The 121,896-nt window shown below is 47.4% G+C and overlaps 2 protein-coding genes and 3 long non-coding RNA genes across 6 annotated transcripts in view; 4 read left to right on the top strand and 1 right to left on the bottom strand.

Moving 5' to 3' along the window:
* Positions 1–340: 340 nt before the first annotated feature.
* Positions 341–34,638, top strand: LOC122185323 (RING1 and YY1 binding protein). Its single transcript, XM_042880995.1, has 5 exons — positions 341–421; positions 1,271–1,396; positions 26,840–27,016; positions 27,133–27,231; positions 30,739–34,638. Exons 1-5 carry the CDS (start codon positions 390–392, stop codon positions 30,989–30,991), a joined length of 687 nt encoding a protein of 228 aa, XP_042736929.1. The 5' UTR covers positions 341–389; the 3' UTR covers positions 30,992–34,638.
* Positions 34,639–55,471: 20,833 nt separating this feature from the next.
* LOC122185302 lies at positions 55,472–57,709 on the bottom strand. The gene is made up of 2 exons (XR_006180838.1): positions 57,663–57,709; positions 55,472–57,313 (listed from the first exon to the last, which is right to left on the bottom strand). It is a non-coding gene; the product is annotated as an uncharacterized LOC122185302 (long non-coding RNA).
* A 218-nt stretch (positions 57,710–57,927) lies between these two features.
* Positions 57,928–73,243, top strand: LOC122185225. Its single transcript, XR_006180794.1, has 3 exons — positions 57,928–58,040; positions 67,634–67,683; positions 73,199–73,243. It is a non-coding gene; the product is annotated as an uncharacterized LOC122185225 (long non-coding RNA).
* Positions 73,244–105,478: 32,235 nt separating this feature from the next.
* LOC122185327 lies at positions 105,479–110,750 on the top strand. Of its 2 annotated transcripts, XR_006180847.1 has the most exons (5): positions 105,479–105,511; positions 107,226–107,502; positions 107,961–108,038; positions 108,676–108,683; positions 110,497–110,750. It is a non-coding gene; the product is annotated as an uncharacterized LOC122185327 (long non-coding RNA). The 2 variants fall into 2 exon arrangements; XR_006180846.1 differs by lacking the exon at positions 110,497–110,750 and having other exon boundaries at positions 108,676–108,734.
* Positions 110,751–120,476: 9,726 nt separating this feature from the next.
* Positions 120,477–121,896, top strand: part of PROK2 (prokineticin 2) — a 4,048-nt gene continuing 2,628 nt past the window's right edge. The window contains exon 1 of the mRNA XM_042880991.1: positions 120,477–120,554. Coding sequence (XP_042736925.1) covers positions 120,477–120,554 — 78 coding nt within the window. The remainder of the gene's footprint in view (positions 120,555–121,896) is intronic.

Raw genomic sequence — 121,896 nt, 5'->3', positions numbered from 1 at the left:
CCGGGGGGCTCCAGCGGGGCAGGCTGAGCCGCGGGGCCGGGAGGGCGGGGGGAACCCGGCGGGGCGGCCGCGGCGCGGGGGGCGCTCCCCGCTCAGGGCCGGCGGCGGGGCCGCCACCATTGGCCGCGGCGCGGCGGAGAGCTCCGCCCGCCGGAGCGGCGCGGGGAGGAGGAGGAGGAGGCGGAGGAGGAGGGAGGGCGCCGGGCTGCGCTGCGCTGCTAGTCTGGAGCGGAGCCTGGCAGCGGCAGGAGCGGCGGCGGCGCGGGGGTGAGCGGCAGCCGGAGCCCGCCGGCCGGAGGCAGCCCCGTCCCCCTCTCTCCCCCCTCCCCTCCGCCCGCCCTCCTCCCTCGCGGTTTTCTTTGTGCGCAGGGCAGGGGCGGCCCCGATCCATGGTCATGGGCGACAAGAAGAGCCCGACCAGGTGAGCTGGGGGGCGCGGGGGCGGGCGGGGAGCGGCGCCTAAGATGGAGGGAGCGCGGGGAGGGAGGAAGGGAGGGAGCCCGGCCCGGCGCCGCCGTGTGCGGGGATGGCGGCTGTAGGCCCCGCGCTGCGGGCGCGTGGGGCGGGGGGGAGCGGCGGCGGAGGGGCGCCCTAAGATGGAGGGAGGGAGTGCGGGAGGGGCGGCCCGGCCTCGCCTCGGCGCCAGGTGCGGGACTCGGGCGGGAGGCGGCTAAGATGGAGGGAGCGCGGAGCGGGGGGAGGAGGAGGAGGAGGAGGAGAAGGAGGAGAAGTGTGCGCGGCTCTCCCCGCCGGTGCCGGGCTGATCTGGTGTGAGAGCAGCAGCCATGGCGGCTCGGCTCGCACACGCACTCCCGCCCCGCACACTCACTTCTCCCAGACAAAGGGAGATTTAACAAGGTGGAGGCGGCGGGCGGGCGCCGAACACGCCTCCCGGCCTTCCAACTCTCCGCCACGCCGCCCCTCCGAAAAAGGAGGGCGAGGGGGAGACGGCCCCCGCTCGCCGCTGCCCCCGCCCCGGGGCTCGGGGCGGCCCTCCCGGCGGGGCCGGGGCAGCGCGGGGCGGCCATCCCGGGGAGCGGAGCGGAGCGGAGCCGCGACACCGAGCTCGGGCCGCGCTGGGGAGCGGCGGGGCGAGCGGAGAAAGCGCTGGGTTTTCAGGGCTCTGTAATATGGTTTCTAATGTGTGTGTTTTCTTTCTCTCCTCCTCCTCTCTCTCTCCTCCTCCCGCTGCTTTTCTCCTCCTCCCCAAACGCACGCATACACACACACACACACACACACACACACACAACGCTTCTCCCTCCTTCAGGCCGAAGAGGCAAGCCAAACCTGCGGCCGACGAAGGCTTTTGGGATTGTAGTGTGTGCACCTTCAGGAACAGCGCTGAAGCCTTCAAATGCAGCATCTGTGATGTCCGGAAAGGCACCTCGACCAGGTATGCCGCACCTCTCCGGTTGTGTTTCATCACACAGAGTGATGGTTGGTTTTGCTGCTCCCTGATCCCGGTTGTGTGCAACCCCCCACCATGTGCTTCAGCTGTCCCCATTTGAAATAGTGTGGTTTTTAAAAATTCTCTTTCAAGCGCTTAATTAGCCCCAGGAAGCGTGTTCCGTGGCTGTGGCAGCGACCTGAATCTTTTTGTTCTCTGCTTTTCTGTTGCTGTTTTGAGAAAGAGCTCTTAAAGCTCTGCAGGCAGCCAGGAGCGCTCAGATGGTGTTTTAGAACAGATGGCTTTTGGGGAAGATGTACCTGTGTGTTGTGCTGGAGTGACAATAACCAGGAGTTGAGGAGGGCAGCAGCTGGGTCTGGAGATGTCACCAGAGCACAGCTCCCACCCTGAGGTGTTGATCTCTGCCTGTTGTCGCCTGGAAGGGATTGGCTGTTGTGGGGATGGAGTTTCTTTTGGAGTGCTTGAACTGTCAGCTCTCTGACTGCCTTCTGCCCAGTAACTTTGTGCAGTTGTGAAGCTGACATGGAGTGGTTAATTTAACTCCCAAACCCCCCAGATTGTACTCTTCTGTTAGTTGGTTCAAAAAGTTTGTTCCAGAAGGACCAGTTGGTGCTGAAACAGCCACGTGGTGCTCTTCTTCTGCTTTGTTGTACAGCGTTGTCTCCTGATTTCCTGAATGTGCATGTCCCATATTTGGTTCACGTTACTGCTCTCTCCGTCAAGGCAGTGGTCTGTTAGATGTGCCTTGTGGGAAGCATCATCCTTCTTAGGATGAAGCAGTGTGTGGTGGTGCTGCCAGAGGCAGGCTGTTCTTGTAAGTTGGGTGTCTTGATGGGATCGACAAAGGAACTCATGGCGTTGTTGGTTGTTGTTTGCCTGTGCTTTAAGCAGTGGGAGGTGGCAGTGTTTTTAATGGGAGCATGCTTTTGAGCCACTGAAGCTCTCTAAGTTACAGTCTGATATTCACTGTGAACTGATTACAGGTAGCCCTACTTCTTACAAAAATACACTGAGATGCTGAACTTAAAAGTTGCTTCATGTTGTTGAATGCAGTCCAGCTCTCGGGACAGCGGCACTCTGTACATGCATAGATCTGATTCTTCTCTAGCTTTGTTCAATCTTGTTTTGTCATGCAGCTGAACCTTCAAAGCATGCTTGAGTGCTGTGGGTTTCTCTTCTCTTGGCTTCACCTTGATGCAGGTAAAACACGTTGGTCCTGCAGCTTCTGGTACAAACTGTGCTGCTCCAGCACAGCGTGGAGCCCTGCAGTCACTGAGAGCGCTCTCAGCATAACGTGGAGCATGTGCAGAGTGTTTGCAGGAGGGGAATCGTAATGAGATGTAGGAGCCCACGTGGAGCGTGGCTGGTATCATACCGGGCCATTGTCATTTGGCCACCATACTGATGCTCGTTTGGAGAGCAGGAGCTGTAATTTTTTTCTCCCTTTTAAATGAGAAATTTCAAAAGGTTTGTTGAGGTAGTAAGAAGGTTTTGTCTTCTAAAGGGCTCTTCAGAGGGAAAGCGATTCATGGTTCACGTTAACAACTACAGCTTTGCTTGCAGATGTGATCCACGGGTCTGCAATGCTGTGTCTGTTTCGCTTTTTTTTTTATAAGCACTTATGAATGGCTTCTAATTTTAATTCATTTAATTCATCAGCTTTCTATTCATTTTTGCCACTTTCTAAGTTGCTTTTGTTTGTAGAATTTGAGAAAGTCTTTTAAATACTCAATGGACCATCATGCCTTCTTGCATATTTATGTCATTTATGAATAAATACGAAGTTCACTAACAACATTCAGTTGTATGGTGGGAAGGGTGGGGGTCAGAGCACTTTGTTGTGGTTCTGCTTTGACTGTTACTGTGTGTGATGAACAAGTCGATGGCTGGGAAATTCATCAGGATTTTTTAAATGAATGACTGATGTAAGGAAACCTTGTGAGTTGTGATTGATAATTTATTACCTGAAACATGATGAGCTTGACTTCTGAGTTGTAATTTGACAAGTTGATGATACTTATCCCCATCTGAAACTGCCTTGCATCGTGAAGGCTCACTTTGATAACATTTATCAGAAACTTACCAAATGCACTTTCTAAAAAACCCAAGTGAAAGAAGAGCATCATAAATGTGATGAGGCAACTTGTTTTCATCAGATCTTACTGGGAAATTACAGGATGCCCAGCATTTCTATGAAGATCTGATACGACCTGTTCCTCCCCCATAGAATCAGTTCTTTGCTGTAGAATTTTGGCTGACAAATATTCTCCTACCTGAGAACTAGCTAGATGTTAGCTAATTCTTACTGTGTCTGTGTTCTCAGGCTTGATCTGATTGCTGTGGTGTGTGTGAGAGAGGGGCTGGCAGCCTTGACGAGTTGGACCTTCTCAGCTCCAGCTATCTCCTTTCCATAGGATCTCAGAAAAGGAGCTTTAGTTACAGTAAGAAAATGCAGAGCAGTTGTGCAAACATTATTCTAAACCTGTAGTATTTACTTGAGTATTGGATTTTGATATAGGTTGTCACTGACTCACTTTCCCCAACTCTGTTCTCGCTTTTTATGGTTAAACTTTGCTCTGGCAAGTATGTTGAGCGTGGAGCACACTGACTTTTTCTGAAGTGTTCCTTCTGCGAGGACAGCAGCAAAGATGCAAGCTGTGTTCAGTGCCGCAGCATCCAGTTCAGTGAGGTGACAATTTAATTGGCTGGCTTGGGAATGAGTAATGGCAACGTGCTTGCTGGGCTTTGCAATCATTTTCTTTCCTGGAGGTTTCTGCATTGGTGCAGTGGCTCAGGAGCTGCTGCTGTCACCGCTCCCACGTGTGTGCTGTGCTGCTCGGGTGGCTGCTCTGCTGGAGGCTGTCTGCTCCAGAACGCAGAGGGATGGAATTAAGCTGCTGCTGGGAGCTCTGCTCCACTAACACACATTCCCTTCCAATACCCATTCCCTCTTCGACGTGGAAAGAAAGTTTACTTTGGATTTCCTGAGAACGTTAGGCTGTGTTTGGCCTTGTATTCCCTGTTAAGGGGAGCTGTATGTCCCTGTGCGAGGCATCACCACATTCTCACTCCCCCATTCTTTCTCTGTAGGTTCATGTATGTCGTGTTCCTCTGCACTTTTTGGAGCTGCCTCTTCTCCAGGTGTGACTTTAAGGCTGTGCTGTGGAGTAGGATGTCCCTGTATTTCACAGAGAAAGTTACTGTTTTCTGAAGTTTTCTTATGGTAAACATAGCAGCGGCAGAGGTGAAGGCTTCTCTGATGTTCCTATTTGTCTAACTTTAAGATAAGCGCTTTCACTATCTGAACTTTGTGTCCTTTATTGTAAGTGTGCCTTGATTATAGATAAATGCTCTGAAAATATCACCTGAAGATGCACAAGCAGTGATTAGATGGCTTTCTATTAAAAAGTCTTTTTTTTTTTTAATAAATTGGAAGTCAGACAAGTTGCAGTCTCTGTGTCCTCTGGAAGGCATGCATTTAGTAGTAAGTGTTCCTGCATGCCTGTTGCTAGTACCTGTGTATACCCAAAGCACATGGTTTGGGGATAACGTACATTTCATTGTGGAGCACTCAAGGAGTTTACATCATTGGGTTTTCATTCTTCAGTCTCCCTTTTTTTGGGAGGCCAAGTCAAACCTATTCAGTCCAACTTTAAAATGCATTTTGTCCTCTGTGGAACAAGTGTCTGGATGCTGGCCTTCATCCCCCGTCACTTCTCCAGGAGCTTGCTTTGCGTGCCGCAGTACTGTGCTCACACCTTGCAGGACATGAGCCACTGCTGTGCCCCACTGCTGAGTGCTCTCCTGCTCTGTACCCGGGCTGGGCTGACCAGAATAGACATCAGATAGCCCTGCTATTCCTGGAATGAGGAATCGCTTCTGATCCCGGCCTCTGCAGGACTGATACATGCCCTGCTTATTTGCCACCTATTAGCAGGGCTGCTCTTTTAAAAATGCTTGCTGCTGTGTAGCTGTGGTGTAGGTTAGAAACAAAGTGGTTTTCATTCAGTCCTTTAATGTTAAATATCTTTCACCCACATTAGGATGGGCTTTATTTTGTCATCATGCCTGGCCTTTTAAGTGGGTTATTCTCAATGAGTATCTGCCTCTTCTGGAAAAAAGCTGTTGCGGAGGGGAACTCAGTGCTTCTGCTCTAGAATATTAACTTTGCCACCTGGCTGTTTAGGGCTGTAGTGAAATCATCTCTGCTTGTCCAGCTGGTGGCTGAAGTTCAGTGGCAGCCAATGGGGTCTGTGTGAGCCCAGAGCCCAGGATGTCCCTGCACCTTGTGGGCCTGGGGATGTGTCCCCTCAGGAGCTGACTGCTGGTAGGGAGTGAGATCAGCATAGTTCTGCCTCGGTCACTTCAGTTGCTGGAATTCACAGTACGTGTTTGGTAAATGTTTGTCCACGTGCAAGGAGTTCTTCAGACCCCAGTTTTCTCGTATCTTATTTACCAGCACTGTCTGAAACTGATTGGCTGTTACTTTCTGAATGTGTAGTTGAAGAGCACTTTTACTAGGTTTGGCAAACCCTCTGTGGTGTGGGAGCTAAAAATAGGAGGAGCCTTCTGCGAATCTAGCATTTTACAAGCAGAAAATGCTGATTGTTCACAGCAGGACCTGAGTTCTCAGGCTGTGGTTTGGTGATACACCGCTTGACTTTGTGACTTACGTTGTTGCACTTCAAGTGCATCAGCCAGCACCAGTTATAAACTGTTACTGGTACACATTCAGTTGCTGTTTTAACCAGCCTAGAATTGGTCTGTTAGGCTCTGTCTGGGCGGATGAAGCTCTTCAGCTGCAGATCATCTATTATCTGTCATCCTGGTGCAAGCACAAAACTGGCACAGGATCAGGCTCCTGTGCTTTGGCAGCTGGGAAGGAGTGAGAGCCATGTCCTGATTTGCTCTTTGTTGGTGTTTGTGTCTGGCATTAATGATCTGGTTACCCTGATCCCAGATTTTTCTCCTGGGCTTTAACTCCTCTGGGTTCATTCCACTCAGGGAGGATCCTCTATTAATGTGTAACATCTTGGGATAGCACTCAGCTATAGTCTTCAAATTTGGGTCCCTGAAGTGTGATAGGTGACAAATGCCATAGGCTCTGTGTTAGCTGCTGAGGCTCACTTTTCGTCTACCATTTGTGCTGCTCAAGATCCTAGTGAGGAATTTTAACTGTATCTATTGTGATGCTTTTGTATTAGGGAAGGAAAAAAGCATATTTAACAGTGTAGTAAAGTGTTTAATGTGGATAAAGTGTATTATAGCGTTCATGCAGAATGCTTTTTTGGGTTAAATGATGGCATATTGGGGGGTTTAAAAATCTACCCCTAATTTCTGCTGGTGATGGTGTAAAGGTCTGATTGATAAACTGCAGCACTGAGCATGTTAATCTGTCACTGATAACCACCAGTGTGGGTATTATTTATTTTCTCCTTCCTCTGTAGGCTGCTTTTTTTGGAGACAGGAATCCAAGTCAAAGCATGCATGTGCATGTAGGAGGAGAGGGCGCGCAGCTCTGTTACTGCTGGGCTCCCTGGGACATTGGGCTCCTCTGTAGGTCAGCATGGATGGCTTGTAGGCAGAAGAATGCAGAGTGACTCCCTGCATGCCTGCCTTATATTGAGAGGATTGTTTCACACTCCTGTCAGCTGCCCGTGGAAGGGCTGTACATCTGCAAGTTCAGTGTGTGGGTTTTGTGCCCTGGTGTGGCTTCATCAAGCACACGGAGCCTTGTCTAAATAGAAAAGCTTTTGTACAGGGTCGCTCTGAGGAAGTGGTGGATACAAAGAGCAGTTCTCTGAGGACACCTTCGACTCGTGCAAGATCTTGACTTACTGTTCTGTGCTGCGTGTTAATGTTCCCAGCAACCCTTGGAGCTGTGGAGCTCTATTGGGGCTGAATTATTAGATCTGTGCAAACAATGCGTGTGACCCACAGCCCCTGAGGGATGAAAGGTGTCAGGCAATGTGCTGAGGGCTAGATGAGTTATTTTGGTTGGCTTGCTCCAGCTTTTGTGCTTGGATGCCTCTGCCATAACTCCAGGCTAGTTGGCTGCAGGCTATGAATCAGGTGTCCACTCCCCTTTAGGAGTGGGAATTGCACAGCTTTGCTGTTGGTGTTCTCTTGCTGCAGTGCTGCTCTTCTTCTCCTTGCTTCTACACTTGGAAGGCCAGGCAGTGCCTTCCACTGGTGAGAATCAAAGTAGTTGCCTGTACACAAATACGGCAGCATGGTGAGAAGTAGACTTGGCAGCGTGCTGCTGTGTTAGCTGGGCAGAGGACGTGCTCTGTGTTCTCCTTTACATGCAGGCCTTTGTGTCTGTGTGAACCTTCCTACCAGGAAACCCACTGACCTATTTTGTGGGCTTTCAGGTGGTTCTGTAGGTTAGTGGGTTTCAGTTCCACAATGTAGGTCACTTGCAAGGTGCGCTGGAGTTTCGTAACACAGCTCTGACCTGAAATCAGATTCACATGCACTATAGATGTGGCTGCGTCCTGCGGCTGTGCTTTCATCTCTTTGCACTGCCCTCCTCCCAAGGCAGAAGGAGAAATCTGGGCATTTCAGAGGGAGGTGATCTTGCAGAAAGGCTTAGGAGCTTTTACACAGCGTGCATATTTCAGACAGGTGAGGGCACACTGCTGTTATTTGCTGCCTCATCTTAACTGAAGACACTTTAAAAAAAAAAAAAGCAGACTACGAATATTGAAAATCGCATTCGTACTGTAAGCAGATGTCAGGATTACAGAAGTAAGGTGACAGTGCCCGTGTTCTGTGTGTGCAAGTTCCTCTTGGAGGTTCCATGTGCTAGATACTTTGATTTCCTTCCTGTCAGCCACGAATCCATTTAAACTCCTAGTTACATCTGGAAGTACGGCCTTGGTGTCTTTCTTCCCATAAGCCAGCTGCTAATTAGAAGCGTGTTCTTTGTAGCAGAGCACTAATTGGGATGCTAACAAATCACCGTCAGCTTAGCATTGGAAGTGGTGTGATGCTGAGTGGCTCAGCCATAAGGCATTGCTGCTCACAGCAGAGGGGTCTGTGTGGGACCCAGCTTATTTTGTAGCACTGGGCCCTGCTGGAAGAGCATGGGAAGGAGGGTATGGACTTGAAGCACAGATCTTGAAAGCAGGCAGGTGGCTGTGAGAAGAGCATTGCCTGTGTCTAGGGGCTGCCCTGGGGTTGTGGAGCAGCCCGTGCTGCAGGGCTGGCAGGAACACGTGTGGCTGTGTGCTGCAGAAGCCTTCTGATTTTTGAATTGATTTTAGCTTTCTGACGGCTGTACGTCCCGAAACCCACACTTTGCAGCAATTTGCTGAGAGCTGAGATGTGCCATATTTAAGCAAGCACAGCGTATGCTTTATGTCACTTGCTGTGCGGAGGTGCAAACTACCAAAAAAAACCTATCTGCAGCTTAATGTCTGAGTGTGTCCGGAAGCTGCAGAAACTCCAGCTTTAGGATCTTGTCTGGTTGGTTGTCTTTAAATCCAGTGGCAGTAAAACAAGCCAATTTTGGGTTCTGTTTAGGGATAAACAAGGAGTAAATGTTTGGACGTGTTTCCCGAAGCAGAGTGCTCTTTGGGATCTCTGAGTGATGATGGATTGCCTGTAACACACAGAGGTGCTAAGTGAGACAAAATATCTCACTGAGATAAAGCTGCCTACTTCAGATTTATATTGTTGAGTAGACAAACGTGAGACTGATTATAATCTTGAAATATTTTTCCTGAGCTAAATTATTTTTGTGCGGGTGGAACGACGTCTGGGTAATTCATGTGCAATTTAACACAGCCAAATCACAGAGGTGGATGGAGGATGCAGAAGTGCTGTGTGAGAAAGATGGCCAGAGCGCTGCAGGGTTTATGGGGAAGCTGTTAATTGAAGAGGATTTTTCTTTTTTTTTTAATGTTATTCTGGATGTGGTGGAGAAATACACAGAAGGATGTGTATCATCTCTCACTTCACCCAGCTGGTGGAGGCATCGTTCCTGGGGGTGTCCAGAGAATATGCACTGAGGGACATTGTTGTGAGCACAGTGATGGTGGGCATTGCCAACCTTAATGATTCTATAATTCTGTTTGCAGGTGCCAGTGGGGATGTGGCATTGGGGCAATCTGAGTCTATGTAAAAGTAGCTGGGAGTCACCTTTAAGTGACAAGCTCGCTGAATGTCCTCAAGCTCCATTCTTTAGTCCCCCTGGTTGTATTTGCTGTCTCCCTGAGCTCACCCAGGGATCTTAAGCCTGTGCTAGGTGCTCCATCCACACTTGCTAAGGAGCTGCTGGAATAGGGTTCTGCTGTTGTTGGAGAAGTGAAGAACTGAAAGAGTAAGGACATTGAGAAGTGTCTCATTGCCTCGTTGTAACAAGGAAATAAAGTGGGGCTAATTTACCTAGGTTACATCTTCTGTAGCAAGACTGCTCTTGTCAGTGAGAAAGGTATGTTATGATTCAATCAAATATTGTGTGTTCTGCTGCACGTGGAGTTACAGTGTGAAATTGTCAGCATCCCTGGCATGGACCAGCTGAGTGCCCATGGAACTGTGTGACACCAGGGAGAAATGGGCAGTGTGTTCAGGTGGCTGCAATGGGCATAGAGCTTTGGGGAACAGAGCTGCACTCCTAAAAGCTGCTCTCCCATTATTTATTAATTCTTATTATGGTATATGGCTCAAATTGTTGGCAGTTTTTCCAGTGGTTGTTTTTGGTCTTTAGAAATGCCAAAATGTCTCTGGGAAAAATCCTTGGGTGGGATTCTCCCATTCTCAGCAGAGTTCATCCTAAAGCACCATGAGGAATGAATTCTGCTGTGGGAAGGATACGCCCTTATGTATTTCTTCCTCTGTATGTAGCTTATGTGTTCCTGTGGCATGCCAGGCTGCAAGGAGTCCCTGCATGTATCTGCACTCTGCAGCAGGGAATGGGCTGGGCTTTCCTGGGGCTCTTATATACACACAGTGCCACCGTGTCTGGCAGTGGTATTGAGAAGCATTGCTCAGACAGACAGGGTATGTAGGGGTATGTATGTGGGGGGAAGTTAATTTTTGGAGAATTCAGGTGGTATGGCACAGCTGTGTTACTGAAGCCATAGGGTTGTTAGAGCTGCACATGGTTTCACATGTGGGACAGCAGTGAGGAACACTCTTCAGCATGGGTGTGGGAACGTAGTACTCTGGGAGCAATTAAGAATCATTAATTGGAAGCACTTGTTGCCGGATGTGACTCAAGTTGGTTGCAAGTTGCTTCACTCACAAAGTCAGGAGAATCCCTGCATTCAGATGGGTGTTCTGGTGTCCCTGAGGTTGGGGGCTCTGTGTGGGGATAGGTGGCAATGCCAGAGCACCAGCTGGGACATCTGCAGGTTCATTAGCTCATTTATTTATAATTACAGCTTGAAAGGCCTCTGTGAGATGGGACTGCATTTACATGCAGAAGTTCAGACCTAGGAGTGCCTCTTCGATTCCTCGGTTGTATCTCTGGGTTGAAACACACTGGGAATTTACACGGCTGTGCTGAGTCTGCTATTACTCATCCAGCATTCAAAGTGATAGTGAAACTGCATCACAAACAACAGCTTCCTGACCTGTGTGAAGAGGGTGACGTTTTTTTCCAGTTACGCATTAACCAGCAGATACAAAGTCAGCAGTGCAGAGTGGTAGAACATCCAAGTGTGTGCCAGGTGCCTTGGTGTCAAGCAATGCACAGAAAACAGTGCACAATAAGGGACCTGTTGTGTTTCTGTATCAGTTCTCTGTCTTTTCCTAAGGGGTAACTTGTAGCACTTGCTCATTTCTAGAAGCCTGCCACAGGCATGAGCAGCGTGGTTTCCTTGTTGTGTTTTGTTACATGAAGGAGCACAGCATAAGGAAATGCCTTTTTAGGCACGGATGTGGGGATGTGGAATGCTGCTGTAAGAAATTAGCTTAATAGCAGTTGGTGACTGTATTTCTGAATGTGAGAGCATTGAAATGTCATGGTGGTTCGGCAGGTAGGTGACACATGGAAACGGTGACCTTCTGTTGTTTGCATCGTGCTCCTCTGAATCATGTCCAGGGCTGCAGGGCAGCACTTTGCTGGCAATTGCAAGAGCAGGATCTCTGAGGCTGATTCCTGCGAAGATAGGGAGTGAGCTGGCAGTAAACCGAAGGTAACTTTTGTGGTCTTGCTTTGTTCCAGGAGCATTTTTTGATTATTTTTTTTTTCTTTTTAATCTATTTGAAAGGAATGAATTGTTGTGCGAAGCCCTAAATGAAGCTGCAGGGACAAATTCTGTTAAGCAGAGAACCTCTTTGGATTTCTCATTGCCTTGGTCATCCCTCTATCCTATGGAGTTTGAACAATGCTGAGACTGGTGAAACTTGGGATTTTATTGTTTAAGCATTTATATACGTGTCAGAGATGGTAATCAAACCAAGGCCAAACCACTTCTTGTTACTCCGTGGGAGGAAACAAAATGCTCAGTCCAATATATTCATGAAATATTGCAGGGCCATAATTCTTTATGAGTTTCATCTGTCCAAAGTGTATTCTTTCTGCTGCCAACTGAGAGAAGTTCTTGGTTTTGGTGCTAGTGTACAAATACAGTTGTCCTCTTCCTCCTGTTGCTCACGTGGACCGAAACGGTGACATTCCTTCCGCTGAGCTGTGTCTGTGCCTTTGCTCATTGAGCTGGCAGGTGAGTTTTAGCTTCAGCAGCTCCAAGTAAGTCTCCTCTTCAAATAATTTCTTGCTCAAGGCAGAAGTTGTTTCCTTACCTGTCCTGAGCTGCTGGGACTACGGTGCTTTTTGAAATCCCATTCATCTGTTCACAAAACTTTTACAAGTACCACTTGAATCATGTACAGCCTGAAGAATATCCTGGGGATAAAGAGGCTTAAATAATCTTTACTTGGGCTGCTCTGGTATGTAGCTTATATTGTGTTGAGTATTTGCAAAGCACTGAAGAAAATCAGTTCTTTACTGTAAGAATTCTCCCAGACTGAAACTGAGCATTTATCTTAGTGAAATGTAGTGTGCTAAATTAAGTGAGATGTGCAAACGTGTTTTGGCTTAAAATTTTTGTTGGTGAATACAAATGTTGTGCTGAACTCCAATGACAGCCTCCTGTAAGGGGATTTTTTCTGATGAATAGCTGTATGAGTTGATGGATAACTTTGTTTCACTAGATTTCTGAAAAAACATCCCATGTCTTCTGTGGTGGCTAGATGGGAGAGCAAAAACGGGAGCAAAGTATTGACATTGCATTTACTAAAAAGACATTGATATTCTCCTAAAAATTCAGTACTGATTTTCAGTTCACAGGCACACAGGTGAGTGTAAAGCTAAACTTCTCATTCTGCAGAATGTAAGTTCTTGCACTCAAAACATGCAGCAAAAGCAATCCCATGAAAATCAATTAGAATAATAGAGTACAGCCATTGCAAAATAGCATTACAATAGTTAAGTAATTATCCCACTGCATGACTTAGCAAGAGGGATAAATAATGCATGCAGAATTGTGGTGGAGCTTGCAAGGGAGGTTGGTGCTGAGAGTGAGGGGGGAAAGAGCACAGAGCTCCTGCCAGGGAAGGTCTGATGGGCTGAAGCCTTGTTGAGCCTTGAGAGGGGGCAAAACAGACCATTTTCTATTTCTTTCATGCTCATTTGGAGATAACTTTCAGGTGGAAATCTTTGGTGTCTTAGCGGATGAACTCATAGCGGCGTGTTTTTTCCTCCTTGGTGTGGCACATTGGAGATAAAACACACACGCTTAAGAAAGGTGTGCGAGGCTTTATGTGGGACTGCTCCAGGATGTGCTGAGGTTGGTCTGGTGGCTGCTCTGGCCCCAGAGGGAGGGATGGAGTGGTGCCCACTGGGTTTGGGTGTACGTGTGAATGGCGATGTGCTCCTTCATGGGTGGGAGGTGGTCCCACCTGTGTGATGCTCAGCTCTGCCAGCTTACCAGAGGTAGAGAGTGAGGCCACTGCACTGCTGTGTGAAGGGACAGGGACTCAGTGGCACACAGAGGCATTGCAGTGACTGGTCAGGAGGCTGAGCTGCTTGGACAGGGTATGGCTGCTGGCTGGTGCCATCCCAGGCCATGGGGCAGCTCCTCTTGGTGCCCTTTGCATTCCCCTCCCTGGTGCCCTTCTCATCACCACTGGTCCAAACCAAGGATCCTGCTTGGTTTGGATCTGTTGTTTGTCTTTATGTTGCAGAAGTTTTCCTTTATTGTGTAAGGATGGGTACTACGTGAAACAGCTCTTCAGGCTGAGGTTGAGTGTTTGTGTAACTGCTCTTTTGAAGAGAAATTTCAGGGAATTTGTGCAGTGCCGTTGTGTTATACACTGCTAGTTAAGCTCTGACAGCCTCTCACCACTTGTGTTTTGGGGAAACTGACATGGTCTTTGAGATTTCCCCAGTAGCTGCTGTTCTGTGACAAGCTCAAATGAGAATGTCCTGAGGACGCAGTGATCAGAATGCTGAGATGCTGCTGTAATGCTGAAGGAGTCCGATAAAAGGTTGGTGTAATTGTGCCATTTGCTTACTTTAGTTGTCTAAAGCCTCGTACTGTACTCCAAATATTAGTTAATTAGAAAAGAGAATAATTATCCTGGTGCGTAACTTGATACAGGTTTCTAAAATTGGCACCTTAACAAATGTATTGATTGACTGTTTAGAAAGTAATTCCCATGTCTTAAAAGAGCCACTTAGTATTGAGATGCGGCATTGCTGCCCTCCACTTCTGGGTCTGTGTGGGTTCCCTGTGTCAGTTTGTTCAATATTCACTGCCACTGACCTTGGATAATTAAGAAGTCTGCTGTTTGGAGGAGATAAATGCTGCTTGTGTTTGGCACATGACTGATTAGCTCAGCTGTGGAAGTGTAGTTTCTGTGCTGCTGGCAGGATGGATGCTGCCCTGCACAGCCCTGTGTCCCTCTGTGCTCCAGAGCTGAAGCTTTGTGTGAAGGTCTCCCAAGGCTCCAGCACCTGAACCGCTTTGCATGGGCTTCCTTTCTCACTCAGGGTAAAGTGCTACTGGCACTATTGTCCTGACAATAGTTCTAAGAGGCAGAGATGGCTAGTAAGTTGCTTTTCTGTTTTGTCTTTTTTTTTCTTTCTGGTCTCTTCTTACTGATATAATAAAACCATCTTAGCAGTAATAGTAAATCAAACTAAAGAATAGCTTTAAAAATACAGCTGCATCCATGCCAGACTATTTCAGCTGGTGTCAACTTCCTTTGTGTTCTTGAGAGACAGAACAGTGGTGGCAAGTAGTGTTCTGTTGGGCTGCTTTGTTTGCACCCAGCAGGGCACTGTCCCTGATGGGATCTCTGGACGTGGGCACCCAGGAGGATTGGGGATGACATGTGCTTCTTACAGACTCTGCTTGTGAAGCCAAATCTGTAGCCTTGAAAATCTGGAGGACTTTGTAATCTTCCCCCCCTGCAAGGACATTATTTATTTCAGAAATTGCATAATGTCTGTTATGCAAGCAGTCTCTTTTCAGCAACTGTGTAAAGTGTACTATAGAGGAAAAAAAAAAAAGTAGGTTTTTGTATGTTAAATTCAGGCTTCAAGTGGCACAAAATAGATCCCACAACTGAAGCGTTCTAATGAAGAGAGGCTTTAACAAAAGTTGCATTCTATTTATAACAGGAGCGAGGCAGAGCCGAGCAGCTCTCACAAACACTCACACCTGTTTCCACAAAGAAGTTCGATTCCCACCATGCATCCAGTTCTGAGAAATAGTGATTAAGAGCACGGACTGTGTTGCAGATGAAATCAGCACAGACCTATTAAGCTGATCTATGTTGGTGTTCTGTTTGGTTTTTTTTTCCTGGAATATCTTTAGTAAACAAAATCTTAGGTGAAATATACACATACCTCACTTTACAGCATCTCACTTGAGGATTTACTGCTTACCCTGAGTTCTGAGTCCTTTTTCCACTCATCTGTACGCATCCTGAAACAAGTCACTTTGTAGACAGGACACCGAATATGCATCTCTCCTTTCTTTTGCTACTGGTGCACTTGGAAAGTTTCCTGAACAATGTGAATTAAAAACAGCAGCAGTTGGTGAATGGCTGTTGCTGGGGCTGTAAAGGCACTGGAGCCGTTGTGCCCTGAAGTTGCCCGTGCACGACTTGGGTGCCTCACAGGGTGCTGGGCTCTGGCTGCAGAGCTCTGTGTGCGAGGAGTGGCCACTGATGAACATGAAGGTTGGTGCAGCCAGCCCTCTGGTAGGAGGAGGTGCTGGATAAGAGCTCTGCATGAAATGCTGCACAGCTACTTTCTTTGCAGACTTCATGTTCCGACTAGGTTCTCATGCAGTCTATCTGTTTAGCTCTGAGTGCTTTCTTTAATGGGATACGTCTGAGAAGAAGACTGACTCAAACGCAGGAGGCATAAGATGAGGCTGTTGTCACAGCCACTGCCTTTTTCCTGTGCATTGCTGTCTACTGACAGCTTTTCAAACTTGCCTCCAGGACAGAAGACCTGTTCTGCTCAATTCTGTCATTGGAGCCTGCTGTATTTAAACAACAGATGAGTATGTTTGTGAAACCACTCTGGTGGTTTTGTTTGTTTATATAGCAGTAAAAACAAGTAATTAGTGAAAGCATGGGTCCTGCATTTCCAGTGGGCTCTGTGCACAGGCATGCTCTGCTGCTGTCTGACAGGCCATGTTCATGAGACTTGGCTGTGTAATGCCCTTTTCAGACTTATTTTCAGGTATTTTATCTTGCTACAGGAGAGAGGGGCAAGGTGTGGGTGCCTGCCGTGCTTGTCTGCAGGGCTGTGGTGTGCTGGGGCACTGCTGCAGCAGGTGGGATGGAGAAGTGGTAAACTTGTGCAACAGCCTTTCCTTAAACATCTCATGCTGGCTTGCAGTGTATGAGAGCTGCAGGGTATGAAGGAGCGAACTTGCTGGTGTTTGTGTGCACTGTGGAGGGGTTTGGTGACTGTTGGTTCTGTGTGGGAGATGGAAAGCTGTTGGTATGGCTGCAGGTGTACAAATACTGCAGGGTGCAGCCATGGTGCAGAGCTGCTGTTGGTGATGATGAGGACAGGAGTGCCAGATGGGAGCGTTTGAGATCAGGACCGTAAAGCTGGATTTACACCTTCATGCGAGCATGGAGGTCCCAGAGGAAATAAAACAGATCTGTGCTGTGTCAGAAAGCTGCCTTGCAGTGGAAATCCCCACGGAAGAGCTCTACCAGCACTGCAAAATGAGCACGCTTGTTTACAAAGGGCGTTTGTGGCCAGGCTTCCTACTGCAAACACACATGCCTGGAGGTTCGGCCCCAGCCCTGCAGGACCTCCACGCTGTGCTGGGCAGGAGGAGCCAGCTGGCAGGGATGGGCTGAGGACTGAGCCTCAGCTGGGATGGACCATCTGAGACCAGGACGTGTTTGTCATATGCACAGCAACCTCGGGCATCCGGAGGCTTGGAGATGGCTCCGTATAAATGTATGTTTTAAGAAGCTTCTGAAATGACGTACTGCCTTATGGGGTCTTTCCCCAGGCTGGGAGGAGCAGCTCCCAGCAGCAGGAGCCAGCCAGCCACAGGACGCATGTAGCTGTTGGCTGGAGCTGCTCACCCCGCACTGAGCAGCACACAGCCAGCTCTCTTGGGCTGCTGCTGCAGAGGAAAGGAGCTACGTAAACAGGGAAGCTGCAAAGTAAACAGGCACCAACCCAAAGCCGGCCCCTGTGCATCCCAGGGCAGTGAGGCAGCAGGTTCCGAGTGAACGCTGCCTGCTGTTGAAATGAACACGTGCAGGAGAGCTCTCTGCTTTTGTGCTTGTGCCATAGTGATCATTTCCATTCATCTTTTTTGTGATCCTCACAAGGTTGTTTATTTTGAGGAAATTTGTCTGAAAAGCTCGTGGTTCTTTAAGTTGTTTTTGCAGCATTTACTCTAAGTGGCTGCTTCTGCCTTTTTGACTAGGTGTGCCTCCAGCATTCCTAGTACAGTAATGATTTTCAAACAGCAAACTTAAACCTATGCCGCTTTCTAAGTTTCCACTGAATCTTTGAAGACTTCTGGGCTCTGTATCCACATGTCAGGGTGCTGCTGTCCCAACACAAAAGCCTTCTGTTGATGGGATCCTGCAACTTGGTGCTGCTGGGAGTCACTCTGGCGATTAAGATAAGGGGGGAATATTTTGCTTTTCTTCTCTACGGTTTGTTGAACCATTGGGCCGACCTGGGAGGCTTTGGCTCTATTTTCTCCCTGGCTTTGGTGCGGTGTGGAGGGCTGCACTCTTAGGAGTTGGCTGCTCAAGGCAGTGCATGCTGTTTTGTGCATTGTATTTGAGTAAGAACATGGTTCTGTTTTTAGCTTGCTTTTACTTGGAATAAACAATTAGCCACACAAATCCAGGAAGAAATTAGAAGAGGAAGCAATGTGAGATGGCAGTATCTCACTGACTCATTTCTGCAAATCTGTAGCAACGAGTAATTTCTGTAATCTGGTAGATGTGCATCTCTGATGTGGTGTGATCTCGAGGATTGGAAGACCTCTGCGTATTTTCCTCTGCTGTAGTCATCCTGGGGTAAGTCACTGCCACAGCTTCCCCACTGCTAGATGGAGACGAACCAAATTGATAAATACAGGTGGTACCTGTATATACAGGTGCCTGGGTGATGTGCTGTGGGAATACACGTGAAGCACCAAACCTGCCCCCATCTGACTGCTCAGTGATGGTTGTCAGGACTTTCATTTAGTAGTTCTAGTATTGTGTTTGGTATTATAAAAACAAGGAGCAGTGTTTATCAGCAGTGAAATACTCTATAACACTGTGTAAAAATTCTTGTATTTAGCTGTGGAGTTAGGAACCTTTTATCATTTTCTGAGTACTCATAAAAATTTGTAATGTGACATCAGATATAAGCGTAGAAAATCTTGGTGTGTGGTACAGCATGCGGGGTATGAGAGGCTGAGAGGGATACACTGTGTGCTGTGATTGGGCTTTCTGGTGTGTGTTGCCGTATGGGGGAAGTGAAACTTCAGAGATACGTTGTGTGTTCTTCCATTTCCAAGAAAGCTCTCCCTGGCACATCTGTACTTCATTCGTCTACAAACCAGTTTTCCTTTCATTGCCCATCTTTGTTAGGAAGAACGTTAAACGTGCGCCTATCTGCTAATTGCACGTGGTCTGCTGCTTCCTTCTCAATAGAGTTAACCCCTGAATCTTCACTTGCAGGACCAGCCTGGAGCTCCAGCAGCATGCTGAGTGCTGTCACTGCTCTTGCTGTGTGTGCTCACCTCTCAGTGGGCAACCGCAGCATTTGTGCACGCATCTCCTCATCCTGCAGCTCTGTGCAGCTGCTGGCAGTGCCCTGGGCTCAGTGTGTCCACTCAGCTGCTGCCTTGCATCAGGCTGCCAGTCCTCAATGTGCTGTGGGTCGGGCACGCAGCCAAGGGCGGCTCTGTGCCGGCAGGGAAAAAGCATCAGGAATCCCAGTAATGCACGCAGCAGTCCCTGTGCTGCTCGGTCAGTGGAGAGGGAGCGAGTGAGCTGTGGAGAGATTGTGGGTATTAAGTGGGATGGGTAATGAAAGGCTGCTCGGGCACTGATGGGAGGCTCTTTAAATGGAAAATGACTTTAAGTGATGGTGCTGGGCTGGTCGTGGTGATTTGCAGCTGGCGTGGGTTCCTGGCTGAGCTGGTAGCTTTCAGCAGTGATAACCACTGCTATGTGATGGAACACCAGGATTGTTTTGGAGAATTCAAAGAAAGAACTTCTAACAGAGCTTGCTCTCTTTCCCCCCTTGGAGTCCAGAAGGAGGGCAGCTGATTTTATCTCTGTATGTTTGTGTGGGTCTGTTTTACACAAATAAACGTTAGGTGAGGAAGAGCTGAATTGAAGTCAGTTCCTCCAGGCTAGGAGTGATAATTCTGAAAAGCCAGAGTGGTGCTCCTGGGGCTGCAGTGCTGATTTGCCTGACTCAGGTGTGGGAGCAGTGGCAGAGCTGCAGCTAGGGGCTCCCTGGGCTTCCTCAGCAGAGTGCTGTGCTCAGGCACGGTGGGTTTCACTCGCCTGTCTATGCTCTGTTCTCATTGCGTATCTCATAACAAGAAATAAGGCTCTAAGGCACATGGTCTCCTTATAAAAAGGCATGCCTGCTTGCATCCTCGTCTCAGAGCATCTGGTATTCATGCAGTGTTAGGAGAGCACGCTGCTCCACTGGGCAGGGAGCTTTCCTCTTGGACCACAGGCAGCAACCGTTTCTGTGCAGAGTGTGCTGTGACAGAGCTCAGCTTCTCTCGTGAGATAAAGCCTTCCTGACGTAGCTGAATTAAAATCACCACCTTGCTCACTTGGCTCCTTCTCATGGCATCCCTGGAGATTTAGGGCCTACAGAGACTGTTCAGCATCTGCTGCAGAACAGGTAGCATCTCATCATGCTGCTGTGTGAATTGAGCCTAGCTGGTAAATGACAGAGAAGTCTTTTTTTTCCCCAAGCATACGGAGTGCTGCTGTGCCATGAGCACAGCACGATCTCACACCAATGAACTGGCACATCCCTGCACTGCAGGTAGCTCTGCAACACGGGGACTCCAGAGGAATGGCTCAGCTGTTGTAAGCACAGAGCTGTCAGCCTTTGTGCTGCCGGTGCACCTTGCTGCAGGATAGCAAGTTGGGGGACTGTTTGCTTTCCACAGGATTACACACAGCTCAATAACGAGTCCAAAAGGAAGGAGCATTCAAGGAATTGTTTTGTTGTAAATCTGAGTATTTTATTACACGCATTGTGGTTGCTGCCAGCTTTATGAACTGTTTTCCAATTTTTGCTAGTGAGAGCAGCTTATTTCTGACACGCGAGTGAAATCGCTTTGGTTTTATCATCCTTTGGGTGATAGCAGGTGAGTAAATTTTGTGCTGAGATCAGTGAATTTTCCCTGACAATTTTAGAAGTTGTAAATCAGGGATCGTTTGGTAGTTCTGCAGTGAGGTGTGTCTGGATGGAGGTGCCAGAAGCAACAGTGCTGCAGCTCTTGCAGTTTTGGTGACCAAAGAACATAGCCTAAGGAAAAAGAGTCAGTGATCTCAGGGCCATCATCTCAAGTTCAGACTTGGTGGTGTTTTTACGTTTATGGCTGCATCTGGTTTTGTATGAACTCAGCTGTGGGTTTTGTATATGACGGCGCAGTTGTCCTGCTGCTGTAGAACTTCTTCCCTGCAAAAACAGTTTTAAGTTGTTGCAAAAGGAGGGGTTTTGCTCTCAAAGTGCAGTTTTGCAGAGGAATTTGTGAGGATGGTTCATCACTCCTGAGTGCAGCAGGAGCTCTCTTTGCTGCTCTCTGTGTTCGGGGTTTCGAGCTCTGTCCCTTGGTGGCAAGCAGGTGCACTTCAGGGAGAGTTGTAAGGGTGCTTCTGCAGTGACAAATACTCCAGCCATTCCTCAGACATCCCTGCTCTCTGGCTTTCTCCTCAGTGTAATTTGTGTGCTGATACTCCTGCTGCTGAGCTCCTTCTCCAACTGGTGATCATCATGATTTGTAAATATGCCCAAATAGTAAGGAAAAAGCCAATGCTGAGGCCTCTGGTAAGACGTAAGAGTTGCACGTTCCTGCAGGCATCACTGAAAGAACCTGTGACACCACAGAGTGACGGATGGGCAGCGAGCGGGCAGCTTCCAGTAAATGCTTTCTCCAGTAGTGCTTGTGTTAAATTTAATAACCTTTTAATTCTTAATCTAAGGAAGGAAAAAAAAAAAAAAAAAAAAAGAAGAAGGAAAAGGAGGGGTTGCCTTTGCAGTCCTGGCTGTGCTGTTTCTGCCCTTTGCTGCAGAGCACACAGGAGGCAGCAGGTGGGGGTTGGCAGTCTCTGAGGGTGTGCTGGAAGCTCACCGTAGGTGGCCATGCATTTTTAAATGGACTTTATGTGATGAACACTGGTTTTGTGTGTGTGAAGTCATTTTCTTGCACTTTTTTCTTTCTAAAATGTTCAGACCTAACGCTGGAAGTCGTATATAATGCTTTGCTGTGTCCTCGTGTGTACAGCTTACAGCAAAGCCTGTCCTTCCCGTAGACACAACTGTGTCTTGCGCATGAAAACCCCAAACCTGCAACCCAAAATCAGATCTTCCTTGGGTTAATTTACTTATTTTTAAACATCTACTTCAAACAGTCAGTGCAGAAGGAAAACTCCCCTTTTTCAACAGAGTACTGCTCAGTCATATGTTTCTTGCTGTTTGACCTTTTGTTTTTGGTACTGCTGCTGTCCTGTGGTCTTGCATTACACAGGGAACCTGAGGTATCTGTGCACAGCTCCTGTAGTGCTGTGTAGTTGTACACTAAGAGATGAACGGACAAACTACCCTTTTCTTGCTGCTGAAAAAGGCTGTATGGTCACCACAACTGAGCTGGAAAACACATGCATGGAGTGCTCATCCCGTTGTTTTTATGGCTTAATTCTCTAAAGTTTAGGTTCTTCCAGGTGTAACGTTCCTTAAAGGAGGCAATTTTATTCTCTTCTGTTGGATGTGTCCATGGGTTGGTTCCTAACCTCTCTTGCAGAATTTCTCTGAAGTGGGATTTCTGTACCATTGTTCTGGCACTAGTGGTTTCATAAACACATCAATACTTTTAGTCTCGTTTTTCCTTTGAGCAGAGAGACACTCATGTTGCTGGGATTATTAAAATAATCATGTACTTCAACTTTACACTGTGCTGCATATGAAACAGATTTCCTCAAAAGAAGCAGAGAGCCTCTCAGAGGTCTGCTGTATCACCACTTGCATCAAAGCTCGAACAGCATGAAATTACCCAAATCCTCAGTACTTCATGTTACATGAGGCTTTTGACTCTGAAATCCCACTTGATGCTACTTTCATTCTTCTGATAACAGAGTTGTAGGAAAGTAAGAGCAATTATAATTAGATCCACATTGCTGGGATTGCCAGAGTCCCCGTGTGTGCTGCTGTGGCTGCAAAGCGGGCTGCGGTTTCCACGCTGTGTCTTCAGGAGATGGGTGGTTTGTGATGTGTCGAGGAAGCAGGATCAGAGAAATCCCAAACAGATACAGAAATTAGGGTCACGTGAAAAATACAGTGAGACTTATCCTCCTTTATCCCCCTGCAAATCCAGCTCCGAGTAAATAGCACATGTTGAACGCGTGGTGTGATCTGCGTGCAGTGCTTGTGCTCTATTTTCAGCCCTGAAACGAGTTTCCAAAGGCAAGCCTGAAGATATGGAAGGAAATGCACTGGGAGATGCTTGGCAGAACCTTAGGAGTACGGTGCTTCCTTGTTCTGGGTGCACAGCAACGTGTGGGAGCCCTTGGTGGAAGGAGTTGTGCTTTGGGCGCTTCTTGTTGGTCTCACACAGTGTCATTTAATGGGACAGTCCAGGGTACAGCCCAGCTCTGTTAGGGAAGGGGTAGGGTGGTCCTCTCTGCAGTCAGGAGTGTGACTCAGTGCTCCTTGTGGGCCCTTTACAACTTGAGATGTTCTGTGGTAGCTGGGAGTATTTGTGCACAGCACGAGGTGAAGACTTGGGTGCCTGAATCATACTCTGAATAGCCAAATATGTTCAGCTTTCTCATGAATCACAATTTCTTTGCTGAAAATACTTTCTCCTGTGGTCTGCTGCAGTTGAACACTGTAATTAATGTGAAGCAATTGATTGAATGCACCTTTGAAAGCATAGTTTAATTGTGCTTACTTTTAGGGTGGAAGAAGCCAATTCTTGTCACTGGATTCTGAAAACACGGGCAGTGTTCACTTATGTCATATCGAGATTGCATCTTCACAGTTGGGTTTTTACCCAGACTGTCACTTAATTAGAGGGAAATTGCCCAAGCAAGGCCTAACTTAATGCCAGGTAAAGGGAAACCATCTTGTCCTGGACACATACACTAACAAATTGTTCTTATGCTCAGCTGTTGGCATCACTACAGTAATTCTGCCCTTTTTGTTGCTAGCATGGAACTTGGATGCGTTTGAGACCACTATGCAGTGTTGCATCTCTTCAAGACATTTATTGTGGAGACTGGGATTTGTTAGCTGTGTTGTGTGCATGATGACATTGGACTAAATGATGAGATAGATATTGGTGTTCTGTTTAGAAGAGGGTGAGATGAGGATTAATTTTTGTCGCCTGAATATATTCATGGTTTGTATGATTTGTTTTCACGTTACAGACAGCAAGCTGGTGAGCAGATTTGGGATTAAAATGGTTAATGCTCATTTCTGAGGCTCTCTGTCATACAGAAAATTTGGAAGGGGCTTTAAGTTTCTGTTCAGGTTATTCTGCTCGAATGATAACTTATATTGAGATAATAATGGTGTATTAGAGTTGAAGCATTCTCTTTGGAGAGTGCCAAAAAAAAAGAAGTACCAGATGGGAACAGAATAAGGGACACTCAGCCACATTGTAATGTTCAAAAAGAAAGGAAAAAGAAATTTGGAGGAAAACAACAACAAAAAAAAAGGCAGCAAAGAGGGTTCCTTCTGTTTTTATGAGTTCATGTTCTGGAAGGGATGCGAAGTTGTAGCCCTCGTGGGAATAGGACTTAGTTCTTCCCACTAGCTTTATGTCATTGCTTGCACTCAGGAAGGCAAGGTGAGTGGTGCCCAGTGTGGGCTGTCACCCAACAGTGCTGCTGCTGCTCCTGGAAGGCTGAGCAGCCGGCGTGCTGCAGGACAGGGCTGTGCTTGGAGCGAGGCTGGGGTACTGCATACACATCTTTTGGTTGTGGTTACTATGGTTATGGCTTGCTGTGCTGGAAACATGCTGTTGTGCTTGCTTTGTTTGGCTTCTTGTGAAGGCCTCTAACCAGCAGGTCCTGGCTGGGGCAGCACTGTGGGTCTGACTGCAAGGCGTTGGTTACTGCTATTGCTATTACTGCTATTATGCCAGTTGTTGAACTGGTGTTCTGACTTGTGTTCTATTATCAACTAAGGCCAGGCGTTAAAAGGAAGTAATTTCCCCTTTAAAATTCAAATCTTTATTCAAGCAACATGAACTGTGTATACCTCAGTAGCTGTTAAGGTTGAGAATAACATCACAAACAGCAACAGAATTAAAAACAGGGAGACATGGAAAGTGGTGCTCTTAGGTTCCTGAGCTGGGACTGACCACACACAGCCCGAAGTTCTGATTTACCTGTGTGGGTAAACAGCATATTGCTGAGAGTGTGGCACGGGAGGCAGCTCCGCACTGTGGGGTTAGTCATGCAGGGAGATGGTGTTTGTCTTTCTTTTCAAGGTTCCTTGATGCTTGAGATTTTTGACATTACTTTTTAAGATATAGGAAGTGAAAATCAGGAAACAATGCACGAACATCCTTCATTATTATTATTATTATTATTATTTAATTGAATTAGCTGCTGGCAAGGAAAAATGTCATAATTTTCTGTTCCTGGAAGAGTGATGGGTCAGCAGGTTGCTTCAGACGAGCTGCTGCTGCCAGCTGCATGTGGCTGCATCTGAGTAACTTCTCTGTATAACAGAAGGCTTTGTTGCATGCTTATTCACAGTCAGCAGACACAAGTTGCTGTATACCAGGATTCTAGGTGCCAGGGTGCTGAACACCTCTGCTGTCTGTAAACTGTTGCATAAAACAGGGAACTGTGTGGTCTGATCTGCAGAGCTTTCCGGCACGATAATTACTGGTACACCATACTTACTGAAGGCTGAAATCCAGATTCTTTGTTCTCTAGAAAACGTATGCATTTTGTGCTACAATCTGCACAATAGTTTCTGTACTGCATGAAAAATGCAAATGGTGGTGGTGGTGACATAGATTTCCCTGATTCCAGCCTGTAGACTTGGCAAAAACTTGTTGTGAAATCAAGTGTTAGGGTAGATGTGGCTCAGCATACATTTGCAGGAAGAGTAGCCACACCAGAGATGGCTCTGGAGGTTGGTGATGCCTGTTGCTGGAGCAGGCTGACCAGGCTTCCCTGTTTGCAGGACAGCAACCACGAGTACCCCCTGGGTCCTTGAAGTGCCTTGGGTTTGTGCCCTGTAATGCTGAGCAGGACCAAAGACCAGGAACCAGGTAATCAGCAGGGCAGCATTAATGATGTAGGTGATGATCAGACTAATAGGGTTTGTGTCAGGGTTCTAGCAGCAGCCAGTGGTGTAACTGCAGTGCAGAGCAACCTGGAAGCTGTGTGAGGGTCGTGGCTCCCCATAGTTCCCACTGTCCCCAAGTTGGTGCAGGTGTCAGCTGTGTGCTGCCTTGAGAGTCTTCCCTTAACCTGCATGAAGCTTGAGCTGTGCTTGTAAGCAGTGTAACAACATGGACGAACAACAACAACTGTTGCAATTAGAGTTCAGCTCCTAATAGACTTGACAGCTCTGTTTCCTTCCTCTCCAAAGCCACAGGGAGGGTGTAGGTCTTTGTGGTGTAATGGTACTGCTCTGTACTGGACCAGAGGGTGAGCTGGCAAGTTGCTGAGCTAAAAGTTTGGTTGAGGAATGCGGAAGAAACCAAGGTATGAATTACTTGGGACTGTGGGAGCATCAGGTTCTTGCATGCCTTGGTGGTTTTTGTTTAGTTTTTTGTATAAATCATATTTTGAAATTGTCTTTGCAAGACATTTTGCTTACCTGTGTTGTGTTCCCTCTCTCTTCCTGGCTTCAGCCTGTGAATTGTGTTGCTGTGCATTGCTTGACCTGTGCACTGCTTGGTGTCCTTGCTCAGATTCAAGCTCTTGCGGCAGTCATGGCATAAGCTGGTGCCTTGCCTTGGGTTGCCACATGTTGTGATGGTGAGCAGCCATTCCTCCTGCCCTGTGCTGAGGACCTCACTGTGATTTGGAGGAGGTGACTCTTTTGCTTCTCTTTCAACCCATGTCTATATCCCAGAGCTCCACTCAGGGCTTTCAGACAATGGTGTGAGGACAACGTGCCGGGGGCTGGCACAGCCTTTCTCCCCATAGGGTACTGAATGCCTGTTTGTTTTCTGTGAATTTCAATCCTGGTGCTTGGGACAAAGCCATCTCAGTTACCTTCTCTTGTTCTTTGTTACATGTACTGCTTGCTGCATCAGTGCACCAGAAACTCATTTGAAAAAATACAGCTGGAGCCTGGTATTTATCAGGGAACTGACTTTTGTCTTTACCTCTGTTCCTTCTGTTGAAGAGTAGCCCATGCAGTGTGGTTGGCAACTTCTTGGAAGCTGCTTTTCACTGTTGTCTAAATTTGGGCTGTGTTTTCATGAAATGGGTGGGAGAAAGGGAGCATTATACTTAAGAGTATTAGATGAGGCTGAAAATGGTGGAACAGCAGTTGGGAGCATTTCTTAATTTGAACACTTGTGTCTTGTTTGGTAGCAACAGTAGTACTCAACATGAAATGAGGGCATCCATGTGGTATTTCTTAAGTGAGGTATTCTTCCCCAGTTGCCGAAATAAATCTTTGCAGTGCTTTCTGTAAAGTAATTTTTGCTTTATAAAGTCTGACTACAGATCTCTCTATTACCATTGTAGAAAACCTAGGATAAACTCTCAGTTGGTGGCACAGCAAGTTGCCCAGCAGTATGCAACCCCACCACCACCCAAGAAGGAGAAGAAAGAGAAAGTGGAAAAACAAGATAAAGAAAAACCTGACAAAGAGAAGGAAATCAGTCCCAGCGTCACAAAGAAGAACACTAATAAGAAGACTAAGTAAGTTTCAAGGATGCAGTGTTAAATGTGGTGTGACTTCAGCAGTGCTGTGCATCGATTGATTGATTTGAATGTTAATCTAACACAATCTCCCCTCTTCCTTCCCATTCTTACAGACCAAAGTCAGATATTGTGAAAGATCCTCCTAGTGAAGCAAACAGCATACAGTCTGGGAATACTACAACGAAGACAAGCGACTCAAATCACACTTCAAGGTAACTTTATGGACAACATTAAGCTCTAAATATTGGAGAATTGTATTACATAGCAGACACTGCTCTTTTGGTGGGCTGACAGTACTGCCTAAAGGACAGGCTCTGGTACAGTCAGTATGACAAGACCTTCCTTGGCTGTGCATGTGTAAGCTCTCAAACGCTCTTCTGGTGAGGACAGATTCAAGCATTGGAAATGCTTGTTCTGTTAGCCACTCAGTTCTCATTTTGTTGCTTAAATCATATGACACTCGGGCAGTAATGTGTCTTGGCCAGACTGAATTCATCGGCCATCATACTGATCTTGGTCAAATTCTTGCCACCATTTGATACCAGTAATGAAGGCTTACTTTTCTTTATTTCCTTACCTGTAATTAAGTCACGGTAATTGTCGGGTAATTCCCTGAGTGTGCTGGAGTTGAGGCTGTGTGAGCAGATTTGTTGGAATCTTGCTATCAGCAAAAAGCATGAGTGGTTGGTTTTGTTTACCTATCTGAAATGAGCAGCTGTTTTTGGAGAGAGGTTTGATCCTGGTCTTGCCTACACTGATACTCCGTGCTTGTTTTCCTTAAGTAGTGTCTTGTGCTCTACTTCATAAATCAAAAATTGGGAATCATAGGCTTTATGTTCTTGAAGAGCCGCTGCGGTGAAGCTTCGTGAACCGAGGCAACGTTAATTAGCTGCAAACAGTCATGACGTACATGGGAAGTATGATTTCCACTGTTGTATTGGCATTAAGATTGGCAAGACGTGGCTGCAGAAAGCTGTCTTGGAAGACTGTAAATAATAGAATGAGAATGTTTAACAGTGGCTGTCCTCTATAGAGTAATTCATTTGAATGTAGGAAAGGTGTTGTGAGATTTGTTGCGCTAGAATGAGAAGACAGAGCTGTTTGTGGTGACTCCTGCCAACTGTCTTCCTCAGTGCCCAAAGATTTAAGGCTGTATTCTTGGGCTGGTTGTAGAAGTACAGCTTTATTGCAGTGATTTTTCTTTTTTTCTTGTTCTGTTCGAAACAGTGCTTCCTTCAAAGCTTAGGATGCTCGAGTCTCAATGCACTTGACTAATGAGATAATGTTATGTTGATAGATTGCATCAAATAATTGTTTTCACTCCTTAAAGGAGTCATTCTGTCGACTGCAGAGTTATCTAATTCATGTTTTGCGACAAGACTTTGTCATTTCTAATTAATCCTTAGTAGTATCAGGTCTACCTGGACTATTTTTAAGGGGATACATAATCTCCTTTGAATATTAAACTCTCTTTCAAAGTGCTTAAGTGGAACCCAGCTTACAGCTCAGTGCCCTGAAGAGCAATTGTCAGTCATCTTTTCAAGGCCCTGATTTCTACGGAGTTCCAGGTTACCTGTTTTATTGGTTTTCATGCCCAAGTTCCTTAGCGTTTTTGGTAACTCTCTGAAGGAGTCCTGTTTGAACTCCTGGTTCCATGCTTATATCTGACAGAACCTTTGTTTAATTCTGCATTGTTGTGTGCTCTTCGTTTTGAATTGCATTTCTTACTTGGCCATAAACTTTTTCAGCTATAAAAGAGGATGTGGAGCATCAGTGTGTTTGGTCAGTGGTGGCTTTGGAGAAGCTGTAGCAGGAGCATTTGGTGCTGTCAGGAGGTGGAGGCGGCAAGGTCTGTTTATCTGGGCCAGCATTTCTTGGGCTGAGTAAGAGAGAAAACAACTGCCCCAGCCCAATTACAGGAAGAGCTGGGTTTCCTAGAGGAACTCAGGGTTTGAGGAGGAAAATACGTACGTGTACTACGCTTCCGGGAACGTTTACCACTGCATTCAGTGCTGATGCTTTGGGGCAGCGCTCATCTGAGATGTTATCAAAAGCTGACGGAAACCCCAGAAGTTGCTGAGCTGGCTGCCCTTCCTTGTCACCCACAAATGAGGTGACATCATCTCATCTGGTCTGTGGTTACGTTACACTTGCTCACTCTAGCAAGTGTGTATGTGCAACGCGTGCATGTGGGCGTGCGTCTCATTGCTGCCGGGTGGAGAAGACTGGGAAGTTTTACCCGTGGGTATTTCTGTGTGCTTAGCATTCTGGTTGTGTTCTAAAGCTATTAGAATTGTTGCTCCTGCTGTACTTGTTAGAAATATACAACTTGTTGTATGAAACACCTTCTCGGTTTGATATGAAAATACTGCTTGTGCTGTAGCAGCTTCATTTTTGTTAAGGAAGTCTGCAGCAGTACAGTTGTCTGTCCCTGAAGCTGTACATTCATCCTTAATGCTTCTTTCTATTCTGTCTAGTTCTGGAATACCACGTGGATTAACTTTTTAAGGACTTCCTTGTTAACTTAGCACTGCGAGCCAACGAGTATACATGGCAAATACAAAATCAGCTTAATTTTCTTTTTTGTTTAGGCTGCATTAGCCTAATATGCTGCAGACAAAGAGAAAATTGGTTTAAAAGCTGCAGCTATCCTTCCCTCCATCTCTTGGAATAAGGCAGTTCTCAGCAAGCTACTTTTCACTGAAGTATAAAGACTCTCCTTTTTAATTTCCCTACTGAGAATATTCCACTGCTTAAGTCTGACCTTTAATTAGGAGGAAAAGCAGTAAATTGCAGCAGTTGCTGAAGCTGACTTGGAATTGGTTGGCAGCTGGAGGAGTGTCCAAGGTTTCTTATATCAGAGCTTTGGACCAGCCCCTGAAGCACACGTGGATGTCAGCTTCCTAGTGTCTAGACCCTTATTAGCTGCATTACTAATTGAAAGATAGCACAGCATGCAAATTACTGAGATAATCCTAAGCTATAAATATCAGTTTCTTTTCTATTGTTTTTTTTTTTCCCTCTAACCCAAAGAGCTAGCTGCAAGAAATGTTATTGTGTGTTCTGGATGTTATTTCCAATCTCTTTGTTTCCAGAGGGAATGTTCTGAGCGATTTCACACACAGGCTGATTGGGCATCTGATTTGTAGAAGCTTGAAGCCGTTGGAAGAGGAGCCAAGTTGTCCCAGTGCCCGTGTTGTTTGCAGCTGCAAAGCTCCAATATGGGAATGAAAGAGCAGTGTTCAACTGCTTTAATGTGGCTTTGTACTGTGGAGTCACAGCCTTGTCTCATAACATCAGGGAGCATGGGGAGATGGAGAATTTAGATAACAGAACCCTTTCATCCCTCCCTTTAGGGAGGAGATCCCTGGGTCTCCCTGGCTTCTGTCTGCCTGGCTCTGGTTTAGTGTCCTGCTTTCTGGCAGAGATGGTTGAAGATAACTGTCAGCAGCATGGCACCGTTTGCTCTACATGACAGGTCTTCCCCCTGGGATGGAACACCCTGCTGCAGGGAGCAGGAGGTCAGACCTGTGTCCTCTGCTGCGCAGCTTTTGCTGCTGCCTGGGTTCTCTTCCCAATTATTACAGTCTGTGCAGGCAAGTGGAAGGAAGGCCACCAAACTTGTTGAATGTTGTTTTGTTTTGTTTTGTTTTTCTAATAAACTCTTACTTTCTCATTTGTTTTCATTTTGTTCATAAACGTTTTCTCATTTATTCTAGACCCAGACTGAAAAATGTGGACAGAAGTACTGCACAACAGCTGGCAGTCACAGTGGGAAACGTCACGGTAATTATCACAGACTTTAAGGAAAAGACTCGCTCCTCTTCCACGTCATCTTCTACAGTGACCTCCAGTGCAGGCTCAGAACAACAAAATCAGAGCAGCTCGGGCTCTGAGAGCACAGACAAGGGCTCGTCCCGCTCCTCCACGCCAAAGGGGGACATGTCAGCAGTCAATGATGAATCTTTCTGAAAGTTGCACATGGAGTTGTGGAAACTATGAATCAGGGTATGAAATTCAAACACTCCACCTGCCCACGCTGCTCACATCCTGGAGAGCCTCTTCTGTGCTTGAACACACTTCCTTGGACATCGACCTCTTACTGATGCAACCAGGATAATTTCTGCTTGCCGTGGGCATCTGGCCACCAAGGAATTTCTCACCCTAATGATTACTCTTGACACTTTTATGTATTCCATTGTTTTATATGATTTTCCTAACAATCATTTATAATTGGATGTGCTCCTGAATCTACTTTTTATAATATCTGCTGTGCACAATTTTCCATGAACGTTACGACTTTTGTTTTGGGATAGGGAGCGGGTGGGGAGGGAAGGGGGCTTTATTTATTGCATTCACAAACTCCATCCTCTCTCAACATATCCTTTTTAAGTTCAGTTCTTCTTCCAGTTATACTGTGTACTATCAGTTTTGATATAAATTATATATAAATATATATATAAATAAATATATATAAAGGGTTATTTGAAACCAATACATGGAAACGCTGGTGCTTGAAACACTGTGAAGTGAAAACAAAATATTGAGCAGTTAGAGATCTGAGACAGTCCCCTTCTGTGAAAGTGCTGAAACTGAAATGGAACTGGTCGTAGGTGAGGAGTGTTCCTGGAGGTTTGAACCTAGACAGGACCCGTTTTCTTGACTTGTTCCTTCCCCATTTCTTCCCTAAGCAATGGCTAAAGTGTACTGAACACAGTTTGGATTTTTATACCTTGGGATGTGAAATCAGAGGATCGCTCCGGGGCAGCTCGTGTTTGCACTGGAGTGACTCGGCTCGGCACTTTGCAGGTTTGTGTCCAACTGGGGCATGAGTGCTCAGAGCCAGGCTGGTGTCAGTACACCTCGATCCACGTGCTTTGGTAACGCGAGCATCCCTGTATCATGCATAGCCAATCCCACAGAAGTTCAGCATTCTTAGGTTTAATGAATTTTGGCTGTTTTTCAAACCTGCATCAATAACTGAGGTAGCTCTAGAACTGGAGTTGTGCTTGGGATTTCAGGCAGCAGTGCTGTGGGGTTGTTTCTCACTGCAGCATATGCTTGGGTGCCATCAGCTCCATGTCCCGTGCTGTGTGATTGCTGTTCAGCACAATTCCAGCTGTACTCCAGAGCAGCTGAGCAGCACCCAGCGGGGATGTTAGGCATGTGGCAGCAGATGCTCCTGGTATCCTGCTGCAGAAGCAGTGAAAAACTTTGGTGCTGGGCACTGCTTGTGACCAGCGCCTCCTTCCTTCGTGCTCTGATGTATTCAGGCTGTCATTTTCCTGGCCTGTTAGTGTTGCTTTACAGTTTACCTTCCATGCATTATCCTGCTAAAACACTAGTCTGAAGAGGTAGAAAAAAAATCTCTTTTGCTTTTTTTTTTTCTTTGTTTAGTGGCCCCAGAGTGCTTTGCAGTCATTTCAGGCACAGAGGCGGTGGCTTTGGTCAACATTGATGAGTAACTTTGGGGTGTGATGAAAGAGTGCCACTTTTTTTTTTCTTGTTTGACAACTCCGTGCCGGCTGTTACATTGTGAATTATTTGCTCAGCAAGAGGCGTTTCTCTTTATGGAGGCAACTGGTGTAACCTTTCCTTTAAGATCGGTGTGGTTGTGAGTAGCAGGTGTAGGTTCCTTTCACACAGCGACAGAAAGCCGTGCGGTGCCACCGCTCCTTCCCAGCCTCTGCCCCAGGTTGCACATGGTGGCAGTGCCTTGGTGGCGGTGTCCCCAGTGCGTTCCTGTGGGCACCCCAGTGTAACTCTGCTGATACCCGCGGTGTTGGCCGTCTTTACCTTTTTAAGCATTTTTAAAGTATTTATTAAAGAACCAAAGGAAAACCGGATGCTTCCTATGAGCATCAAGACAATTTATTATACATAGTTTTAAATACTATGAATTTCTCAATCCACGTTTTAACATTAGTGGGATATTGCAAAGACATTCCTTTTCCAGTTTTTACTATTCCTTTAAGGGTCTCAGGGAGGGTAAACTGGTCAGCCATATTTATTTATTTTACTGAAATGTATTGGAATAATTTTTTAAGAGAGATTTTTTGAAGATGCCCCCGAACTTGTATATTTTGCACTGCTTTATAAACGATCCATTATCGATTAGGCTTGCGCGCATAGTGCCCATGATCCGGCAGTGCGTGCGAGCGCACGGCACGTCCCTCCAGTGGGGCTCTTCCTGGTGCTTCAAGTCAGCCGTGTGCTCCCACTCGTTGTTGAATCTGGGAATTGGTGCAAAAAAAGCATTGTGTGTACCAGGAAATGGCTTCTTTCTCAAACGGATGGACCTGTAGATGAGCTTTAACGCGGTACCCGGCTACTCATCGGCTACTGGTTCAGGAAGCAAAATCTGGTTTTGGGTGTGCCTCCTTGATAAAGCAGCTTACTGTAAATAAGTGGGAAAATGTCTTTGGGACGAGTGACTTGTAATTCTGCATTTGGTAGGAACTGCTAGCAAAGCATCCAGCTCAGCCGGCCTCGTGCCGTGGGTTTGAAGGACAGCATTCACTTCTGCTCTTGGTTTCTGAGCTCAGCACCCCAAGGCACGTGTCCAGAAATGGGATTCTGTTCACACTGCGTCCGTAGGTTTCCTGCTGTTGTTGGGGAGTGTGGCTGACAACCAAGCCAACAAAACACTAGTCTAGAGGAAGGACCGGGCTCTGGGCGTTCAGTGGCACAGAAGCAGGTAAGTAAAGCACAGTGTTACGTTCGCTAAGTTTCAATTTGGCACAGACACACACATACCAACACAGCTTGCCCGACTCACTCAGTTTAACGTAGTTATGCAAAGGAAGAATCCAAAAGCATTTCAGGCAAACAGACTATTTATTTTAATTGGAATACTTGGCTGGTCTCAAATTGGACAGATCTAAAACGTGGCGGTAGCTTCCATGAGTTTATTTCCACTGAGATTTTTCACCTGCCTTACCAAGATCATTCTCAGTCTACTTTTTTAAGCTCTACCATAAACTTAAATTATTGAAAACTTATTAATTGCTGACTATATAATAACCTTTGCTTGTATGTAACCGAATGGTTTTAAGAGCCAACATTTAGAGTATGACAATGGAGCTGAACAGTTTTTAATGCGCAAGCAGTTCTGTTCTTGTGTATGACTTGTAACCTTAATTTACTGTGTAAAGATGGTTACATTATTTCCTTAGCTTTGTTTGTTGGAGACAAATATAGAATGCTTGTTTAAGTATGTCAAAACATAATCTTATCTTGTGGATTTTTATGTTAATGTATTATACGAGCTATATTTTTCATTTGCCCAGAAAGACAGCTTGTATAACGCTTCTGAAAGTTTTTCCGCTCTGTAAAGTCTTTAGAGCTGACAGTCCTGTTAGGTTTGTTTTAATCTTCATGCTAAAGTGTCAATGGTGGTTTTGTGAACTGGTCAGAAATTCACAGGTCTTAAATGTTTTCGAGAAATTTATATTGGACACTGCTCTTTGTCTAGCAAATAAAAGATGTTAATATATTCCTGTTACTGGCATGTGCACGACTGTTATTAGAAGCCACTTTATCATTTTCCTGCTTTAAATAGAAATGTCTATTTATGAATTCTGCTTGTAGTTTTTTCACAAATAAAATAGTAAAATTTACTTCCATCTGCAAGCTCTCTTTTTTGGGAGATGCCACTGTTTGGTAACAGGGAAGCACTTTGTCTTCCCTTCGAGCTGTCACTGGAGCACCCCAGTTCTGCAGAGCCACGACTGTGAATCCGCCATGTTCCTGAGGGTCGGGTTTGGGGTTTGTGGTGGTGGCTGCAGATCTGGGTTCCTCTTCCTGTGACATTTTCCCTGTGCTGTGGCCATGGAAGCGGTGAAGCTCTGTGCAGGAGGTGTTGGCGAGAGCCCCTGGGAGCTCCTCTGGTTGCCGTGTGCTAATGAATTCCCACGAGTGGGATTAATGGAACTTAAACATAATTGAGGGTCTAACTGTATTTTTGGTGCATAGAAGTGCTGTTATTTTGCAAGCATTAGTTTGATCCTCTGCTAGGAAACAGGCTGATGTTCCCTGGCTGGAGGCATTTTGTGACCATTCTAATCCAAATACGAAGTTGAAATATGGGAACCAAGTGATTGGTAAAATGCAAAGTAAGAAATCTTATCCAGAGTTCTTTTTTCTTTTTTTGCTGGGGAATATGAGACAGTTACTAACCTAAGAGCAATCTGGGTATTTTTGTGTGTGCAGGGGGAGGTGTGTGTTACAACCAGAGGTCGCATTAAAAAAACACTGTGCAAACAGACTCCTAAATGCCTTAACCTCAGCTGGAAGCGAGTCAGAGCGGCGGGTGCCAAGAATAAGAAGCAGCAGGAAAGGCGCTGTGCGGTGCGGCTGTGAGCAGCTGGTGATGGTGGGACAGGCAGTGCTGGTACGGCTCGAGCAGCGCGGGTGGCACAGACTGCCTGAGCAGCAGAGCAGTGAGGAGGCGAGCTGAGGGATGCTGTGGGCAGAGGTGGGGAACGCTTGGGCTGACCGTGTCCACGTGTCCAAGACTCACTGTTGTGCCACTTTGCTGCTGGGTGGTGCAGTGAGGCCCCTTTGTTGGCTTTGGGTTTGATGGAAGGAAGTTTTTTCACACACAGGGTGGTGAGGCACTGGAACAGGTTGCCCAAGGAGGCTGTGGATGCCTCATCCCTGGAGGCATTCAAAGCCAGGCTGGATGTGGCTCTGGGCAGCCTGGTCTGCTGGTTGGCGACCTGCACACAGCAGGGGGTTGGAACAAGATGATCATTGTGGTCCTTTTCAACCCAGGCCATTCTATGATTCTATTACACGATTCTGAGTGCTTGGTACTGCAGGGAGCCCTTTTCTAGGCAGGGTTGAGGCCAATGCTGATCCTGCCCACACCTGTCTGATAGAAATGTGCTGGAAGTGCTTGCTGTGCTTTCTCATTGCTTGTTTGTGTCTCTGCAAAGAACAAAGTGTGCACTGAAATCATCAGTAGCACCAAATGGCTGTCATAGAAATCCTGAATCCAAAGCATTACAAGCCATACCTGTGTAATGATCCTGCTTATGGAATAAGATGGAAACTCATGATGGCACAGAGGAATCTATATATAACACTGGTCTTCATACAGTATGAGGCTAGAAAATAATGGTGTTATTCCCTGTGCTGCATGTCTCTATCTAGATATCAAGAGGAAGCTCCCACCACGATTATTGGCTATTTCCACTACCTTGAAAATGTCATGATTTTCTATCACCCGTAGCCATATTCCTTCCTCAACTTCTTCTTTAGCATTTGGAGGTGCAAATGCTCTTCCAACTTGCAGAAGATGACACTCCAGAGCACAGATCACCTCGTCCTTACATCTCCACGTTACATACCAAAAATCTGCAGAGCAGAGGTCTGCCCTGCTCTGCTCTCCCAGCTCAGCCCCGTGTCAGTGCCAGCAGGTGAGTCAGCACCATGCGAGCTGTGTAATGCCAACAGCCTTCACCTCAACACCGTGAAATTCCCAGCGAAATTCCCAGCGTAGCACACACTGATAAGAGCACATCAGGAGCTTTTAGGAAGCATTAATCTGTCACAGCTCCTAGAGCTGGCTGGAGCTGGAGGAGGACTGCCGTGCCTCAGAGCTCTGTGCAAATGGCAGAAGAAACACGCATCTTCCAGACTTGAGAAGCGTGGAAGTCACGTTGCCGTATGGGATGCACGTGGCAAAGGCCGCTTACCTGGGGCTGCTGCTCGTGCTTCAGCCCAGGGTGAGGGTTGGGGAGCCCCAGAGAATGTCCCATTTGTCGCAGCAGGAGGCGGAGATCAGCCCGGCAGCTCTGCTGTGTGTGACCCAGCCATTAAATGGATTTAAAAAAAATAATACAATAAACAGTGGTGCACTTACCTCAGGCAATCCATTAGGAGTGTGATTTAGTGCAGGGAGGGCTATAAAGGCAGTTGGTAAATTCTTTGTGCAGCACAAATAACATTCCTACCAGGGAAAGGGGCCCTCATAACGGGGCAGGGAGGGGCCTCTGGTTTAATGAGGCCATCCAGGAGAAGGTGATATAAAATAACAGAGCAGGAGAATATGGATCTTCTAAATCTCAGGAAGGACTCCATCCCCTGAAGTCATGAGACAGACCTCATTCAGTGCTGCTTTAAAGGCAACCAACTGGTGGTTTGTGTGCTGTGACCTGGAGCTCAGAATCTGGCTCTGTATGATTACAGCTCCTTCTGAGGAGCTCTCTTGCACTGGCTGCTGCTATTTTTATCCTCCTTCATCCTATGGGGCATTTCCAAAGGGGAAGCAGCACAGGAAACAGCAGTGCAGGGAACAGCAGTTCCTAACTCTGCTCCCTGCAATGATCCCTGTGATGAGAAGAAGGGAGTGAGGCACAGCCCTGTGCCAGGCAGAAGCGGCCGGCATCACTCCAACACAGACCATAAATCAGAGCTGCTGTGAGTTATGGTGCCATGGTGCTGCTCGGGTGAGGGGGAGTCTTTAAATCAATCAGACCTCAAATAAATAAATAACAGTGCAGCACACGCTGGGTTGCACGTCTGGTTCCCACTGCAGGCGGTCATTTAACTCTGACACGTGGAGTTTCTCTGCGTTACCTGGGCTGCTGAAATCACGGGAGGGAGAAAGCAAAATTTTTCTGTGCTTTGGTTGTTGTTGCTAAAGAAACCGTTTCATTTGGTTGCCATGTGTGTAGCAAAGCTGGTTCTGTCTGTCTGGATGGCAAGAACTGGAGGAAACAGCTTTGGGAAGGCAAACATGCAGAGTGCTCTGCTGCTTCTCGGCCCCAAGTTCGGGGGTTCTCTTCTCCAGGGGATCTTCTGTCACTCACGCAGGGGATGGGGTGCCTTCCCAAATCTCTACGGCTGAAGGAGCATTGTGCACTGGGATTTAAGCAGCGCTTATGTTGCAACGGTGATGCTCTGCCCTGGTTTGTAAAGGGCAGTGAGCACTGCTGAAGGGAAATGGCTTTGCTGCAAAGTCCCCAGCATAGCATGGCTTCTCTTGGGCAGTTTAAGCCTGCCCAGGCAGGCCTGACAGAATGGCTCTGAGCCCTCTCCTGTGCTGTACCCCACACAGCACACTGAGCTGAGCAGTGGAGCTGTTGTTTTCCCAGCACCTTGCAACAGAGAATAAAATGACTGCACAACTGAGAGTTCAGCTTTAGCTCTGAGCTGCTGCACTGGGAACTTTTCGGCTGAAGTGCCCCTCTTGACCCCAAAGTGATAAAGGCCCATCATCACGTAATGCTGTGTCCCCTGCCTCAGCACAGCTGTGTGACACCCAGGTCTGCTGCTGTGCAATGTCACACTGCACATCCCCCCCATTCTCCAGCACAACCCCATGGGGAACCTCTCAGCACTCTTCCTGCTGTGCCACATCCCTGCCCGCTGCTAGCTAAATCCTGCCTCGCAAATCATTGACCCCATAGGTCATAAATGCTCCTTTACGGTCTGTCAAGACAAACTCAATTCTTTACGTGCACCCTAAGTCAGCACAGTAAAACTTTTATGATGTTTTTAATAACAAGAGCTACTGCACATGAACAGCAACTAATTTTTAAAGCCCCGGTATTTCAGCTGAAACAGGCTTTTCCCTCTCTGTGCTGGAAAAACACTCAAGTCAGCGCGTTCAGAAGGCAACGTCTGAAGCAAACCTCTTTGCCTGAACCCCAGTGCATCTTCAGCCCAAAAGAAGTGGGGGATCCCAGAGGCAGCAGGGTGCCCTCGCCCCAGGCAGATGCAGGATGAGTCCCTGCTGCTGCGAGGCTGCAGCGCTGCGAGAGGCAGCGAGCGCTGCGAATGCTCGGGGGAGCTGCAGGGAGGAACTGTTGCTGTCGATCTGCTAATTAAGATTAATGTGCGAGCTGATAAGGATGACTCCGTGCCAATTGCTGCTACACGCCAAGATCCTGTGAGGCAGCGGCGGGTGCGTTCCTGCTTCCTCGGCAGCTGGAGGCCCCAGCGCTGTGCTGGGGCTCATAGTGGGCTAGGGGGGTGCTGAGGGCTGTCCTGGCAGAGGAAGGGGGTTTAGCTTTTAGGCAGTGTGAAGGCTGTGCTTTGGTTTTGCCCTCTTGTCCCACTAAGCATGGGAAAATGAAGGATGTTAAAAAAGATAGACTTATAGGATGGTGTGTGTATGGTTTCCTGCCCCCTGGCCGGGGCTCTATGGGGGCTGCATGTGCCCATGCAGTGGCACTCCAGCAGTTAGGATTTGCCTTGGCCACGGCTGTTGGTGCATTGGAGAAGCCTCAGCAGTAGCCAAACCCAAGCCTTCTCAACCTCTCTATCTGAAGTCATACTTAGTGCAAATTTACCCCAGTCCCACGTGCAGAATTAGATAACCTTATCGCTGCACCCTGCGCAGATCAGTAACTCTGTGACTGTCGGCTCCTTTCAGCCAGACGGCATCGCCTAGCAACGTCGCGCTGTCTCTTTGGATGCAGCCTAATTCAGTTTCTGGTCATCCATAACAAAACCTCACGGAGGCATCTGGCACACTGTGCCATGGGCATGGGAATGGCTGCAGGTGAGCAGGAGGAGTTAAAGTCTTCATGTGTGAGGCTAAAATGGTGGTTTGTGTGCCACCTGCATAGGACGGAGCTGAGCCTTCAAGGAATGAAGTCTGCAAAAGGGTTTTACCCCAAATTGCTGCTATGTCTGGAGGTGACTTATGGCAGAGGCTGGCATTGGGCTTGGCATTGGAACCTATGTCAATGCAAAGGCTGAGCATGGCCGAGTGGCGGTGCACAGCCTTGGCTCAGGGTGGGTTAAAAAACCTTAATTTTATCATTTAGAATTTGCCTTTGGGATCTGAATACCAGCATTCAGCTGTATTTCCTCTGCAGAGTCCATCCATACAATACAGTAAGTGGGCAGGGTGGTGGTTAGAGGGCATGGCGGTGATGGGCTGAAGATTGGACTTGATGATCTTGGATATCTTTCCCAGCCTTAATGATTCTGACATTCTGTAAGTCTCTTTGAAATAAACGAAGTGCTGATGTTTCTTTAGAAAGGATTTATGGGCAGTAGGGTGTAGCTCCAGATGGTGAAGCACAGATGGAAACCTAAGCGTGAAGCTGGGTGTAGGAAGCAGGGCTGTGGTATGGGTGTGTGCCAGGGCCATACCTGTGCCAGCCCCTCCCTGCTGACCTGCTGCATCCCCACGGTGGGGGAAGTGCTGTCCATGCTGCCACTGTTCTCTTAATGCTGCTGAGCACTGCTGGATCCCCAGGGATGGACTCGTGCTGAAGGCTGTGCAGTGCCATACAGCACTTGGGATGAGGATGTTAACATTTAAATATAAGCAATTTCTGTTTGCATGGGTGAGAGCCCTTTACTGCTGCAGAAACGCTGCCACTTACTCAGTGATTGCTGCTGGGGATGGGAATGTGCTGCAGACTTCCCTCCAGGTCTGCACTTTCCCCACAGTGGTCTGAGCCCTGGGACCAGAGCCAGCGCTGCCATCCTGCCTGCACATTCAGTTCAGAGGCAGTGGATGAGGATTTTTTAGGCTCATCCCAAATTAAGATCTACGACTAAAGCTGCACTATTGGCCTGGAGAAACCCACGCCCTTCCCTCTGCCCAAAGCTCTGCTCCCTCTTGCAGTTCTCCTCCAGGTGGAACTCTCAGCAGTTCTCCTACATAGCTATGCTGGCACAGAGCATGAAGTCTGCATCCTGAACCCCAGTGAGCACCCAGATCCTGCAGCTCAGCCTCCTTGCACCCAGGGAACAACAGGGTGGTTTTGGATCTCACCGTTACAACCTCATGCTCAAGAATTACTACTACTATTATTTCCAAGGAAACAAGGACTCACACTCGTATCTTTTATGTGATTTCTCACATCCGGAGGTTTGCACGTGACTTTGCTGCCTATTTTTAGCTCCTCAAACATCCCTGCTAGGATGAAAGCTTTAAAGAAAACCCACCCTCAAACTGATGAAACACGCATTTGTTTCAGTGCCGTGTTACTGAGTGCAGCCCCACATCTCTGAACAAATGATGGGCTGCTCTGTTTGCTGTCACAGCCTCCAGGCCCCCAGTTTGGGAGGTATACTTCAATCTTGCAAGAAAAGTGTCCCACACTGCCTTTGGACACATTATCCTCCCTCCGCCTTTATTCACGTCTGCATTTGCTTTTAGGGAGCAAACCACAGTGCCATGAGATGGGACCAACCCAAATGACTTCCAGCTGCAGGAACAGCCCAGCTGTGAGTGGTTAGAGCTGATCACTGCCTGGCTGGGATGGCTGCTAAGAGAGCCCACACTAAATCTCTGCAGATCACTGGCTGCGTGCAGCAGGTGGGTGATGGTGGGAGAGAAACCCCATGAGCCCAGAGCCACCACAGAGCCTGGAGTGCTGCAGGGTATGCCTTCACCTTCCTGATTCTGGGAGAGGAACAGCAAATCCTAGTGGTGCTGACAGCCCTAATCTGAGGGAGAGTGACTGTCCTGGTTGGAGGTGACAGTGTGTTGGGCAGAGAGCTGGGGCTGAGCAGGGCTGGCAGCTGTCTGCCTTCAGCATCTCGTTAGCAGCACTGTTATTAAACGTTCTTGGGGGCAGGTCCCTGCTGAATGCTGCTCTGCTGTGTTCCCTTCTGCTCAGGCAGTCAGTGAAAACCCTCTATCTGCTCAGCTGCTATCACTGTGGAGTGCCCCCCATCTTGAGTTCCTGTCCAGGGAAGGGACAGCTCTGTTCATCTGAGCACTGTGCATGGATTTACCTTTTCACGCTTCGGTTACAGAGCTTGGAGACCCCGCAGCCCCTGGCCATGTGCTCCCGAGGTGTGGGCTAATTGAGACATGACAGCATGGAGCAGCAAATGGTGCTTGCAGAACAGCTTCAGGACCGTGTCAGAGCCAAGTGGGGCTGTAAGGCTTCACCACACAGCTGTGGCAATGGCTGCTGCCCTCATCCTCTGGGGTGTGAGCACACAGATAGCTACTGCGGTGGTGCCTGCCTGATGCTGAGATCCTGTGGCTGCAGGATGGCATCTCCTGGGGCTGGGCACGGTGGTGTCTTGCATTACACCTCCTGCCGGCTCTAATCTGGGTGGGCTGGCCCAGCCTCTGATTATGTGTTACACTGAGAAAAGCAGATCTAAGCAGCAAAATAGCATGGAAATGACACGTGTGACTGATGTTCTAACCCTTCACCTTCTTATTTGACCCCTTTCCAGCTGCGACCCACAGAGAGGAGGTCAGTGAGGCTGAAATCCTCTGCACAGCTGTGTGCAACAAGCAGCAAAGAGTTGCACTCCTTACCTCCACTATCCATACTGCTGAGAAGCAGCCTGGGGTTGCCTCCTCCTTGCAGCTCTTTCTGGCTGTGCCCAGAATGGGGTTGATTAGGGCTGGGTGCTGTGGGGGTGCACCCTGTGTGCCTCCCGCAGCGCTGTGGGCAGGGCAGGAGCTCAGGATGCTGATGAGAACCCGGGGAACTCTTTGTGATCTGAGCATTTAATTCCATTACTCGCAGGCTCTGAATAGCTGGTTTAAACACCCTTGACCTTCTGCTGCAGAGCAGATCAAAGCCGATCTCTCTGCAGTGATACGCTTTATCTGATTCAAAAGGGAAGCATCCAATGAAGGGCTTGTTTTGAAAACACTCTTTCACGTGGTGCCCTATTAAATTGTTGACATGTTGCCCTCTGGCTATTTGGCATTAGTTACACTCCAAAGCTATCTGCGGCATTAATCTAATTTTGCCTTTCCTCATCTTTGCTCCTTGATCTCCATATTATGCCACTTAACAAATCTGCTCGGGGCCAAAATCACTTCAAGACGGAGCTCAATAAGTGGTGGGGGACTGCGGGCAGCATGGGACACATGAGCTGCAGGGTGCAGAACAGCACAGCAGGACAGGGATCTGTTCAGCTGATCCTCTGATGCTGTTGGGTTTGGGTTGGTGGCAATGCTGCTCTCCTTTCCCACTTGTGATGGCTGTGGTCTTTTCCCTGTGCTCTAAGAGTGCTGGGGGTGCTCTGCCCTGTGAGCTGCAGACTCTGGGGTGCAGTTGTGTGCACAGATGCAGGGTCAGGAGCAGTTTGGGAGCAGTGGCTGTTGCGGTTTTCAGAGCACACTCTTGCTCTGGATGTGCTCCACACACTGGATCTCAGTGGATGCTCTCACTTTGTTGGCTTTCAGTTGTGTGCAGTTGTGTCCATATTAGAACCAGGTGAAAAAAAGTGCTCACAAAGCTCTCAGTGGGAAAAAAAAACAAAGGCTTGATTTAAAAAGTGTTTCATTTTGAAAAGGGGAAGAAAGCCTAAACAATCTGTGTTGTTAATACTTGCCATTCGCTATCTTTTTAATGCAATACCATTTCACCAAAGCTGAGGCTTTCAGCAGCAACGCGGGGCTCCAGGGAAGCAGCTTTCATCAGAAGTGCACAGAAAAGCTCTGCAGAAGTGGATCAGAGGTTTACAAGATGGAAACGACACTTTTCATGGAGACTTTTCCAAGTTTGTGGCCCTTTCTGGTGGGACTGTAGAGGGTTCGCTTTGTGCCGGTCCCTGTGGAGCATGCAGTGACGATGTCACCGTTGGCTAAATATGTATCTGTGCAATGTTGGCTGCAAAAATGGATGAAACAAATGAGGAAAGGTACAGCAAAGGCCAGTGCTCCTTGAGGTTGGTGCTCTCATCTGTGCTTTGTAATTCTGAGCTGGGAGAGGAGTGGTAATCCACCTCTATTGCATGTAAACAGTGTCATTTACTGTAGGGTCTGGATTTACAAGGGTTTATGAGACCTGAAAGCCATAGATAAGCATTTAGTAGGACTTACTGAAAAGCCATAAATGAGACTTCCAACAGGAGTTGGGTACCTTCTGCAAGTCTCACTAACTTTATACCTACACTTCTGGGGGTGTAAATACCTTCTAAAATCTAACAGACCCTCCCCTCTTACCATATAAATCAAAGCAGGGCAGCCTGAAGGATAGCAAAACCATTTTCTAAGTGGGGAATCTGGACCCTATCAATAAGGTCACCATTCTGCAAATAGTTTTAGCATAAGAGCATAAGAAAAGTTGTTTTCCTACACATGGAGAGCAAATTGTATGTTGTAAGCAGGTGAAGCTGCAGCAAGGCTACAGATGGGCAGGATTTTGAAACTCCTATGGCTTCTTGCTAAAGAGGCTACCCTCCTGCATGTATCCATGCAAGCAATTTGTTCTGTCATCCAAATGGCAAAATGTGCTCTGTGTTTTCTGGGGCCTCCACACAGCTGAGATCCCAGAGCACAGCACTGGGAGCCCTTGCTCTTCCTCATCTGGAGATGCCAAACGTCAGGAGGTCGATGTGAGCAGGTTCCTGTGTGACCCTGCCTTCCTGAAGGGAAAGAACAACACCAGGCTGTGTTCTGCTTTTGAAAAATTCTTCTGATGTGAAGGGGGAAAAATAGTGCTGCAGGGACAAGGATTGAGCTCAGTTCCAAAACTAACAGACAAACAAAAAACCCCAAATAACAGAAGGCCCAGAAGCCATCGATCAAAAGGAGCCAGATCCCCAAGTGGCTGTTCAGTGGGGCAGTCTCCAGCTCCCCAGGTCTCCGTGTACAGCTGAGTGCCAGAAGCGAAGAGATGCATGTGAGGATGATTCTCGCACTGCAGGATCTGGTAATGGTCCCTGGGGCTGTGGTCCCTTGCTGCACAAGTGAAGTGCTGGTGCAGCAATGTCTGAACACTGCTGGCCCTAAGTCTGGTGATTTCTATCCCTAGGGGCTGCGGGGTGCAGGTCCTGCAGCAGGAGCAGAGCAGAGCTCAGGCCATCACTGTGCTGTGCGAGCTGCAGGGCTGCTGGGAAAGACAACAAGAGGGATTGTGCTGGAGTGCCTGGCTGATGTGGAAGTAAATCTTAGGAGGCGACGCAGAGTGCAGCTCCTTACATCAAGCTTTAAGACTAATTGATCGCTTTCCCCAGGCACACAAACCTGTCTTTATTTTGAGCCCGAAAGGAAAAGTTCTCTCAAAGTCACCAGAGACAAATAATCCTTCAGGAGTCACTGCTGACAAGGAATTATATTTTCAGTCATTTTTCAGTTGTGTGCGTCTCCATCCCGTCACATTAGTTTGCTAACACTTCCCATGTAACAATGAGACAAACAGAGCATTGTGCTGGTCCAAGCCAAACATTCATCTCTGCTTGGCGCTGGTTCAACGGGCCTGTCAAAACTCCTTGTGCACTGGCCAGAGCTCATTAACAGTGGTTGGATGCATATTTAGCATGGAAAAGAGCTTTACCGAGGGCTCTTAGTAATCCAGGGCTGAGCAGAGAGGAGGGTGGTGGGAAGCAGAGAGGGGACACGTTCTTTGCAAAGTTGAAATGAAGGGAAAAAGTACGTATCTGTGGAGCAAACATATTTCAAAGCAATGCTTTGTGCAGAAGAGAAGCGAGTTGCAAAATCCCTGGGCCCAACGCCAGCCTTAAATCTGTCTCAGAAGAGGCTCTGATGTTATCGCTCCTCAACGTGCATTCACTTAGAGCTGCTCTCACTGGGATGGGAGAAGATCTGCTGACTGCAGCCTTCCTCCCCAGCCAACCTGTGGGGGCTGAGAGTGGTTTGGCCACAGGCAACTCCACTGAAGTCAGTGGAAGGATCTGATGGTGGGGTCTCACACCCCTGGGCGCTGTGTGGAGCTAGCTTAGCCCTCAGCAATCTCAGAGGCCTGTTGGGGCTGGTGAGCATTTCAACAGGAGGGAGAGGGAACTAATTACACAGCCTGGGTGTTTGCGTTGAGCCGGTGTCAAGAAAGAACAATCAGGGTGTGAATGACACTTTCCAACTTGTCCGAGGTGTTCTCGTTGCTTTCTGCACATCTTTGCAGCAGAATCCTCCATCTGCAGGAGTGTTGCTGATTTTCAAAGACATGTTGATATATTAAGGGAATCGACCCCCAGAAATGCCCACATGAAATAGAGAAAAGAAATTCTTTCCTATTTCATGTATCCATACTCAGGTACCCATGTCCCAGTTTGTCTAAGAGCACCTATTACTAAATTCCTGTGTGTGGGGATGGGTTGATGGTTGGACAAGGTGTCTTTTCCAACTTTAATGATTCTACAACCTCCTAAAGCTCTCACTACAGTTCCAGTAAGTATTCACTCTTGAAAAGGAACAACAGACCCTATGTGCTGCAGGAGAAAGGGAGGAAAAAAGAGAAAACCTGTTGGTATTGAAGAAAGCTTTTAATTCCTTTGCAGAGAGATGATTCAGTGTGAGGGCAAATAATGAAGATGCTGGAATTGAGAAGATCATTAAAAAAAAAATGATGAAAGAAGTTATTCATGGACTAATTGCCAGAATGCTTGAAGCAAATGCTAACAGTTAACTGATTGAGTATCTCAAGGTGTGGCTCATTTAAACCTAGCGTCTCTTATTGCTTATTCAGTTAACACTTGTATGCTTGCTTGCAAACAACTGCAGTGCTCATTCTGCTTTTTTCCTTCCTTCTACCTTGCTGTGCTCTGCGAGATCTTGAATGTTCCTAGTCTGATATCTCATAGTGACGTCCATTCTGATCCATGCAAGTTGTTCTGGGCCCCCAGCAGCGTTCTCTGTGCCAGGATCTGCCTTTTGGAGGTGAGCTGTGCAGTTCTGTTTGTGTTCCTTCAGGTGATGAGGGAAAATGCAGCGCAAGGCTCAGATCTCTGCTGCACCCTTATCCCAAACCACTGCTGAGAGGAGGAAATGGGGGAGATGGGCAGTAAGAACAATGCGAAAATAGAACTTCAATTTTAAATATATTTTATTATTTTAGCTGGGGGAAAACAAGTCTAAAGCATGCCAAAAGGGAGGGTTCCAATCACCGTAAGCTAACTGTTGCATATCCTGTGTATCTTTATGACATGAACCTGAATGTGTTTCACCAAGAACCCCTGGCTTTAATATCAATTTGCTTGTAAAGACACATTCCATAAGGAATGAACAGTGTGAGCAGGGTGGGTCTGGCTAGGGGGGAAAGGCTGCTTTTGCACCACTGAATGTCCCCAACTTGCAGCACAGCTGCTGGCCCTGCATGAGATGGACCCTCCCACCTCCAGCATGCATTGTGCATAACTTTGTGCAGGTGGGATCTTGCTTCCAGCCCTCTGCCTATAGGAATGCATTGGATGGCTCGATTCAGTGTTTCGATGCCATGTTCTTCCTATTCCAAATCGCTGTGCAGCATCAGCAGGTGACCCAGCTGTTGTTCCAAGGGAGGAGAAAGCTGGTGATGGTGGGGACCACAGTGGGCGTTCACAGAGCGAGATGTAATACAATGCAGGAGTAAAACTTCACCTCAGGCAGTAAGGTTTGTGTTGGGCAAAGGGAATAGCAATAAAGACTTTTAGGAGTTACTGTGAAATGTAAGAGTTCCTTAAAATCAATTACCTTGTCCTTCAGAGAGACTTACTTGATTTTATTTTTTTAATAATGCAATAATCAATAATAGATTAAATCTCCATTCCCTTACAGATCCTCTTGCCTGGGAACAACAGAACAAAGGTCTCCCGAGGTCCATTAGGAAAAGCAATCTGAACACCAACCTGGATGGTGTATGTCTTAATCCAGAGCAGGCACGTGCACGCAGTGACCCTTTCCCTCTCACAGGCTGCATGATTGAAGAAGCCCATTCCTTCAGGATCAGGCCACAACCTGTTGCAAACAGCCCTCTGCAGTCCCTGCCTCCAGGAGCATTCAGCAACCCATTTGTTACCCTCTGGTTTGTGGCCACCGCTCATTGAACTGAGAGCTGAGGGATGCGGTAGGATGAGTTGCAGCCAAAGGTGGGGGGCGAGTCCAAAGCAAGCAGAGCTGTGGCCATAGGGCTGCTGCATTGCTGCTTTCCTCCCTGTCCCACTGCACACACAGGATGCTCAGGGTCAATGGAGGCTTTCCTGGGGCAGTGGCTGCAGGCATCTAACAGCATGCCTACTGCTATGGAACGAGAATGTTTTGCTCTTGTGTGCTGTCCAAGCTGCATCTCTCTAGAGCATTAAGATTAGCTTGGAAAGAAAGGTTTGGAAGGAAAATTGAGGTGTAAAATTGCTTACTTGGTGAGCTCAGGGAGGAGGGAGCTTATCTGCAGACCTTGGGATTCTGGCACACGATGATGCTAAAGTACCTGCATGTGATGTTTCCTCTGTTGACATCTTAAAAACGCGAAGCAAGCAGAGGCTGGGATGCAGATAAGCGTGGGGCTGATGAATGCTCACAGAGGGAAGCTTAGCTGGAAACCATATGGGCAGTAAAAAGGCAGTTGTGTACCATGGTCCCTGGTAAGTGGGGCTTTGCTGCTCCAGCCACAGAGCAGGGCAGTACAGCCTGGCTGTACCAGAGCAGCTTGGTCAGAGCTCCCTGGCTTGGCCTCACATCCATGCTGGGTGTTCACAATATGTCTCAGCAATGGTGTAAGATGGGAGCAATGCTGCTCCAGCCCTGCCCTGTGCAGATCCCAGATGCCACTCAGGACACTGGGGAAGGCATAGCACTGAGAGCATCACTGCCGATCTCCGGGATGCAAAGGTTGACACATTGCATTAACTGCAGAATGTTTTATTAATCACCAGAGTAAACGAATACATAAAGCCTCCAGAGCTCACTGGCAGGAAGGCAAGTCCTGCTGCCCCAAGGCTGTAATAATTTATGCTCTTCTCTTTTAATGCAGTGTCTTTTCCTGTGACCCCACAAGATTTAATGCCCTTTGGAAAGGGTGCGTGTTAGTAGGCTGCAGGCACTGCTGTCAGAGCACCTCATGCCAGGGTCACTGCAATGTGCATTGCTCAAGCAGCACTCCAGGTTAATGTCCCTTTTGGGTTTTGCTGCTGACCTGAATGGAGCCAGGAGTTCATCTCTGACTGCACAGTAGCCAAACCAGACCTCTTGTCTATGCATCTCCTTGTAAATCCTTTCTGGAAATAGGAGAATAGGTGCAACTTTCAGGTCCTCCCTCAGCAGGACTGGGATCCTCCTTTGGGCTCCATCACTGTGGTGCTGAGGGTGGGCTCCCAGGGCTGCTCTTGCAGCAGACATGCCTCTCTTGGAGCTGATGAAGGTTTTCCCTGTTGGGAGCCCCTCGGCCAACTGGTGGGCCTCTCACCAGAAATTTGGGCAGAACCGTCTTTGATGGCCTCCTGCTGCTCTTTTCTTTCCACATTCCATCCCACCGCTCCTCCCACCCCCGTTTCTTTTCTTTAAAAGCTTTATTGCAAAGCAGTAGGTTGTTTCCTACCTCTGTGCCTCTCCCTTCTCAGACTCCACTCCTTAGCACTTTTTTTTTTTTTACTTCTGCTTTTAGATCGACCCAAATGACACTCACTGTTCTCAGCTTACAAAATAATCAAATGGTTACAGAAGTACAGAAATGCTCTGGTTTTGGGTTCTGTTGCTGTCCAGCAGGGAGGGTGATGGGAGGTGGGGAGGGGGAGATGCTTTTCTTTCTTCTGCCCCTTTTCAAGGAGTGAAGCCATGCAGTGTGATAACGACAGGGTGACCAAACTCAAAGGTATGGCAGTGGGGATGGCTGGTGTCTGTGCATTAGGGACCCCCACAGACCATCTGGAGCTGAGTGACATCTCCCCACTGGGTGTCCTGCTTACCATGGTGATCCATGAGCTGTGTGCAAGGAAGAGCCTTGCTGTAACAGGGCTGTGCGTTGATTTGACTCATAGAATCATCAAGGTAGGAAAAGACTACTAAGATCATCAAATCCAACTGTCAGCCTATCCCTACCATGCCCCAGCTGTCAATCCATTCCCACTATGCCACATCCCTCGGTGCCACATCTACCCTTTTCAGGAATATCTCCAAGGATGGTGACTCCAACCCTTCCCTGGGCAAATTTGGGTGCAATGAATGGGCCAATGGAGTAAAAAATGTGAGTGAGCCTCTGCTGCAGTACAAAGCAGTTACCTGAGGTGCAGAACATAAAGCAGTAAGATATTCACTTGCTTCTTCTCTGAGCAGTGAGGGCCATTAAAAATAATTGCTCCTTTCACAAAAGCCAGACGAATAAGAAAACTGGTTTCTAAAATTCAGATATGAAGGACTAACGAGGAGAGGTTAACTGGAGTAGGCCACAGCAGCATAGTTTTGGGGCAGTCCTTCGCACGGCATCACTGTCATCTTCAGGGCAAAGATCACCTGAGGTTGGTCTTGCTCAAGCCTCATCATATGTCAGCACTGCAGGCCTGCAAAACCAGGAGGGGAGAATGAAGACAAGCAACACAGTCTCCCCTTATGTAGCAAACTGGAGGCACCATTGCTATCCTGTCCTGGGTGATGTCCCAGCTGTAGATGCAGGAGCAGCGCTCTGGCTGCAGCCGTGCAGCTGCTGATTTTTCTTCCTGGGCTTTCATGCTAACTCTGTTCCCATTGGTACCCTGACGCAGTTTTCTCTATCAGCCCAAGGTGCAGTGCAAACGCACGCAGCGGGAGATGCGGCCCTCGTGGGAAATCTGTGCTGGCTTCAGATAGACCTTAATTTATTTGATAAAGGCAAAACTGTAAACAACCTAATCTCCCCCTTGGGCCTCGCAATCCTTCCTAATTATTAGCACCAGAAGGAAGCTGAGCTAGATGCCTGCTCCACCAAGCTCGGGGGATTGCATCCCTTCCAGGTCTCGCTTGAATGTTTTCTGGTAGCATGCCTGGGTCTGTGCTGGCAATCAGGAACAAATCCCTGCTCTTCGCTGTGTGTGCCTAATTCTCTGTGCCTGTGAGCAGCACCAGCTCCTTGTGGCACTTTGTGGATGGGTGTCCTGGGACCAGGATTTTTGGTTCATCTCAGGAAAAGTGAAGGATGCAAAGAAGATGTGCTGAGAAGCTTTCTTTTTTTTTTTTTTTCCCTCTTATTCCTTTTGTTCATACCTCCCAGGTAAAGTCTTCTTTTTGCCCTGGCTTCTTTTTATCTCAGAGGCTTTAATATTCACAACTTAAAAAGGGGAAGTGCATGGAAGAGGTAAATCTCCGAAGTCTGAGACTACAGAGCTACTGAACAAGACAGAGCTGTGTGAAGGTAATTGCAGGGGGACAAAGGAAACCAATCCTCATCGTAGGACACAGCTATTGAGCTGCTATGGACTTTCCAAATCTGCTCTGCATTTGAGTTTCACATAGCAAAGACATTTTTAAAGGTGCCTGTGTTAAATTACAGGGTCTTGAGCAAATGCATTGCTGAGATAGAGACAATCTTATGCCATTCCTGTGCAAAATGCTCCTTCCTCATCCAGTGCTTGTGTGAATGGTTTCCTTCTGTCCTTTCCTCTCCGCTGCATGAATGACTTTCTGCTCTTTTATCTCCTTTTTCTCATATGTGCCTTCACTGCTTCCCTTGGGCCTGCTTTAGTTTTCTTCTTAAATAATATTTTTCTGTTTTAATGTCTGCAAATCCACGGCTGAAAATGCAGAGGATGATGAAGCTGAGGAAACTGGGGTGTTTTTAAGCAGGCTGAAGGACAGCAATGATAGGCACCAGCACCAAGCCTGGTTTGGGCATATGGAGGCAGCTTGCTGGAACCAGAAGTTCTCATAAGCCAAGGGAAAGATTCCCATCAGACTCAATGGGCTTTTGTCTTTTACCTGTCATGGATAGGCTCCAATTTTCTGTGTGAAAACAGAGCCCAGACCCCACTGGTATGAAGGTTAAATCTTTCAGATCGACGAAAGTTTCTCCTGAAGCACCATGGTCCCATCACCCGCATGCCAGGGCAAGTTTAGGGTGACATCTGTCCCAGCCCAAAGGGCTCAGACTGCAGAACCCCTACAGAGTGTGCAGGTATTTCATGAAGCAGCACCCATCCTGCGCCCATCCCAGCTGCTCCCTGCTGGGACCATGCTTGCCTTGGGCTGTGGGCTGCTGGAAGTTGAGCGTTTCCAATATGCAACTCATTTCAGTGCTTTTCCAGAGGCTGCTGGAATGCAAGACACTTCCAGAGTATTTTAATAAATATAAAAACTTAAAACAAGTGCAGACATGCTGGCTCTTGCCAATTCTCCTTCCTTTCTCAATCAGGGCCCGTGTTGTATTTTTTTTTTTTCTTGGAGTATCAAGAAAGAGCAAAGCAAAGGAAATGACAATGAGAGGGGGGAGAAAGCTCTGCTACCCCTAATTCACAGCAAACCTGTGTGCATAGCTTGCACCATGCTGTTCTGCCCTGCTGCAAGCACCTGATGGGAGGCATCTCCCTGTGCCTGGTAAAGCAACCTGACATTGGTGGGACACAGTCTGTTACCCCACTTGGCACCCCGCTGCTGACTGTGGGGTTTGGGGCTTCTGGGCACTGGCTGTGGGCTCACTCCCCTGGAGGAGAGCCGAGGCAGCGGTACCATCCCTGAGCCAGAAGTTAATCCGACTCCACGCGACCAGAACCTTATGCTTCACAGCCACAGAAATTAGCTTTTCCTCCCTCATTTCAAAGCTAATCCTGCCCAGAGCTGCTTCGGCACAGTCTCGCCTCCCTGGTATCTGAAGGCACGGAGCCGCAGCCGCGCTGACATTTCTGGCTGCAAATGCTGCCCTCTGCACACACACTTGATGCTGATACAAGGTCTCTTGGCTGCCTGTGCTCAGCCCCATCTGTCGCAGTGGCACTGTGCCCGCCAGCAAGATGCTATGCTATATTTACTGGAGCAGAGGTGCCAAGCAGACCAGATGTTTTCAGCAGGAAAGTGAAGCAGGGAGGCAGGGGCACTTCTAAAAGCACTAGCCCTCTTGGCAGTGCTGCAAGGCAGCAGCACGGGGAAATGAAGCCATGTCACCCATCTATCAGCACATGGGCAGCCAGCATTCCGCAGCTGAAGGCGGGAGAGCTCCATCCTCAGCACTCCAGGTCAGCTGTGCTGGTACTGAGACGAAGAGCAGAAGATGGTGCTCGCGGTTGGGTTTTGCAGCCATGAGCATTGCATGCTCAGCCATTATATCTGAGGAGAGACAGTGAATAAGGTGATGTTTCCCCTTGCACCTGAGCAGGAATTTCAGGACCTATGGCACTCCCTTGTCCCCCTAGCAGTGCACAGGGCGTGGGATCACTGGATACAGCACCAGGATGGGAAGCACTGTGTGGCTCTGGTGGCACCTGCAGCACTGGGGAAAGCTGTTCCTCCTCTGCTTATCTGGGGCAGCTTAATGTTTTTCAGGCAAGGACTGGAAAAATAAAAGGCATCGGTAACAGTGATGAGGGTTGTGGATAACAATTCATTGATATATGTTCACACCAGCTACAACGAAACCAACCCAGGATTACAGGCTGCTCAAATCCAGGAATGAAGGATGTTTGAAGTGCCTCACTGTTAGCAAAGCCCCCAGAGTGTTTTCTTGATATCCTTGTCAGGGAAATGTTGAGGTTGGAGATATTCACCCCACAGTTACCTTGGCTCTGCCATCAGCTGTGGATGTGCGTGGAAGCTGTGTGCCTCGAGATCTCCTGGTGCTGAGCAGAGAATGAGGCAAACCCACAGAGCAGCTCACATGTGGATGCTCAGCGCTGACAACACTGCTCTGCCCGAGAAGAGATGTGGTTCTCCAGGGTTACAGAGAAAAAAGCATGGGAAAAAAACAAAAAGTTTGAGCAATTCTTGCAGAAATCTGGCACTTCTAAATTTATTGTTCTGATTGACTTGAAAACTGCACTGCATCTGTGTTATTCCAATCAAGCAGCTCAGTGCTTCTGTGGTGTCGCAGTGAGCATCTTGTCATGAAGTTGAGCTCTGGAAAATAGTTTTGAAGCTCCCGGGACCACGACCTGTGTTTTATTGCTGTTGGCTGATGCTGTTTGTGGAAGTTGGAGCGGCGAGCTGATAATTTGCCAATCATCACCAAACAAGAACTGCTCAGCTTTCCTCGTTGGTGTCCCATGGGAGATCTCTGCTGCTTGAGATGCTCCACGAAACACAGCAAAGCTTTCTAAATTTATGGGGGATTGGGATGGACCCGGGATGTGAACGCTGCTGGCTCCCAGACAGACAGAGCTCTCTAGTTTTTGTTTTTTAAGTGTGGAAAATGGAGCTCGTGGCTGTCAGGGTTAGCCCATCCCGTGACTTATGAAGCAAATGCTGGGCCAAGCTCAGAGCTCGAAGTGTTTGTTTGTTTTTAGCAGAGCTGGCCAGAACACAGCAGCACTGTGATACTACCAGAGGGAAGCCTTAGGTTTTCTCACCTTTAGTTCTGAAAGCCTGGGAGGCACATGGCCCTCTGGTCCAGGCAGCCCACAGCTGCAGATGCAGTGGTGATGCCATGGGTGAGACTGAGCCCTCAGCTCAGAGGCCATCACTGGCAGCTCGGGGAAATCCTCACCAGAAGCACCGCTCCTGTGCGCTGTTGTGTTCCCCCCAAAATCCCCGGTTTCAGGAGATAAAAGCATCACCCACGCGTGACTCATCTTGTTAGGTGCGTTTTCCCTCCTCTTTCGAACTCATCCTGGAGCTGTGTGTGCTGTTGTGAACAGAAAGCAGCAGGACGGAGGGGGCTTTTGGGGGAAGGAAGGGTGAGAAATATTTGTGGTGAGTGAGTGCCAATGGGCATCGGTGCTTGGGAGCATACAGCCTGCTCTCTGCAAGGCACTGAAGAACGACTGGTGAGGGGAGAACTTGGGTGCATGGGGAGGGATGAGGAAGGCTCTGACCTGCTCCAAACAGATGGGGAAAGTCCCCCTGAGTCTCATTCCCCTGTGGGAAGGCTGGGAGTGAGAGAGGCTCCTCTTTGCCTCACCGCTGGGAACCAGGTATAGCCACTCGAGGTGAATTTAACAAGATTAAAGCTCCCTGTTTGCTCTCCCTTGCTCTCTTCCAGCCCCAATTAACTCCTGCTTAAGCTCCCTGTTCCCAGCCACCGACCCCAGCAGGGGCTGTGTGATGCCCTGAAATGGGGCACGGTGGCACTCGAGCATCAACCATCTGCTCCATTGCTTCTTGCTGTGTCTGCCTTGAGCTCTGGATGCTCTAGAAGAGGAGCAGTGTCCTCAGTTCAGTGGCAAATGGGGGAGATGGTGATGGAAGAGAAATCCATCAGTTGCATCCCTGCACCACTCCCCATCTCCATCTCCATCTTTGCTCATCCTCCCATGTTCAGGACGTCCCGCACTCTGCTGGCAAAGCAGCCACCTTTGAAAGGTATTTTTAACATCACCTTCTGAAAATGTCGAGGCTGAAACCTCCTGGCAGACAGAGAGCTATTCTTCTCTCTGATGAAGAAACTATTTCCTCATACATCTGGTTCATATTTTTCTTTAGGTTTCTGCCAGAAACAATTCCGAAAACAAAACGCAGAGCAGAGTGAATGTATACATTCCTGAAGGATTCCTTCACCGCTCCTCTCTGACCCAAACTACAGCCCTCCTCACCAACCATTCTTTCTTTCTTTCTTTCTTTCTTTTTTCCAATTTCTTTTTAATTAGTTTTCCTTTCAAAATGTGAAAACATACGGCCTGATGAGCTCTGGAACGCTGTTGCCTGCGTCATATAAAATGATCTACTTTTAGAAATTAATTACAGAGAATATGACAAGGAAAATACTCTGTTGCAGAAACTGTTGTTTGTTTGTTTGTTTTTTCCTAATTTTTTTTTCCCTAATCCAGTCAGATTTTGTCTGGAAATCCTTATCAGATACAAGTTTTGCCACTCTGAAATGTTGTGTTTTTCTTGGAAATCCAGGTTTTAACCCCCAAAGGGGAAGCAGTGATGCTTGGAGCTGCAATTAGGGTTGGTGTGCAGCCCTACGGCACTGCGCTGTCTCTGGTCTGGTGCCACAGGAGCAGTGCCAAGGCAATGCTGGCAGGGTGCAGCTGGTGGGCAGGGGGAAAGCAAAGAAAAAGCCGGATGGAAAAAAAGCGAAGGGAGAGGGATATCCCAGCTCTGCTGCATCTAAGCCCCAACAACTGGGAAGGATGGAGTGGGAAGCTGATGGATCGGTGCAACTGTGCTGCACGCACCTGCAGTGCACGGTGTTGTCATAGCACCACACTGCTGCCCCTGGAGCTGCTGCTGGGGAAGCAAAGCGTTTGCAAGACATTGGTTTTCCCTAATTGGGAACAGACACCGTGCATTAAGAAAAAAGAGTGCAGCCCCAAATTATTTACGTCCCTTGTGGGAGCTGTGACTGCTCATTTGCAGTCAGCCTCTGCTCATGGATTATTTTTTTTAATTTTTTCTTTTTTTGCCAAGGTATCCAGCAAATGCCTAAGCTAAAGACCCCTCATTTTGCAGTCAGTTCGATGGCAATGGTCGCAAGCAGCTCATGGAGGGTGGCTTGTTGCTGATGCAGTGCAAAGAAACCCAGGCTGGGAGCAGGACTCCCTCTGCCTCCCTCCAAAAAAATATCAGCTTTTCATTTCTAGCTTAGTTTTGCTGTGAAAGAGCGAGTGTGAAACGCCTGGGAGCTTTGCAAAAGCAGCCAGGGTTGAAGGCTTTCCTCGGGCGAGCCCGGTGCTCTCACAGCCCGAACCGAGGGAGGTAGGGATGGTTCACACAAGGCTGAGTGATGCTGCGGGGCGCCAGGAGCAGAACGGACGGGCGGGCTGGGGCAAAAGTCGTGAGGCTCCTCTGGGAAAACAGCAGGTCAGGGCTGGGGGCATCGGGCTGCCCTCAGGGACACCGTGCGCTCAGGGGAGGATGGAGGGCAAGTGGTGGCTGGGGTGTCACCCTGGGAACGCACTTCTGTTCGCGGTTTGACCCGCTGTCCGTGGTTATTCAAACGTTGAGAGCGAGAAGGGTTACAAGGTGGCACTTTCTGGCTTTCCAGGGAAGGAAAACCGCCGGGACGCGGCGTGAACGCTGCAGCTCGGGCTGCTGGAAGGACGGGGCTGCTCCTGCCGGGGGGAATCCGTGCCAGCTGCCTCTCCTGCAGAGAAATGCCGGCTCTCACGCAGTAATTGCTGCTGCTTGTAAGCCGCGCTGCTAAAAGACCAAAGTGACTGATTACAGAAATGGGAAAGGATTAAAATCTCTAAAACAATGCGAGGGGAAGAAAATAGATGAGTTAGCAAGGGAACCGGCTTATCTCCTCTTGAGCAAACAAACAAGTGGAAGCTAATTTTCCGAGCCAGCAGCTGAATGATTAATGGAACTCCCCGTGATTAACCCTCCGTCACAAGCTCACCCCCTCCGGATAACCGCTTCGCACAGCCATTGCTCTGTTTCACGTCGGGATAAAGACGCGGTTTGATGGTCGTAAATCTGCCGCTCAGGTTGTATTTCAAAGGGCTGTAGCGTCCAGGTACATCTGGGGAAGGCAGAAAGCATCTTGCAAAGATGTTCCAGATGCACAGCACACGCACTTGTTCTAAGCACCGTCCGTTTGTGTCCTTCCCAGCATGCCATCACAACAAGCTCTGTGACACGGGAACAACACGCTTTAAAACACGAACTTGTCTTTTTCACCACATTCTGTTAAATGATTAATTTGCCTTATATTAACTTAAAATGAGCTCATTAAGAGATTTCTTTTTTTTTTTTTCTTTGAAAGCACTGCTCATTATACTATCATTTTAAGTAATTAAATCAGAATAAATGGCTCTGTGAAGCTATTTTAATGTAACATCTAATTATATCTGACCTAGACGCTGAACTATAATCATTAACTACATGAACTGTGTAATGTTCTGCAGACTCTTAAATAATTTACACTGGCTGGATTCAGCTGCGTGGTGTTGCAAGCTGAAGTCATTAGATCCAATGCACCTGTAGGCTGTGTGGGGCTGGAGGGTAGAGGATGTTGGGTGGGTTTTCCCCAGCACAGGGTCAGGCTGCTGAGCTGTGAGCTCTGTTTGGTTGGGTTGTTCTCCTTTATGTTGTGTGTGAGGATGGAGCACGTGTTTGCCTGATGCTTCCTTCTCTCGGGCTCACTAATCAAGGTAATACATTGAAACCAGGTGTATTTAAATGGCATTAGTCTCTCACTTAGATGCTTTCACACAAGTAGTCAGAGCACTTGGTTACAAGAAGCTTGAGCTTTTGCTGTGCTGAGCTGTATGATTTCTGTTTCCCTTCCACTGAAGCTGTGCCTCCATTTTAAAGAAGTTTTTTTGCATCCAGGCTTCTGTTCCCTGAAATACTCAGGTAAGATGTGCTCTTTAAAATGGGTCTCTCTGGGAAAGAGAAATAGACTGGTGGGACTGTAACCTCTTCCTAACTCAAACAGATGGAGAGGGGCCACGTGCTGTCATGCCACCCCATCCATCTTTGTGTGGGAAGGGGGCCGTGAGCACCATGTTGCAACATATCCAAAAATTGCTGGTGCCACCTATTGGCGGAAAGTAGTCGGTTATAACACGATTAATGCGTGTGATTGTGCCCTCTGCCTCTCATTTTCCAGCTGGCAGGTGGGTCAAACCAGTTCTACTGTTGGTCTTCATATCGCTTGCTGTTGGCAAACATTGTTTGCATTTCTTGTGTATCTTGGATGTGATTTGCAGAGCAGTGGCAGTGATGTGACTTGTGGCAGTGGCAGTGGCCCCATAGAGCCCTGGGGATGTGTGTGCAGAGAGGGCAGGTCTGCAGACTTGAGCTGGGAGGCTGGAAACCTGGCTTGGAAAAATAGGTGCTTTTAGACAAACAGTTGAAGCCTACTTGGCTTAGGTTGGGCTTTCCTGTGGCAGGGGGCCACAGTCAGGGGCAGGAAGATGAAGGATGGAAGTGTAACTTGGGGGTGTATGGCATGGTACTGGGGGTTGTGCCCACAAAAAGAAAGTGTGGGAAAGGATCTCCCATCCTTGGGATTATTTCAGCCTTGCAATAGAGGTGAGCAAAAGCTGGCTTCCTGCCGTGCTGCTGCCTCAGTGCATGAGGCCTTCAGCCAAGCCCTGATAGGCAACAAAAAGCCATGCTGGCCTCTTGCCTGGCGTGCTTAAGGAGTTTTATAGCTGTCATATAGTGCAGACCTATATTAGCATCGGGTTTAATACTCCCGGGAAACATTCAGCCACAGCACTGACATCATGGACTGAAGGCTCCAAAGGTTCACTTGCTTAAGTGGCTATTTGTAACAGAGTCTTTTAATAAAAGCTCGTTAGAGGAGAGCTCCTGCCTGAACCTGATTTCTGAGACAGATGGAGCAGAGCACAAATGCCCAGCATGGCCTGGGCTTTGGGGAGCAGCCCCATGAGGGCACTATTAGGGAAGGAGAGAAGCTCTGGGTATTGCATAGGGACTCGTTTCAGTTGCTGGAAGGGCTGGTGGGACAGAGGTGAGAAGGGCTCAGGCATTTCCAGCTCCTCCTACTTGCCCTCACTGCTGATTAGTTTGGTCCCCAAGCAAGGAGCAGAGGGTACAGGGTGCTCCCAAGTTAAGATGATGGGATGTTGGTGCTTCTCTGTGCCACTGTGTGCACCCATAGGGGTGCAATGCCCAGCCCTGTGCCGCCACCAACACTCTTGTGCCAGCCTTGAGCTGCAGTCTGTGTTCAGGGCTTCCTTTATGCTTTCTATTGCAATTTGGCTGAATTTTTTGTTATTTATTCTTGATGCACAGGGTAAAAACAATCTGAATTCTAGGGAAGAGGTTTTTTTTTTAAATGCTTGTCTCCTCTGTAATTTTTCTGTCATGTCATAGAGAGGAGCTGCTTGAGATGTTTCAGCAAAGAAATTACTTACTTCAGTCCTAGGTGGTTTTTTGTTGTTGTTGTTATTGTTGGTTTTTTAAATGCCTTAAAAAATTTGCTCTTTGATGTGAAAATTATATGCACTTAGAGATATGCTAATATGAATCTGAATGGAGGAGTGCTGAGCATGGAGAGCAGCTTGTTTCCAGGCTCTCTCCTTCACCACCTGCATCTCAGACAGCCCCAGCCTCATCCATCCCTGTGCAAGTCTCTCTCTATAGCCATGCTATTTACATGCCTATTCCTCATTTAAATTAGGTTTAAAAGCAGATTCTTCGTGTTTGCATTGGGAATTTGCCTTTCTTCTTTCTCAAATGAAGAGTTTTATGCCTTTCTGGTGGCTCTGGCTTTGCCAAAAGATGTTGGTGAGACACTGCTCAGGAGATGCTCCAGAACCAGCTGTGCTTTCCATGGCTGCACCCTCACTGCTCACAGCAGAGCTGAAGCTCAGCCACAGCCCTGGGTCTTTGGTGGTCCCAGGTACTCCCTTGTTTTTGGCTTTGTGTGGATGAAATCTTACTGCTGACTGAGCTAAAGCTGCCTGGCTTGGCCGCCAGTTTTGAGGGGCTGCATGCTTCTGGTGTCTGTCTGCTCTCAGAAATGTTTTGCCTACAGTTTTTTACATATGCAAAATGAGATAAGCTGGTGGAAAAAATGTAGTGGTAGAATAGCAGCCAGGATTGTATCTTCATGTTTACTTCCCTTGCTGGTTTCTGAAGCAGAGCTTGCAGCCTATAAAGGCAGGCTGGTATCATCGCAGCTGGGGATGACGGTTTGCAGCGGTGCCATGCTGTGTGCCCAGCAAGATGGCTGAGATGGGAAGAGCTCCTGCAGAAAGCCTGGAAAGCAGGAGGTGTGCTCTTCTGAGAAGCAGGAGCAGCAAGGCTTAACAGGTGCTGGTGACGCCTGTGTCTTTCAGTGTCCCTGTTGCATGGGGCCATTTCCCTGTAGACTTTCAATTATAGAACCTCAGGCTGCAGAGAAGGGAAGGGCCCTCAGTGCCAGGCCGGCCTGTTGATTTCCCAGCTGTTCTATGGAGCAGCTCCATATCTGTTTGTTGCATTCATGAATTCAAGGCTTCCCAAGGGACGCACCCAGATTCCTCCAAAGCTTCCAAACCACCGCATGCTCTGACTGCCTTGCATTTGTTTGTGCATTATTTGCTTCCTGGTCTTTTCTAACCAAGAAGGGCACTAAGGATAACCACTAAATTTAAAATGCATCTCAAGAAGTGCAATGCTTATCCACCTGTATGGCACCTGAGAAGCTCGCCCCAAAATCTTGGGGATATGACACAGGCAAGTACATGCACCCTTCACACCTGCTCAGGGAAACACCACTAATGAGCTGTGTGGGACTGGTGACTCTTCTCAGTTATGTTATGTCCATCCAAGCTCAGCAAAAGCTGCAATCCAGCAGCTGGGAGTGGAGCAGTTCTTAACACCCAGTTGGAAGCTTGCTGCACGTTGCCTTTGCTCCCATGGCTATTGGCTCGCCCTGCTCCTGCTGCGCAATGTATTGCTGTTCCCAGCCTGGAGCTTGCCCTTTGATTTCCATTGGTGTTAAACTAAATGTTTAATCTAAAACTTGCATGCAAATGTGAAGGCTTGGGTATAGGCTAAGCTTTGCTGCTTTAAGTCCTACACCCTAAGTTAACTTAGAGGAATGTAGGCAGCATTTTAACCTTGCCAAAGGGAGGACAAGCAGGCAGATCTTCCTCTAGTAAGTTCAGCTCTGAACAGAGTTGGCATATTTGGGGAGGAAATAACACCCCAGGGTAAGAGTGGAAAAACAAGCTGTATCTATGAAGCTTTGCATGAAATAAATCAATTGAAACCAGCTTTGGCTTTTCCATCACATGCAAAACTACAGAGCGTGCTGTCTAGGGTTGTGTGGGTAGTTTGGGAAGCTTAGCCTGAGAAGGTTTTATCTAGGGTGCTTGGGTTCTGTATGGGAATGGAGATATTCTGGCTCTTGGGAGGCTTTTAGGGGAAAGGTATCTTAAGTGTCTGAGATGTGTGTGCTGTGAGTGTACTTAGAGCTGCAGGTACTTGGAGCCCATCAACAGTATAGCAATGAATCAAAATGAACACATGCATATGTCCAGTAGAACAAAGAGAGCATTAAACAGGCACTACCCTTTTTGCTGGGGAAGAGCAAAGTTTCAGAGTGCATAAATAAAACCTTTTCCTCTTCTGATAGATGTTCTGAAGGTAACTGGTAGAAACATCAGACAGGTCACAAGTATATTTCAGTTCTGCCCAGTAGAAGGGCTGTGCGGTTGGGTTGATTCACGGCCCTTTGTAATGCCCTGGTTATCCCCTGTCACAGCAGATTTGTGCAGCAAGTGCTACACTATGTCAGTGCCTTGTTAATATTTTAGGGGGAACAGAGAACAACCATTTCATAGTTGGCTGATGTCTTTTCTTTCATTTCTTTGGTTATTTGTTAGGGAACGGTCTATACTGAAAGCCTGTGCAGAAATGGTTGTTGATGTGTATGCTGTGCACATCCAGTGACTTCTGCCATCTTTGAGTTAGCCATCAGTGTGCTGTGAGGGGCTCAGTTCTGTCAGCTGTACCAGCTGTTCAACACAGCGAAGAGATGCTGTGTGCAGGCACACCGGCTGCTACTCTCCTGCTTGCAGCTGGAATGAGACCTTTTGGGATGGAGGGAGGTGATGGACACTGTGCTCTGCTGCTTTGCTGTGCTGAGCTTCAAAGCTGCTCTGTGAAGTACTCATGCTGTGCCTGCAAGTTATCCATGTCTGAACCAAAGATACTCCTTAGAAGTCCATATTAAGCAACGTAAAGTCAGAACTGGCTGCTCAAGCATGTGCTTTGGTAGGTTTTTCTGACCAGGCAGCAGGAACAGTCCCAGCCATGGCTGAGCTGCCCCCATCACTCTAAGTGTGTTTTGTGCCACAAGCAGGGATGGTGTGGCTGAGATGGGCTTGTGTAGATGCTGGACCTGCAAAGCTTTCCATTAATCCTTCCTGAGTATCCTTTGTCGTCTGGAGATGCTTGGTAAATCTAACTGGGAAACTTGAAGAAAGTGTATGGTTAGACAATGAATTATGGGCAAGAAATATAAAGTTACAGATTTGTTTATTCATTGTAGCTAAATAGTTATTGATTAACTTACCTGTAGTTGTTTTGAACTTGTGCCACTTCTTTCAACATAAGGACGTACTACAGATCCTGTCTTTCTCAGTGTGATGGTTGAGCTCCACAGCACATATCTATGTAATGCAACCTAGGGTTGCTTCAGAATATTGTTGATGGCTTAGGTTTCTATACATTTATATTTTTATATATTTACTTCTTGTATGGACTCTGAAACATTGCTGAGTATGTATACAGAGGGAAAAAAATCTTTTTTTTCCTTGGAGAACTCAAGCCAAATGATATGGTTTCTGGAGAGCACTGCTTTTTGAGGACTTAGAGTTACATGGTGTTTGAGTATTGACAGTGGGGCTGTGGGAGCTGGGCACCTGGAAAAGGCATTGGTGTGGAGACAGCTGAGTGAGGTGTCAGTTTTGGCAAGGGGATCAGTGGGGCTTTCCAGAGCTTGCATTTCCATTTTATTTGGGAGTCTGTCACTCAGCAAACACCTTTAACCTGGAGACACCATTTCAAGTGCAGCCTGTTGTCAAGGCTACAAAGAATCGCAGATGTGTGCGTGTGAAGCACTGAGCAAACAGCATGGGGTTTAGGAGCGGGGTGGTACACAGCCAGCATCCCATGCAGATTGCTCACCCAGCTGCAGCCCTGCTATACTGCAGGTGTTTCCCAGGGGAGAGGCAGACTGCAGGGTGGGCTGGGTGCTAATGGCCTGATCTGTGTCAGGACAAAGGGCCTTTCCCTTCCATGCTGGGCTGAGATCTGCTTTCCCAGCCCTTCAGCGTAGACATGGTAACATCTGGTGAAGGACCAAATGGGGAATAGCACTTGTGGGAGAACATCAGGAAAAAGATGGAACTCTGAGTCTGAGTGGGAGTCTGGTGTTAATTCCCTTTTTTTTTTTTTTTTTTTTTTTTTCCAAATGGTATTTTCTGAGTAGGTGATAATCACTAGGCTCTTACTATTTAATTAAAGGGCTTAGCAAGGCAAACGATGCAGAGAACATGAAGCCTGGGAGGGGAGCGGGTGAAGGATGCTCTGTCATGTCCACGTGGTTTTAATCTGAAGGTTTTAATCCATCTAATAGTCCTTGGCAGTAGTGAATGGGAAGGAAGGCCCAACCCCTGAGGAAGGGGAGGTTTGGAAGGGGAGAAGTGGGTGGCCAACACCATCCTCAACCACCTGGGTTGGTGCAGCTGGAGGAGCCGGCAGCAGCTGTGCTGCTCTGGTCTGAGCGCTGGGAGACAATGCTGTGTCGTCTTCAAATATTGATGTGACCTCCAGATGACGCTTCAGAAATGTGCACTGATGCTCTTCATGTTTCATTGAAATCCCTGAGAGATTTGTCACTGCCTGCTATGAGAAAAATACGATACTCCAAGGTTGCTAATTTAATAACTTTTCAGTAGTTGTACTGCAAAATGAATGCATACATTAATGTGAGTGTGCAATAAATGTTTGGAGAATTTAACCTAGCGTAGATTAGTTCTGAGTTTACTTCTCACAGCGCCTGCTGCAACCTGCAGCTCCCCAAAGAGACTTGGCCCCTTGGATTGAGAGGGCATAATTCCCGGATGTCATTTTAATTCTTTAAGCTTCCAAGATCAGTATAAACTTTTGTCTGCTAAATGGTTTTGGAGGTGAAATTGAGGAAAGGAGGGCCTACATATGGAAAGATAAGAGGAAGGCTGTATGTCATGAAGCTGAACCACATTAACTAGCTTCTATCTCCAGCCTATGTTTGGAACCTAGGTGAATATAGTGGTACTAGTAATTAGTGTGTTCTAGGCAAGGAGGATCATTTAATGCTAAGCTTTTACATTAAGACTGCGGGAAGCGTGCCTGGACTCTCAGCATGAATGTGATCAAATCCATATGAGGACAGGGTTATCAAATTCCCCAGCTTCCCGCAAAAATGTTGTGATTAATCATGCTGAGAGTTGCAATTAGACCAAATAAAAGCAGCATGTTAAAGGAGCAGCGAAGGAGGTGAGATGAATGTTATTAATGAGCGGGAGTTCTTGGATTTGTAGTGTTTTTCAGCAGCTCTTGCCTGAAATATGTCAAACAAATAGAAGCGAGATAAATGTAGAATCAGCTGGCTGCACATTACCCACGAGGATTTGAAATGAGTGTTGGGGAGAGGAAGAAAGATCATAATTACCCAAAGGAAAAGGGCTAAATCTGTGGAGTGAAATAATTATTAACGTTAATTGTGGCCATCATTGCACAGATGTGGAAGGCAATGCTGTGAGGTTTTGAATGTGTGCTGTGTTCCAGGATGGTTGGCAGGTTTGGAATGGGCATTTATGTCCTGCTTAAAGGACATCAAGCCTCCTCCGAACCTTTGTCTCTTATAGGGATATGAACCTGTGGAAGGAGAGGGGATAGGGGAACCTTCAACTGAAAGAACAACACTGGCAAAAAGCATCCTGTAGTCAGGTTGGCCAGTATTCATCTTCCCTTCATGGATTCTTCCATCAGCAGAATGATGCACTGCTGGTTATTATGTCCTGTAACTTAATTAAGTTGTCATACAACACCTTTTTCTGGGTTTACTTGAACTTCAACAACTCTTTTTTTTTTTTTTTTTTCTTCCATTGGTTATAATCTCTGTTTTGGATTGGTTTCATGCTGGTCCTTTCCAGCATACTATGGCTATTCAGCTTTCCTTATCTGCTTTTGTGCTGTGTGCTTGCTGAGATTTATGGGCTGAAGTATTAGATGCAGAGCAGGAAAAGGGGAAATGGAGCTAAAAGCATTAAAATCCTGGAATTCAGGCATTGAAGGAATTAAGTCTTTAAAAGAAATAAGAGGAAAACCTGAACTCAGACCGGTATGTGAAATCCTTGCGCTTGGCCCCTGAAAAAGAACAGTCTGGGACTGCAGTCCAGGCTCTGCATTTCAGGCTGCAGAAAGGGAAACCAACAGTGAACTGTGAGAGATGCCTCTGGTTTGGAAGGGCTCATCCTGGCTGCAGCACCCAAAGGTCTCAGTGGCACCCGCACTTAGCGGTCAGTCGGAGCCAGGTAATATCTGGCTGTCTCCCAGACTCCTTGTTTGCTTTTACATCCTCTCAGCCACGTGAGTGGCTTCCTCAGCTTCAAGGTCAGGTTGGCTCTTCACAGTCTAATGGGGTTTTTGTCATATTTATTGGGTGTTTGTGTATATCTTACCACTCAGCCTTTGAAGCTGTCCTCTCCTGTACCTGTGTCTAGTTTAATTCATCTGCAGTTATTGGCTGTAGTTGAGTATTATGTGGATCTGAATGGTGTAGTTATTAATTTAGCCTTTGGGCTTTTTTATAGGGCTTTAAAAATAAACTGGGATATTGCAGAACAGAGAGGCTAGCAAGGCCTGGTTGTGCTGTCTTGTGACCTCTTCGCAGCCAGGCTGAGTTGGCAAAAGACTTACAGAGAACAAGTCATCTCCTCATCTTCTCCCGTAAAACAGGGCTCTGTAAAGCCTGAGGTTTGCAGCTGCCAGCTGCAGTGGACCAACAGTTGTAAGAGTTTTGAATAGCAGAGATAAAGATAATGACATGTCCTTGCTACTTGGCATTTAGTTGCAGTGATTGTATCCTATAGAATCTGAGCCACTGCTGTTTCCTGTGTCCCCAGCACTGTTCACAGTGTGCTCTGTGTGACAGGACTGATGTTACCCCTCTTGTCAGGTTCCCCCATATCTGCTTATTGATGATTTTTCCTTATGCTGTGTAGGTGCAGCTACTTACCTGCTTAAATGCTTCCAAAACACTCATTTTAACTAAAACAATGTTAATCCAGAGCAGATGCCTAAGTGCATCTTACAGAAAATTGCTCATGCCTATAGACCTGTCATCGCTCCTCTCGCAGGCACGTTTGTGCTGCTCACGTGGTGGCCACCTGGAGCTGCTGGTAACACGATGGTGATGTCCAAAGTCCTGCTTTGGTTCTCCACCAAATGAGATTTCTTCCTGTGCTCTGTATCTTTTTTTTTTTTGTGTATGGGGGGCCAGGCAAACCCATTTCCATGATCTGGATGTCAACGTGAACCTGAAGTGCTTCTTGTCTAAGAAAATTGTTATAGCAAGATGTGTAAGCTGTGCCAGTGGCAGGGTTTGCTGGCTGCCTTGCTGTCTCTTCTAGGAGCTGCTCTGCAGTGTGGTGGCTGTTCTGACTCACAGCCTGAAGAAGCAGCTCAGTTCTTGTGTAGTCCTCAGCTTTATGCCTCACCCTTGAAGCTCTGCTCCTTGAAATGGCCTTTCCTTGGACTGCAGCTTTTAGAATCACTGCATGCTTGGGACTGCCAAGTCCTATGTGAATGCAGTCCCCCTGCTGGGAAGTGCCAAATGGTATTTGAATTTGGGGAAGAAATAATGCAATTGGGAATGTAGTGGGAGCATCCTATCCAGGCAGTGGGTTCTGCTGTGGCTCTGCTGTTGGGCTGTCTCCCCAGCTCTGCGCTGCTGCACATAATTAGCATTGCTCTCCTGCCCTCTCCTCTGCACTAATTTTCAGCCCCATTGGCAACATCTCTACACACGCTATCTCAAGTGGTCAGAGTTCTCCACCCACGGCAGCCTTGATTTTCTTCTGTCGCACTACATGGGAGAAGCTTAAGGCACCTCAAGTGGACTTTATTTATTCTGTACCTTGGCCAGAGGGGAGACTGCTAATGCTGTGGTGTGAATGACAGCAAAATAAATAAATGCACTAATTGCTGCTGCTTTACCTTGGAAAGGATTCCTGCTTATGAAAACATCTCAATAGGTGTTTAAAAAAAAAAAATTTAAAAAATAAAAAAAGGAGGGCCAGATTAGCTGTCTGTCCTAATGAGCCATTAACACAAGCCTGTTTAAGATAGAATTATAAAAAATCCCCCCTGCTGAACCCAAATGAAGTTCTCATGTTGAGTTCAGCATGCTCTGGGCGATGCTCTTCTTTGTACAGGAGTGGTGGTGAAATGGAGTGTGTGGGACTGGAGGAGAGGCAAGGCAGAGGTAAATCAAGTTGATGCTGTGAAGGAATTCACACCCGCCAGCACTGTGTGCATGGCTGTAACCACGTTCTTCTGCTGCTCGCGAGCCAAAAAATTGACACAAAAAGAAATGACGGGGGGGAAAAAATGCTAATCACCATCTTTCCTTTCATATAAATGTGTTAATGGTTTAGTAAGTGTTTCCAAAAATGTGTGTGTGGGATTAAAATAGAAACCACAGCCAAGTTTAAAATGAGCTCTTGGCTGGAGAGCAGACAGTAGTGCATGTCCTTGTGCTGCAGCTCCAGTGGTGGAGGGGGATGTGTGGGAGCACACTGGGGCAGTGGGATGGGAATGGGGTGAACGGGGGGCACTCTGCTGGTGTTTGGGGAGCTCAGCCATCCTGCTTCATAGGAGCAGTGCTCTGCATGAGCAAAAAGTAACACGTACTGAAGCATGCAAGTGTTGCCATGGAAATCGGGTGTTGTTACTGGGAGCAGGAAAAACATGAATGATCTGAGAAACCATGGGTTATTATAGCTTCCTACCCTCTGCTCTGCAAAACCCTCACCTAAATTATTTAATTATGGGCTAGCAGTTGGCTGTGCATGCATGCTGTGGCTGGAGCCGAGCAGAGAGGCAGGTATGCAATTGTACCATGCTGAAGCTTGTAGCCCATGCACTCCATCATTATGCTGGTCTGCAGTGCTGGCTGTGGGTATCCATACTGGGGCCTCCCTGGAGAATGCAGCAGCATGCAACCAGCCCCAGAACACCAGGAAGCCATGCCAGTGCCATCACCTGCAGCATCCCAGGGTCACAGGGCGAGTGGGGGGAAGCCTAAGGAATCAATTCCAAAAAGATCAGATGGGAGCTCTGTTGAAATGGATGCAGCAGTGTATGGAAGTGAAATGGTATTTTGGAACTGCAAGTTGAAATATATTTAACAGCAATGAAGGCTGGAGGTCTGCATTGGAAATGGCAGCACATTTGCTGCTTCCACACTTTTATTTTAAAGTCAAGATACTGGAATTGCCATTCAGTGTGCCTTCTGAGAGTTGCAGTGCCCCCTGAAACACTGGGTCTGTAATAGCTGAAAGGCTGCAGAGTGGGTCCTGCAGGAGCAGTCTGGGAGCTGCTGGAAACTATGGGGTTTATCTTTGGCAGCCTGGTGACTGAGTGTGCAGTGCCCTGTAAGGATGTAGCTGCAGTTTGAAGCCACTCTTGTCTGTGCTTCACAGGCAGCTGTGCTGAGCTACAGGAAGGGAAATAGAATTTACTTCCAAGGATGCTTCTGCTGTCTGTGGACTTGTATATTTGAGTTTGCTTTGAAGAGCCAAACCACTCAACCATATCTGGGTGGCAGGTGATGGAACGTTTTGGTGCAAGGTGGCACAGTGCAGGTGAGAGCTGAGCAGGGATGATCTGGCTGCAGTGACAGTGGTGACCACGTGGGCACTGCTGGGCAGCATGTGGCTATGGGGAAGGACCCAGAACTTCCACTGCACTGGGGTATTTTTGGTGTTGCTGTGATTAACTTTCTACCATTGGCCTCCACCTCTGTGCATATAAACTTGAGCCGTTCCTTTAGTAGAGGTCTCAGAGCATCATCTTACAAGGAGGAAAAGAATTTTCGTTTATAATCCATGAGCCCTATTCAGCCATGGGCTGTTCTCCCCCTCCCACTGCCAATAGGCCTCTAAGTGAACAAACAAATGTCTGGAAATACAAGCAATTTAGCTCGGAAGAGATATCATCAGCGTGGTTCAGAGGTTAATGGGCATGGAGGATTTATAACAAACCAGGCCTATAAAGAACAAAAAAGAAAAAAGGAGGAAAGGAAAAGTGGGGGGGGGCCCGCCCCCCCCAGAGGGGAGGGTGTAATCTAGTTGACATCTATTGTTCTTTGTGTAACAGCTCATCTGTATTCTATCTGGTCGAGGGTATTACAATGAGAATTCAAAAACGTGTGCACATGCACACGCACAGCTCTCTGTGCACACATAGATGTGCTCGTATAAACTGAAATATAACGAGGGAAAAAGCCCCTGTAAGTTCGAACCAACAACAGCAATCCATATATCTTTATTTGCTGCCAACATCCAAGCGCTGAACTCTCGAGGAGCCTGGATCTCTGCCATCATCTGTCCGTGTCTGATCTCTTTGGTAAATACGATGGCTGCCAAGAATGAGGCAAACGCAAAGCACTCGCAGATTAGAAAGAAACACATGGCAGCCACTGACCTGCTGAAATCATAAAATACATCATGAAGTAAGAAAAGAGGGAAACAAATCATCCTCTCAGGGACTGCCCATCTGCTCGCATAAAGCCGCAATCATTATTGCAAATAAATACATTCAGACTGGAGAAGCCTGGGAATAATTTAGGGGGTGGGCTATCAGTTTGTGCTTTTCTTTTTCTTTTTTTGGAACCCTCTGGAAGTTTTCCTACATAAACACGATGATATCATCAGGCAGAAATAGATATCTATCAATTGTACCCTTCTTAATTATGTAAGGAGCGAGCCTTTATTTTATAGGTGTAATTATAAAAAGCAATTACCTCCAGGACAGGATGGGGCCATGGTGCTGGAAACAGAGCCCTGCGAAATGGCAGCTCCATGTTTTTTCAATGGAGGGCGGATGTAGAGGTATTTACTTCATCTGAAAGGCTCTGCAAAGAGAATGGTGTCTGTGTTTTTGCTATGAAACGAAGGGATAAGGCGAATGGCTTCTATTAGATAACTTAATGCATGCTTCGCTATTTTTTTTTTCTTGATGCTCCACAGGGCTTTATCCAGGTATTAAATTCAAGGACACAACTTGGGTTGGATCTTTTTCAATTTTGGGCTTTCTGGATTAAATTTTACCCTAGAGGCCTGGTGTGCATACAGACCTTGCTAAAACCCAGAGTGAAGGGGTGAAGCAGGGAGGGCTGGCATGGGAGGAGAGAGCTGACAGCTGGAGCGACATGCAAATTTTGTCATCTCTTTTCTTCATTATTTTCTTTCCTCTTGTTTCTTTTCATCAAATTGCTCTGGAAACCTTCCCTGCAGGGGTTATCCTGTATTTCATAGCGCTTGCCTTCTCCTTGAGACAAAGGTGCAGTTGTGAGGCATTTGGTGCCTCATTCTGCTGAGATGATTTTCCTTAGTGTGTGGAGTGAAAGCTGTGCATGGTGTGTGCTGGCTGGGTGTGTGGGGCTGTGTGCTCAGGATGGGTCCTCTGCATCCCCATCTCTCATGTTGAGCTATCTCCATCACCACCACAGCACTCAGAGAAATGCCTTTTCTCTTTAGCAATCATGCATTTCCTTTTGAAATAAGTGCTTTTGAAACAGCAAAGGAAGTTGTTAAAAATACCAAAATGGGGAGAAAAAGGTGCTTGTATGGGTTGATTCCCTCCCATTTGGCCAAGCAGCTGAGCGTGTTCCTTTAGACCTGTGCATTCATCCATACGCATGCTCACAAAACCATGCAGTGTCTGCCAATGGGGTTGGTGTGGAGGGATGCCCTCACATCTCACTGGTTGTCCCCAGGGGTCTCAGACCAGCGGCATTTCTGAGAAGCCCTTGGTCGCATGAGAGCTATGCCACTTGTCTTGGGGCAGGACCTTGCCAACTGCATCCATGCATCCTCCCTGCTCCATACAACCAACTAGCTTCCCCTACAGCAGGGAGGAAACAGCAGCAAACACACCACAAGTTCAAAACCTTTCCAGTCCCATTTTGGAGTTTCAGGAGTTAAAAGAACAGCAGTTATACCGAGAAAGGCTTTTTTTATGAGATGACTTAGCAGAGTCAGGAAGAAAATGAGGAAGAATCCCCCAGCGCCAAAGGCAGGCTGGCTGAGTGACCCCTACTTGCTGGGAAGCCAGCAGGGTGGCTGGATCTTGTCACGATGTGTTAATGTATAGGTTCCTCCCATATACATGGAAGTGAAGATTTTGTGCCTGATGCCAAGCAACTCTAAAAGCACAGGGTTTTCCATCTCTGTGAGCTGCTGCTCCTGTTATGTTGTTACGCCTTTAAAACTGCATGAGAATCCCTGCTTTCTGGCTTCTCTGAATTTATTTTTAATACTCCTTGTCTGTTCATTCCTCTGCTTTATACCCAAACTCCTCTGGGAGCCTTTTCTGTGGGTACAGCCCAGCACAGACCGCACAGTGCCAGGCAGCAGAGTGGCACCTGGCTGCTCCTCCTGCTCAGTTACAGACACTGACAGTGGTGGGAGCAGTCCCCTGAGCATTTGTTGGCACATGTTATTTTCCTTGGATTTATGAGCATCTTCATACGCTTTGCAGTTATATTCTGATCTTCTAATTCTCTTTGTTTCTCTATAGGGCTAAGTTAACATAAGAAAATGAACCTTTGCTCAACTCTTTTCCCACAGTTAGCAAAGAAAATCAGTTCTCCTTCTCACCTGTCCTGCAGGACTGGAATTGCTGCCTGGTGTTTTTAGTAGATGGCTCCTTACCAGTATTTATTAGTTTGTGGTATGGCAGAATTTCCAGTTTTCTCCCTTGCTTCGTGCCAAACTTTCTATCGTCAGTGACAATGGGAATCCAGATATATAACATGGGCTGTAATATGTCTTCTTCAGAAAATAACGAGCCAACCAATTTATCATATTTTTAGTTTCCTCTTTATGGACCCCAGGGGATGCTCTGTTTTGTTTTCTTTTGCTTTTTTTGTCTCCGTTCCAAGATTAGTGATGAAATGACATAACTTATCTTCCTTATTCCCTCAAGATACTGCATTTGCACGCTTGCCATGCTGCAACAGCTAAAGCTCCTCGTTCCCTGGGGGAATGTTGTCTCCTAGTCGCTCAAGCCTTTGCAGGACTGCATGCCAAGCTGTGCTGCCTGAAACACTCCAGCTCTCATATGGCCACAGAGAGGGAGTGCAAGATACAGCTTTGCTGTGGCTTTGCTCCAGTCTCCCCTTGTCATGTTCCTGATCCCTTGGGAGCTTGTACCTTGCTGCAGGGCCTTTCACAGCTTGCTTCCCTCTTCTGACTCCCAAAACGTTGTCCAGTGCAAATGATGAAGTGATGTGGGTATGTATAAGTGACCACAGCAGATGGCAGATTTCACTTACAGTGTGGGCTCTGCATTGTGGCACCCAATTGGCTATTTTCCATGTACAGACTGGGGTTGTGTGCTGAGATGCTGGCTTTGGCGTGGTTCTCCTTCTCAAATGATCACTTAAGTCAGCTAACCTGAATTTTTGGGTGATGCTGGATGTCTGTGGGAATAGCCTTGCTGTAAATGGTTGCTAGGACAGTTGCATGTGAGGACAAGCTGCTTGTTGATAACCAAATGCTGTCAGTCTAAGGGCCCCATATTGCCCTTTCCCTGCCACCCTGCAAGCAGAGGTGAGACGAAATTGCATCATTTTGGCACAAAGCGGGGTTGTGGCTTCAGAGCAGCATGCTGCAGGTGTGAGTCCATGTGGACCAAAACATGCAAGGCAGCATGCAGGCATTTGTTGAAAGCTGGAACAGATCCATATCTGTTTTCTCCCTCACCTTTTGCAGCCCGCTTGGATGGTTTAAAGGAAGGCTGGTCACTTGCCAGATCACGTGCTGATGAACCATGTTGGGCTGTTATGAAAATTATTGCATTAAAAGCATAACATTGGCAAGAAGCTTCTTTAATAGAGCATCCTGGGGAAATTATGCACCTCACTTCAGCTGAAAGCAAGAGCTTGCCTCAACCCCTCTGCTATGAACACGCTTCCCTTCCTCTATGGCTGAGATGTGCTCCCATCCCAGCGCAGGGCTGGAGCCCAACTCCTTCCTTCTCTCTGTGGTGTAAGAGACCTGTTTTGCTCAGGAATTTGGGGCTGTGGGACTGGTGCACGTTCTTACACAGATGCATTGTGCTTGTAATGGAAACACATTGCTTTCTGCTTAAAAGCCATGCATCAATCTCTGTATCAGCTGTGAGACACTGAGATATAGATCTGTGTCTTTGGTCTTTAGGCCACACAGGAAAATAATGTGGCAGACACCTCAGAAACATCAATGGATGTCATCACTGAAGTGTTGCATCAAAGCCAATTTTGTTAGCTGTCACTGAGCCCAAGTGATGTGCTCATGGTGGAGTGATGCAACACCCCAAACTCTTGGGATAGGAACATTTCATCCATGGGTAGCCCATAGCATCTGGGCCTGCAGCACCTCCATCCCCTTGGGAAGCCCAAGGGCAGACCCCACCTGTGGACGCTTCATGCCACAGTGCTGGGGTCTGGGGGAGGACCCACAACTGTGTCTGTCCCACATGGGTGGAGAAAAAAACTGGGTTTGGTACAGTGCAGTCTTGGGGAAAAGCATCTTCTCACCTAAAACCATTCTTCAGAAACATTGAGGTATTTTTGGAGAAAAAAAAATCCTGAATTCCACTCTATGAATGTACTTGTAAATCAGGATTGTATCCTGTAAGATGGGAACAGCTGGGCTCTGGATATGGTGGGGGAGAATAAGGACCTGGGAGGCATAGGAAACATTTGGAGGGGTACTGAAGGGGACAAAAGAGGGGTTGCTCTGGAGCTGCCTGTGTCCAGGGCAGGGGTTGGATGGGCTGAGCCAACAGCACTGACCTGCTTCCCTCTGAGACAAGTCCTAACTGCACGGGGCTGCTAATTTCACCCTAAACTCTTGCTTACAATTTCTGAGATGGGCAAACTGTCTATGCAGTTGGGAAGGAAGAACGTGTATGTCTGTCTGCTTTATACAGATGCAGAAATACACTTGTTTGCCGCTGCCTGGCAGCTTTCTGTGAGCTTCGGCCAAGTGCTGTGCTATTCCCAAAACTGGAGCACAAACCAATGTCACCTATTGCAGTTGCCTTAACAAGCAGTCCTGGCAGCAGGATGCAGCTCCAGCTTTGTGGTGCTGCAGAATATGTGCCCTAGGGTCAAAAGGAGAAGGAGGGGTCTGTCCCTGATGCCTGTACCTGGGACAGAGGCTGGCTATGACCCTTTGGGGATATGGTCCTTTGCAGTACTGTAAAAGAAAAAACAACAACATTAAAAACACAGCTCATTCATACTGGGGCTTTGGACAGGTGTTAAATCCCTAGCACAGACCATCTTGTGCATGTGTGTGGCTGCTGCGGGTTTGCCTGCACAGGCCACCTGTCCCTTTACGTCTAACTTTATTCTTTGCTTACATTTTCCTAAATGCCTTAGGCAAACAAATGTAATTCTCTTAATGAAAAATGCATATATTTCTGTTAAATGGATCTAGCTGTCACTGTGTGGCTGCATTTCCCCCGTTCGGGGCTCGCTAACAGGCTGGGCTCTGCACATGTGCCGCATCCATCATCTGTCACGAGTGTGCGCCGAGGCATGCAAGGATCCGAGCACTAACTCTATTTCCTAGCAACCAGAGGAAACCATCACACACCACTATTTTCCCTCTGTCAGCAGGATTGCTCCAATTTATGTAACCTACAAAATGTGTGTTATCACCACAACAAACCATATATTCTGAGGCGTTATTTACAGCCCGGTAATCAGAGATGCATCCCTGCAGCCTGGTGCCTAATGCTTCCTTGCTTGGGACCGTGGTTGGTTGGAAACCTCATGCAAGTGTGGTTAAATGCTTCTTTGACAGTGGTGCTAACCACTTAATTATTGAGGAAGAGAGCAAATTGTGTGTTGCGTGCTGAAGTATTGAAAAATAGCTGAAGCAACCTTGATTTGCAGGCTAGGGAGAAGGATTCGTACCTGCAAATAACTGAGTGGGATGTGTCAAAATGGACTGCTGGCAATAATTAGCTCTACAAATGACAAAGCTGGAAGTGTGGAGGAGTAAACTCATCCTAGGGCATGTCTGATGGAAGCAACACTGCTGCAGTAGTGCTGGGAGACAGAGCTCTGCCTCAATGCAGAGGCTGCCCAGCAGCTCCACGCGGACTGCCTGAAGCCTCTGCAAGCAGTCAGCCTGTTTGGGTCATGCAGACCTCTGGGTTCTGTCCTTGGGATGCCCTGGTCCTGCTGGGCAGCCTCTCTGGTTGGCTGGAGCCCACCCGGGTGCCACCTGCCAGGGCCAGGCTGTGATCCAATTAACTTTTCAGGAAGAAAAAGGGCTTCTGGCTCTTTGGCGCATTTGTAAATCACAAGAAGCAAATGATTCAATCAGCAGATGAATATCAAGGAACCTTAGTGAGCAGCTTCTGCATCACCAGCCCGTTTAACAGCAGATTGAGCTGCAGATTACTGAGACATTAGAGCACAGTGTGATGCATCACAGCGTAAATGGGAAGGCTGAAATCAGCGCAAATTTCCTGGAGAGCTGCTTTATTTTCCTGTAATGCCAAGCCCATTATAGTCCAAAGGTTCTTAAATAACTCTTCTAACAGCAGATAATTTTACAGACTATGGCAAAAAAAAAAAACAACTGAGGACTACAAAAGGAGACAGAGATGAGGGAAACACTGTTTCAGAGAGTTCAATAGAATAGGAGAGCTGTGCAGCACGAGGGAGCTCACAGACTCATAAAGACTCATTATGTGAATGCTGCAGCAGTCTAATCCAGAGCAGATTGCCCACGGGTATCTGCTCAGATTAAACGCCCTCGTGGTGTGCCGCCTACTGCGAGGAATGGCATCACACTGCTAAACCCATCTCCAGCCTGCATGCTGGCATGATAATGGTGATGCAGAGAGACCACAAAAATGTCAAGGCTGAGCCCAGCAGATGAGCAGGCAGTGCCAGCCTGACCTGCAGACCCACAAATGCTGGCTGCTGCCAGCCCACGCACATTTGGGTTTTGACAGTGATGCAGAAGCTGCTCAGGCTCTGAGCATGATGGATGTGTCACCTTCAGGATGCATAAAGGCATCTGTTGCGTCACTTAAACAGGAGCATGGTGGGCTGTGGAGTTGTTGTTTGCTTGTTTGTTAGCTATTCAGCTCGAAGTAGTGGAGCCTATTTACATGTGTAGCTTATTATTTGAAAGAAGGCAGCATGGTGCATAATGTGGCCTCTCAGTTAGAGCTGAGCATCACGGTAATGATAAACAAGCCTGAGAGAAGGAAACACTTATTTTTCTTGGCTGAAGCTGTTCCCTATTGGGATAGCAGCCTTGCCAGCTGCCAAAGGTGTTTACTGCTGAGCACACTGGCGCTGCTGGGGTCCCAAAGGGTCGGGAATCCAGCTTCATGGTGCTGCAGGCTTGTCCTGTTCTGGCTGGGACAAGCCCAAGCTTCTGTTGGTGGCACTGAGCAGCCCATACGCTCCCTGCTGCTCTCAGCTGTCCTCATATTGCTTGCTCCTCCTGCATGGAGCCGTTGGTGGGTGAAGTAAGAAGCTTAAAAATAACCTGCCAGAACCAAAAAAGCCTGGGGGGTATTTTTAGCTTGTAGCATTTCCCTGTGTGATTCACCACGTGGCCTGTGTGTGTGGCTGAATCAGCCCTGGTAGGGATGAGATGCAGGCAGAGGACAGGTGGTGGGGATGGTATGAGGGCTGCTGAGGCATCCCCTGCGCCCTTCAAGAGCTCTTCTCTCACCCCCACATCTCCTCCAATGTGAGGCTGTTTTGGGAAAACACACTTTGTAAGCACTCTGACATAGTTTGGTGTTTTCTGGAGGCTTTATTTTGTTCCCTTTGTAAGTCCAGGTGCTGAGGCCAAGCAGGGTGCTGAAGGAACCAAGGGGCTCCTCCTCGCCCGCAGCACTTTTTGCTCGATGTTGTTTAATGCTGAATGATTTCAGCGTGTAATAGCATTACCAGGGCTTTGGGTTTGTTGAAACAGTTGCAGCAAATTAAACCTACTGGGGGCCCTACGAGCATGTGCGTGCTTGGAGCAAACCTCAAATCTGCCACCCTCTTGGGCTGCATTCCAACCCCTGGGAGCTCACAGCTGTTGGAACGGTTCCCTGAAGGATTTGTTTCTCTCTATTTACAGCTCAGCCGCTCGCTACCCCCAGCTTCTGCAGGCACAGCTCCACTGCTAGCAGCGGGATGGCTGCTGTGAGCAGGGGATGCTCTCCCACTTATTTTGATTTGTATTGGTTTTGTTTCAGCTGACTTTGGCGAGAGATTTACGCGCGGTGGTTTTGGGACTATCATGTTTTAAATGAGGGTAATCAAGCCAGCGCACTGTGAGAGCCAGAAAATGCAACAAAAGAACTCCTGAGTGTGCTGCAATTCTGCCTGTAGTAGGTTGTACTTGTATTACCAGGATAAAGTTTAGCAAAAACCAAACTTCACATTCCTTATAGGCATTAATTGCATCCCTTCTTCTCCCAAGAGTGCAATCTGGCGTTCCCCAGGGACTTTTGCAAGCTTTTCCAAGGAGGAAAGAGCGAGTGAGACAAAGTTTGCTGCAAGATCCACACATATTTTGAAGTGTTTCTATCTTGCACCAATACCCATCTGTGTATTTCTGTGTAAGCAGCTTCAATTCTAAGCTCTGATGTGCTAAAATATGTCCTAGACAGTTTTGATGAGACACATCACTCCTAGATATGCATGTTAATGATAGGCTGGCTGCCCAAACTCCCAAGGAAGCGATGAACAGGGTGCATAACCTGGGTGTAGAAGCAAGTCATTCCAAGGATTGAAGTATGGGGCTACGTCCTGCATCTGAGCTGCTCTTGCCATCTGTGCAGGACAAGCAATGCAAACAAAACAAAACAAAAAAAACAACACCAAAACTCTTTTATTGCACTTTTTCCCAGTATGATCTTTTCAAAGAAAGCCTGCATCACTATCTTTTATTCAGGGTTTTTATGTTACTAGTTCCAGGTAACCGATGTATGTGAGAGTTGTTCCCCCGTAAAACACTGCAGCCTACTGTGTGGTGTCTGTATGGGGCTCTGAGTTACTCATCCCCATGGCTTGAGCTGCTCCCACAGCTGGGCCAGGAGCTGGGTCAGGTCCTGCAGCAGGATGAGGAAGGAACAGGAGGAGCGCAGGATGCAAAGGGCTGCTGGCTCTGCCCACACACCTGAGGTAGCCTTGCCACAGCGTCTCTCCAGCTTTGCTGTTGTTGCTGCTGTTATTAATTAGCAAAGTGCCTGTGAAATACCAGAAGCCGATCAACGTTTTGGTGGAGTTGGGCTGCAAAATTCTTCTTTATTTCCATGGAAACCACTCCATCTGCTAGGGAGGCTCATTCCCAGACAACAGGCCTCACTGTGCCACAGGGCTGGGAGGGCAGCATGAGGTGATGCCACCAAGGCGAGCAGCTCCCATGTCCTCACTGCTCACATGCAGTTGCTCCGCAACTACGCTCACAGCCTCCGCATGCATGTGTCAGCCTTGCCAGTACTGGCTGGCTTTGCACAGAGCTACAAATAGTCCTTTAAATACAAATGATTGAGGTTAAAGGCTTTGCAGTACATGGGTACAGTGCTTCAGTTGTAATTAAACAAGAGAGTCGCAGCCTTGAGCCCTTACCGTGTCAGTGTGACAAACAGACGAAACAGCCTCTGAGTGGCAGTGGTGAATGAGCATAAGGCGAGGAGGCCTCCCAGCTGGCAGATCCCACGGGCACAGCATCACCCCTCTGCATGGTGGGCTGCAGGGCACAGTGTGACTGCAGGAAGGGACCTCAGAGCCTGGAAGCTCAGGGCACAGTGCATCTGCTCACAGGTCCTGGATAAAGGCAGAAAAAAGCCAAACAGAATTAGCTTGATGAAATCAAATTGGATTTTTATTTTTTATTTTTTGCTGAGCAGATAGAAAGATAGTCTCATGTCAAAAGAAGTTTGTCATTTGACCTGAAACAAAGCTTTTCCTTAATTTCCTCCTTAATATACCTTTCCATTGTTGTATGCACACCAACATCAGCGTGATGTTTTTAATAACACGTAGATGGAAATGCTCTGTTTCTAATAACAAGAAAGCTCTGAGTCACTGGTCTGTGACAGAGGCTAGCAATTTGCAAAATTAGACACAACCTTTCAAAACAAGTGACCCCATAAAACTGTGCCAGGTCAAAGTCAATCTGGCTTGTTTTTACATGAAATTTGTCTCAGCACAAACAAATCCACAAAGGGCGCTTCTGGGCTGCAGCATGCATTTAAGCAGTGCTTAATATCTGTTAGTACTTCATGCCTTTGAAGGAGAGCCTTAAACTTTCATGTTCAGGTGACTGCTTTTGTAAAGAAGATAGTGTCAATTAAGGGTGTGAGGAGAGAGCTCATCAGAGGCTTCTGTGCAATGTCATCACTACAGTAATGAATGCAACCTGCTGCCTGGGGAGCCGTGTGCCCTGCTGGGCTGCTTGGCTCAGGATCTCCAGCTCTTTCATAGGCAGCTTTGAACAAAAGGCTTTGAATAGTTAAGTCTGAAATCAGTGGATGTAGGAGTATTATCTTTCCTCTGCCCTCTCAGCTTCTGCTTGTATCCTAAAGCATCACTGATCTGAGGATGGAGTGCTTGCCTCCATACCTCTGCTACACACAAGGGACAGCCTCAGAAAGCCACAGGACAGGCTATGACACTAGGTTTGATCTGCACATGAGGCTTTCCGTTAGCATGGGGAAAATCTGTCCATTGTAATTTCCTGCCAGTGGGTAAACCCTGCTTGTCAGACCTTGTTAGCTAAAAGGCTGCTCCCGTGAGGTGACTTTGTACTTCTGCTCACTGCCACCCAACAGGGAGCCCACAGCCTTTGCCGAACGCTGTGCTACTTGTACTCCATTTTCCAGGTTGTACCCAATAAATTGTTCCTCATTCAGAAAAGGTGAAGAAGACAGTCCTAGAGGCAGCCAGTCTGGCTGTGTGACAGGGTTAGTTTGATGTGCTTGCACTGCTCTCAGTACAAGGTCAGGTCCTCAGCTGGTTTCTATCTCAGCAGATGAAGGCTTTCTAGAAGTGACAGCAAGGTTCTGGCTCCAGCATGCTAGTGGATTGTCCACGAATGGTAGTTTCAAAGGGAGCTTTGGGGTTTGCACAATGCTGTGTTGCTCTGCTTGTTGCCGGCATCCTCAGGGTTCCTCAGGCAGAGCTCGGTTGTTCCTTCCCTGAGGCCATTCCATCTGGTTAGGCCAGAACAACATGCTTCTATCAGCTTGGTGTCTTTCCAGGTTTGCTCCCTTAATCGTTATAATTAATGCTTATTTTATTCAAAGTGTCAAATTGCTTTGCTATGAAGCAGAGTAAAGCACTTCACTCTAGGAAACAAGACAGTATATTTAATTGATATTGAGCTGCAGCCACTAATGGATTTTCAAAATACAATAATCAAAAGGAAATCGGTGTAACGTGACACGGAATTAAAGTGTTCTGACATAATATCCAGTGACCTCACCTGGCATATTGTACAGCCATGACTGCTTTTGTCATGAAATAATACAAAAACAAAATTAATAATTTTCAAGCAAAATAGCCACAAAGCAATAAAAATCATTTTGGAAAGAAATTCTGTAGCTGCCAGCTGCATCCTTGCTGCTCTATGAGGAGAGGTGGCCTCAGTGATGGAGCTCCCTTTTGTCACTATACTGTGGAGAGGGCTTGGTCGCATTTGCTCACCCTGCTCAGCAGTGGGAAAGTACACTTGGAGCAGTGCTGGAAGCTGGGGGCTGCAGAGCAAACCTTCTGTCTTTGCAGGATACAGCTGCAGGACATAAGGAGCATAGCCCAAAAGCAAACGAGGTGAGCACAGACCCTGGGAACCTTGTAGTGTGAGAACCAGCTCTGCTATTTAGCCAGCCTTCTCATTTCCTGTTGGTGCTTAGCTTCCTCAAGGCTTTTTGTTGCAGTCGCCTTTATTGGGTTAAATATCACCCGACAGCTGTGTTACGAATCTTGTCACTTTCTCTCCAAAGGTTTTCTTGAGGTTTTTCTCCCTGCTGCAGTGGAAATGCCCCTCATTTGGAGCGGGTACCAAGCCCTGTCTGAGCAGGCAGGTGAGCAGAATGCTATGAATGCTGTTTTGCAACCAGTCATTGTAGCAAGCGAGAGCCGCCAGCCTGGCAGCAGTTGTGCTGCCTGTGCTGAACGTCAACTCATGCTTGAACACTTCGCTGAATCTGATGGACTCAAACATGTGCTAAGTGCTTTGCTGAGCTGGGTCTTTCTCCTGATTTATGCCAGGGTAGATTAAAATAGAATCAACCCCTTAAGTGGTCTGTGCAGTGTTGTCAGCAGGCTGGGGCATAGCGTCTGTGCTTCCGTTTTAATTAAAGGTTCCACCTATTTACGTGGAATCGATCAATCTCTGCACAAAAACATCTTTGCTGCTGATTAGCGCCGTGCCGCAGACAAATGGCGTTAAACACAGATGACTTTTTGGAGAAGTGATTTATCTACGTGGAAATGAAAACTACCATTATTTTAACCGATGCCGCTGTGTGACTGATCGCACTGGGCTCCAGCATTGACTCTACACGTGGAGCAGTGCAGGCTTTGCGGCGGTGCCGGTGCCAGCGGTGATGTGATGGGTACCAGGGATCCCAAATTGCTGGGGCTGGGCTTTGTGAACTAGGGCTGCTCAGCTCAAACCTCTGAAAATGCGTTCATTAGATCATGCGTGGAGCAGAAATGAGCTGAATGTGGCTTCACTTATAAATTCTTAGTGGGCTGAAGGCTAATGGGTGCTTTAATGGAGAAATGCAGCATTCCAGTGTGCTGGAACAGCAATAAGGGAGTCTATGGGCCATTGGTAATATACTCCTGGTGATTAAAATCACCCTTCTCCCAGACCCGTGTCTCTCAACGCACTCAAAGCATTTATTAGTGGTCCATTATATGCCCACTTCTATCTTACTGCTTAATTTGAACGCTAATTAACATCATCATACTTTCTAAAGCACAAATGGCACTTGGTAGTATTTCATTAACTCCAGGCTCTGTCTGGGAGCAGTAAGAGCCCAGATTTCCCTTAAAAATGCCTCGATGGTTTCCCAGGGCTGCAGTGGGAGAAGAGCCCTGCGTCCATGTGGTCCCATCCTCCAACTCTCCCTGCTGTGAGGGAAGTTTGTGGGAAGTAAAACCATGACTTCATTTCCCGAAATGCTCGGGCAGTAGCCAGCAGGCTGCCTGTATGTCTAAACATGAGCTTAATAACTTTGCTGAAGTGGGGCCCGAGGCTTGGCTTTGAGGCTGCTCTCGGCTCTGGGTGGGCTGAAGCTGGGAAGGCAGAGCTCACCCAAAATACTGTCGTCACTGTGCCTCTCTGAAGCAGCCTATATGGATCTGGAGACTTTTGGAGCATCTTTCCTCAGGTATCTCCTCTTTGAAGTGGACAATCTTAATTTTCCCTTCACGTCCCCATGAAGCAAGCCTGGTGCTCCTTTCTATCTCTGCTCCCTCCCTGGGCAAAGCAGGGTCCTTAGTGATGTCCCCTTAGCAATGGATCCTGTTGGGATGTTGGCTTCATATTTTGCAAAACCAGAGCATATCTGCCCCGTGCTGCAATTCCCAGGTCCTCTTCTGGAGGACTGCTGCCTAGACACTTACTCTGCATCTTGTACTTGCACAGCTAGTTATTCCTATTCAGTGCAATAATTTCTCCTGCCAAATCCTTCTTAGCAATCACTTAAGCCTCTCTACTGTCTAATCACCTCTATTTCTAGTCTTTCTTCTGACACAACAATAAAAAACACCCATTTTGTTAAGTCTGGACTTTGATTACAGTGAGCCTTAGGGGGAAATCTGCTGTAGGACAGTGAGGTGTTCCCATCCCCAGAGCCCTGTTCCAGCACCAGGGCTGTCATCTCCCCTCTGCAGAACATGTGGGGCATCAGAAGCTCTCTTTGCAGTTTCCTCACAATTTTAATACAGTGATACCCAAGGGGAGGGAGCGCAGCACACCATCCCCTCACCTCACAGGAGCTCATTTCTCATCTCTGCAGTGCTTTTGTCGCCATCTCCTTGGCGCTGCTGTAAGTGAGAAGCTAGGGGCTGGGTAGTGCAGCATCCCTCTCCTCAGGCATTAACACTTAAAGGGAAACTGGGGCAAAATCAGCGAGCAGGAAAAGGTGTGGGGTGTTGTTGCCCCTCTCCCCCTGGAATTTCTCATTGTTGGCCTTTTGGCTGAGATTGAGCACAGTGTCATTAGTTCAATCTGACATATCCTGTCAGCAGACCGCACAGTGCTTTTGCAATGAATTTCACACTGGATATATTTCTTCTGCCGCCAGCTTGTCACGATCCTGCCCTGTCATGATCCCTTTTTTCAGCCTTCTCAGCTGATGTATAGACAGCAGCAGAAAAATGAAGTGCCCTTTCTCAGCAAAGATAAGCAGCAAGGTGAGTAGGGAAGTGATTGGGTGATTCAAGTGCTTCTCCAGCACGCACAGACAGGCAGGGCACGGTATGAATAAAGACTGGGTGCCAGTGAGAGGCTGTCAGTAACATTACTACCTGTCATGCGTGTGTAAAGGCATCAAGCAGCAGGTGGGCGGCCGTGACAGCCCCTGGAGAGACATCTCTATTAGTGCTCAGTGCTGCACCGGTGTGAAGCTGCAGTGTGGTAAGGGTAGGCAGGCTGCTCTGCTTAAGGTGGAAAGCGACATGTTGGGGTGATTTGATTTGGCTGAGGTTTGAGGTGGTTTAGAATCTGCTGTGAATCTTCCTATCATTGGATCCTGCCCCAGATTCACAGTGCTGCAGCATACTGCATCTTGCTTTTGGGCTCTGTGGAGCAAATGAGCTTCTGAGCCTGATGGTGTTGATTTGGTACCCAGATGGGTGACTTCTCTCATCTTCTGTTCTAAACTGGATTTTAGGATTGCAAGAAAATATAGCAGGAGTGATTTTCCTGCACTGACTGACTTACAGAAGCACTCAGTGATTGCACGTAGCAGCTCATTTTCTCCCCCACAAGCCTTCTTCCCTCTTCAGATCAGATCTGCTTTCTAGAAGCAGCCTTTGCCAGTGTTGGTTTTGTGCTGGAGAGGTTTCTGGCAGTGGGATATTTTTGGTGCTTAGTGCCAGGCTGTTTTGGGTGCAGGCAAGGAAAGCTGAAGGCTGCAGGGATGTTTGCAGCAGGGTGGCTGTCCCTGTGTGAGCACTGCACACAAACCTGTCCTGTGCATGGAGTGGCTGTCTGCACTGCTGTGAGTTCCATGGAGGCCTGAGAGTAGCCTTGTGATACCTAAAGGGAGGCTATAAGAAGGAAGGGGGCAGACACTTCAGTAGGATCTGCTGTGAAATGACAAGAGGAAATGGTTTCAAACTAAGAGGGAAGATCTAGACTGGACATAAGGAGGAAGTCTTTTGTATAAAAAAAAGTGGTGAGGCACTGGAACAGGTTGGCTGGAGAGATGGTAGATGTTGTATCCTTGGAGGCATTCAAGGTCAGCCTGGACCAAGGTCTGAGCAACCCGATCGACCTGCAGCTGTTTACTGCAGGGGAGTTGGACTAGATGCCCTTTAATAGGTCACTTCCAACTCAACAGGTTCTATGGTTCAATGAACACACCAAGACTTTGTGCCAATTTTAATTGTGTGAATTTAACTATAGGATTTTCTGGCTGTAGTGAGGCTTGTATGCCACCCCTCTTAGCTGAAGCAGCAGAGCCCAGGCAGAGAGGCAGCCAAAGCCCAATGGTCCTGCCACAAGGCAACAACTTCTTTCTGCCTGGGATCTCATGTATTCTTCTGCACTGAAGCAATCCTGCTTTTTTCCTGGGCAGTTTTTCTCCTGATGATGCAGGCCCCAGTGAAAAGCCAGATTCAGCAATGGATGGCTCTGCCCACTAAAGGTACAGCTATCAGAGCTCTGGTCATGCTGCTCATACTGCCATAGTCATTTTCACAGTGAGCTGTGTCTTTCTTGGCTTTCTATGCCTCTTCTCCTAGGCTGAAGGTGGTTGGTAGGAGAGAGATGAAAAGCTGGGGGTGGCAAACAAGTAGTAGCACCCATGTCTGCTGTGTCATGGGGGTGAACAAGTCATTGAGCTTTCAGCAATTCTAGAAAATCCTTTGTCTTCTCTAAAGTTTCACAAGTCATTGAGAATATTTGCTCCCGTGTCTGGGGGCAGAGATGCAGTTTGGGGTTCTCAGTTATTCAGCATCTCCCTGCTCCCACCAGTGTTGTGCTCTGGTACCTCTTGACCCCGTTTCCCCACACTGGTAAGGTCAATGCAGAGCAGCACTGTCTGCCCCACAGCGCTGCTCCCTGGAGCTTTCATTGCTTATTCCTTCCATTTTTCCACTTTGCACTGTTTAAAAACAAGCAAGTAAGAGCTCCCTGGAGCCAACCGCTCGTTTGCTGGCAAGGACTGCCTGTTAATCAATTAAAGCTCTGCAAATGGAGCAGGGTGGATGATTAAGATGCTCTCTCTCTAATGCATGCCAATGGGAAAACTGCCTGCATGGAAAACATAGGCATGTTGGCCTCAGCCTTGAGCTCCTTGTGGTTCTATGAGACCCCTTGCAACCCCAGCTCCTGGACACTGATATTAGGAGGAGGAAGCACTTATCACAGTGTTTCTGAGCTGTTCCAAACCTGTGCCCTGCACCTTATTATCTTTCTTACATAGCTGGATTTCTAATCTGAGCTGGAATTGGAGGTTCATGAGGGACAGAGTCTCTGAGGTGCTTTTGCCTGCAGGTCTCCTTCAGCACTGCCACCCCTGTGAAAGGGCCAGGATGGAGAGAAGTTCCCCTCATCCTAGCAGATACCAGCACCTTAATTAATTGGGGATGCTTTTCAAGGTGACAGATACCTGACTTAGTGTAGTAAAAGCAGCCAAAGGTTGTAATAGAGAGTAAGGATGGCTGAGGGAAGGATAGCAAATATCAGTTCTTGCCAGATGTAAGTTATTGCCTGGGCACATTCTCCAGGGCAGAATCTCCTTGGGGGACCCTTGCAGATGAGGTCCTCACTGCGTCTCTGCCTGCTGGGAACAGGCTGACATTGGGGATTACCAGGAAAATCATGCTGATAAAAACAGCACTGCAAGAGCATCCAAAGTGTGCCTTGTGCTGGTGCTTTTGCTCTCCTGGCCTGCTCTCAGAACAAACCTCAGATACAGGGAATATTCCAACCCTTCTGAATGTCTTTTCAATTTCCATCGGTCATCTGCATTTCCAGGAAGGAATTTGGTTCATTTCAGAGCCATGAGAAAGGTGGTGAGTGACTACAAAGCTATTCTTATGCTCAGCTGATGGAAGGGACAATGTTGCTGCTGCGTCTGCATGCTGCAGCGGTGTATGGCGCCCTTGCTCAGGTGTCACTCTGAAGGATCACAACATAACATTGGTTCCCATAAGCTTCAGTGCCAAAAAACTAAACAAACCCAAAAAAGCTGCATTCATACTTGCAGTGATGGAAGTGATGTGTCCATGCCCTCAGCTGGCTACTGGTCCAAAGCCCATCAACCCATCAAGCCTTTGAACTGGCACCATTTGCAGAACTGTGACGTAATGCAAAGTCTATCAGTGCATTTTAAAGGGCTGAGAATAATAGGAGAGGAATGAAAAAAAGGCTTTATGGGGCAGGGCTGTGTACCCCAGTCGTGCTCTGTGCAGCAGTGCTGCACAACTCCCTGCTACAGCTGCTGCCGTGGCTGTCCCTGAAAGCAAAATAAATCAGGACAATTGATGATTTGAAATATATCTATTTACTATTTTAATACTCAGGTTTCATAGTAGCAGCTGGTCCGTCAACAAACTGGCAGCAGCTGAGAGGAAGCCCTGCATACAGAGGCAGGCAGCCGCCACCAGAGAGCAACCTTGTATGCTGTTTCTGTGGAAATATCACTGAGCTGGGAAGTAACACGTCTTTCACCAGTCTGTCTCTTTTTCTGCTGCTCCCCAGTCACTTAAAGATGCAATAATTGAAACTTGTCCATCAATCATGTTAGCAGACAAAACAACGTTGTTTCTCTTTTCTTTTTCTCCAAAGTGCCGTAGCCTGATCGGCTTAACGTTGGGAACAAAGGTGCAAAGTCAAAAATCCCACTTAGACCTGTTCAAGTGTAAAAGCACATCATCTTTGGGGCGGGGAGGTACAGCACTCATTGTTTAGAAGCATTCTAGAGGAATACTCGAAAAGCAAAAAGAATACCAATACGGCACTGAATGTCTTTGGGATGAGTAAAAAAAATGCCAAGACATTTACATAATGTCTGCACATCTGTAGCCCTCTCATCCCAAGGGGTGAAACGTGTAAAGGGGTTTAGCAGTGATTCCTGTTTGGGCTTTCTTGCTAAACGCTGGGCCTGTGCTTTGTCATCTGGTGTGAATGTGGGGCAGGGTGGGCTGCGGCTCTGCTGCACCGTGGAAATGATGAATGTTTTTCCTGAGCAGGTTTTCTCATTTGCCACCCTCCAGCTCTTCCCCAGTCCTTGAGGTCACTTTCCCAACCTCATACACACGTTTTTCTCCAGAAATCACTGCCTGGGCCTTGGCACATTGAAACCCAGAGCAGCCTGAACACAGGATTCTTGTTTTGGGTTCTTGTTTCTGCCATAGCGTTGCATTGGGTTTGAATATTTATGTATCCATTTACACAAGCTGATCTAGCAGAGGATGCTGGAACGGGTCTAAGGTTACTCAGTAGAAGAGCTGAAGACAAATCTCTCTATGCAAATCTTTTCCCTTTCTGTGTCAGTCAGGGAAAACTGCCTATAATCAGCCAAATAAGCTGTGGGAGGCACCAGATAGTTTATAGCTGCTTGAGCAACAGGGGGACTAGCACGCCCTGAGTCACAGCGAGCTGCTGCCTCCCACCCGGCCGTTCATGCTCCCGTTTGCAAACACTAACCAGTGGCTTTAGTGAGCCTTAAAATTAGTGGTCTGATAGTTACTGTGTGTTTCTCCCTCTGTAGTCCACCGAGGACACCACAGCTGTTAGAGCTCGTAGATGCTGTCCCCGAGCTGAGCTATGATTTCAGCTCTAGATGGTGATAGTTCTGTTAATTAAAGCATGATCGTTAACTTAAATGTGCTGTTAATGTCCTCGGTACCTTGTGCTTGTGATGCTTCAGCTTCCTCTGGGACGCTGGTGATGTGAGAGGGGGTCTCTCACATGCTCACCATGCCATGTTTGATGCTAGACATGGAAATGCTCACGTTAGTGTTAGGCTGAACAATGAGTTTTCCTTCTGCTAAAATCCTCGACCTGTAAGACACAGGTCCATCACAGACCAAGCATGTTTCCTGAACTTCACATGGTTCTGGTCAGATGGGCAGGAGGATTGAATCTGTGCTTTCTACATTCTAGTTCTTTTTTGTTGTCCTTACAGGAGTCTTATTTTTAGATGATTTTCTGACTTAATTCCAATCCTATTGCAAGGAACTCATAAAGCTGTTACTGCTCAGTCACTCCATGTCTCCTTGTTAACATAATATGATAAGCAAGGTTCACAGAAGCTGCCTACACTGGAGAAATGGAACAAGAAGGCATTTCTGAACACTGAGGGTTTTTGAAAGCTTCTTTGTTCGGAGATTGGGAGAACAACCTGTTAAACCCCATCCTCACAAAGAGAGCTGCAGATTTAAGGCTACTGAACAGAGTCATCTCTCCAGATGTAGGTTGGCATGTGGGTTCACCGTCACAGATATGACTTATGATTCATCCCCAGCATACTGGTGATGGGGGCAGAGAGTCTATATTAGGATGCATGTTGAATGGTGAGGGACAGCTCACAACTGGAAGAATGCAGAGAATGAGGTCACAGGAGACAAAATGTTTCAGTATAGCCAGGCATATGCTCATTTGCTAAAAGAGAAGAAATTTCAAGTGGTTAACATGAGGGACAGTATTAGTTTTCCTGCAGATAGGCATCTTGATGGTTATTTTTACTCCGAGCAGAATCCTGCCAGGCTACCGGGTTCCTCCAGAGCTCATGTTGCTCCTGCAGCCTTGCAGTGCTCAGAGGCATCCAGCAGCCAACTGGAGTGAAGAGGAAACATTGCGAGGGAAGAGTGTGGGCTAACTCCTTTGGGGAAAAACAGTGCAGGTACGGGTGATGGAAAGTATCTGCCCCATTATGACCTTCCCAGGTCCCAGATTTGCCCCAGTTCCTGGGCAGCTCCCAGCTGTGGCAGCTCTATGACACCTTGGGACTCTGCCGTTCAGATCCCTCCTTCCCCAGACTCGAGGTATTACTGCTGCCTTTGAAAATGCTCATGCAAAGCAGAGAGTTAAACCCAAACTTCCATCTGTTCATAACAAGACATCTTCACTGGCTGAATTTGATTAATTTAGTGATTACTATCAGGAGACAACAGTCTCTCCAAGCCCCCCAGCTGTTCCAGCATGGAAAGCCTCCTGCTTCGCTATAAAGAGCTGCAATCATTTCCTCTGTGTCTTTTATCTAATTTCATTAAAATAATTCAGCTAGTCCACTCTGGCCAGCTGTTCTTCAGGCCTCCTGGCCTGCATTGCCTATCCAAGGCTGCTGGTGATGATGTTGGATTAATCTTTCCAATGGTTTTGCATCTGTCCTCTGCTCTTGGAGTTGTTCCAGCTGTTCTCCAAACACAGCTGATAATTTAACCACCCCCCCCCCCACCTCCACTGATTCACCAACCTCTGAAATCTCCCAGCCGTGCTCCGCTTTCATGCTTCCCAAGCTGGCAATAGTCATTGATAACGTCGTGCAAGTGTTCAACATGCCCTTGACCCCACAGATTCCTTCTCTTTGCTGTGTGCCAAACCCCAGAGTGGTCCCTGCATTCCTGACCCACTCTGGCCCAAATGCTTCTTCCCTGTTTTCTGCTCACAGTGTCCCACTGTGCATATCCCCTTTTCCTCCTCTGGATTTGGGTTCTGCTTCACAGAGGCACTTCACAGCTTTCACAGCGAGGAAGCTTTGCTCTCTTTTTTTATCACCAGATAGACAACTTTGGTGCTTTCTGAGCCTGAATATTCTCTCCTAGTTGACTGGAGAAATGTGGCTATAGCTTTCTGGGTGCTGTACTGTCCGTTAAATCCTCCCAGAGATGCTGAAGCATCGGTCTACACTGTAATCACTGAAGGATTACAACCAGTGTCATTCCACATTAGTGGGATTATTAAGTAAAATTGGCTTACAGGCTCCGGCGTGCTGGCAGCTTCCCCCGGCTGCACAATAGCTGCTGTCCCTCCTGCACACCGCCCCTGCACTGCCTCCCTGCCAGCCCTCCCATTGATTTTAAATTTTACTATTGACTTTTAAAGCACTCAGGGGCTCAGGGTTTTCTGTGTCATTGATTTATAGCTTTCCTGGGAGCTGGGACAAGCTTCGAGATCTTCATCCATCAGCCTGCTGTCATTGTTGGGGTTTTGCCCTCAGATAGCAGCAATGACACACTCTGGATCCAGCACTACTGGTGCTCACTCAAAATTTGAAGCCCATCTGTTCGTGACAAGACAGTTATTAGAAACTGTCCTTACTGCACAGCAGGTAGAGGTGGCTGCAGCATTGTAGAATCATAGAATGGCTTGGGTTGGAAGGGATCCCAAAGCTCATCTAGTTCCAAATCCTCTGCCATGGGCAGGGTTGCCAGCCAATGCATCAGGACCAACTCCAGCTGCCCAGGGCCCCATGCAGCCTGGCCCTGAGCACCTCCAGGAATGGGACATCTCTGTGCAGCCTGTGCCAGCACCTCACTACCCTTTCCTGCTTAGTTTCCCACGGCAGCCAGCATCAGGGACACGTGGAAGCAAGGGACAGGTTATGGGAAGATGCTGCCCAGTGGTCCTGAGGCACTTGTACCTCCTGATACACCCCCTGTGCATGCATGAAGTGTTTGTTCCTTGTCTGCAGACACGTGCTATATAATACACTTCACTTCCCACTAGAATTTAAGAAGAAAACTAATACAGACTGCTGCATCACGGCAGTAACAATGCCAATTGATCATGGCAGCATTTTGAGGTTGTTTCTAGCAGGTGCTTTGGGAATTCTTTATCAAGCATGTGAGGGCTCTCTGAACTGAGTCTTTGTCTCAGGGACCCCCATAACCCAATCCAGCTTTATGCTTCCTCTTCACCATCAGCACAAACAGCATTTACCTGAAGCATTGCCCATTTTTGCCCAGCTTGCTGCCCTTGTGCTCCTGGCTGCGCTCTGAGGTAGACGCTGTGCCCATGAAGACCCAGCCTGGGGTCTGTGCTCTTTCTGTTCAGACGTGTGTACCCTAGGAAGCTGAAGAAGAAACAGTTGAAAGCTGTAACTTCTGTTTCTGAAAGCCAGAAAACAGTTATAATTAATGCACAAAATGGGATGGGATGGCTCAGGGTCTGTCCCAGCTATGGTGTCCTTTCAGTTTAAATAGGGTGAAGTGATATGCAATCTCTTCTTCTAACAGCTCTGCATAGAATAGTTATTGCAATTCAGGGGGTAAGAGCATTGCGAGACTTCCTTCATGCTTTAATATCTCTCATCATTTCATCGAGAAAGTCCCAGGAAAGTCCTGAATTTCATCATGGGGATAATACTGTGCTTTCATTTCCCCTTCCTGCCTCTGTCTTGCCCTGGGGCACTGATCCCAGAGGAATCCCCTTCCCTGCTTTGTCCTCTGTCAACCGTGATGTGTGTTGTGGATCTCAGGAGCTGTGCTGGTGCTTAGGGCCATCTGTTGCCCTGCTGAGCAGGTGGATGGGCTCCCAAAACCCATAGTGCGTGTAGCTGCAGCAAGACCACGTCTTGCCTGCCCTGAGTTACACTCTGTATGCAACGAGTGGAATAAGTGAATGAATAAAACATTGGCATTGTAATGCTGCAGACAACTAGAAACATGATACAGCCACTGAAGGGTGGATCTGTGCTTCCCAGCAGCGTTTGATGTGGGTCACAGAAACTTTCCCCCAAGGGACTTCTGGTCCCTGGGGACCTGGTTTACGCCAGTGCTGGAGATCAAAAGCCAGGATGTGGTGTCGCACAGCCATAATAACTGCTGTCCAAGCTGTGCTCAGCTCCAGGTCTGTGAGACAATGCTAAAACGCAGCCATTGGCCAGCCAGGAATTAAACAATTTGTGTTGGCTGGCTCTGAGAGGGGATTCACTGTTTTCATCACATGCCAGTGCTAGTTCAGCTGCGTGTGGAGGAAAAGAAGAGGCTTTCTTAGGCTTTACGAATTGGCTGGCCACCAGGACCTGAGCCCCTCTAGATATAGAGTTCATCCTTACAAAATTCATCTTCCAGTTTGGAAATGAGCAGGGCTGGGTTCCCGTCACGCAGCCCGGATTGCTGTAACCACTGATGAGATCTTCGGATACTCCGACCGGTGAAAAACCATTGCATAAAGCACCGAAGTGCCAGACGTGTTGCTAATAAATTCCTATGATGACTTTTTAATATTTACTTATGCTAGCCATTAAGAGCATTCCAGCCCTTGCTGGGACTGGGTGAACCTGTTTCTATGCAGACAGGAGCATCTGTTATTTGCTGTTGAACCGAAGCAGGGGCAGTGCTTAGCTGTAAGGAAAGCACCATGTGGGAGCCCACATGATGTTTCTGCACTAGAGAACCCCCATCCTGGCACACTTTCCCAGGGCTCTCTTTGGTAGGTATCTCAGCCTGGGAGAATGGTGTGAGATTTCCTCTATTTGAAAATGTGTGTTCCTGCGTAGGTTGGTTTGTGCCCTTGGGGAAATCACACCTCATCTGTAGATCACTGCATATTAGTCTATGGCTTCTATAAATATGAATTTAAATAGTCTATTATCTCAAAGCACTGTTAATGTTATTATTCCCACTTGTTAGGTGCACACCATATACAGAATATGCTCCAAATTCATTACCTTCGATTTTATGTTGCATAAATTTGTAGTCTGCTCTTTCCAAAGAGATGAAACCTGGCTGTAAAATTTATTGAACAATTACTGCAATGTAGCTTAATTAGCAACTTGCAAGGATTTTGCAAACCTCTGAGCTTGAACTGCTCAAGTCACTTTATTAGTGGATTTGAGGTTAATTTTTCAGATTAATAATACACATGAGCATTTATTAAACTCTAGACAACAGTTCAAAAAAAAAAAAATAAAATTATTATATCTGTAACAGTCTGAAGGAACAGAAGGTTGCAGCTGGCCCAGTGGCCCAGGTTCCACTCTCTTTTCCTTTGTCAGTGTGGCTGAGACGGAGGGATGGCTGAGCTCCATGGAGCACGATGGGCTCATGGGTTGCCATTGAGTTTCCTTCTTAGAACAAGCGGATGGTAACCTTTAAAATGGGGCTCTTTACTCAGAGGAAGGGGAGGAGCTCGATGTTTGTAAGGCAGCTGCTTTGTATCTTTGAAAATAAAAATTCCTACTTGAGGGTTCAGGTTTCCATGCAGCACCTGTTGCTGAAGAAATCGCTGAGTATCACTTGACCAGTTTTGGAGTGACGATGACTTGAGTGATCTGGTTCTTGATGGCTCTGCTATGCCATGCTAGTTTGTGAGGCCTCGGTTTCCTTTAGTACTTGCTGTGTTGCAGTGAAGAAGAGCAGGATGTTCCCTAAAGACATCACAAGGCTTGCAGTACTGATGAATGCAAATGCATTTGGAGAGCCAAATTCATGCATAAGGACTGTGTATAACTCATCAAGTTAGTGCTTGTGAGATACACCAGCCTAGTGCTGGCTCTCTCCATGGGAATGAATTTCTTCCAAATGACTTTCATGTGGTGTGCAAACTGGAACCAGGCATGCTCGTGATGCTGTGGTGGCAGTGAAAGTCTCTGTTGGAGGGCTGGGAAGGGCTGCGGGAAGAGAAGGGCATGCAGCATCCCAGCCTCTTTATTTCATTTCTGCTTTTCACTGCCTTTCTGGCCCTTGCATCAAGGTTGACTAAACTGATCCTTGCTCCATCTCCCACACATCCCTTGGAGATCACCAGAGGAACCTCTGAAGGTTTTCAGTGAGTGATGTGGAGTCTGTGACCTGCTAAGCCAGAGGCTGAGGAGAACTGTGGTTGGATCTGATGGCATCTAACACCCAGTGAAGGTCTGAGATGGGAAGGAGCTACCTCCAACCCTATCCATTTAGTGAAGTGCCATCGAACTGGTAGTGAGAAGGAGGCATAGGTTCTTTGCACAGGCATGTGGCTTGGGAAAATTTGATAGCGGTATTGTGAAATGTTGGAGACTTCATCCAAGGAGCAAAGATCACCATCATCATCATTATCATCACCATGCTGCTACCTTGCCCAGCTGTGACAATCCCAACAATCAAACCTGGTTTAGGTTAAAGGCTCTGTTGCATGAAGGGCTTACCCCTGCTCCTGCCCATTCAGCGTCACCAAGACAAACCTCCTCCTGCAGCCATCCAGATCAATCTAATTGTAGGCAATAGAAAATGATGCTTTAAATAAACCTCATTTGCATACTGAGAAAAACTTCTCAGCTTACTGAGTATGGAAATTACCAGCGGAAAATCGTTTATCGTCTCGGTATCAAAATATCAGAGGTTGCCTGGTGCCTTTGGGAAAATCAATTGTGATACAGCAGTATTTCTCACTTCCCCATATATAATGTGATCTGCCAAATTTAATCCAATTTTGCATTTGATGGTCCCCAGTAGGATGAAAAGGTGAAGCTAATGTCATATAAACAATGCCAAGCATCATCCCCCATGAAATTTTGTGTGACAGTTGAAAGGTGCCGAATTATCCCAAAATAGTCTAGGGACTTCACAGCTCAGGCAAGCTGGCAGTTTGCAACAATGCATAAATGTTGTTCTTCATTTTGCTTCTGTTCTCTCTTTTTAATTGTAAATTGAATATCAGTATTTCAAGCCAGTGGGTGGAGGGATGAAGGCTGACATGCTGTGCCTTGCACTACCCTCAGTAAGGAAATGCTGTGTAGTGAGAATGCGGGGGCAGGAGCAAGGCTTTGCTAAAGCCAAATCCTGTCTTCACCTGGATCATCTGAGCGTCTCATCTGCTGCCATTGTGGAGTAATTGCTTTTGGTGCAAAATGAGTGTAAAGGTAAAGCGTTGTTACAGACATGAGTAATGTCTGCAATGAGTAATGAGGTTACCACAACCCTAAGAGGGGGTGAGACTGGTGAGCTGCTGAACCTGCAACGTGCTGGATGGCAGCAGTCTGATGCCAAATTACTGGCATTCAGCTTGGGAGCTGCCAACAAGCTGATGGAAGTGCTTCCTGTGGATTCATTGTCCTGGAAAATATTGTGAGTGTATCTTGAAAGCAGTGCTGTGCTTTTAGCTCCTTTTCAAACTGTTCTTTGACAATATTCCTTCATTTGTGCTTTCTTTGCTTTGTTTCATCACTGAGAAGTGCTTTTCTAGCCTTTTACAGCTGGCAAAGGGACAGAGGGAGGACTGAGTGTTTGGCCACTCCACCTACTGCTCCCAAGCAGCCATGGTGCCCTGTGGCATTGTTCCCTGGCTCAGCAGGGACAGCAGGACATGACTCCCACCCTGGGCTGAAGGATTTGGGGAGAGAAAAGAACTGTTAATTACAAGCCATATGTCCACCTTTCTCTTGCATGGCAGCAGCTGCCGTGCCCTTTGATAGCACCTAAGTCCCCTCTGGCAACACTTGAGGTCTGGTTTGGTTCTTCCAGGAGGGGTGGAATGTCCGTTCCTGTTGCCTGACATGCGAGAGGACATGGCTCAGACCACGGAGGATTTCTCCTATTGGGGTTTATGCAGCAGAGCCACACCTCTGGCTATACCACCTTCAAATCATTTTGATTTGTCACTTTAGGCTGGCTCCAGAGCCCAGCTGAACAGTTTTCCATTAGCTATAATGGGCTTGTGGACCAGCCGGGTGCTCAGAGCAGGGCTGTAGGCAGGGACGGCTCTGTCACCTCCTGCTGGAACACTCTGCAGAAAGTGTGGAGACCTGGACCCTGCCCTGAGGCAGGCAGTGGGTGCTGATCCTGCCCCGGGGTCTCAGCTGGGGGTGGGCAGGGGCAGGGGTCTGCATAGCTGTATGAGCAATCCCCAGCAACAGTGTGAATTCTCCTGCTTGTGCTGTGAAAACCAGACAGAAAATCCTAAAGGCAAAGTTAGCATTAGACAATTATGAGACATCTCCAGCTAAGCAAGCCCAGCATCTGTTCAAATGCTGATATCTTTAGTTTTCAATTGCTGCATTACATAAAATATAAGAAGAGAAAGGCACATTACTGTTTTAACTCAACCTTTCCAAACAAATCTGTATTCACACTGTACCATAACAGAGGGACCAAGGAAGCAGACAGGAATTTATCTTCTCCAGAGAGTGATCCATCAGTGCCTGGTTCGCAGGAACATTTTTCAGACATCTCAAGAGCACCATGCACAAAAATATACATACCATGAATCTCCTGAGCAGACAAGGGCTAGCTGCAATGACGGCAGCGGTGGGAAGAGCACAGACCAATAGCAGAAGCCTGGCAGGAGAAATCAAGATTATTCCACTGAAAACCCAGCAAAAACAGCAGCAAAAGTTGGTCCCCTTATTAAGCAAATGATTCACATTTCCATCACCACCTGAGCGCAGCCTTTCACGTACATCTCAGCTTGCAGGACATCAGTCTGAGCGAGCACCTCACTCTCCCAGTTTTGAAGTATCTGTGTTTGGTCTCTGGGTGAAATTGGAGCCAGTGGGAACTTCTGAAGGGAAGTACCACTGTCAGGTAGAGGCCAGCTGAGGTCTCTTAACATTCTGCAATAAAACCACTTCTGTGTGGGGCTTTTTTCCTACCCGAGAAGCCAATCCAATGCATCTTTGGGGCTGAACTGTGGTTGAGGAGAAGACCCCCATGTATATTGCAAGTCCAAAACTCACCCTGCTTTGGAAGATGCTTTTTTTCCACATGACTCCTTGGTGAGTTGAGCTGTGTTGGCTGCTGCAGCATGAATAGAGGCGCTGTTTGAGCTGCTCAGAGCACGCTGAGGCTCTGCAGGCTCATCTGATCAGCAGCAGCTCAACGGGGATCCTGTGATAACAAGGATGCTGAGATTAGTTGCTCCTGCTGCTCGATGTCAGTGTATTCTTCGTGCCTTGAGGACAGTGCTTGATTAGTGAGAGAATTCCAGAAACGGCAGATTGTACTCAATTGGTGATGTAATTAGTAATGTAATTACAAATTACCTAATGCTGGAAGTATACTGTGGCTAATAACTGTCTAAGGCAGGAGAAGGATGCCGGCTCTCCAACCAGTGTTAGCATAAGAACCCACGGCAGAGGTGTGACTGCCTTTCTGGAAGTGTGTGGGGCAGAAGAGGAGGGAGTAAGGATCATGGTGCTCTGGGTTACACCCAAAGCTGGCACTTGGACCTTTTTCAGCGTTGCAATTTTATTGCAGGACATTTATGCTTAAACGAGGGTCCGGCGAAACAAACGAATCTGGCCACGTGCCTCCCATGTTGGACTGAGATCTTGGTTTGAAACTCTAGCATGAAGAGCATTCCTGTTTCTAACAACGAAAATATTTTCGGCCTTATGAGAAAAGATTATGTGAGAAATATGGCACTTCTTTGCATAATTATTAAATGATCATTATCCGTAAGTGTAAGCTTCCAAATAGCTGACTTGGTGTCTTTTTAAAACTAACGTTTGTTATAAGTTACTCCAAAGTTCCCAGCACGTGGCTATGGAGTTCTGTAGCTTCATATTCTTTCACCAGTCAGCTGAGTAATTAAATAGTTGGGCTGGAGACTTTATTATCCAGAAAATCTGCAATTGAGCATTTGTTGCACAGAAAATGGACACATTTCTTTTCTGGATGCATTTGGATGCAGTAGGAATCTGAATCTCTGGTGATTTTGTTAATAGAAGTTTTCCAAGCATTAAGCGATATCAAATTAAGTGAAATGGAACACTTTGTGGCTAAATATTTCACATCTCTGTACAAATGGCTGCTTCTCTTATTGAAGGCTGCGAGTTGCAGGCTGGCTCTATGTTTTCAGCATGGTGAGACTTCAGCCCTGGGACACCTATTAAAGGTGATGAGTGTCAGAGTGCCTTGTACTTCTTTTCCATCTGTGCAAGGTAAAATGCAGGCAAAGAGCCTTTTCATTTCTTCATCTCTGCAAAATGCCTTGCAGCTTGTTTTCTTCTGGCGTAGCTGGAACTCTATGCTGTTGACACTGTAGAATAATTTTTCTTTCAGAAATGATTTGTGTTATAGGGCCTGGCACCATATCTCCAATAACCAAGCAAATAACACACTGCATTAGGGGCCGGTCGCCCAGAGTGGATTTGACTCAGCCCTGTTGTTTTTGGGTTTGGAGCTGGATGTACACCGATTGCGAGGCAGGGAATGAATGCTACCCAAGACAGGGATGGATGTGAGGAGCTGACCTCACCCACGCTTTGCCTCAAGACATGGCATGTGTTGAATAGCACAGCTCCAGCCCATCTGTCTGCCAGCCAAACATCAGTGCCAGGTGCCTGTTTTGAACCATCAACACTTCTGTACTGCAGGAACCTGCCCTGATTTGAGCAGAGGAATGGCATCTTCTCATGCATGGCATGATCAGGTCTCGTACATGGGAAGGTCTGCAAGAGCCACTCCTTGATGCTCTGCATGCAAGAGAGGCTGTTAACAGCTGGCACTCAAAGTCTGAACCCAGGCATTAGCCGTAGGCGGCACGGAAGGAAATCATGTTATTACACAAAGCTGATTGACTTAGCCTTGATTTTAAATGGTGTGGTGTGTGGGTCCCTCTTCAGGCTTGATCCACAGCCTGTTAGAGTCACTAAAGAACTTCTGTGGATGTCGGCAATCTTGGGCTCAGGCACTAATGTGATAATGGTGCCTCTGTTGCTCAGTGTAGCTTCTCAGAACCTGGTTTCTATAATGCAACTGCTTCAACACAGCCACTGAATGCAGAAATACCTGCCTTGATCTGCTTACACTGCTTTTATTTAAGCTGGTCACTGAGTGCTCTCTTGAGAAGTACACTCAGTTAGAGTCCTAGCAGGGCCCTGCTACATGCTGGCGTACAGCAGGCTTCCCTTGCAAACCATGCTGGGGGCATCTGGAGAACGCCAACAGAATGGAGCCAACAGGAGTGCCATGGATTTCTTCAGTGGTTGGACCCTTGAAGCCACACAGGCTGGTGCTCATTGCTCTTGGTTGTGAGAAAGCTCAGCAGCATGGATCCTCTGCTTTGAGGCAGGTTTGCTGGCAGACAGAAGAGGCATTGCCTGGGACCTGCAGGAGCACTCATTGCATGCTCTGCCCGCTCCCAGCTCCTCACATCTCCCCTTATGTGTAGGGGTTGGTGTTCCTTCAGTAGATCCAGCCCTTTAAAAGCAGACCTATAAAAACTGCCTCTGCTCAGATGTCTGAGTACCTGGAAATCTCTTGTGTATACACACTTTAAGGTTTGGTGGTTTCCAAGCCTCCTCATTCACTCTGATTTCTGTGCTCTGTGGCTCAGGGAGTCCCTGCCTTGGCTATCCTGCTTCAAAAGAGACACGGGAGAAAATCTGATTCTTCCTAGGCAGAAACCACTGGTCTGTTTCCTCATTTGAAGAGCAGCCACCGAGACTTAACAGTCCTTTGTTATCAGTGCTGTTATCACCCGCTTGGCAGCAAGAGGGGAGAGCAGCTTTGTTCCCATTCTTTTGCTATAGCACCTACCAGCACGCTGAGCTTTGTTTGAAACAATCGTGGTTTGCATTGAGAACTCTGGCTCTGAGGATATTTTTAGGGTGATAAAATTACAGAGATGATTTGGGGCAATGAATTGAATGAAAGGAGTGGCTTTTGGCTCCTGTTCCCTCGCCAGCATCTCGTGCTTTATTTATAGCCGCATGTATGTGCGTGCATTGCTACGTGTTCACCTCTTTCCCCAAATCAGATGAAATCTGCCTGGCACAGATGATATCCAGACTGTGTTTCCTTATTCATCAAAGGACCGTTGCGTCATGCTTCATGTCTAAGTCATACCTAGAAGTGCATGAAGCTCAGCTTTTTGAGCTGAATTAAGATCAAATGAGTAGGCAGTGCAGCTCCAAGCCTTTGATGTAGACAAACCAGGAAAGCTCTCTCCATGGCAAGGAGCCATGCACAGCTCCCTATTCTTCCAACAAACTGCTTAAACAACTAATAGCTTCAAAAGGTGCTCCCATGAGTGCTCACCCGCTTTCTGCTCATTCAGAACCATCCATTTAGAATGTATCTAAGGTCTTTTTGCTCTGCTTCCATCATGCTGCTAAAGGAGTGGTGATAAAAATTAATAGCATGACAACCAGCTGTGTTTGATGACTGCCACTAAAGCTGGACAGGGAGAAAGTTATATTTGGATTTCAGCCCACTTGTTTTAATTGGGCTTCCAAGGTACTTTTCACTTGTATATGTACCTGCGAGCTTTCACCTGAAGTAAATGTTTCTATTAGTCATTAGAATCATAGAATCATAGAATCATAGAATCATAGAATGGCCTGGGTTGAAAAGGACCACAATGCTCATCTACTTTCAACCCTCTGCTATGTGCAGGGTTGCCAACCATCAGACCAGGCTGCCCAGAGCCACATCCAGCCTGGCCTTGAATGCCTCCAGGGATGGGGCATCCACAGCCTCCTTGGGCAACCTGTTCCAGTGCATCACCACCCTCTGTGTGAAAATGGATGCATTGCAGCTGGTGACTGATCTGTGGTGTGAGCTGCATGGCTGGGGAAATGGACTGAGATGTGCACACCCGGAGCATGGCTGTCAGCAATGAGTGCTGAGGGCTCAGGTTCAGTGTAATTTCCAATGTGTTTTAGATAGAAGGGGGAAAAGAGGAGGAAGGAGAGGCCCAGAGTGGTGTGGATGGAGGGGAGTAGCTCAGTGTAGTTTTACGTGTGGGACTTCAGGTCAGGGCTGGTCTGAAGGAGAGATGGGGCAGTGCTGAGTTTGGTTGGGCATGAAGCTCTTTGCCATTCTGAAGTAATGCAGACACACAAAAATAAAATCCTAAGTGCTGCCCTGACTCATGCTGGCTGTAGAGCTGCTTTCATGATTATCACGTTGAAAACTTTCATGTTTCAAGGTGCAAATGAAGCAGATAAATGGAGTCTTCCATCTCCTTCAAATGGAAAAAAAGAATGACAGCCATCATCACCAAAAACCTGGTGTGCTCTGACCAGCAAAAGGGATTTTTGCTGTTCTTCATTCATGGAAGAGGTCTCTTTGCCCGTCTCAGTGATCCCTCAGGCCAACAGCTCTGTGCATCTAGCAGGGGCTGCTTCACCTCTCTGTGCTCATCCTGTGGAGCAAACAAGGCTGGATGAATGCTAGCAGAGGCGAGGCAGCTTTCTTCATCTGCTGCTTCTCTGCCTTGCTTGCCCAGAGCACTTCACAATTATAGAACTCAGACACTTAAAATAACATCTGGGTAAGGAAACAAAACAAAGTGTAACTTGCAGTTCACAACCAGCTCCCCAGAAAAGAAAGGAGATTAACAGGTAATGACTCGCCTAAAGAAATCCATCTGTTTAATCGCCTTGAAACCTCAGACAGGCAAGGCTAGGCAAACGCTCTGAGATGACCTCTTCTACCAGAGATGCTTCTTTTTTAGAAAGTACCATGAAACAAAGAGCTCTCTTTTGGCCCAATGGAACTTCCCTGAAGGACTGGCTTGATTTTTTTTTCTTTTTTTTCCAGACCTGCTCTCTGTTGGGTTTGGAGAAGGAAGGATCTGGTAGGAGGGTGAGGAGAAAGGCAGAAAGATCCTCCTCATAAAGCTGAAGGCCAATTGCCTGGAGTCTGTCCTCTGCTTGAGCCCTGCAGCTTCCCTGAGGGTGAGAGAATAAATGTGAATAAATGTTAGAGGAACAGAAAACAGTAAGAGCCTTAGACTGGAAGTCATCTGGGAGGAGTTTCAGGGAGGTAGCAATGACTGCAGAGACTGCAGGTCTGGGTATCTCGGGCAGGAAACCAAGACAGGAACTTTCAGTGGACAGATGCTTTGCAGTGACCTGCTGTGTAGGAGACGTCAGCTCTGCATAGGCCAGGATCTGCTGGACAACTCTTGACTTGTGGCTTGATCAATGCCCAAGTTAAAGCTGCTGAACAAAAGCGCTCTCCATACAATTCTATCAGCAGAAGTTTCCTTGGTCGCCATGTTTCTGATGTTATTCAGGCTCTGATGGTAACAGCAAGAGTTGCTGTAAGGTATCGTGAGACAGGACAGCACAGCAGCATCCCTTCCCCACTCCTCACCTTTGCTCCTGGGAGGATATCAGTGCTCTTTTGCAGCACCACTTGAAATGACAAATTACAAACGAGTCGATTTTTCAAACTTCAGATGCTGCAACGATTTGACACAAACAAATGCAACGAAAATAATTAAAGGTCAAATGAAAACTCGATATTGTTAAAGATCAGCCATCATATCCACACAGACCCATAGTAATTATGATGCATGCACAGTAATAGAAGCCTAATGGTTGCAAAATGTTCTTTGGATTAATTGGCTTTGGCAGCTTACACACTCACATGATTTTCTACATTTTTGCCCATCCTGACAATCATTCTGTGCTCTAGGCAGTCTTTGCCTGAGCTGTCTGTCTTTATAACCATCACATTATTCTGGCTTTTTGAACATCATAGTGTAGTAGTTTGCCTCTCAGCACCCAGTATGGTTTAATCATGTCCTTATTGTGCACCGTTGTGTAGAGGATAGTTGTTTCTTTCCTTTATAGACAAGGCAGTTTGCCCAGGGAAGGCAATGGTGACCCTGGAGCCATGAAAAGTGAGTTGATGAGAGTTGTGGGTCCGCAGACAGAGAATTTGATCTCACTTTGTGGCAGTACCAGCACATGGAGTCACTACAGGAATAATGGTACATCTTAGAATACGTTAGGGAATTAATGCTGCACCACAAATGGAGCAAGAGCTGGGAGAGTGGCTTCCAAACCCACTTCAGTTTGATAGACTCATTCCACAGGGTGCAGAAGCATAGCTGCAGCTGGGCAGCACCCATCCCCACTCCCCCAAAAGCCAACATGCTCATTGGGGCAGCTCTGGGTCAGTGAGAACATGACCCGGAGCCAGCACCTTCACCTTGCAGTGGTACCACACCACATCCAGTCCTGCCACAGAACAACAGGGGGATTTTGAAGCACTGTATCCCTGACTCAGCGAGTGCTACAGCCCATGCAGTGAATGAGATGACACTTAAGTGCCTTGCTGCATCAGGGTCTGCATTGCTTGGAGTAAAGCAGGATAACTTGTAGCAGACAGGCCACACTATGGCAGATTAAGCCTGCCTTCCAGAGTTAATCTGAGCAAATCGACAGCAGTGTCAGCACTGAAGTCAGCCTACATAGGATGAAGTTTCCAAGTGAATGGCGGAAGTCATGCTTTTTGAAGCTGCAGTCTGGGAGATTCTCAAATGCTGTTCTGTGGTCCTAGCAGTAAGATACAATCACATCAGGCAAGAATGATAGCATTGCTGCTATCTTGCAATATACCTTCAGAGAAATGAGCTAAAGTCTCCAAACATATGTTCACGGAGGTCTTTGCCAGCTCTGCTTGTGCAAGTGACAGTTCTATTTAAATTGCTGCTTAGCCCTGCATTGCATGGGATAGGGCAAGGACCATGCAGGGCTGAGCATCACTGCAGGAATGTTCTGCCTCGCACGGTCTGCATGCACAGCAAAGTGTGCTGTCAGAGCCAGCTGAACTTCAAAAACTGGTCCTGACTGAAGCTGTAGCTTAGAAGCAAATCTGCAGGGAGAAACTAAAGCAAACTTCCCATCTTTTTTTTGTTGTTGTTGTTGGTTTTTTTGGTGTTTTTTTTTTTTTATTTTTTTTTATTTTTAATGATATATATAGATATAAGGAAAATGCTGCAAACTAAAAGCATTGTCTGCTTGCAACTCCAGATGAAGCCTAGTAGATGGCCAAATCTCAGAAAAGTCTCTTGAATATTAGTTTGCTTATTTTGGTTCTCTCCTGCACACAAATACAGGGTTACAACCAGTCTCCCTTTCTGAATGGTTGCTGTGTTACTCTCAGCACTGCTAATCATAGAATCAGGGAATCATTTAGGATTGAAAAGACCTTCAGGATCATCAAGTCAAACCATAACATTTGTAGAAACTGTTCAAAGTTGTTTTTTTTTTTAAATTCAAATTAAAGTCCACTGAGTGTAAAATCTGGGTTGTTATGCTTAAGAATTCCCCACCCTGCACCATTTGGGCTTCTTCCAGCTGTCCTGCAGTTGCTAGCACAGCAGAGAGCTTCGGGAAGGCGATGCTGTAGTCCCTCTCAGCATGTGTTGCCTTGAGAAACGCAGATACCTTCTAAGAAACACATTCTTTTTCAGAAAGCACTGGAGATAAGGTCACATTTCTGACGCAGCCACACGTTATGGCATGCTGCCTGTTTGTGACAGTCCTTTAAAGAATGATTAAACAAACGTAATAGGCAGGCACGAGCATTGAGGCCCCATCTGTCTGAGGAAGAGTCGGGAGTTAATTTAAGTGACTTCTACAACATGTCGCCTAATTCCAGTGGCAGCAAAGCTAATTAAGATGGAGTTGGTCCAAGAGCATGGCGGTGTGTCAGTGGTTTGGAGGCTGCCATAAAGGCACAATCAAACCGTTATGTTAACGAGGAAGTCGGGCTGGGCACTCTGAGCCTGCGAGGAAGTGCTGAGCAGCATAATTAACTGGGTATCTCGGTGCCATTGATAACTTCATGAATATTTCATACTCTTTTCCCACCAATCTGTACTGACAACTTGTGACACGCAACTAGCTGGGGTAAAACGCACTTAGCATGCAGTTGCTGTAGCTGTAAATTTGTCATCAGACGTTATTTTCTTAAGGATGTTCCTCAAGGAGCCTAGCCAGCAGCTCATCTGAGCTCCGAAGGCCAAAGAGCAAGCACAGCCCTTCTCTAATGACTGCTTTAACGGTCTGTTAGCACCGAGCCAGCCAGCCACGTGGGGCTGTAGCCCTTGTTAGGGAATGTTAAATGAGCAGGTCCTGAGGAGGGGAGCTCAGCTTGGCAGGGTCTTGCCTGGAGGCTGGGTGTAGTGGTGCCTCCTCTTGTCCTGATAGGGGTTGGTAACTTCGTGCAACATTTGCTTGATGTTGTAGGGTAAGGGAGAGAGGATGTAGCTAGGGTTGGTTTGAGGCTGCTTCTAACTTAACTTTTCCAGGATCTAAAGGAGCCTGCTTTGTTACCAGCCAGAAGTGACAGCAGTATCCAGGTGGTGGTGCATTGTATCCCCCAGAAGAGAGTAGCAAGGTCTGCTGTGTTTGGGTGTGATGCCAGGTCTGTGGGCTGCATGGGGAAAAAAATAAAAGAGAGGAAGGAATTGTGCACCTCAGACTGAAAGCAAGCTATATGTTTACATAAACCTCCTGTTCTTAAGCCAAAGCTGTGATTCAAAGGGAGGATTTGGGCTAGCAGGAGGGAAAACGGATGTGTCCCTGCTGTGCATGGTTTCCTTGTCCAGTGAGCTCACTCCTCCCCCAGCCCTGCAGAGCTCCTGGGGCTCCTTGCGTCGGCTGTGCCTTGGGGAGCTGAGAGAGGGCACGGGGTGTGGAGAGAGGAGAGATGTCTCCATCCTGCACCTGGAGCAAGCTGCCCCAAAGGCTCTCTGCCTCTGTGTGCGCTCTCCTTCCTAGGGAAGGGGCAAGCATCCCTGGGGCCTCGTGTGGCTCCCAGCTGGGATGGCTTAGGGCACGATGCCTGGGCTGTGGAGGCAAAGATGTGGGGGTGGCACTTGGGGACACGGCTGGTGAGGATGCTCGGTTTTCAAAGCAAGCTTGGACCACCTGGACTGACATGCACTTTGCCTCTCTGCGCAAAGTGATCGATTTAAAACTTGAAATGTGTTTAAGTAGCACTTAATCAGAAGGGCCAAATGTTAGTGCTGCATAATTCATTTTGCCTTAGTTAACTTTTGGGCACCATGCTGAAAAAGATTAATTTTGCATCTCTCCGTATCATCTGTGCAATAGGAGCAGCAGCAGCCTTGCCACAGATATTGCAAGCATGCTCTTACCTTTTATTCAGTTGAGTTCATTTTTATCTCTTTAATCGTAAAACTATAAAAACAAGATGATATTGGCACTGGTAATTGTGTAACAAACCATTGGGCAAGAAAGAGCACATTTAAAGTTGTGTTATAAGCAAAGAAGATTTGGGGGTATTAACGACCTTGAGTATTGAAACTGAGAGAGTGAAACAAATGTATGGGGTTACAGTGCATTTAGAATACAGGAGGGAAATAATAAATCACATGAATAGTTGTAAGGAAATTGAAAATTGTGGGCAGAGAGTAGGAAAACTACACAGAGATTGAAGGACTTATGCCTCTTGCTAAGAATGGTAATGAGAATGTGCGATTTGAATAGGTCTAAACTGCCCTTGAAATATCATTATAACTTATTTGAAAAGACATTTACCATTTGTATGATTTTCCCAAATGTAATACATTTCCTTGCATCTTTGTTCATTCAAAGCTCCTGAAATATGCCTGAAATAAACCCACATTGGAGTTGAAAATAACATAATGTTCCAGGAAGTCAAATTAAAAGCATTTTTTTAATCTGTGGGGCCTCCACAGGAAAGCATTGCTGTGCAGGGAGACAGAGGCAGTGTCCAGGTTAATTTTCTTTTCTGTTCTTCCTCCTACAAATAAATGACCCAATGGAATGAGAAACATTGGTCACAAATCCAACCATCCCAGCAGTGTGCCCCAGCACATCAAAACACCACACGTTAACCTTGTTAGCACTACCTATTTTTTTTTTCCTTGCAGTTAGCTGTGAGCAGGGCATGGGCGCATGCACTGCTGTGTTTGCTGCTGTTACACGAGGGCTGTCAGCACTGTGATGGGAATGCTGGGGAGGCAGCAGAGAAGCTGAAGAGGTGAAGCAATTTAGGACACAACCCAAAGGTTATCCAAGCCATCAGGAAGCTTCGTGTTGGTTCCTGCAGCCTTCGGCAAAGGCGTCCCCTCACTGCAACCACATCTGAGCCACTGCAACAGGCATTTCTTAATAGCGCTGGGAAGAGAAACAGAAGAAAATTTCTTTGAAGGTATGTGCCAATCTCCCAAGTAGCATTTCCAGCAAAAAGGCAACCTAAGAGCTACTACCGCTGCAGACAGAAAAGGAAAATGCAGTCTTCTTCACCTCTCCAAAGCCGCAGTGCAACTGGTGCTGGTAAATGGCTCTGAAATAGAGGCTCAGACTTTCACCACTGCTTGCTCCATTTGTGAATATGTTCATCTTGATGAACTTAGAACTAAGGTTGTGAATGTCTTCCAGTTAGCTGTATATTGGAGGTTATTGTAAGTCCCTTGCAGGGAGAGGGTATGATTTATTTTAAATGGTGATTGTGAGCACTATTTTGTAAATAGAAACTCACTCCCGAGGCTGTTGTTGTGTTTTTAAGGCAGTCTCCCTGCCAAGGTCCCGTGTGGGTTGGGATTGTATGCAAAGATGCCATCTCTTCTTTTCAACAACTATTCCTCTCTCATTGTGTAAAATCCACAGTTTTACCTGGGCCTGAAGAGGCAGGAGGAGAGGAAATACAGGCAAACGGAGGAGAGCCATTTGCCACCATCCAAACAGGTGACTTTTTTTCCCCTTTCTTAAAGATTCAATGCACAAAAGTCACAAAAATCAAAGTTACAGTTCCCCCAGCAGCCATAATTCTGCTTCTGGCAGAGCAAGAGCGAGGCATAAATATGAGCTCCTACCCTGCTGTACATGCTACATATGTGCAGGGAGCTAAGTTATGGGTGCTGCGGGAGCCATGATTTTGAATGTCCTGACTTGTGAAGTCCAATATTCTGGGTAGTTTTTTTCCCCTCCTTTTTACTCTGTGTAGTTATAAATTATATTACAGCTCTTGGTCTCCATCATACTGGCACAGCAGTTTGGGTTATGTGATTGGCTGGAGACTCTCTTCTCCATGAGGAAGTGATCACAGTTATTATGCATAGAATTGTCAAAGCTGGTCCATCTTCCTTTGCAGCACAAGCTTTTAAGCTGAGCTGTGTCGCTCAGCTCTAACACTAATGGTGAGACAGGGAAGCACACATCATTAGCAATCTACATGGGAATGTAACCCCATTGTACATGAGTGGTGATGCTGATCATTCAGTAGGTATGTGAAGGGAATATGTGTATATAGAGATGTGACATGGATATATGGGGATAGAATACAACCCTAAATGCCTCATGTCTTTTTGTTGATGTGTTTCAGGTTACCAGGTGAGTCTTTCCTGTGGATAACTTGCCACGTTCTGATCGTGGATATAAAACCTAAGCTCATACTGCATCTAAAAAAGCATCTATATCAGTTCAAAGCTAAGACTAAAGGTAAGTTTTGATTGAATCTGAAAGATCTTTAGTTGCATAAAAATTTATCCCTGCAAAGGACAGTGCCTGAGATTCATGTGTGCGAGTGCTATGCTGAATAGAGGTTCAGATATGCTTTTTGTTGATTTGTGACCATGGTTTGTAAAGTTGAGCTTGTGCTATATCACTGCCTTAAAACCACATCCACATGACAGAGCATCATCTTTATATTCTGACTGCAAATCTTCAGTATTGAACTCTACAAACATTCAGACTCTGTGAAGGCCTACGTAAGAAGGAATAATGTGGTATAAATAAACTCCATCTGACTTTTTTTATAACGCTTTGTGCAAACTTAACATGCAAGTCAGGTGTGACAGTAACTGTTGGAAAAATGTAATGCTGACAGTATTTGGTAATAAAATAATAATCGCTGCATGTATCTCTGATGGAAAGAGATTCACATCCTTTTGAATCCCTAATTGTGTGCCACACTACATTAGAGACAGATAGCTCCATTGTCTCCACCTTTCAGAGATGGGAAATTCAGAGCAACAGCAAGATGTTCTAGAAATAAGCCGGTTTAATGAAGCAGCAAATTAGACTCTTCTATCTCTTTATTTAACATGTAGTCCCTTGAATTTATCAGAGTTCATTACAGGGATGCAAAATAGAAAAGAAGCTGCAAAATTCATTTGCAATTAGAGCTAATGATTTTGAAAATGGCTTTTCATATTTTTATAGATAACGGCTATTATTCATTATTAAATTTGTGTCACGTTTACTCTAATGAAATGACATTCTCTCCCTTCCCTTGTTTCTATTGTTTATGGCTTGGGTTCCATAAAAGGAAGAATCGTAAAGATGCTGTATGTTTCTTGCCAGCCTGTGACATGGCTCCTGATAGCTTACTTCTGTGACTCGTGTCAGAAGAATGGTTTTAAAATTTCCTTCCCAATTTAATACTTCTATAGTACTTGACACATAACGATACCGAGTAAATGCACTGATCCATTCTTACCCATAATTTCAGCTTCACAGGAGGAGTAATGGACTCAGGGCTGTAAAGTTAAGGGAGGAAAATACATTCAAACAGCAAAATGAAGACAGATTGAGCTGCTGCCCCTTTCCAACCTCTGCTCCCCACCAGACAGCCCCTCACTGCTCCACTGTCTGCCTTCCCCTTGTCCTCACTCCCGTTGTTTCACAGATTTTTCATTAGGACAAGTTGAAAATATATTTGATATTGAGTCAGGGATGGGCAGGCAGAACAGAGCAGTGGATGAATTTGAGGGAAGAGATGGAATTTGAAAGAAGCGAGCGTCCCTCAGAAGTCATGGCCAGCCCTGCACTACACACCTGCCCTGAGAAAATCTGGTTTTGTGGTTGGTATGAGCACAGCATTCTGAAGCTGCAAGCTTCTGTCGTGCTGCAAGCTTATTAAGATGCTCTTTAACTGCTTAATAATAATCAAAGTTGCTGAAGATAATGTATTGTCAGTTTGCTTACCCGTGTAACATCATTTCTCTGCTTTCTTTAATGTCTGTATGTATTATTAATAGTTAACAGCCCTTTCTCTAGAATAACAGATATGGAATCACCATTTCTGACGTAGGAGGCGAAGTGAGCTGTTTATGTTATTTTTGAAAAGGATCTCCTGACATGCTATTGCTAATGACTAACGCTGCTTTGCTCTGCTCTTTGTTTCTTTCCATCCCCTCTCCAGTTTCAGCCTTTCTTCTGTTTCTTCTTAATGTGATGAAACCTGAGTCTGAATGGAGGAAGTTCATTCGTAATGTGGCCAGCCCTGCGGTGTTGAGCTGAGAAAGTCTGCGGTTATCATTTCCTCCTCTGGGGCATTTGTGGATGACCATTGCTGCCCTGGGAGCACCCGCCTGCTTGGCAGCCCCGGCCCAGTCTGCAGCCATGCAGCATGGCGTATCCCACCCACAGTGAGGCTTTGTACCAGCACCAGCTGGCTGGGGGTTACAGCCCAGGGCTCAGCACTGGTACCTTTTGCCTCCCCGTGCACACAAGGCCAATGTGGGTCTCCCTGACCTCGTGTGTCACCAAGGGAGCTTGCTTGTAAGTTTGTACAGTGCATGGCTAGGAATCAGCTGTAGCAATCTGCCCACAGAACTCAAGCAACACCAGAAAAACTCATTATTCAATACCTTATTTCATACTCTGGAAACAAGAGCAACAACCCCAGCCCTTCCTCCCCTTACAGTGGTGCAGTTTCCATCAGTCTTTTCAACTCCTAATGAGATTTAGCGCTGGGGAGGGATATTTGTGCCAGAAGGACCGAGGCTTCTGATCAAAAAGGCATTGAAGTGTGCAGAAAAGTTCCTACAACATTTGGATCAAACCCCATTTCTGTATGGAAGAACAGAGCTAATGCCACCTTAGTGAAGGTTTTAGGAGCTGTCTCTCGGCTCCTATGTCAGGAATGTGTTTGTGGAAAGTCTGTGAGATCTTACCAAATGAATTTGTCAGAGATTCACCCTGTGCCAAAAGACACGTCGCCCCGGGGATGCTTGCACCAGTTCATGGCCTCCTCTCCTGCCCCAGTGCAAAGAACAGCTCCTGCTCATGGAACACAGGCTGCTGTCAGAGAGCTCAGCAGCATCTCGAAAAGCAAAACCCTCTGCTCCTCCTGCAGGAGATTAGAGCTGAAGGAGGGAGTGCAGAAAAAGTACATTTTCTGCTAACAAACAGAGCTGAAGTGACAGGGAAGTGGCACTGTGACACACACACACAGTGCGCACCTTACTCTGCCATTCCCCTGATGATCAATGTTACCCGAGGCATTTTGCAGATGAGTGCAGTTACCTCTTATTCCCAGTAATGATGCAATGTGAAATGCAAATACTCAAAAGGTTGGGCTGCTGTACAGCGGTAATTAATTACTCATGCAGTGATGCAGGAATAGAACAGCAGTAGATCTTTGAGTTTATGATAAAACAATCTCAAAAATACCCTGGGCTGAAATCAACTGTTGTATACATGCATCTTTTTCCCCTCACTGTGACCCACCTGGATGCAGCCTGAGGCTTTGCAGAAGGGCCGGCAGCCCCCAGCCCTGGCCTTGGGAGCAGCCCAGCACATCCTGTCATTGACCTGATGGTCCCATCCTGGCTGTTACAGAGAAGCACCAACTGTGGGGACTGGGACCAAAAATACCCACAAGCCACATTACAGCAGAGCTTCACTGGTTCAGCTCTTTCCTTCTAATTAAACCACTTTGATTGTTATCACAACAGCACAAGGGCCATGGAGGGGAGAACATGAGCACCTCAGGGCTGGCTGCAGGCTGCAGTGCCTGGAGCTGAGTGCTGGCACCACAGTGTCCCCAAGGGTCAGGTGGCACGGGAGCTACCATCAAACCCAGCCCCATACATTCAGATGATTAATTTCTGTGCCAGCACAGCCTTCACAGATACACCCGAGGCCCTGATCTTAATGAATCACGTAAAATGTTATGCCCTTTGGAAAGGCAAATATAACCCAAGTAATTATGAGCTGCTTTTTTTTGCTTTCTTTTCCTGTCTCTCAAGGTCCAACTTTGACTATGCGATATGCTGCTGCTACATTTTGTGCATGAATGCACGTTTTGTGAATGAATCTTCACTGTTGGAGCTGTTGTGGGACATGGAGGGAGCTGAGATGCTGAGGGCACCCTCTGCACTGACCTGCCCATGAGTCTGGAGGAGTAGAAGTGCATGGGAAGACGTTGGGTGCTTGCCTTGATGGCACAGCCCAGCCTTTGGAGCTGCTGAAACTGCTGCCACCCATGGGAATAGCTGAGGATGGGATTTGTTCTTTATCAAAGACTTTATTCCCCTGACAGCTGAGCCTGAGCTGTGTGTCCACTGAATCCAGCCCTTTCATTTTCCCCCTTTAAGTTTTGAGCTCACAATTCTCATGCAGCGAGGGCAGGCTTAAGCTTGACTGTCAGTATAAAAGACTTTTCTTTTCATATCACTTCTCCTCTGCAGTTCAAACCAGCTCCAACCTCACTAATGTCAACTTCAAAGGCTTCCCCGTGCTGCAGCCACAGCTTTTCCTGCAGAGCCCATCCTAGTGTCACCAGTAGGTGTGCGGATGCCAGGCATCAGCCATCATTTCTTCTGGATGCATTGCTGTCCTGGCAGCAGCAGGCTGAGAGCTTGTCCTTGTGCACAGAAAGCCCCCAGAGCCTTTTTTTTTTCCAGCTGACGTTGGATCAGGGATGGAAACATAAACATGCGCAGCCAAAGTCCTAAGTTCCTTGGTTCCAAGGCCAAAGGAAAGCCCCAGCTCCCGCGGGAGGCAGTTCGTTCCTGGATGCTGCGGGATGAGCTTGCTCTTGCTGCCCTCATTCTGGGCAGCCTTCTGCTGGGGGAAGTTTAAGATGTAGATAAAGATGACAGCGCATGGAGCGATTTCTTTAAATTCCTGATCTATTGGAACAAGTTGTATTTCCCTGGGTTTGTGTTTAACGTCATGCAAATAGGAGCATTCAGTTGGAGAATAATATGTGCATGATAGATAATGTTGAGGCGTTTAGTTTTATTTTGAGCAGAGTATCCTGTTTATGCTGCTAGGAAAAGTAAAAGCCCCATCTATGAAAATTGCTTGTGCTTTTTTCAGATCTGAGCAAATCGTTGACCACGTTGCTCTGAGCTGTACTCAGGAAGGGCAGAGAAGGGAGCAGAGGAGGGGAAGTCTCAGCTATTTATGTTCATTCATATAGGAGGAGGAAACAGCAGGAAAAGGTCAGCTGCAGGAATTTGGATTGGTGCAGTTGTGCAATGGAAGACGAAAAATGGAAGACCTTTTCTCATAGGCAATTATCACCATGATGTGAACAAGCATTTAGCAGCTTCCTGACCGAACAAGGGATGGGTATGGGTGATGAGAGGAAAGTCCCTTGACACAATGCTTGTTAAACATAGAGCAGTTGCAGCTTAAAATGCCATCTCAGACAGGGTAGCAAAACGAGCTGAAAGTGTCCCAGCTCCAACTGCTGCCCTTGGAGAGACCAAGTGCAAAGGATACTTCGATGGAAGCTGTCACGAAGACTGAAATGGGAAAATGGAAAAGATTTCACAGTGGCTTTGAACATCCCCTAGAGCAGTCCCTGGAGAGCCCATTGAGAGCCCTTACCTTCCTGCTCATCACAGCACTCAGCAATGCCAAAACAAGGAATCGCTGGTTACAGCACTGGCTGGGATTTAGGGTAAACTGAAGGAAATATTTCTTCATCTATAGCATAGTCACTCCTTGTTGCTGCAGGAAGTTGAGCAACTGGGTTTAGAAAGAGCTGGTTTTAGAAAGAGATGGAGCACTACCTGCACACTGTGCTCCATGCATCTGTGAGTATGAACGCAGCCAGTGGTTCATGCAACTGCATGCTGGGGGCCTCGATCTGATGTCCCGATGCTTCTCAGAAAAAGGACTCAAATCTCCAGCTGTGCAAGATGAGCCTGGCTGGGCTGTGGTCTTCTCAGTAAATAAGAATATCTGTTCCTCATTTATCTGCTGCATGGGCTGGCTGCAGGAAGAGCAGCATTAGGAAATGAGGCTCCTCAGGGACCGCACAGCGGCGTGAAGTTAGGAAAACGTGATGGGCTGTTCCTTTCCACTGCACACGAACATCATGGCACCAAGATATATTGGTCACTAAGGAGTTCCCGAATTAGATGGGCCATGATTTGAGTTAATAGCAATATGAAAGAGGCAACACTTGCAAAACACAAATGGCAGCACTCCACTGGCAGCAGCCCACTGGTTGCTCACACCATGCATGCATAAGCTCCTGTGGGCCTTCTTCAGACTCAGCAGAATTTGGAGGAGGCTTTACTCAAAGAACACGAGCATCTTGACTATTGGGGCTTATTTATGTCTTCTTGAACCCTATTTTCAATGCAATGTGCTGAAAAGGGATTTGCTACACAGCACTTGAAAATGCAGCCTGTAGAGCAGGAGTGTGGCTGCTTACTGGCAAGCACCCAGCCCCTCTCCCAGTTCAAAAGGCCACTCACCCTGGTGATGCTATTGCATGTGTGAGAACGTGTTTTTGCAAGTGTAGTGGCTGGACTGGTTTCCACCAGGATTTAATCTGCTGCTATCATCCCAGCACAGGGTTAAAATAGAGCTGTAGCGTGTGAGTATACTGTCAGATCAACAAGAAAGTACATGATGCTCTCATTTACTGATGGTCTCACTCAGCTGAGACCCACTCACCCACGACCACATTGCCTCAGGCAGAGATGCTTCTGTGGAACCTTTGGGGATAGGAGATGTTGGTGAGTGGATAGGCGTGGAAAACATCATGGCCTTGTCCCTCTGGGCTTTACCTCCATCTGTGGTCCATCTCCCCAGATAGCGAGTTGCTGAAGGGATGAAGCACATCTTCCCAGCATGGCGCTCACCACTGCTGCAGGGAGCCAGCCCCAGCCTGCATTGCTGGGGTTTTGCTCTCGTTTGATCTTTACCATAAAAGCAACCCACATGAATTCCTGCAACAACGAGCTGCCCTTTGCACTAGTGGCTGTGGAAATGGGAGCTGGCAGGAGATCAGAGCGAGGAGGGTGAGCAGGGTCATTTGTCCTTTGTAGCATCTCACCCGCAGGTGACGCAGGAGGTCGCACTCGTTCCTTGCAAGCTGGGTGGGAGCTGCACCCACAGCCTTCCACTGCCACCTCCCTGCCAAGCCCAGTGTCTCTGGGAGAGATGAGAAGATGATAACCTCCTGGAGATGAGAAAGACACCGCGACTTTCCCTCTGAGTAACCCCAGTACACTGAGATCCAAGGTCCATGTCAGTGTTTTATTTTCTGTATCCTAACAATAACAGAAAAAAAAAAAGAAAAGCCCACAATAAAGCCCCAAAACTACCAAGCCGGGGTTTTAGTCCTTTTCCCATCCAAAGCTGTTCTTTAATGTGGGCCTGGGAAGGCAGATATTTGTTAGTTGTCACCCCAGCCATGGCTGGAGTGATTCAGGAGTGTGCAATTTGCTCAGTACTCTGGGGTCCTTGGAGATGCGTGTCACCAGAGAGACATCAGAATCCTCGAAGTTCACATTTAGAACAAGGAGTGAAGTTTCCACACTAGGGATGGCTGTGGTGAGGTGAAGCAGTTTGCAGCTGTCCCTGCAGGGCTTTCAGTGCGTGCTTTTTGCTAATGTGCCTTCTCATTGGGATTTTCACCTTTCTGAGCAATCTCACTTATGGATGAAAAGGAGAAAAAGAGATTCAGCGGTACTGCAGCTCTGGCACTGAGTGGAAGCCCTGCCTTTAAGCAGTGGTGGCAGGGAGAGAAAACAAGGTAAAAAAGGACAGAAGTGAGAAAGGCGGAAAAGATAGTGCAAGAAAAAAATCTTGTGATGGAGCTGAAGGCACAGGTCGGAAAGCAGATGAGATCTGCAGTTGTGTCCTCTGGTCTCGAGCTGCTAATAAATGACCTATCCCTGGTGGAAGCAGAGCTGAACAGAGCATCCCAAAGCTAGCAGTGGAATGGCAGGAGCATCTCCATCCCCTTCCCACCAGCCCATTGCTTGGCTGCAATGAGTTGGGGCTGGCAGGAGGCCGTGCTGGTGTGTGCTCAGAAGAGAGAAGCTTCTTCCCCAAAGCAATCAGTGGGAAGAATAAAGATTGAAAGCATATTTCCCCAAAGTCCAGTGACCTTCCCGAAAGCAACACTATGTCTTCTTGGCAAAAGGTCTGCATTATTTAAAAAGACATCCATGAAAGTTGCAGAGGGGCAGTGAGTCCCTGTCTGTCACATAAATCCCATTGATTCACTTGCAGTTGTGCTGCCCTGGAATGTGGAAATGCAGTGGCACGAATGTAGAAGAGTAAATACAACAAGGGTATAAGTCAAAGGAGTCGTTTCTCATGAGAAACAAGGAATCAGTAGTTTTGTTTGTGTGGCTGCAGATTTTATTCTTATTTTTGTTCTACTGATGCCACAGTTTCATGAGTAGACACTGTAATCTTCAACTCCGAGCTGATGGGAGGATGTGTACCTTGCAATCCAAGTGATTCATGTGCTTACATGATCCAGCGCAGTGTAAGGGAGCAAGAATCCCTAATCTAGAACATTAGCACTTATCTGTTAAATGCTCTTTTTTAACAAGCTGCAGAACCATCATCCTTCTTCTTACATAAGGTTCTTCGCAGACTACTATGACAACGGCCCTGAAAAATGGCATAATGAGACACAAAGAGTGTGAGGAACACGCTGCTAGAACAGCAGCTCATCACAGCTATTCTTATCTGACCTCAGAAAGGAAAACACTTCTGGATGCTTTTTGGTCGCTAATGATGTTTTCAGCTCTCACTTTATTCCTGTGCTCAAAGGGCTGCTTCTGTTGTTGAGCTCGTGGCTCACTGGGTCTGTGAAGCTCACAGGGCAGAGCTGGGTGGCTGTTCCTCCTGATGAGGAGGCTCCTGCAGTAGCACCAGAGACCTGGTGGAGTTTGTGGGTGTGCTGGGGAAGGCTGGGGGTGGGATGGGCTGAGGGTTGTGATGATGGCAAAGCCTGGCTGAGGTGTTGTGGAACTTGTTCCCAGCTTGTATTTCTTTGCAGAAGGTGGAAACCTGTGGTGCTGCGGGGTGTGATATCACCTGCTGCTCCAAGTAGGTTAAACTCAACTGGAAATGAGGTTTTCAGGGTCAGAGCAGTTTACTGTTGGAGGTGGTGAAATCTTCACTGTTTTCAGTCCAGGTTTGATTTCTCTTGAGGTATGCTCCTGTTCAACGAAAAGTTCATTCTGCCCATTTAGCATTCACTAATGGCATTTAGAAACCCAGACCAAACCTCCCTCTTCTAACCTTAAAACCTGCAAATCTCTTAAGACTTGTCATTTAACCAGTTGGTTTAACTGGTGCTGGAGGCGAGTCTGTGGTGTGGTAACCACAGAACAGACGGCCGTGGCTCTGGCCCGCAGGCAGCGAGCTGTCCCCTCCTGGTGGCCAAGGCCCATGGTGGGGCAGATCCATGCTAACCCCACACTGCTGCCTGCAGGCAGCGCATGCTGCACCCCTCCTGCAGCAGATACAGTGTGCAGCTGAGGCAATCTTTAGGAAAAAGCAGAACTTGCAGCCCTGGGGAAGGCTGGTCATGGTCCTGCACCTGTCCATGGAAGCACTTGATACAGGTGATGCTATTCTTCCCATTCTGGAGTCAGCAAACTTGCATTGAATTCCACCCATTGCTTGACGCATAGTGTGAAAGATCGAACAAATTACATGCTGTTGTTATTAGGAGAGTTTTTAAGATAAGAAGTTAATTCTCCTGTCTCACATTATCTGCTTTTTCTCAGTTCTTTTATGAGAAAATTTTCTTTTTAGATGGCTGATTTATTCCCATTCTTAGTTTTTTCAGGAACCTGTAAACTCTGTAGTGCATTATCACTTGAATAGGCCAAATAATTATCTGAATGCCTACTCACAGACAGTTGGCTTTCAGTGAAATTGAGGCTTCAAGGAGAATTAGATAGAGTTACTAACCACACTGGGAGCTAAAAATATGCATCTTCAAGAGCTGAGGTCTTTTATGTGATCATCAATTCACTGTGTCAAATCTAACATCGCGTGGGTATTTCAGAGCGGTATTTCCTAATTCTGATGTTTGAGTTTTTACAATAGGAGACATTCAGCAGATTTAGGAAGGTGATCTGAAAATTGGGCTTTTGGGGTTCCTTCTTTTGAAACTTAATCCTTCCTGAGCAGCCAAAGGTGCAGCTCCACAGAAGCCCTAAGGCATAACAGCACTGAAATATGGAGACTAACCTCCCAAGCTTTGACTTTTTTTAGAACATCAGCCATTTAATTGGACCCAATGTATTTTTCATACCAATTTTGCAGTCACCTACAGGCCGTGTAGATGTGTAAGATCTTTTCTAACAGCAGACATGCTCTAGCACCTGTTGGTTGTGGGAAGAATGGCATCGTGATGGATGTTAAGTCCATTGCAGCCATCCAGGGTACAGCACTGACCTCCTGGGCTGGCAGCCTCTCACACATCACACCTGTGGTGCAAGCAGCATTACAAGCAATGATGTCCATGATGTAGAGCTCCACGGTGTTATTTCCTCCTTTTTAGTTCATCTTTAGTTCTGCTGTGGTTTTGAAGCCAAGAATGATAATTTGTACTTTTTATTTTAACTTCTGTGCACCTGGGCATTATGGAAATAATAATTCATGTTTTATATTTATTTATTTGTTGTTTGTTTCTAGGATACAAATAAGAATAAAAGCACACTGTGCCCTTCAGCTGGTTCGACTGGTGATGGCTCAAGCCAGCCACGTGGGCTTACAACAGCCACAAATCCAGCCTGGTTATTTTTAATACTTCTTGTGCGTCAAAATCGGCCTATTCCAATTTGCTTTTAAAACATCCTTGGAGTGTGACTCCATTTACTCAGACCGTATTTGTCTTGAGTGCACTTTTACGAAATAGCCATAAGCACCAAAAAGGCCACGTCTGTAATGCAAACAGTGCCAGACAGCCCGACCCCCCCGGGGGTGCCGCCAACAAATCGATCCGACAGCTCCCGACCAGGATGGAGCGGAGCAGGGCTGTGCCCAGACAATAAGTGCGTTATATGCTCCCCTTCAGCTGCACTTAGCCTCACTTCAGCTAAAGAATGAGACTGTTTCAGGAATCGTGTAAATACGGGCTGCGCAAAGACAGCCTTCCTGTTTGGAAAAAGAGAATTTGAAAAATCTGAGAGAACAGGGAGCTACGTGTGGGAAGGGGTGAAGCAGTGGGGGTGGGAGGGAGGGATGGGCGAGGTGGGGACAGGGAGGCAGAAAGGGGATAGAGATGAATTAGAGGAAAGGTGAAAATAAGAATAGAGAGTTGAAAAATAAGGAGAAGAAAACAGACAAAAATACAGTGAGGGGCACTGAAGGGAGCTCTGCATGTGTTTCACCGCTTCTCTGAAAGTTTGCACATTCACTGCGCTTTGGTGTCTTCTCTCCAGAGGGGACGGAGGTTCCCAAAGGCAGCACCATCAACCCTTCCACCTCAGCAGCCCACAGAGGTGATCAGCTATTGTGCTGGTGCTGGGGATGCAAGCAGTGCCAAGGGTCCCCAACCCCACTCCTCTCATTTCTTCCTCCAAAGCTGGACTGGGGCAACTGCAGAACCACAGAGCCTGCAGGAACAAAAGCAGACAGGACTCGGGCATTGGTGTGGGCAGATCTTCAGGCTGGCACCAGCCACTTTGGGCTGCCGCTAGCCTAGGATGTGCCCTAACCTGCAGCATGGTCTCCCACCTGCTGCAGGGTCCCTTTGGACCTGCTGTGTGATGCTCCCTACATCTCGCAGGACGCCCCCTAGGATGTCCCCTGGCTGCCGCGCGATGCTCCCTACTTGCAGTAGGATGCTCCCTGGGGTTGCCCTCGGTTACTGCGGGACATCTCCCCAGGACCCACTGAGCGATGCCTCCGGGGATGTCCCTCGGCCGTAGCGGGACACCCGGCGGCTCGCCCCCCCGACGTGCCCCGGGCTGTCCCCAGCCGACCGCGGGTGCCCCCCCGCCTCGCCCCGGCCCCGCGGAGGGGTGCGCACGGCGTCCCGCGGCGCTGCCAGGGCGGGGGTGACTCACGGCGCGGCACGGCAGCCCCCAGCTTTATAACGGCCGGGGCGGCACCGGGACGGCTCCACCGCGCCGCGCCCGCGGGGAGCGCAGGGGGCCGGGGGCCGGCAGCATGCGGAGCCTGCGCGGAGCTGCGCTGCTGCTGCTGCTGGCGTTGCTGCCCGCGGGGCGCGGAGCCGTCATCACCGGGGTGAGCGCCTTCGCACGGCACCGGGACGGCACCGCCGGACGCGCCGGCGGGCGGAGGGCTGTGCGGGGGTAAAGGGTGCCGGGCTGGGGGTCTGGGATAACCGATAGCGGGACGGCGGTCGCGGGGCTGTGTGGGCGCCGGAGAGGCGTTGGGACTTGTGTGGATAAGCGACAGAGAGACGTGCGGGGCTCTCTGGGGCTGGGGCTGAGCGGAACTGGGGGTCTCCCTGCGCTGAGCGACACCAGGACTTAGGGGACTCTCCGGGGTGAGAGATGTCCGGGTGGCGGCGGGACCCGCGGGGCGCTGCGCCGAAGGATGCGCAGCACGAGGTCTGTGCCCGGGGCGCTGCTCCCGGCGGGGCGGGGGCTCCGGCCCTCCCGCTGCCCCCGGCGCTGCCCGACTCGGGGTCCGCGCGGCTCTTGCAGCCGTGTGTCCGCCCGGCGGCACCGCTACTGCCATCACCTTTACTGTCATCACCTTTACTGCCATCACCGCTAAACGCTGCTTTTTTTTTTTTTTTTTTTTTTAAGTATGACCGTGCTGGTTTTTTTCCTCACTGCGAGCGAATCCTCTGTTGTTGTTGTGTGTTTAGGCTTGAGATTTACTTTGCTTGTGATTTTTTTTTTTTTTTTTTTCCCAAAGACGTTATTCAACCCGAAGCGTTGCATCACTCCGAAGTAAAATGATTTTTCTCGTGTTTGCTTTGGGTCGGTGACCCAGCTCTGGCATTCTTTCGGCAGCTCACATGGCTGCTGGAATCACCAGGCACTGCGGGGCCGTGCGGGCTGCGGGTGTCCTCTGGACTCCAGAGCAGCTCCCGGGACGGAGCCGAGTGTCAGCAGGAAGGAATCTTTCCGTAGTTGAGAAACGAATGTTCCTTTTCAACAGAAGTGTTTCGAGCAACGAAAGGACGGGTGTAGGTTAGCCTGTCGTTAAGGTTGTGGCTACACCTCTAAAGCATAATGAATAAATTAAATAATTGCGAAGCTCTGAATCATAGATTAAAGACACACAGCGTTAAAAAATCAAAAATGTTTATACTAAAGATGTTACTTTGGTAACTACCGCAGTGTGTTTCTGCTCAAGCTGCTCTGATGGGTTTTTGGCTTCCGAACGAAAAGGGAAATCTCAGGTGGAAGCTGACATACTTGTTCTCATCCACATCCTCTGAGACAAAGTGCTCTTCCTTTGCAATTTAAGACTCAAACAGAACCTTGTGGCAGCTCATGTGCTGATTTCCGCTGGCTCTGGAGCCAGCATTTCTTCATGGACTTTTTCTCAGGCTGCGTTTTCCACAAAGCTGTGTGAAAAGGGGCACTGAGGGGGGATGAGCTGTGCCCAG

This window comes from Lagopus leucura, unplaced genomic scaffold (assembly GCF_019238085.1).
Source record: "Lagopus leucura isolate 7727_CA_CO unplaced genomic scaffold, USGS_WTPT01 Super-Scaffold_100028, whole genome shotgun sequence".
NCBI classification, from domain to species: domain Eukaryota; kingdom Metazoa; phylum Chordata; class Aves; order Galliformes; family Phasianidae; genus Lagopus; species Lagopus leucura.
Note: the sequence above shows the minus strand (reverse complement) of the source record. Positions and strands in the feature narration are given on the sequence as shown.

What these genes read in the sequence shown, in the direction of transcription:
- LOC122185323 (XM_042880995.1), top strand. Translation starts at nt 390, where the DNA reads ATGGTCATGGGCGACAAGAAGAGCCCGACCAG. An exon ending in CGGAAAGGCACCTCGACCAG is followed by an intron (nt 1,397 to 26,839) that starts GTATGCCGCACC and finishes TTACCATTGTAG; the next exon opens with AAAACCTAGGATAAACTCTC. An exon ending in AACACTAATAAGAAGACTAA is followed by an intron (nt 27,017 to 27,132) that starts GTAAGTTTCAAG and finishes CCATTCTTACAG; the next exon opens with ACCAAAGTCAGATATTGTGA.